Here is a 144,179-nt window from a genome sequence, read left to right as displayed (position 1 = left end):
AGTATCCTGTAGTGTGTATTTTGGGAGGCAGAAGATAATGACGTAAGTATTTTGGTTCTAAGGAATCTGCCTTCTTTAGGAACTTGGTATATGTGGAATCATACTGTCTCTTTGTGACTGGCCTGTTCGTGTGTTGTTAAGATTTCCCCTTGTTTAGCATATTCCAGCTCTATTCCTTTTTTACTTTTCCATTTTTATTGTGATAAAACACGCATATACACACTGCAAAGTATATAACTTGGTGACATTAATTATGTTCATGCATAGCCATCATCAGCATCTGCCTCCAAAATTCTCTGCATTTTGCATATCTGAAACTCTAGCCTTTCAACATTAATTCTTTAAAATTTTAAATTAATTTTATTTTTTTCTGATATAGTTCCATAGGCTCTGAGATTTCTCTTCCCCCTCCCCAAACCCTCACTCCCACACTGACTTCCCCTATATTATTACAATAGTATAGTCCATCATTCTGTGATTTAAGTGTATCCTGACATTGTAGGTATGGACAATCGCAGAGAGTCTGGCATCCTATTATCAAGATATATTTTACAGTTTCATTGGGATTCCATTTTTGATGTGGAAGTAGAGATGAATACTGCATTGTATCTTCACATCTGAATATGATAGTCTCTATTACACAGTTACTGTACAACCTCTTAAGTGAAAAGCCATAAAATAAAATCAACAACAGGAAGAAAAAACAGAAAAAAACAGAAAATTACCTGAAGTTAAATAACATGCTATTGAGTGACCAATATGTCGCTGAAGAAATAAAAAAAAAAAAAAACCAAAAACGAATGCTTCACAAATTTGCATGTCATCTTTGCACAGGGGCCATGCTAATTTTCTCTGTATCTTTCCAGTTTTAGATATGTGCTGCTGTAGCAAGCACTGAACATTAACTCTTAAAATTCCCTTCTGATAGGCCCTGGAAAAGACAAATCCACTTTCCATCTCTGTGAATTTGATTACTTTTGCTATCTCATGCAAGTGGAATCACATAGCACATGTCTTTTTGTGATTGGCTTATTTTACTCAACATTAAGTCATTGAGAGAGTATGCTCATGTCATTACATATGCCAGAATTTCCTTCTTTTTAAATCACATACATTTGTAAGAGTATTGTAAGAGTGCAGGGGCATGTTCTCAGCCTGGCAATTTCGAGTCCTGTTTAACATACTGAAGAGACAGAGTTTGAGCCCCAGCTCTGGCCCCTGGTTCCAGCTTCCTGCCAGTGTGCACCCAGGCAGGCAGCAGCGATGACCCAAGTAACTGGGGCTCTGCCACCCACGTGCAAGATCTGTGTTGGAGTTTTGGTTCCCAGCCTCAGCCTGGCCCGGTACTGGTCATTGCTGTCATTTGGGGAATGAAACAATGGAAAGAACATACAATTTTTGTTTATCTCGCTAATTCTGAACTTTAAAAATAAAAATTGTTAGTAGAAAATGGAATTCAAAGGTAAGTTTATTTTTAAAATCCATGCAAAAAAAGAGATCTCCAGAAAGTTTGAGGAAATGGATATTATGAAAAAGCCATGATTTTTTTGAAGAGTCCTCATTTTCGTCTTCTTTTATTGATCTATATAGCTGTCAAGGGAAGAGCTGGGTTGTTCCCATGTTTTAGTTATTGTGAATAAAGCTGCTATGTTGTGAATGCACAGATCTCCAGCCTCTGTTTCCAATTCCTTAGGGGGAATATCCAGAAGTGAAAACCCTGGATCACGCGGTAATTCTACTTTTAAATTGTTTTGTAGAAATATGCTGTTTACAATGGCTGCACCATTTTACACTTCCACTAACAACATACAAGGCCTCCGGTTCCGCTATATCCTCACCAACACTTGGGATATTTCATTCCTTTTCAAGGCTGCCAAAACACTCAGTCGTGTGTGTATGCCTTATGTATTTTGTTTATCCATCAATGGTTGATGGATCAACAACCTGTGGGGGTGACAGTTGTTGAAACAGTGGCTTTCAGTTCTTGGGATTGTTTGTACACCATTTGCTGAACTTCCTGATGAGTCTGCAGGTTACAGAAGCAGATCTGTGCTCTGTAAATCTCCCAACCCAGATCGGGGTCTTTTCTCTGCCAGTGCGCACTTGTCACCTTCACTATTCTCCAGCGAGCACTTCTCTTAGAGCTTCTCACCAAGCAAGTCCCACAACCACTACGGAAGATGCGCCCGGTGTTCAGCTGGGATCGCTTTGTGGGGGATGAGGTTTGCCTTTCCCGGCAGGTGTTGTGGGCAGCAGAGGAGGTCCCTCTTGGTCCTTTGAACCTTTCTGGCTAAGTGGGCGTGTCCGCCCACTTTAGTGGCGCTAGAATGCTAGGTGTACAGCCAGAGGCGTCGGATACTCTGGGGCGGGCTCAGCCGCATAGCACAAAGACCTCCAGCGTCGGGTGGGCTTACAGCACCCAGGCTGCCACTACAGAGCCTGGGATCGGAACGCGCCGCCCGCGTGGCCAGCTTCCTTAGGCGAGGACACGCCTGGAGCTGCCACCTCCGCGTCTGGGACACTCTGGCCCCGGGGCGCCCTCCTGTCGCCCAACCTCAGCTGTTTGATCCCCAACTACCGAATTCCCGCTTCGAGTGCCGGGCTCTGGCGCTCTCCCGGAACCTTGTAGATCGGCCTGGAGCCAGCCTCCTGTGAGCTGCGGGCGCTGCGCGGACCAGCGGGGCGGGGATAGATTGGGGGGCGGACCAGAGCTGAGGGTGGCCCGGCCGCGAATCTGCTAGAACGACCCAAGCACCGAAACCAGAGCGGAGCTGCAGACGGCTTGCGAGCCCAGGGAGCAGCGCCTCCCCTGCGGTCCTGGAGTGAAGACACAGAAGCTTGTGCGTTGGGCGCGGGATGCTCAGGTATGGCGCGCCCCTCGCGGCGCGCTCCAGGGACCACGCGGCGGGGGTGGGCTTTAGATGGGGGTTCAAGGCAGTTGATCTTTGTGCAGTTCTTCAAGAGGGCCGGGCTGCGGCTCCTGTCCGTAGGCGCAGCCGCTCAGATTCCCGGGAGAAAGTTGGGAGCTTGGAGAGGGCTTTTGACCATTGGCCACAGAGGCTTCTAGCAGGTCCACAGTGGGTGGGAGTGGGGTTCCTCCCCAGGAAATGAAAACGAAGCAGAGAGACTATTGGACAATTGCTTTACAAACCTAAACCTCCGACGTCCCCCCCTTCCCAGGGAGTTACTATCACCTGGGAGCCTTTGGGGGTGGCATGGCTCCTGTTGTGGGACTCCTGCAGCAGCGGTGTGCCACGAAGACACAGGGTCTGTCTCATCCCAGTTGCAACCCCCACCTGCCTGGGCTCCTAGTCAGGCCGTCTCTGACGTCTCCCTTCTGAGTTTTGCTTCTTGCATCTGACAGACTCCGAGGGCAGGGTGGCTAAGCCTGGCAGCCTGACCTCGGAGGAAGGGGCAGAAATAGGGTTCAGGCATGGGAAGAGGAAGGCAGCTATGGATTGAGCCTCAGTGTGCAGAGGGACTGAAATCCTGACCCCTCACAGATGAGCTCCTAAGTCTTGTTTTGAAGAGAGTGACCAACAGGCTTCCTGGGAAATCCTGGGACTGAGTAGAAGGAGGTGATTTCCCAGTGTCTCCCTTTGCTAGCAAGCACAGATTTACTGTTCTCTTGTCTTGTGCTAGCTTGATGTGCTTGATCTAATGTCTTTAGGCCCTGGGAGGGACGTCAGAGCTCTCACTTTCTCTCCCCAGCATTGCAGCTTCCCGTACAGGTACTACGGTAGGATCTGTGTCAGGATTCCCCTCCGCTCCCCTCCATTCGCCTCTCTTTCCTATAATCTGAGTGAGGAATACTCAGTGGTAATTCCTTGCAGGGATAGGGTCCAGCATCTCTTGCGAGTCCTAGGCTTTACAGACTGTTGATCTTTCACCTGGCAAGTGTGGAAGCCCCGAGTGATAAAGCTTTCGACCCCAGGAGCCATGCCAGTCAAGGAAGGATGGGGCTCTAGGATCCCCTTGTGATCCATGCAGTCAGTGATGGCTGCGACTGCAGTCACTGGCTGTGGAGAAATCTGGGGAAAGGCTGAGCCTGACTGCTCAGGTCATGACAGTTTGGGGTGTGCAATTGAGTCAGCCTGGCAAGGTGGGGGAAGGTGGCTGCAGAATAGGCTCTGGACATTTACAGCTGTGTGTCACCAGAAGAGAGCAGACAGGGTTGCCTCAAGCCCTGGGATGTTGTAAGTAACCAGAATGGGGCCTTTCCACAGGGCATGGCTCAGGATGGCAGGATGGTACCTGGAGATTGGAGAAGGTCAGTTCTGTTTTCTTCAGTGGAGCTCCCAGATTCTGCATCAGTCCTGATTGCCTGGGTAACAATCCAGGGTTTCCCAACAAGCGAGTAGATGGTAGTCATTCATTTATTTTCTCTACTAATTTCTTTAGTTCTACAGCATCACTAGACGCCACTCAGAGTATGTGACTAATGGAGCTGCTTAAGTTACAGAGCCAGTTTCACTCCAGCTTGTAGCCAACTGGTTGTGTCTTTCAAAGGTTTCTGATAGAGCTCAGCTGCTGTTCACTAAGGGCACTGGCAGAGTTGCCCTGACTCACCGAGGGAGAGCTGAGTGTCGGGAGACAGAGAAACCTTCAGCCCTACAGAGAGCACCCGCGGGGATTCTGAGCAATGCTGCTCACAGCGTTTCATGGCCAGGAGATCGTGATGGGGGTTATGGATGAAAATGCCACCAACGCATCCACTACCTTCCTTTCCACATTTGACGTTCAGGGAGCCCAAACTGCTTCTGTCCCATTCAACTTCAGCTATGGTGACTATGACATGACCTTGGATGAAGATGAAGATGTGACCAATTCCCGCACTTTCTTTGCTGCCAGGATTGTCATTGGCATGGCCCTGGTGGGTATCATGCTGGTCTGTGGCATTGGCAACTTTGTTTTTATCATTGCCCTCGCTCGGTACAAGAAGCTACGCAACCTCACTAACCTGCTCATTGCCAACCTGGCCATCTCTGACTTCCTAGTGGCAATTGTCTGCTGCCCCTTTGAAATGGACTACTACGTCGTGCGCCAGCTCTCCTGGGAGCATGGACACATCCTATGTGCCGCTGTCAATTACCTGCGTACTGTCTCTCTCTACGTCTCCACCAATGCACTGCTGGCCATTGCTATTGACAGGTGAGCCAGGGATAGAAGGGGCAAAAAGGTGGTGGGTGGCGGAGGGACCCTGGAACAATCTCCCCTGATTGCAGATTGATAAGAGCTATCCATGTATTTCCCATAGATGTGCATTCATGGGGATCTAAACATTTACCCATTAAACAGAGAACAGTGGTCTTGTTTTCCAGTTTTGAGCAACTCAGGAGTAAGCAGAGTCCTCTTAGAGTTGGGGAGTAACAAGGTGTTTGACTTTTCTGATTCAGACATGCTCCCAGATGTTACACATGTTTGAGGGTATAGCAGACAGTAAAAGGAGATGTTGAGGAACAAATTCAATTTCCAAGCTAATAACTTCTCCAAAAATCTTGGAAAACTTAAGGGAGGTTTCTCACTCAAAACGTCCTCCCCAGAAACATGATTGCTTAGCAATTAGTTGCTTTTAAAGTAAGATTGAGTGATTTGTTTTGAAAGAGAGAGAAACAAGGAGTATATTGCTTAGTTACAAAAAAAAAAGTGTCACATTAACCACTTTGCATTTTTTCATCCATTTTCATGTGACAGTTTTAGAAGCCTTGTTCCCATGGATGGTGCATAAAACCCATATGAGCAGACTCTGCCAGACCTCTGACACTGAGTCATTCCATCTAGTGTGACCCTGGGCTGATGGGCTGTGCTGGTCACCTTTGTTTCCTGGGGAACAACCTTGCAAGCTCCTATGCCTGCCTTGTTATCATTAGGGCCATGTGCCCTGAGGGTCTGGTTAGGCTTCTGTGTACTTGCATTTGAACAGCTTGTCTCCCTCTTACCCAGAGAACACAAGGCACACCTACCCTTCCTGTGCCATAGCCACACAGCCACAGCCACAGCTTCGGGGCTTGGGAGGGTCCACTTGGCTCTCTTGGTCAGCGGATATTGGAATAGGATGTGTTGCTTTCTGAGGCACTAGGCAGGGCAGCCAGGGATGGGACAATCTGGAAAAAGACCACACCAGAGAAAAGGGAGCGACCAAAGAGGCTGGTTTTAAAGCCATGGAGGCTTGTAGCCCTTGCCTTGGTCAGAGAAAAATGTCAGGGAGGTAGTAGCTTCACAAGACTCAAAGAAAGAGCCCAAAGTCAATATCCCTGCAGAGGGCTGCTTCTTTTTGGCCCAGGTCCTCTCCATGTGTCACAAAGTCCTATGACATTTTGTCCACCCAGGCAAGGACTCTGGGTGAACTTCTAGGAGCAGCAGGAGTGGCAGAGTTAATCAGAGGATTTGTCCCCCCAAATCTGGGCAGAGCAGCCAGGGAAGAACTCTGGGGAGTTGGTCTCTGACCTTTCCAGCAAATAAAGCTGCCACCCTTTTGTCTCAGCATGTGGCAAAGTACTAAGCATATGGGGTCATTTCCTGAAGTGTCTTCCTGGTCAGACTTCTTGTCCAGGGGTGCTTCAGTGAATTGTATGGTAGAAATCCATTTCATTTACAGAGGGGCCACCTGCCAAAGAGCCAGGAGAAAAGAAGGGGCACTGAGTTAGTTTTTAACATGTAAGAAGTAAGAGCTGTGTCAACAAACCAATCAGTGGACCAATACCAACCTACTGACCTGCTTCCAACTTACCTCCTTTTATATCATGCTCAGTTTGTTTGAAGCATTGTGGATATTTCTCTTGCAGAGTGAGTATATACAATGCAGATTTGACACAATAAACATGACAAATTAGGAAACTTGCTTTGTATCTTCAGGACTGCTACTGTTCAGAGTGGGGTTGTGATTGCAACTTTACATCCAGACATTGGAGGAAGGTTCCGTGTGGATACACAGGGCATCCACAGCTTTTGGTTGACTATATGGTAGCCTCACTGCATTTAATTCTTTCATTGATGTGAGTGCTCTTCGTTTCACATAAATTTTTAGTTCCTTGTTTTGTTATGTATGTTCAATTTTGTGGTTTAGGGATCATTGATTTCAGTTGGTGTCTGCTTGTGGTTATATGTGCTCAGTTTGTCAGTGATTGTCAGGCTTGGTTTGGTTAGCGCAGGGCAGTTTGTGTCTTGGTACAACAGATACAGTTGTAAACATGCCTTCACTTTTGTTTAATGAAATTAGTATGGGAATAGTGTTAGTAATTATTCCACTTGGACTTACATTTCTGCTCTACCATGTAATCATTGTTTTTTTCCTCTCCATTTTCTCTATAGAAAATAGAATAAGAAACCCCAGTATTTTGTTTTTTCTTTGAGTATTTAATGAAATTATCTCTAATTGGTTAGGACATTTCACTAAATAAATAGTAAGTATTGCAGCTCTTAAGCTAACTCTCAATGGAAAGAGAAAACAAAACCCCAAATATAATCATAAGTATTTCCCATTTTGTGGCCATTCTATTTTCCTTGAAATGATTACTTTTATGATATGATTTTTAAAAAACAGGATTTCTAATAAGTAGCATAACAGAACCATTTATCATTTCTGCTCAGCTCTCTCTGTTTCTATGATCGGGTTCACTGTTTTCCCTGGAAAATCTGTGCTGGATGCTCTCTCTCTTGTCACCTTCTGCAGTTTTCAGCCAATTTCAGGGTCCTGCCCTTCCCTTTGTTTGCTTAGGGCTGGGCGCTCAGAGTCTCCCCTTGATCTCCCTGCCTTCCAAGTTTCTTGGTACTGCCTGACTGCTGAGCCAACATCCCTCACAATTCATCCTAAGCTTTCATTCATTCATTCATACATGCTTGTAAGCATTCATTGGAACAATATGCTTACACTGAGGGACTATAATGTGACAGATCTTGCCAGCACTGGGGATGTAGCAATGAATAAGAAAACCAGCTCCTGGGTTTATGGATATTACATGCAAGGGCTGGAATAGTCAGTGGAATAATCAAGGAAGGTAATTTCACAAGTAAAAAATACAAACCAAAGCACACTCAGAAACTGCCAGGGTACTCAAGGATGAAATCCACGCTGGGTGAAGAATCAGGCCGGCATCCCTGAGGAAAAGGCAGCTGAGCTGTCCTCTGAACGTTGGGGACCGATGTGTGTCTGGTGAAGATTAGGAGAAAGCATTGCAGTCAGTGGAAACTTTGAGAGTCAAAGTCCTAAGGCAGGGACAAACCTGAGAAGTTCTGGGAACGATGGGATGGAGCCCTAAGACCCGTGAGCAGTAGGCAAGGCTGTGGCTGGACTGATTTGTTTTGTCCCTGGCTCTCCTCTCTTGCTTATAGGACCACTGATAACCCAGTTGTCTACCAAGTACTACTCAAATTCCTTCACCTGTTCCTCCAGCCATTTGTCATGCAGCCCCAGACTGCCTCCCCATCTCCTGTTAGAGAAACACATTTCTGTCCCACTTTATAAATGAGAGCAATCTTTTTGGAGAACTGTCTCCACGGCTTTTTTGACTTCTGTTCACCCAATGCCAGGCATTTGAAAGGGGTGGAGTTTTATGAAGCCAAAATTCATAGTGGTTGTAAAAAGAAACAAGATGTGATGAGAAACAAAAACTATGCAAGGGACACATTTTAAATAGAATTTAGAGAGGAGTGAGGTCATTGTATAGGAGTAGTCAAAAGAGACTTTGTGGCAGAAATGGGCTTTGAAGTGGCCTTCGAGGTGTACCCTGTAGGACCAATGACATGTGGGCACTGGTGTCCTCCCTTCTCTTACCAGAATACTGAGCAAACCAGCTATTATGCACCTGCTAAGACATCAGTCACCCCACCCAGCCTAAGGAAGCATACCCATTTTATTCCTACCCCCTCCTCACCAATGGTGATCTCACTGTCATACAGGCTGTCCTGACATGGTCTGCCCGTCCCATGACTGGCCCAGCAGCTTCTGGGACCACTAATACCATGATGAGACCTCAGGCTAGGTCCTGGAGACAGGGAGCCCAATTGCTCTTCGCTGAATCACCCAGTCTGCCATCATCACAATTACTGCCTGGACATTTCTTTGTCCAGCAGCTTTTATTCCTTGTTCTCTGGAAACTTTTGGCTCAAGATGGATCTGGATGGGAGCCACTGTAGTGTTAGATGCCCAGGGCAGGCCAAGGACATACTCATAAGCAGAGAAGAGTAGCTGCCAATTGTCTGACTCCTTCTTGGAACAGCGATGGCTAGAAATCAACTGTGATAGAGGAAGAAGGGGGAAAGGACTGCTAGGATGCCAGGGAGGCAGGAGGGAAGGACACTGCCTGCTCTTGCTGGAAAGGAGGAGAGGGATGGTGAAGCGGGTGGCCCCATGTTCTGCATCCTGGCCTTGTTGCCTTTTGCAGGTCGTTTAGTTCTCCATGCCTTCATTTACCTACTTGTGAAATGAACTCTTTGACTTTCTTGTCTGTTTCATGGTGCTGGGATGAGCTAATGCAAAAGTGGACTTGAAACTGCTCTGCCCTGTGAATTGTCAACATTTTTTTTTTTTTTTTAAAACATAAGCCACTGTTGCTGATATTGGAGTTTATCAGTTCTGATCTTAGCACAACCAAGGCTGACAGACTACTTGGAAACTGATTTAGTAACCACATCAGCAAGGACTTGCATGCAGCTCATGACCCTGATTCTGATGGTCATGCAGTTGGGGTGGTGTTACAGAGAGCCTGGGTGAAATGACACTGAGGACCAGTTATAACGACTTGGATTCAATACAACAGAAGGTAGGGGAGGACTTGCAAATGTGGCATTTGATGACAACAGGCCAAGGAAAGTTGCTGTAAAACAGCAGTGTCTCATTGGAAGCTCATGATATCCCCATTCTACAGGTGGGGAAATTGAGATGACCGAAAATCATAAAATAATGAAGTGTTGATCTTCTGAGGCCAAAATTAGTGTGGAAAACAGACTCAGATTTTGAGACATCCAAAAGACTTAACCATTAGGGAAGAGAAGGACAAGAATGACAGCCTCTAGTAAAAATCTTTATAGTGAGTAAATATGAAAGTAGACAAATTCTGTGACAGAGTAATCAGAAGAGCGTGGCAGAGTGGTGACCAGCAAAGGAGCCAGTGTAGGCCGTGAGTCTAAAGGCTTGGGTTTGGGAGTTAGTGCACATTTGACACACTTGGGCCATTAGAAGTTTCTACCCTCTTTGCTCTTTTCCAGTGACAACAGCACTGGTCACCTCTGCTGACAGTTCCGTGTCATGGTGTACACAGGAGCTGACTAGAGAGCCCAGCAAGGCCACTGGTAGCCATGTGAGGCAGCGTGTGGAGTGCTAGAGTGTGGGCTCAATGCATCCAACTTCTGGCCATGCTGTGAGAAAAGGACAGAAGTTGCAGAAGCAGGGCCCGGCGCGGTGGCGCAAGTGGTTAAGGTCCTCGCCTTGCACGCCCGGTATCCCATATGGACGCCGGTTCTATCCTGGCAGCCCCGCTTCCCTTCCAGCTCCCCGCCTGTGGCCTGGGAAAGCAATTGAGGATGGCCCAAGGCTTTGGGACCCTGCACCCGCATGGGAGACCTGGAAGAGGCTCCTGGCTTTGGATCGGCACAGTATCGGCCGTTGTGCTCACTTGGGGAGTGAATCATCGGACGGAAGGTCTTCCTCTCTGTCTCTCCTCTCTGTATATCTGCCTTTCCAATAAAAAAATTAGAAAAATAAATCTTTAAAAAAAAAAGAAGCTGCAGAAGCACAATCAGAAACATAAAAACGAACCCCTCTTCAAAGCCAGATTCCCAGAATGATGCCTGCCAAGGCCATGGTCTCAAAGGAAACAGCCCTGGGCTGGCCTCCCTCCAAGGGCCATGTCCCATTTGTTTGCACAAGGCTTTACCTGGACCGAGCTGGGGACACAACAGAAAGTATTCATTTCCAGTCGCAATTACTCATTCCCTCCCACTTCCCTTCCCATCTCTGTGCATCTCAATCTCCCATCCTCTGCCAGACATGGAAAGCCTTCTGGGAAGTCAGAGCTCTCCACACAAGTGTGTGCGCGCTCGGGGACACAGTCCTGCACATGCATGACTCATTCCCCCAAGAGGGTTCTCTCTCCCTAGACCACTGTGGGGATGGCAGCACAGGTTCTTTGAGAAAGAACAAAGGCAGTAGCTTTTACTGTCTGAATCTTTGTGTGTGTTTTTAAAATACATTCATATGTATTCATAATTGATTTTTGCTTCAACCCTGTGAGGCATGGTTCAATGTTTTCTGTGGTATATGAACTGGAGAAAAGTTAGTCATCTCTTACCCCTATCTATGTTCCATCTGGAAAATGAGATCAATGGCTGTGTGCCCTTCCTTCACCTTCATACCCTGAGTATTTTTCCTGCTGCTTCCCCTGGAAAGAGCAAATTCTCCCTGCTATTTGTGCATTATCAGGTCCACGTAGCCCTGAACTTTGAGGTCACAAGAATTAATGGTTTGAGAACAGTGCCAGGCTAAAAAATCAATGAGAAATGTTATTACTACATTTAATAGTAACTGTCACCCCTTTCTGAGTGCATATGAAATTTAAAACTGTCAGAGATAATGCATACATTGTCATGCAGAGTCTTTTCTTTAAGATTTATTTATTTGAAAGGCAGAGTTAGAGAGTGAAAGAGAGAAAGAGAGAAATCTGTGGGTTGGCTCTCCAATTGGCTATAATGACCATCACTGATCCAGGTGAAAGCCAGGTACCTGGAGCTTTTTCTCCTATTGCATACAGGGGCCCAGGCACTTAAGGTTTTCTTCCATTGCTTTCCAAGGAGCATTGCCAGGGAGCTGGATCAAAAGTGGAGTAGCCAGTTGACTGTTGGCATTACGGGTGGCAGCTTATCCTGATGTGCCCCAGAGCTGGTCTATGGACTCTTTTAAATTAAACAAGCAGGGGCCATTGTAGTGGTATAGTACGCTAAACCTTTGCCTGTGGTGCTAGCATCCAATATGGGTGCTGGTTTGTGTCCCAGCTGCTCTACTTCCCATCCAGCTTGCTACTATGACCTGGGAAAGCAGCAGAACATGGCCCAAGTCCATGGGCCCCTTCACCAACATGGGAGACCTAGAAGAAGATCCTGGCTTCAGAAAAGCTTAGCGCTGACCATTATGACCATTTGAGGAGTGAACCAACAGATGAAAGATCTGTCTGTCTCTTTAACTCTGTAACTCTGTAACTCTTTCAAATAACAATAAGCTTAAAAATAAACAAGCAAAGCCTCTTACAGGTAGGAGAACTGAGGCACAGAGAGATGAAGCAAAATCTGCCTGAAGTTCATGGCAAGTTGGAGGTGAAGCCAGGGCTTGTGCTGAAGTCTGCCTTTTGTGGAAGCCTGCTTGAGGTCTTCCTTCACAGGTCTATGTAGCTGCTACTTATTACGGGGTAGAAATGGAGTCCTCTTCCACTTTGTGGAAGATAATGCCTTTTGTGTTCCTGCCCCAGGTATCTGGCCATCGTCCACCCGCTGAGGCCACGGATGAAGTGTCAGACTGCCACCGGCCTGATCGCCTTGGTGTGGGCTGTGTCCCTCCTCATCGCCATCCCTTCTGCCTACTTCACCACTGAAACTGTCCTGTTCATTGTCAAGAGCCAGGAGAAGATCTTCTGTGGCCAGATCTGGCCAGTGGACCAGCAGCTCTACTACAAAGCCTACTTCCTCTTTCTCTTTGGCCTTGAGTTCCTGGGCCCCGTGTTCACCATGACGCTGTGCTATGCCAGAATCTCCCGAGAGCTGTGGTTCAAGGCAGTCCCTGGCTTCCAGACAGAGCAGATTCGCAAGCGGCTGCGCTGCCGCCGAAAGTCGGTGTTGGTGCTCATGGGCATCCTCATGGCTTACGTGATGTGCTGGGCGCCCTTCTACGGCTTCACCATCGTGCGTGACTTCTTCCCCACTGTGTTCGTGAGGGAGAAGCATTATCTCACTGCCTTTTACATTGTCGAATGCATCGCCATGAGCAATAGCATGATCAACACCTTGTGCTTCGTGAGCGTCAAGAATAGCACCATCAAATACTTCAAGAAGATACTGCTGCTCCACTGGAAGACTTCTTACAACAGCAACAAATCCAGCACTGAGCTTGACCTCAAGACCACGGGGATACCTGCCACTGAAGAGGTTGACTGTATCAGACTGAAATAACTCCCTGGGCCCTGGCCAGGTTTAACCAGAAGGGAAGATCTTTGAGTGCTGGCTAGGAGTGCTTGGATACACAACCTCAACCAGGAACTCTTGATTTGCTGTGAAGGCCAGAGGAACCATGTGGATGCTGTGTCCAAAGAATGCTGGATTTCCCTCCTTGAGGTGACCAGACATTCTACCATGGCAAACACCCATTGAATGTCTGATAGGTAGTAAGGGTGGGCACTGGTAGAGTCAACATGTGCTGTTGCTATTTAGCTGGCAACATGATTAAAGTAGATTAAAGCATGGAAAATGAATGGATGTAGATAGTTTGAAAGAGAAGAGAACCAGAGTAGACATTTGGGACCCCAGGCATGTTTTTGTGGCAGGATGGCTTCTCTGGGCTCTCCCAGTGACTTGACATACTCTGATTAGGCCAGTTACCAGGGATGCTGTTTGGTCTGAGTTCATGCCTAAAGCTTGCAAGGCTGGAATAATTCAAGAGACTTCTGGCTCTTTGCGCTGCCCCTCTCTTCTCATCTCTGTTCTGCCTATCACTGTGAGGAGACTTGCATGCATGCCCGTCTACACCTTAGTATTCATGGTCAAGTTCTACACAAACTCTCTCCCCACACTTTGTCCCCCTTCAAACCAACTTGTTGGCATATACATGGTGAGGCTTGTAACCTTGAGGGTGGACTTAGAAAAGAAACTTAACAGACCATAGGCACCACTGAAAAATAAATGGTGAGTTCTGGGCATCTGAATCAAGTGTATATGGGAAAGCCAAGGTGCAGGTGTGCATACCCACTTGTTTCCTGGGACTTTTTGCCCCAGAATAAGAGAGGTGCAGGTGCAGGAGAGTGAAAACAGCACCTCTGGCAGCATGTAGGGCTCAGGTCAGGGTCCCAGGTTCTCTAGCTGAAAGGATGGTACACTTCCCACTCACAGTTACTCTGACTTAGACCAGATAGTCTTTTCTTAAATTCTGCCTTTCCTTATAATGTCATCAAGCCTGGGAAGCAAGGATTCTTTGACAGTAGATGTCGCACTATAATCACGGAGATGACCATAGCTTACCTTTCCACCATCTCTCAAACATGAGCAAGGCAGAGCTCCTTCCTAGCCAACCAGCCTGATAAGGTACTCTCTCTGGGACCAGGGGCAGGCAAGATGTGTTTATTATTGGTGCTGAATCCTCTCCTAGTCACAATTCCTTTGCAGTAAAGCATGTTTCTGTTTTTAAATGGAAGGGACACTTAAAAACAATATTATAGACCAAAAAAAAAAAAAAAGGGACAAAACAGCATGTTTCCACTGTTTAGTGTCAGTTAACCCATGTGACCCTGAATCAGGAGATGTACCTAAGAAAGAAGGATTCCTATATCCAGTGGGAAGGGAGGGCTCTAGTTGTGAGCTATAGTGGTCCCAAGGGCTTCCCAAAAGCCCACTCCAGTCTGCAACCTGCCTCCTTTGTATTTTGAACTTAAGAACAAGAAGACCTAATGTCCAGCCTTGGTTTTGTCATCTGTGTGACCATAGAAAAAGTTACTTGGAGGGGACAAGGGTAACACCTATGATCCTACTGAAGGAGCGAGTGTCAGGGGTCAAGCAGATTGTACATGGAGAAATGCTTCTAAGCACACGGATAGTCAAAAGAATGAACTAACAACTGCGTGTATGCCTGCTCCTTTGGCTTCTGTATCTTGAAATCTCTCCTCCTTCTCCTTGCTTTAGTTTCTGTGTGAATCATTCTTTTTCTCTTCCTAGCAGCGCTATGTGCATTATGTTCCAATAGACAAGGCTCTACAATTTGGTGGCAGAAGCACAGTTGAAATGCTGGCTGTGTCTGAACACTGGAGATCAGCAGAGGGTTTTGGAAATTCCAGAATGAGACCTTAACTCTGTGACCACGAAGTATTAACCATCTCCCCATGTGTGTTCCCAGTTAGCATGAGTCTGGGCCATGTGGCAGTTGTTTCTCCATCTGCTTTTATTTGTCGGAGTGTACAGAACTGCACAGTGAATCTTTTCCTTTTCTTCCCATTCAATTGGAGAGCAGCACAGTTGTTAGGTAAAGGGATACTTGTGTGTCATTTCTTTCTTCAAGTATGCCAACTCTGTTTATGACATTCAAGTATATTTTTTATAGTTGCTTTATTTCCTTTGAAGATAACATTTGAAGACATATTTGTTTCTTTCAATTTGTTATCCAACTGACCCTATGGTTTAGGCAGGATGCTCACAGAGAATAAAAATTCATACAAATATTAGCCCAAGGGCCAGTGTTGTAGCGTAGTGAATTAAGCAGCTCTTTGTGATACCTATATCTCAAAGGAGAGCTGATTGGATTCTTGGGTGCTTTGGTTTTGATCCAGCTAGCTGCTAATTTGCCTGGGAAAGCAGTAGAAGATGGCTCAAGTGGTTGGGTTTCTACAACCGAAGTGGGAATTCTAGGTTCCTTGCTTCAGCCTGGCCCAACCCTGGCTGTTTTAATCTAAAGGATCACCCAGTGGAAAGAAGACCTCTCTTTCTTTGTGTTTATCTCTGCCCCTCCGTACTTCTGCTTTTCAAATAAATAAGTAAAGTCTTTTTAAAACTTAGCTGAAAAAAAAACCTACATTGGATAGCAATTCTTATCTTTTTGTAAAGTAATATGTTGGTGTGTAAAATCAGGGAAGTTAATTTTGGATTAAAAATAATGAAATTATATAATTTCTTATCATAATGTTCTCCATTTCCATTTGAACTGATAAATGAGAGTTGTTTGTAATAAATGGATGGTTTTTAATATGAGATGACCAAGTCCTTGTGCTTTTCAGCTTAAAATGCTTCAATTTTCACTCATTCCATGATTTGTAAAATATCAAAATATTGGTGTCTGCTTGTGGTTTTATAGCAAATGAAAGTGTTGTGTTGTTAACAAGTGAAATAAATAAATAAGAAACCATTGAGTATAATGCTCCTATAATTTCCTCCCAATCGCCCACATCAGTTCCAAGATGTAGTGTCATGGCTTTTTGAGAGAATACTGGGTAGAGTTCATGACCCTGTGAATTAGGAGATCAGGGCTGACTCGTGCCCGGCTTATCCACAAATTCAGTCAGAAGAGACTGAAATGGCTATGATTCCTCTTCCTTGAAGTCTGCTCTGGTAAGTTTACAAATACCTTTTAACATATACCTGCTAAGATTGGAAATCTAAGTGTCCATGTATGCTTTTTATGTAAGCAAAGGCAAAACCTGTGAACAGGCTTAATGTCCTAAAGTGCAAAATGAGGTCTACCCTTGCAGGGAAGAAGACTTTCTGAGATGACTAAAAATTCTAGATATGAGTCCTGGTTCTTAAATAATATGATAGATTTCAGAATATATTCACAAGGAGTGAGCCCAGTTTCAATTCCTAGAGTGTGAGAATATCCAGTTCAAAATATGCAGTTTTACAACTTAATGAAACTGAAGTCCAGACTGAGGGAGGGGCACATTCAAGGCCACACAGCTGGGCCTTGTGAGAGCCAAGCTTAGACCCCAAAGTTCCTGGAGCTCAGCCCAGGCTGCCTCTGCTGCCGCATTCCTGAGAGCAGAGAGCATCATGCTCCTGGAAAAGGGGGCGCCCCGCCAGACATCACTGTTCACTTTCGGCTGGCTTTCTCTGGAGATTCTTAAGGAGCTTAGCAGAGACATTCCTGGTTCCTTTGTGAGCCAGGCTGAGCTCATTCTTCCCCGGAGAGTCCACAGCACAAGCACAAGAACTAGAGGTCTCTGGAGAGACATGCTGATGCTTGGTTACAGCTGCCCTCTCTTTACCTAGCCTATCTGGGGCTCCCTGTGAATGCAAACAAGATATGCCAGGCCCTGTGGATGATCCCCATGCTGGAAAAGCAGAGAGGAGATAGCAGGCACACTTGGCTGAATGTGTGGACAGGGGCAGGTCCCATGGGCTCAGAATCCAGAGGTGTGGCAGGGCTGTCCATGTCCAGAAGCAGAAGGGCAAATGTTCTGCCTGGGAATCTGCTCCTGGAGGCAGACATGGCATTTTACAGGAACCAAGACTTCTCACACAGTGGCAGGACTGTCACCTCTGGGAGAGGTAGCCAAGGACTGAGAGTCAGAGATGAGGAAGGCACATCCAAGGCCCATTTGGGCAGAATCTGATAGGATAAGCAGGATAGTCGGGCCCTGTGGAGGACACTGCGGTAACAGAGGCATCTCAGGAGAAACCAGAGGAAGATGCTGATGGGGAGGCTGTGGAAAAGCAACCAGTTTGGCCAGTTTGACCTCGACAGGGAGGGACACCAACTCTACCTCAGGCTAGGCTCAGCATGCTACAGGAATGCTCTCCTAGTCTTTCCCCAGCTCTCTAAGTCAGGAGCTAGCAATACTCCCATTTCACAGCCATGGAAACCGAGGCTCAGCTCCGAGAGGTTGTTCAACATCATGTGAGTTGTGAGTGGAGCACTGGGATTTGAAGCCAAGTACTTCAATTAGGGGATTCATGCTTTTTTTTAGTGGCTCCAAGCCATGGCCTTTTAAAGGCCATTTCTAGGCTTTCCTTGGTCTTCCTAGCAAACCAGAAGTATGCCTCTCTTTTTAAGTTCAATCGTTAAGTGCTAAGTCGTCTCCTAAATGAGGCATATTTTCTGAAACTGAAAACAGTACGACTGCAATCTTTAGTTCTCCTTCTTAAAGAAAGTTTTAGTCATTCTCAGCAGTGACTTAATGCATGGGTCCAGAAAACTTTGTGAGCCTTGAGTGCTTGGTGGCATTCAGTGATGTTTACAGCTTCTTTCCACAATAGCAGTTTCAGATTTACCCAATCAGATGGATAGGAACATGGAAGGAAGTCGTTATAGTGAAGGGCCAGTAACAAAATGTTCTCCAAGTGAGTGTGTGATAATTAAATCATCCGTCTTACCTGTCCTTGCATGAAGTGTGTATTTATTGCTTGGTTCTGCTCTGTTGGGCTCTGAGGTTTATCAGAGCAGCCAGGGAGGGAACCCTCAGTGGGGTTCCAGGACTCTCACACACAATTGTTTAACACAAGTTTCTTGTCCAGGACTCTTGTGTTAACAAAGATGACTGACACATAGCTCCGACTCAGGTCCTTTCCTAAAAAGTATTAAGGAAAGCAGGAATTTAGGTTGTTGGAAAGCAGGAGAAAACATCTTATAAAAAGCAGCTGTACAGGTTGGCTTAGCGCGTCAGTTACTTCTTCATCTTGCTGGTCACTTGCTGTTCTTCCATGACGCATTTTATCTCTGCTTTTCTCATTTAGTTTTGGTGGCCTGTTCTTACCTTGAGTTGAATCTAAGCATATACTTTTTTTTTTCTTCCTTGGCTCTTAAGTAATTAAGGAAGTAAGGTTTCCTTGAACCGAGTTTTACCTTCTTTTGGAAATATAGTAATTTCCTTAGCTCTGAAATGCCCCTCTTGGTTTTCATTACATTAGAGCCATGCATCTCTTACTTCATACTTTCCACATTCTTTCATATATTTACTGTAATTATTTCCTGAGGTATGTTTTTTTTTTTCTTCCCGAGTAGTTAGTAGGCCGTTCATTTTCTTTTGGAAACATTATTCCTTTGTTCTCCCCCTCCTCCTTCTGCTTCTTTACTCTTGCTGTCACCCTCTCTTTCACATCCTTTCCTTCATCATTTCTTCTTTTTAAAAGTAACTGTACATAGTTTTTCTATTGCCTGTTTTTATTTAACTCCTTTTGGACAGATTGAACCCTGCGTCCCAGTGTTTTTTTCCGAATCCTCTTTACAGCCGATTTTCTTCTTGCATCGGTGACAGCTGGTTTGTGCTCCATGCCCTGCCCTTTGGAGATGGGAATGAGCATGCTTTCTGTAGTCATGATTGATGAGCTTTTATTTAAAGTTCTATTCCGGAGTTCAATCTTGCTAAACAAGTACATGAGTATAATTCAAAATGTTCATGCATAATTAGAGGAATTTACTTTGGGTGCAGATATTTGACCTGGGGTTAAGCTATGTGCAACCCACACTAGAGTGCCCAGATTCAATTTTTTTTTTAAAGATTTATTTTTTTGTTGTGGAAAGTCAGATACACAGAGAGAAGAAACAGACAGGAAGATCTTCCATCGTTGACTCACTCTCCAAATAACTGCAATGACCAGAGCTGAGCTGATCCAAAGCCAGGAGCCAGGAGCCTCCCCTGGGTCTCTCATGCAGATGCAGGGTCCTAAGAGTTTGGGCTGTCCTCAACTGTCTTCCCAGGCCTCAAGCAGGGAGCTGATGGGAAGTACTGCTGGGACACAAACCGGTGCCCATATGGGATTCCGACGTGTGCAAGGTGAGGACTTTATCCACTAAGCTACCACGCCAGGCCTCTAGATTCAATTCTCGGCTCATTTCTCATTTTCAACTTCCTATCAGTGCATACCCTGGGAGACAGGAGATGATAGCTCAGGTATTTTCCCAGCCCCAAATTTTGGATCCAGCAATTTCAGCCATTGTAAGAATCTAAGGTGTAATTAGTAAATAGGAATTCTGTCTCTCAGTTCGCTTATCAAATCAAGTTAAAAAATTATTTTGGGGGCCCTGCACAGTGGCCTAGTGGCTAAAGTCCTCACCTTGACTGTGCCATGATCCCATATGGGTGCCATTTCTAATCCCGGCAGCTCTGCTTCCCATCCAGCTCCCTGCTTGTGGCCTGGGAAAGCAGTGGAGGACAGCCCAAAGCCTTGGGATTATGCAGCCTCATGGGAGACCTAGAGAGCTCCTGGCTCCTGGCTTTGGATCGGCACAGCACTGGCCATTGCAGTCACTTCCATCGTCGGATGGAAGCTCTTCCTTTCTGTCTCTCCTCCTCTCTATATATCCCTGTCTTTCAATAATAATAAAATAAATCTAAAAAAAATATTTTGAATAGTCCATATAAGATCAAAAAGCTAAAAAAAACATACATGCAAATACTTATGGAAAGAAACTATGCATGAATTCCAATGTTTCTTTTTTTTTTATCCAAAATAAACTTATGGTTCAATTCAATTTTCCAGAAAATTTATGAGATTTTGAGATTCATATGTCTTGCCATTGAGAGTGGTGTCTTGGGTTATGACAATTTCTTTAATTTAAAGAGAACCAAGTCTTCATTTTCATCAATGATAATCTGTCCTAGATTAGCTATTCCCAGTTCGACCTGATTTTTTTTCTCTTCTAGCTCTGTTGGTACAATCCAGTCATTTGGTGGGAAAATAGAGAGAATCTGAAGGCTTGCGTGCAGGTGATTTTTCACTTGTCTCTCTCTATTTCCTCTCTCTACCCTGCTCCATAGCCATACTGACCTTTTGGGTTGTATCACCGAGTAACATTTCCCTGTAGTTTCCTGTTAGATTAGCTCAATGGCACGCATCAATGAGACATTGAAGCATAATGCAGAGTGAGGTTGGGGCCTGATTCAGTTGATTCCAAACTTTCCAGATCTTAGGGGTCACTTTGCCTCCTGCCTCTGTCCTGCGGTTGTCTATTGCAGCTGTTGCTCTTCCTGTTTGCCTTCAGGCCCAGGAGATATCTTGGCTTATTTTGTTATTGATCTTGTGGCACTTAGCCATCCCTGGTTCATCTTGGACCTGCCCAGACCTTTCCAATCCTGTCCTTTCTTGAACTTTCTCCACCAGGTCACTAAGCTGCAATCATTTGGTTAACTCCTAGAATGGCTTCCACTTTTTAAATTTAAAGCAACAAAACTAAGGATTGAAAGGATATCTCTGAATGGTATTTAGAGGGAGCAGTACTATCTGGTCTTGTGTTATGTGGTTCTCTATGGCTACAATATACAGAAAATATTCAAGGACAAGGGATCCTTTCTTAAAATTGCACAAGTATAGTAATAATTCAATCTAGGTATACAAAGATTTCAAAAGCTAAGTGATAACAGATAGGGCAGACTCTAATTTCTTTATTCAGCCTTGGGTAAGGAGCAGTTGATCCTAAGGTGTGACCTTGATACCGTAAACCTCAGTGTGTAAATGTTTGGGCAGAAACAGGCACACACAAGTATTGAAAATAAACACCTGCTAGGAGGGATTGTTACTTCTCTATATTTAAGTTATAGCTGTTTGTTCTGTGGGGACACAATCTCATTGAAGGCATAGTCAATTATACAATGAAAACCAAATTCATTTTGGTCTGAAGAATCATCTGTCAGGAAAAAGGGTTTTCTCTAAGAACTAGAACAGTCATTGGATATTATACATTCATAGACATATTTGGATGTCCAATTAGATGTCTAAACGCATGTATGGGGATTTCAAAAAATTAGGGAAAACAGAATTAAAAGAATAATATATAAACTTCATTTCTCAACATATGTTCTATCAGATTTACAACAGCTTTGTGAGTAATGAAACCAGACAGTTCATCCATTCCAGAGGAACAGAATCCTGGAAATACAACCATGAGAAAATGCAGCCCTTTTTATATTAATAGCTGAAAAAAAATGGGTGCTTGTTAAAGATACATTGAGATTGTGGAACACAAAAAGTCAGAAGGAGCAGATACCTAAAGATTTCCTATTGAAACTCTTGCAAAAGTGCCCTGGTTTGATATGACAGATGAGCAGAGGCATTTTTATGGTGAATACATGACTTTCTGGTGAGGTTTCCTGAATGTTTCTCTGCTAAAGTTTCCACTTTTTCCTACAAAGTAGATAGTTTTATTCTTTAGCCTTTCAGCAAGTCAGCAAGCAGAATTTCTGGAGCATCCCAGAAACTTTTGTCATGACTTTGTTTTTGACTAGTCTGCTCTTGCATTGATTAGGCCACTTTAACCTGTTTCTCTTCTGGATCACCCTTGTCTCACATCTGCTATAATTCTTTGGAGTACTACTTCAGAGTTCCCATCCTACATGTTTACAATTTCCATTTAAAGCTCTGCCCTTGGCTACAGCTGATGCCAATGTAACCGTTTTGTCACCCTTGAGTAAAACTTTCTCAACTTTAACATTGAGAATTCTGTAGGGTGAATCAACCGAGACACCTGTGTTGTTGGCTGTTGTTTCTGCTGTTAACTGTTGATCCTTTTCAAATAGGGCATGAACTAAAGGAATTGTTTTCTTGGCAAAGTGATGTGGAGTTATGCCACTGTGGGTTTCATGTTTAACATCACTTCATTCCTTAAAATGAATTATCCATTCCTTAAAATGAATTATCTATTTTTGTTTGAGAGGTAGTTACACGGAGAGGACACACACACACACATCTTCCATCTGCTGGCTTAGTATCCAAATGAACGCAATAGTTTGAGCTGTGCCTATCTGAAGCTGGGAGCTAGGCGCTTCTTCTGGATCACCTACATTGGTGCAGGGGCCCACAGTTTTGAGTCATTTTCCTCTACTTTCCCCAGGCCATAAGCAGAGAGCTGAATGAGAAGTGGAGCAGCCAGGACACAAATTGGTACCCATAAGGGGTGCCAGTGCCATAGCCAGAAACTTAACCTACTGATTTATCCATTTGTAAAATGATAATTTCTTTGGGGGCCTTTCCCCCATAAACCTTTTATAAAGTATCAATGATTTAACCATTCTTTCCCCTTCACTGCACTGTGAATTTACTGTATTTTCTTGCTTTAATTAAACAAAATTCATCTTGTACTTGTAGAGACTCTCCCAACAGATGCCTTCACTGGAGTGCCTCAAACTGGATCGGAGTTCAACCATGTTACTAACAAGGTAGTGTGTTTGTTTTCATGCAAAAAGTTTTCAAAATTCCATATATAGATTTTCTATTATAGGCCTTTTCCATGAGTCATTTTTGAGGGTTGTGTGTGTACAAATAATTTACTTTATTTGTGATATGTTCAGTAATGGCCTCAAAGATGCCTCAATCCCAATATTTAGAAACTGAGTGTTAACAGAGAAATGGCCTTGACAGATATGACTACATTAGGATCTTGAGGGGAAATGGGAATATTTTCCTGGATTTTCTAGGTTAGTCCTAAATTTTGTCACAAATGTCTTGATACAGTGGGACATGAAAGGAGATTTTACTATACAGAGATGATATGACCATGGAAGCTGAGACTGAAGTGCTTTGAAGATGGAGAAAGGGTTCACAAATCAATGGCACTAGAAACTAATGAAATCCAGGAAATAGATTCTTCATTCAGAACTTGTAGAGGAAAACAGCCCAGTGTAACTGTATTTGTGACCTACAGAACAACCAGATGACACTAAACTCTGTACCATTGCTGGTTGATGTCCACTCAAAGAAATTTTTGCAAGTACATCAAATCTGCTTTTAAAATTGGCTTGTACTGGACTCCTCTTAGGGTTGTAAATTCCAGTTGTCAACTTGCAGTGTCATGCTGAAGTCACCTGCCAATATTTTTTTCTTGAAGTAAAAGGTGATTTCACGGAGTGAGGCCATTGTTTGTGGTAAGCTAAGTTACTCAACTACCACTGAATTTCTCCTTATTGTTCTCTCTATAACTCCTAATATGATAGAGATATTTCTTGGAGTTGACAGTCTAAATGTTCCTTCATAGACAGTCTTCTTTCATGATTTATTGAAAACCCATCCTTCCTCCAAGTGATGACTTCATGTCTTGGAGCTGAGAGTAACCTGCACAGCTGGGGAAAGGCCAATGGTGCAGAACTTCTTTCCTCCAGAGAATTTTCTCTGAGTCCCTAGCCAGGAATCACTTTCTGGGAGAATTTAGCTCATCTGGAACAAAGGATGCTTCTCCCATTGGGGGTGCCCCAATGAAGCATTTTATCCATGTACATAATAAGCAGAGGCTGCCCGCTGGCTTGTTTATATGCTTAACTAATACAAATGCTATGCGACTCCTGGTCTATGCTGCCAGGTTCTGCCAGAAGGGAGATAGCTCTGGGACTCAGAGGAGAAATGTCAGAGCGTACTGTTCAACTCTGACATTGTCTTGGAAGGCCTATTTTTTTGTATAAACTTTTTTTTTAAAGATTTATTTTTATTATTTTTTCATTGGAAAGGCAGATATACAGAGAGGAGAGACAGAGAGGAAGATCTTCCATCCGATGATTCACTCCCCAAGTGAGCGCAACGGGCCAATACTATGCCGATCCGAAGCTAGGAGCCTCTTCCGGGTCTCCCACGCGGGTGCAGGGTCCCAAAGCATTGGGCCGTCCTCGACTGCTTTCCCAGGCCACAGGCAGGGAGCTGGAAGGGAAGCGGGGCTGCTGGGATTAGAACCGGCGCCCATATGGGATCCCGGGCGTGCTAGGCGAGGACCTTTAACCACTTGCGCCACCACGCCGGGCCCTGTATAAACTTTTAATTTATTATTTTTCAGATTGAAATTTAGAAATGAAAGTCATTGTAGTTGGTATCATGTTTTTTAATCATCCACATTACTCATTCATTATTTATATAGCAAATATTTCTTACTAAGTGTAAAAGCCATGTTCATGTTGAGAAGTTAGCAATGAACAAGCCAGAATTCTTGCCCTGGAACTTATAGTCCAAATCAATCAATCAAACAAAAAACAGAGCTGAGAACCTGCATCCGTTTCGTTTTCATCTTCACATCATCTTCACATTGACCCTCACAATCCTGTTGATTCCTGGACCCGTAGAGGTTCAGCAGTGCAGCCCTGACTGTTTTTCAGCCTTCCTTGCTGATTTGTGAGATTTTTGTTTTCTTTTATCAGGAAGTTCTGCTTTTCAGCTTCCAAATTTTATCTTTTCTAAGTTCGATTTTGTTTGTTTATAAAGCTCTTTGCAGTTGTTCTCTAGTGTTTTTAAAAGGATCAGAGATACAAATGAGAAATATGTCACTGCAAAGTGGAGGATCAGTCCTTTATTTTAAGGAAAGGAAAGCCTGAGGTCCAGGAAGGATGCACAGCTGGCTAGAGACAACATGAAGAGCAGATGAGCTTCTCAGATTGGGATGTTGACGACCAAATGCTTCTCCACCCTGACTGGTAGCAGCCTCTGAGAACCAATTTGATACAATTGAGATTTTCTTTGCCATCTCAGCATCCTGGAGCAAAAGCCCACTCTGGCCCTCAGCCTGTCACTGAGGTACCAGAGATTCTTCATTTTCCTCAAATCCACAGTCAAGAAGCTATCATCCGTCCTTGGAGAGCAACTCAACTTTCTTATGTTTGTTTGCAAAGTTAACGCCTGAGGGAGCCTCCTCATTCTGCTAGATTTTTGTGAGGGAAGTGAAATTCGTCGTATTTTGGAACAGTAAATGGATATCTCCTCTTTGGAAGAACAATGAGACTTTGAGACTATGGGCATAAGATAAAGCAATGTGATAAAATGCAGGGGTAATGGCACCCAGGATAACCCAGTCTGGGCCAGGATAAAATAACATCAAGAAAGAGAAAGAAAGGGTAAATGCTTCAGTAGAATGGGCCAAGAGAAAGTTTTTGCAAGGTTGTAAGTGCTGCCAGCTTTTACAATTTTTGGTGGTGAATATATTATGGGGTAAAAACCCTATGTGGCATGGCAGAAGGTTTACTCCTCTTCCTGCTGTTACTTAGACTTACCCACAAGGTGTGGCATCTTATTCATATATACCTCTCAGCCCAAGAACGACAGGGTCTGACCCTGACTAGGGACACTTAGTGCCAGATGAACTACACAAAAATTCAACATCATTAATTCCTGCATCTGTTCAGCAAATATCTATTACAGGTCTTCTGCACGCCAGGCAGTTGTCAAACACTTGGGCTATATTGGTGAACAACCAGACAAGGGGAAAGACAGGGAATAAATGGACAAATGTATAAAGAGAAACATGAAGAAAAATAGAAGCCATTGTTGGGGATGATGGCTATTTTGGGTTGATGATCAGGGAAGTCCTCTCTGGAGAGGAGGCATGTGAGTCAACAGCTGAGTGAGGTAAGGGAACTAGCTATTGGTATATCTGGGACAGAGAATCTCTGATTGAAGAAATAATCAAAATGGAAGACAGAAGCCCTTCTATAGGAAAAAAACTAGAGTGTTTACAGAAAGGTGAGAAAGTGACAAAATACTTGGTACAAGAAAATAAAATAGAGGAAAACTGAGTAGCCAGGGGCCCACACAAACCAGATTTTGTGGGCTGTGACAGAACTCTCTATATCTTACTCCGTGTTTGGGAAGCCATCAGGGAGTTTTGCACAAAGGAGCAACTCCTGTGAATTGCCTCTTAAGTGAATGACCCTTCCCCCATTGTGAGTAGAACAGAATGTAGCAGGCAGGAGTGAGATGGACGATTAGTTAGGAAAGAGCAGTTGAGAAGATATAGAAACATATCACAGCAAGGATGAAAACTGTAAAGATGGGGAGAAGTTAAGAGTTCAGGTTTTGTTTTGAATAGAATGTATATAGGATTTTATCGTATTGGATATGGATATAGAAAGGAGACTCAAGAGTGCCTCCACGTTTGTTCTAGAAAAACAGGGCAAGCATGTGATGACTTTTCATGTGATGGCAATGCTGGGTAAAATCAGTCTTCAAGAGACTAGCAAATGAGATATTTGGAAATATTAAACACTAACTTTTAAGGAAGAAATGAGGAAGTTATTTGGACATATGAGCACAACACCAGAGGTTAGTGTAGACCCTGGAAGGCAGCAGGTAATGGCTCAGCATTTGGCTCCCAACTACTCCCATGGGGGACTTCGCTGGAGTCCTCATTGGCAGTTAAAGCTTGGCCCAGCCTTGGCTGCTGTGGCCATTTGTGGAGCAAAGCAGCAGATGGAAGACCTCTCTGTCTTTATGACTTTCAAATAAATAAAAACAAATAGTTACAAGAGGAAAATAGGTCATGATTATAAGGGAGTTTAAAAAAAAACAAAGAAAAAGTAAGTATAAGAGAGTTTCAAAAATTTAATGAAATATGTGTAATGAAAAAAAATCACATATAGAATCCAAAGTGTTTTGTACATAAATGGACTTACCTTTTAATTTTACTTTTCCATAAACTTGTTGAAGAACCATTGTGGATATGTACTTTAAAATCATGATACTTTTTGGAACAACCTAATTCCAGCATGTTTTCTAAACAGCTACCACCATAAATTACATGCAGGGGCCCAAGGACTTGAGCTATTCTCTGATGCTTTCCTAGGCTACAAACAGGGAGCTGGATTGGACATGGAGAAGTTGGGACACAAACTGGCAAACATATGAGATGCTGGTGCTATATGTATAGAGTTAGCCTATGGTGCCAGCCCAAATTTATTTTATTTAGTTGAAAGTAGAGTGATACAAATAGAAGGAGGGAAAGAGAGAAAAAGAGAGGTCTCCCATTTGCAGTTTTACTTTACAAATAAATGGTTACAACAGACTGATCCATACCAAGCCAAGGCCAGGAGCCACATCCTTCATCTGAGACTCCCAAATGCATGGCAGGGACCCAAGTACTTGGGCCATCGTGCATTAGTTTTGCAGGCACATTGGCAGGGAGTTGGATTCGAAGCATTGTAGCTGGGACTTGAATTGATCCTGAAATGGAATCTTGATGTCACAGGTGTTAGCTTAACTTACTGCACCACAATACCTGCCTGCCCCCTTTTAAAAGATTTATCTATTTATTTGAAAGGCAGAGTGATAGAAAAGAGGGAGAGACAAAGAGAGAAAATTTTCCACCTCTGATTCTGTTCTCAAATGGTCACAACTGCTGAGGCCAGGAGCCTGAAACTCCATACACATTGACCATATGGGTGCATGTGTCCAAGTACTTGAGTCATCTTCCACCACCTTCCCATACACATTAGCATGAAGCTGGATCAGAAGCAGTGCAGCTGGGACTCCAAGCAGTGTTCTGATAGGGGATTCCCACATTGCAAGCAGGGGCTTAACCCACCATACCTCAACATTTTCAAATCCAGAATATTCTCAATAAAATGACAAACAACCCAATTTAACAAATGGCAATAAACCTGAATAGATACTTCACAAGAGAAGCTATATACATGGATCTTGAGATAATTGAAAGAGCACAGCATTCCAGAACAAGAGAGAAAAGAACAACTCTGGCAGGAGCCTGAAACAAGGTGAGAAAGCCTGCAGCATCTCTGGTGAAGAGTTCTGGCTTCTGTGGCTCTTCTTTATAATGTCACATGGAAATGATCCTCTAAATACAGCCAGTGTCCAGTCTGAGTCAACAACTGTGATTGGACACACCTATGGCACCCTGTCCCTCTCTCTCTCTCTCTCTCTCTCTCTCACACACACACACACACACACACATCTTAGCTATGGCATATGTGCTACAAAAATGTGAATCTTCCATTATAATAGCCACATTTATGGTAACAGTTTAAAAGCCAAGCTTACTATGATTATATTACATTTCACCATTTATTCTATTGACTCCCTTTTTAAATAAGATTGGAAGCTCTTCATTTTTTCATCTCCGGGAGCAAGTATGATAGTTCCTAAACCATAATGAAACGCTTATGGAACTCACATAAATGATGGAACGTAATTAGAAACTATTGTGTACTCACATTATTTGCTTATTTCAAAGTCTTTCTGAGCTCTTATTGTCTACTTATTAATTTAATAAAGCCTGGGGCTGTTGAAGGCGAGATCACATATTCATTTATCTCCTAGCTACAGAGCAAGGCAGAAGTCGCTAATTAGAAGAAATGTATTTTACATGAAATTTTATACTCAAGTCAATACCAGAAGTGTAGCTGAAATTGGCATCATGTTTTACATAGGGACCTAGGTAATTCTTGTAGGAAATGTAAGTCTGACATGAAAATTAAGGACTTATTAATAACACTTCCTGGCAGCAATTTCCATCTGAGGGGCTTTTGATTCACAAGCTGGCTTACTGCCTACTTCCAAGTCTAAAAATTTCATGTCATGAAAATTTCCTTAGTTGTTGTGATTCACTCTGCTGAGTTTTAGAGTTGGAAAGAACCCTAAAGAACACCTACTCCAACCCTTTCATTTTTCAGTTGAGGAGACAGCCCAGGGAAGGGAGTCCTTAGGGCAAGATATCAGTCAATTGAGATTTGGAACAAGCATTGGGTCTTGCAAAACTTGGTCATTGCTTTTCCCCTCTAGAAGCAGGTAAGAGGACAAATCATGGATGTGGCTTATCATCAGAGTCCTGGGGTGGGGAGGCTGGATAGTTCTTTGTTTTAGAAAGAGGATAATTACAGAACTTGCCAGAAGCCATGTTCATCCAAAGCTCAGCTATGTAGTGTCTTTCCACCTGCCACCAACCACTGCCTCCTATGCAGGGGAGAAGCTAGGGCTGGCCTTGAGAAAACAGGATTGAGCAACTTATCTCACATAACAGGAATGGAATGGAACACAGACGGACTAGACAAATTCTTCACTCTCTTTTTAGTGAAAGAGACAAAAACCCTAGAAACCCATGCTGAGTTTGGTTCTATTGAAGCTGAGTTTGAGTACTGTGTGTGATCGTGCTCTGTGGGCTGTGGGCTTCAGTGCCAGGAGGCTTTCATCTTCCTGATTGATAAAGCAGGATAGCAGAAAAGCAGTGTGTGATGAGAAAGTGCCAGCAGGAAATGAGATGGCTGTTACCACCCGTGGCTATCCAGTTTTCTCTCTGCAAGGCTCCTTTGGAAATCTTGCCTTGTCTACCCACTTTGGGTAATTTAGCAATGACTTTCTTAAAACTGCTCTCATTTGTGAACTCTAATGAAGGAGTGTGTTCCTAACCCCACTACAATAAAGCCCCTGCTTATGTTTCGCCTTTGGGGCTGTCACCGTTCTCCTGGGCTTGAATCTGTCCTCAGCACTGAGAGCCAGGGAAGAGCAGATGACGAATTAAAGGAAATGAAGTGATAGGACCTCCCACACAGGAAATAGTCAATGTTTGTTAGCTCCCAGGATTAAAATATTCAAACGGAGCAGAATATTGCCTGTCTTTTGGTTCAAAGTTATCCCAAGACATGCATTTAATAGTCAATTCCGTGAGTTCGTGTTTTAGTTTGTACTTTCGTTTTAAAGTCTGAATATTGTGTGTTAATTCTAAAAAGATCATTGATCATTTGTAAGAGTGTTACCGAAATAAAACCAGATTGGAATTGACTCCCTTGTGTGTAAAATGAAAAGCTTTTGGGGGCATTCATCCCAGCTCATGGACATTACTTGCTCAAGATAATTCAGCCAAGCTCCTTGACCATGGGTGGAGCTACAATGAGGCCTCTCATAGGGTGTCTACACAATTTGCCTGGGCCCTGCTGAGTAGGAAGAGGCTTGTTCACTGCATGGAGGCACCAGGGGCATGGAGTTTGAGGGTAGGGACCAGTTATGCTATGTCGCTGGGTTTGGGGAAGGCTGGTCATTGATTAAGATGCTGAGTTTGGAATGAGCTTTCCAGAAGTTTACGGCTGATGAGGTGTTCTTTCTGTGCCTGACATCTGAACCTTTACTAAAGATCCAGCTGTAGGAGTACAGAAGTGAGTCTGCCCAGTGACCAGAGCAGGAAAGCCCCAATCTAGTTTTCCATAGACACCTGGTTTGGAGAACTCCACTCCAGCTGGGGGTGGTAGTTCTGGACAGTTGCATCAATATGCTGCTGACCTATGAGTGTCCAAAGCAAATAGCAGAGGAAGGTGGATCCTTTCCAGGATCATCAGGGATGGCTCAGGCCCCTGTCTTCCTGTCTCAGTGATTTCATATATGTCTTCACAGGTTCAAGAATGCTCCTGCTCTCAGGCATGGCTTCCTCTGGTGGAAAGAGCCTCTCTGAGGCTGTGGGCATTAGTTAGTGCTAGCCTCAGGAAATCATCCCTCAAGCTTCTGTTTTGTTGTTTTTTGGCTTTTTGAAATGATACTCTTTACTTGGGTATCAAAGCAGTGGAAAAGCATTTCATCCCTACTAAAAAAAAATCCACTTTGATCCTTTGCAAAAAAGTTCCATTTTTCCTTGAGCAATGCAGACAAAGACAAAATCATACTGGAAATAACACAAAATTATAATCAGTCTAGCACTGAGGTAGAGGATTTAGAAAAGCTTGGCAGGTATATGTCAAGGAGGTTTTTGCTTTAAGATTTGTTTATTTTTATTTGACAGGCAAATTTTATTTGATAGGCATATTTTTACAGGGAGAGAGGAAGAGAAACTTTTCCATCTGTTCTTACATTCCCCAAATGATCACAATGGCCAGAGCTGAGCTGATCTGAATCTGGGGATGAGGAGATATTTCTGAGTTTCACCGCTGGATAGGAAGTAGAGCAACCAGGACTAGAAACAGTGCCCAATGGATTGCTGGCACCACAGCATAGAGGATTAGTTTGCTATGCCACCATGCTGACCCTAATGGAGTTTTAAGTTGGGTGTTGAGGATGGGAGAGAGATAGCTCTCAGGGGAATTAACTTTCTCCTACGTGGGAGAAATGGAGATGGAAGAGCTGAAAGTAAGAATGCTTCAGTGTGATAGGATGTAATCAAGGGTCTGAATCACACTCACTTGAGCTCCTCTTGGAGCCTCCACACACGTGGTAAAGGAAGAAAGCTTCTTTTCAAACTGCTAACATCTTGTGGGCAGGTTACTCCTGATGCACAGAAGGCTCTCCGTTCCCCAAGAGTCATTGCAGGTTTCAGAGAAGGAGAGAGAGAAAAAAATGCTCTGCAAAACAGGAAGAGAATAAGTGGGAGATCACAGGGTGTGGTCAGAGACAAGAAGGAAAATGTAGAACTGAACAAGTGAGATGGTGGAGGGAACTGAACTGTCCAATATTACTGCCAATTTTTGGCAAATCCCATCAAACTCAAGAAGAACATCTGAGTCCAAGTTGATGGGCAAAAGAAAATACACATAACCTCGACACCCATTGGTAAGCAACCCCAGGGCTTGCTTGCTTTCTTTTTTTTCAAGGCTGTGGAATTAGGGGTTTTGAATCATGTTTGCCTGTATTTCCAAGGCAGCTGATATTAGATTTTTCACAAAGAAGAATTTCAATTTATAGTGATAAAGCTTTTTAGAAGTCAAGTGCCCCTGAAGGGGATGACTCATTGGTAAATACACACACTGAGGCAAAAGGAAGTGAGGTCATTCCAAAGTGTAGGTGGGAGGGCAGAAGGAGGAAGAGATGGAAGCCTGGGGAAAGGCAATGGTGAGAGGAGGGCAAGATGGCCAGCGGGCTAATTAAATTGTGCTTCATGGAAGGGCAGTAGTGGAGCAATCAAACAATAAATAGGTATACATTCTTCCACACCAATTTTGAATTTATTTATAAATTCTATTCCCAAAACTCAGTGACATGAAATAATAGACATATGCTTGTGTCTTTTTTAATGATCTAAAGAAAGGGCCTTATGTCCTATGTCCTTATGTCCACATTCTGAAGTGAACACTTGTTTTCACTTTTAAGCTTCACTGTTGTCTATTTTTAATGTAATACTTGTTTTAATAGGTGGACATGTTTTTGTTGTAAAGATTATTTTCTCCTTATTTTTGTTTTTCACTGGCAGGAAATGATGTCTAATTTTGTGATTAGGTCTTTTGTGTTCTTGACATTGGACACATTTGCATCTCCCCCATATAAGTGTTTCCATTGCACTGTGAACATTTGAGGCTGCTTTCTCTGAGTTCCTTTGAGGGGAAGTCTCTCTTAGTATAAAAAGCATGTTTTCAGTATGGAAATTACAATGGGAGCCACAGCCTATTGGGAAGAGTTCATCCATACTTGGCTAATTGGTGAACAGACTTGCCAAACGCCTGGTTGCATTGTGAGCCAAGCAGTCTTCTGTCTGCTGCCTTATGTCTCTATGTGGGATGCAATTGCACAGCCTGCTGGGGTTCAGACATCACTGGGGATTTCTGGTGACCCAGGGGATGGCCTGGAGTGAGCCTGCTGAGGAAGGTTATGATCTGAGGGAGCATAAACCAAGCATAAACATAAAGAAGCATAAAGATGCACTTCCCCGGGGGAGTAAAATGTTGGAGGCCACAATCACTATCACAATCACAGAAGTCTGTCCTTAACTTGGGTGCCCACATATATAGAAAGAGATAGGATTGAAAGCAACATGGAAAATTCAGTAACATACCAAGTTCACAAATCCTATTTCGGGATCCCTTGTTTACTACATAGCAACTGCACTCCTTTACTCCTCTTTAGAACAATGCATGGTTCTGGCACCTCAGGGTCCACTGTTGGCTGCAAGATAGCCCAGGGCTGTGGCAGTGACCATCACTCTTGGATGAGCTGCATTGGGTCAGGGGTAGGATCTGCTTGCCAGAGTGTAATGAGTACCAGTCAGGAAATTTCTGGGAAATTGGGGATCTGAAGAGAGACCACAGTGCTCAGCCAAGGGCAGGTCCATAGAGCTGTGTGGAGACCATTGATACGATATTTCCCTAGGAACACAGTCCATGGGGACTGCCAGAGACATGTGGACTGGAGTAATCCAAGCTAACTTTATATCTGGAAACCAAAATGTGACACATATATCACAGTAAAGATATACATGGGATGTCAGTTTTAGAATCCTGTTTACTGGGTTTCATTTTTGGGTAACAAATCACCTTGATGGAAGTCCTTAGGGAATCCAGGATGTAATAATAGGAAAATGCGACCCTGGTCTAACTAAGGTCATAGTTACAGCCTGGAGCTTTGAAACTTTCTTTTTTCCTGGTGCAACTTATACTGGAATCGGTGTAAATTGTTCCTTGGCTGGTGAGAACCAGTCCCTGGTGGCTAGACTGACTTGGCATGACCTTTTTCTCGCCAGGGACGGGTTATAACCCTCAGGACTGTGGGCTTGATGTGTTCAGCCCTGTGCTCTGGCTTCCCTGCCATCAGACACCTTGAATGACCATGAACAGGTGGTGAGCAGTGACCCCGCTGCCTTTGGATGGTTCTGTAAGTGGCAGCTCACCAGCCTGAGAGACTGCAACAACACCAGCCAAACCCTGAGGGGTAGGAAATGAGAAAACTGAAATGACATGGCAGTAAAGCCTTTTGAAGCACAAAAGCACAGTTGAGTGTGGCTTGAATAAGTCTTTTCAGTACCTCATAATCTTTTTGGAGATAAGAGATAAGAGAATTAATAGATTTTTCATTTAGCTCAAACAAGCAAGGCCATAGATGACATTTCAGCAGCCAAATGTGTCATCAGGCTTTCCTTCCTTCTTTTCTTCCTTCCTCCCTCCTTTCCTTGTTTCATTCTTTCTTCTGTCTTTCATTCTATTTTGCTGCAGCAGGCTTGCAAAAGAGACATTTTTAAACTGTGGCAAACAGAATTTGCATTAAGCATAATCCATACAAACAAACCCTTGGGACTTGTAGGTTCTTTTTCAGAGTGTGCTTGGATTACACTTCAGGCTTGTTTCTTTGTGGGAAATACTGGAGACCTTGCATTTTAATTTAGCCGTGTCTTTGGAAAGACCTTCCATTTTCGTCTTTCAAACACTGGTTCCTTGAGAAACTCGGGTCTGTTTTTCCAAATTGGTATGAACCTCACTTGGTGCAGGAAGATGTTCCTTAGTATTCAAGGGTTCCTTCCCAGAGTAAGGAGACAAGTGGTTTCTGAAGGGCCAGCAGAGGGAGCCAAGAAACAAGTGTTTTTCCTCTTGACGAACACTTGTATTACCAGTGGTTGTGGATGTGGAAAATCAGCCAGCTTTTCTTTACCAGGTTATAATTTGAAACAGATTAAACCATGGTCAAAATATCCTGTAACTTTGCCTGTGAGAGTGTCTGGTATTTCAGCCTCACTTTGCCTCCCTGAGTCTGGCATGCGGTGGCTGTTCCTGAGGGTTGGGAGGACACAGTTGACATGGGCCTGTCAATGGAGACATCTGCACTGCCTTGTGATCCCTCCTTAGAGCAGAGACAAAGAAACCAGAATGCAATGGGGTCTTGGATCACCAAGGTTAAATTAACATTGGCATACATGTCTCCTTAAATTTTTTTCTTTTTTTTCTAATAAGTTAAATAATGGCTTTCCTTAAGGTAATAGTGTTATCCTTTCTGAGAGCTGCTTTATAAACAAATCTAATGACCAGTGCTTCTATTTGCTGCATAAAGGAAGAAGCCAATTACCCGGGGCAGATTGCATGAGGTTCATTTTATGAGAGGTCAACAAATGGGTCAAATAGGTAATTTATAAATGAAAACACAACCATAGAAAAGAAGAAGAACAAATAATAATTCAACCAAGTTTTAAAATCATTAACAGAAATGAAATTTTTTTTAAAGTACAAAAGCTTGAATTCTCAAAGAATTTTACAAATGGATGAACAGAGCCTATTAAGTTCCTAAGCAAATGGAATCATTACAATAATTTTGTACTAATGACAGAACTTGAGATTATTTATTGGGTATTAGGGAAAAAGAAGAACCAAATGAAATATAAGTAATATTTGAATCAAAATCTCTGTTCCTCAGATGGTGAATGGAATAATGACTATCAAGTGAATCAGGCCAAAATTCACTATGGAGCTTTTAATGTATCTACTGAGAACATCCCCAGGGCAGTTAAAATTTGGTATTCTTGTTTCTTCCATCGATAAACACTAGCCTAGCAGCACTGGGTTGCTCAGAGGACATTACCTGTGCTCCACTGGAACATGTAGCCCAGGGGACACAGGACACTGCTGGACACCCCCAACCCCTACCTATTTCTCTGAAGAGGTTTGGGTAGCAAGCAAGAAATGGAATGAGCCCTCAATAATCTGGTAGTTTCATGGAGTGGAAATCTGTACTCCCTGTCATGAACGTGGTAACTTTCTTGAGATCTTATAGAACAGAGAGTCAATTCTAACAGCTGACCTGCTCCAGGAGCTGCTGGTGCAGTTGCTGCCAACATTCTGATAACAGGCCTGTGAAAAGTGAAGCCAGGGTCTCTTCACCTCTGCAGCGCAGACAAACCTGACATAGACTGGAATCTCTTCTGCCTTCTTGGCTTTCCACTGCCTCCTATGTTGTCTGGATCACTCCATGCCAAACTTCAAACTTGACCTCTTAGGTCTTCTGTTCCACCATACAAAATCATCGACAGAGGATGCAGCCTCCTCTCTCTTTGGCTTGTTCCTCTTTTCCAAAAGTTTGTGGCTGTGGGGGATCAACGTTCAGCTTGTCTCTCTCTGGCCTTGGGGCTGGCCCTCCTGGAGGTCCCTGCTGCTGCTGCTGCTGGTGGTGGTGGCTTGAGGAGGAAGGGAGGCAAATATTTCCCAAGGTCTTTCTCAAAATATCTGTCCAATGCCTTTCTGAAGATAAATGTGTGTCCGAGACACAGGTTAAGTTTTTCAACCTCGTTATGATGGTTTTAACTCAATTTTGGTGGTCCTTGAGGGAGTAGTTATTCCAATTTACATCAAGCTCTATTCAAAACCTTGATTTTGATATATATGTATATTTGTAGGCAGGAGAAAAGTTAAGTAGAAAAACACGCCCCACAAAAGTATTTTTATTAAAGTAATAATACGATTGTAAAGAAAAATCTAAACCATTCAGATGAGCATAAGATAAGTCAAATGTTCCTGTCTTCCCCTCTTCTCCCATCTGCTCTCCCTAGAAGCCAATTTTGAACATCTCTGATTTTAGCTCTTCTTGCTGGTTACATTCCTAACTTCCCTGAGAGGGATAATTCTGGGTGTGAGGACTCAGCAGGTGCTCTGGGAGGCTTAATTTAAAAAAACATGGGCAGGAAGTCAGGCTTGAAACATTTTTCAAATGTTGGAAGACACTTGATTGCCTCCTAAGACCCAGCCAGCACAACTGTACAACCTCGGAAGAGGTAGAGATGTAATCCAAAACCTTGGTAGAGATGGAAATCCAACCCAGTGCTGGCTTACTGAATCAGGTCCCCTGCAAGGGATCTGGGGCAGTAATAAGATCTGCAGGTAATTTTTAATGATGACTGAATTTGGTTTAGCTGTTAAATACCCCAGTAAAGTACTTTTCTGGGGCCCTAGCTTCCCTAGATATGCATGTAAGTGACTGTGAAGTCTAGCTCTCTGGTTCTGGATTTAAGTTTAAATGAGGACCAGGGATGGTGGGAGCATGAACTGCCTCCACTGTTTGTTCCATGTTTTTTTTTTTTTTTTCTGAGTCCAGGCCTCCTCCTGGTTTCCTTCCCTGGGTGAGGTGTCTCTGGGATATGCTCTGAGTGTTGTTGCTTCTGTAACTGTCAACCCATCGGTGTACTTCCACCTATGGACTTGTTTCTAGAGATTCATGTGGGTCTTCCCTTCCCCCTTGTCCATTTTGATTGAAATTTAGGTGGGATCTTGGGAGAGCAGAGCGAGAAAGGGGAATGCCTGACTCATCCACTTCAATCAGAAAGGCCAGTTTTTGTGTGTATGTTTTTACTGAGATTCAGTACTCTTGTTTCTTATAACTTACTGCAAAAAAAAAGGGGGGGGGGGGTGTTAAGGAAAAATGAGAGGGAACTTCTTAGGGATCCCTTCTGGACACCCATGTGACCCCTTTGGGATATAGTTGTCCTGTTGTTCCCTTTATCTGTGGTTTCAGTTACCTATGGTCAAACATGGCCCTAAAATGTTAAATGGAAAATTCTAGAAAGAAATAATTCCTAAGCTTTATATAACCCTTATTACACTATATTATTGTAACTACTCTGTAATTTCTTATTGTTGGTAACCTCATGCTGTGTCTCATTTATGAACTTTATCATGGGTATGCATTATTGTATAGAACAAAACTAGTATATATAGGATTGAATACTTTTGAAAGTTTTAAGTATCTGCTCAGTGTCTTGAAACATATTTCTCAAGAGTAAAGGGGGGTATTGTTATATGATGTATGGAAATTTTTTTTTAGTTTTGATTTATTTATGAGAAAGAGAGAGAATGTGTTCCCATGCCCTCATTTGTCAGCTCACTTCTCAAATACCTGCAGTGGTTGAAGATGGACTGAGGTCAACACCGAGAGCCAGGAAACGAATCCATGCCACCACCATGGTTGGCACATACCACAACTACTTGAGTTATCACCACTGCCTCCCTGGGTCTGCATAAACAGGAAGCTGGACTCAGGAGCTGAGGCCAGAGGTGAACCTAGGCACTCCTGTTGGGCCACGAAGTCACTCCGGAAGAAGCTGAGTGTATCAGAGGACAAGAGAGCTTATCACAAGGGAGGAACACCTGGTAACCTTTAAACGCCAAGCAGCAGACTGAGTCCCAGTGCTATCTCTCCTTCCTGTCTCCCTCTGGCCACAAACAACAGAAGAAAACATCCCTAGCCTCAATGCTATTTTTGCCCAGGTCAAACAGACATCCTCATCCAGAAATGTTTCAAAAACCAAGTCTGTGGAGAAGATCACCACCCACCATGATGACACATCACAAGCATGCACAAACTGAGGAACAACCACCTCCCACACCTAAAATGTATAAAAGCCTAGTGCTGTATACCCTGGCCAGCTGTTTCCCTCATGGGTCACCCTGCCATGTGGAAGTGGACCAGGCTCTCTCCTACCAGGGAGCAGTTTGTTAGACACATTCTCTCTCTGCTCTCTCTTGCCTGTGACTACCCTTCTCACTGGAATAAAAACCTCCTGTGCATTTTACTGTGTCTGGCTTTTGTGGGAATAAAAGCTAACAATTCCAATGTGGGACAAGGTGTCTGGACTGGCACTTAACTGGTAGGCCAAATGGAAATGATTCTTGCCTGTTACACTCATGGCTCCTCCCAATGTGTAGCCCTTTAACAGGGACATTGCAATGAATCAGATTGTCACTGGAGAGGCCCATGGGATGCCAAAGTTGGCCCTACACTACTTCTCTCCTTCCTTGGACCTGGGATGAATTTCTTTCTCCTCAGAAAATGTCAAATATAGATCTGTTTATCTCCATGATTGTGTGACGCAGAAGTTCCAATCGTCCAGCATAAAAAATTACGAGAATGTAGATGCTGTAATTTTATTTAAATCCTCAGCCACATGATGTTTTTTAGGCAACACTAACTTTCATGAAAAGCCACCCTGAAACTCTGGGGTCATCTCAGAGAGGCAACCTTATTCCACTGCATAGTTTTCTGCCCCAAGCTTCCTTCATGTTGGTATGATTTTACCACAGTCAATCTTCAATTTTTGGCTGTAGGTGAACAGTATGACCCACATCTCTCTTAAATATCAGAAAGTGACATCCCATATGTCTAGCAGAATTTGTCACATGTGAATTGCCCAACCTTCTTGCTAGTATTAAGCACAAGTTCCACTACAGGTCCTGTGCTATATATACTAAGGAACCCTCTCTTTTTTTGCAAGGGCAAAGGGTGGCAGAAGCATTGTGATCTGCCACAGGGTCAGGATGTTGAGGTTTTTACAGGTTCCAAACCCGAGTCAAATCACTCCTTTCTTTTGACCTTCAGATTCTTCCTCTGCCAAAGATGAGAGATTAATCACAGCCTCCCACAGGTTTGTGGTGCTGAGGCTTGACAAGCCATTAGGTTAAATCTTCGGTGTTGTACATGTGGAGTCAGAGGTCTAAAATGTAAACAAATGCACCATTTCTGCCAATAAGTGTGGTAATTGTTTGGCCTTTCACATTTTAGTTATAAAGCATAAGTGTAATCCCTATTCATAAAGCACAGACAGGAACTTTGTGGTTTCTTTGGAGTGAGAATGAAAATGAAGGCATACTGTAATTCATTCCAAATGAGGAGAGTTTGAGGGCTTCTCCTTCCACTTACCCACATACTGATGTACACACGTTATAGTGGTATTAACTATTCTCTCTTTCCATAGTTGTCAGTCTAGTTTTCATAGAAAGAGCTTTGTTTTTTCTTTGCACGCATATTTCAGCAGTTTAAGCAACTGATTTTATAAAATTGCAACTTCATAGTAGTATGAAGTGGGGAGTAGGTACAACTGAGTCAACCCACACAATGCCTTTGGTGACAGCAGCAGTGAATGGCATGTGACCACCTGTGAGCACACAGCAGGTAACAGGGTTCCCTCAGGTTGACTAAGCATTGCAGAGAAGTCCTAGGGACCTTAGTTAAAAGCAGATCATTCACGGGAGTGTAGAGCTGGATTGTAGAACATCCAGCTGGTGTTGGAAAAAGAATTGGATGATGTGGGAACACACACACACTCACTCTCTCTCTCTCTATCCCTTTTACTATCTCTCTCACACACACACACCATACACACACTTACACACATTTTAATGACCAGAAGTGAAGTCAAATGTTGAAAACATTGCAAACAAGGTTTTTTGTATTCATCTAAAGGGCCATGGTCTCAAGTTCTGGGGATAGATAGAATTTGGTTATTGTGGAGTATTTTTCAACCTACAATCATGTTGTCAAACACTGATTGAAAGCAATTTAGCAATTATTATCACTACTATTCAACCAACATCTGCTATGTGCCAGGTACTTTACTTCCCAGGGAACTCAAAATATCTGGAAATGAAACTGAAAGATGAGTTTATTTTGGTGTTAGTATTTTGCAATGCATGCAGTTTTCCCATAAAATGCACTTCTGATGAACACTTTGAAGACTCCTCCTGTTCAAGAAAAGCCTAGTTATTTTTAAAAATACCTAAAAAGATTTATTTTTATTGGAAAGACAAATCAGATTTATGGAGAGAAGAAGAGACAAGAGAGAAAGATCCATAGGCTCTCCTCATGACCACAATGGCCAGCACTGAGCCAATCTGAAGGCAGAAGCCAGGAGCCTCTTCCTGGTCTACCACCCAGGTAAAGGGTCCCAAGGCTTTGGGTCATTGTCCTCTGTTTTTCTAGATCACAAGCAGGGAGTTGAATGGGAAGTCAAGTAGCAGGAAGTGAGCCAGCTCCCTCCAATACAGGATCCTGGCATTTGCAAGGTAAGGATTTAGCCATTGAACCAATACTAACTAGAAAAACCTAATTCTTACATGAATATCTCAGAGCTTGCTGGTACTGTGGTATAGTGAATAAACCCACTGCCTGCAGCACTGGCATCCCATATAGATACCAATTTCTGGAGAATAAACCAACGGATGGAAGATCTCTTCACACACACACACACATACACACACACCTGTATGGTTTTCTCCCTATGTCTGTAACTTTGACTTTCAGATAAATAAAGAAGAGTACTCCACAGTAGATGTTATCACACTGTCATTGCAGATGAGAAATCTGGGGCTTAGCAACCACAGTGAGACGCGATGGCAGGTTGGCACCCTAGATACAGCCCCGGGAATCCAAGCCAAAGAAGCAGGTCTTAATCATCATCATGTCCTCAAACTCAACATGAGTGACACCTGACATTTACAGCTTGTCCAGTGATCCATTGTGTCTCCTGATCTAAAGCTTATGGCTACTTGGAGAAAAAAACCTTTAAATGTGAGGCAAAGATAACATTGATGGTTTTGGTGAAGACTTCTAGCAACTTCCTGTACACTAATAGCTCTTCTAGAAATCACACAGGCAAGGCAGGACCCCATGTTGAATATCACAAGTGTCAGAGAGAAATGCTGCCCCTTGGCACGGCATGTCTAGAGACAGTCACTCTGATGAGTCTCTCTGATAAACTGCAGCTGTAAGGATCAGCGGGACAGAGGAACGAAGCTGGGACAGACCAGAGATCTTGAAAGGTAGAGAAACATGTCAAACACGTTGCTCTCTGCACAGACTAAATTCCTCTTTATTACATGACCATATTTACTTTATTGCTTGCCTTGTCTGAAAAAGCATGTTGAAAAGTCAATTTTCAACCATTTTCCTCATCTTCCTGTCACAAAAGTCCTGTAGCAAGGTGGGCTCTGTGGTTTTACAGCTTGTTGGCTATTTTCTGGTATACTCATATACCCCTGGATGCTTTGAGATATTTGAAGGTGATTCCAAAGACCAATTTGACCAATAGACTCTTCCAACACTGAAATTCATTTTAAAGAGCTCTGACTATGCTCACAGGCACGACTGAGCTATACAAACACTCAGGGCTTCCCCAGACTCCAGGGGCTTATTGTGGAATAATATGCTTATTGCCTTTTTCCTGCCACATGTACCTGGACCACCTAAGAAATTGCTTGGGGACAGTTGTGACTAATAGACACTCTAGAGTAACATTGGAATTACTTATGCTTCAAATGAAAATGTATGTAAGTTTTCATTATGCTGGCTACTTCAAATTTCATAAATAAGGTTATTTTTGCACGCCAGATTATGCCTGGTGACTCCTTTTATGAAACTGTCCCAAACTTATTTCCTCTTTTGGACATCAGCATTTATCATCAGAAATTAATTTCTTTCTTTAGAATTTTACATGCTCTCTTAAAGGTCATATTGTGCATTTTCTGACCACTACATTTTGCAACAAAATATAATTTCTGATCTGACTAGTAAACAAAATTTCCCTCTATGTCATGCTTCTTAGATGTGAAATGGAAGAATGAATATCTGCCTTCTTCACCCAAAAGGTAAAGTCCTGGTGAGAGTCAGGGGGGTAAGATGGATTTGCATTTACTTTGAAAGTCGTGTTGTCTTGGCTCATGTGTGGGCTTAGCTAACTGTGCAACTGCATGCCTTTCCTCCCCCCTGGTGGGACTTGGTATTCTACGTGTAATTTATTATTCAATGTGAACTCTATGTTTCATATCAGGAGTAGAATCAGCTGCCACTGTCACTTCCTGTTCTGACAGTACCCTGCTGAGAATCTCATGATCTCAGGAGAGTGGAAGCTGACAAGCCCAGAAGTGGGCATTAGCTCAAAAACAGAGCTCTCCAATGGTGCCATTGGACTTCCTGTCTGTGAAACTCCAGGTAGACAGCACAGGAGAAGTTCACTGTTCTCCCATGTGGATCCTTTTCCTTTTTTTGGGAGTCAGGATTAGAACTCCCACCCTTCCTAGCTCTCTTTCCCCTCCCCAGGATACCACTTCCTCCTGTGCACTAAGTCCAAGCAATCAATTGGGTGTGTCACTCTTTGCACACATGCTGGGCGGCTGAGCAGGCAAAGAGGGTGGGGCTCCTTAAACCACAACTAGGGCTTGTGGTCCAGATTAGTCTCCTCCCCACACACCTCAGCACTGCAGACAGCACCCTGCCTCTTTCCTTCCCATGACTCTTGCAGCTGGCCCATGCTGGCTCTACAGCCTAATAAGCCTGTTCAACAAGAGAGGGCAGTTTTCACAGGCCCCCCCATGTTGCAGCAGATCTAGTGCATCTTAACTCTGAGAAAGTGATGTGACATGCAACTTCAAGGGCTCTTCAGGACTCATAATTTTACTAGTGGAACTCTCCCCCTCCCCCCTAACATTAAGAACTTGCTATGTGCCAGGCACCATGCTGGCTGCTTTTTATATTTTATCTTGTTGGCTCTCATCATCAGCTCTGTGAGATAGACATAGTAATTACCTTAATTTTATAAATATAAGAAAAGTGAATCTTAGTGATACTCATCGCACCCATAGCCATGCAGTTTGGTAAGCTGAGGATCCTGCCCTAGAGTTCCTGGTCCTTTGCATGCACCAGGATCCCATATGGCCACTGGTTCTAATCCTAGTGGCCCCACTTCCCATCCAGATCCCTCACTGTGGCCTGGGAAAGCAGTCAAGGACGGTCCAAAGCACTGAGACTCTACACCTGTGTGGGTGACCCGGAAGAGGCTCCTGACTCCTGGCTTCAGATTGGCACAGCTTGGCCATTGTAGTTGCTTGGGGAGTAAATCAACAGATGGAAGAAACTTCCTATCTATCTTTCCTCCTTTCTGTATATCTGACTTTCCAATAAAATTTTTTTTTCTAAAGTAGCTTTGTATGGCATTGTAGACACATGGACAGGTCTCACTCGGTGCAGATACCCTTGGACAGGAAGTCAAGAGGTACACATTTTGCAAACTGGTGAGAGGAGGCTTGGTCTGGGGTTCAGCTGCAGACACATGAACAGGGACACCACCACCTCTGTGTTGTCATCTTTTATGTATTTAGAGGCAGGGTACCATCCATGTGACTAGAGTGTTGTCTCACAGAGTGTGCATTTGCAGGAAACAAGAACCGGGAATGAAGTTTGGACTTGAATCTGGCACTACCCTAATAAACATGAGTACTACAACCAGCATCCTCACCCCAAGATCCCCTAAACCCAAAAGACCCATGCCCCTGCTCTAACTCTTTTTGTGGAGTTTGGGTCACCATGGCTGTGGTTTTTGAGTTGGCTACTCCAGTGTTCATTTAGATGTCTTGGTGATGTTAAAGAGTGTGGAATAATTGGCAAATTCCATGCTGCGGGTCCCAGGATTAGTGTCAGATGACCAGAATTCAGCACATGATAAAGGAAGCCAGCTGTAATTATTTTTTAAAGCAGAAACAAGAATGTAAGATATTTCTTTAGTTTTTTGCTGATTACCTGTTACAATGATAGCATTCTGTAGTGCTGTATTAAAATATATAATTAAGGTTCCTATCACTTCTTTGCTTCCACCCTTTTGAAAACAGTTAAATAGAAGAATCTTAATTCCATTTATAGCCCACAGCATGTTTCTATTGGACGGTGGGGCTCTAGAATTTCTCCAGGAGAACAACATGTGAGCAAGGACTTTCATGTTTTTAACAATTAGCTGTGACCCAAAGTCTACTGGCAAAGTCTGCTTCACTTTATAAGAAGAGTGGAGAAAGAAGACATACACCAATAAGGGGCCTCAGGGCCCTCCTTGAGCTTGAAGAACTCTGGAGCCCAGAGATGTGAACTTTCACGGGAACCAGTAGCCCAGCATAAGCCTCCAGACCACTGCATGTACAGTGGGTCCCACCTGAGCTCAGGTTTAGCCCTTCTCCTCACCCAGGCAGGCCCATGTTGAGCTGCCTGTTGACATTATTGTGGTTGCAGGTATCAGGAAGTTCCCAAGAAAGGTAGCCAGGAATGAGTGCACCAGGAATGGTTCTTGGCTGGCATGGGTGACTATAGGGCACAGAGCCCCTTGCAGGCAAACAAAGTAGATCAGGTTCTGGGAGTGGCTGAATGGTCCTGCAGGATAGTGGGGGCTCCTGGAGAGAAAGGTTTTTTTTTTAAATTATTATTGCATTTCATTTTATGACATCATTTCATAGGCTCTGAGGTTCCCCCAACTCCTCCCCATGCCCTCCCCCCATGATGGATTACTCCATCTTATTGCAGTATTACAATTCAAATCCAGTCTTGTTTCTTTCATTGCAAGCATGTACCATGCATAACAGCCCAGCATCTTATTGTCCAGATCAATTCAACAGTTTCTTGGGGAGACCCTCTCTGGTCTAAAGGCAGAGCTGGCAGAATAAAAGCCATAACATAACATCAACCACAGTTTACAACATTATGGGGTTAATTGGCATGGTATTGAGTGACTGATATGCACTTGCAGAGTAGTGTGTTGATGGCCAGATACAAAGCCTGTAGTTAGGTGAGGTAACCATAGCCCAGGAGGCCTGCAAGGTCAAGAGCAACAGCTATCTAACATCTTAGTGGACTGTGGCTGTCCACTAGGGAAGCAGACAGTCTCCCGGTCTGACACTATGGTCAACAAAGGCCCATGTTGAAAAGAGGGAGCTGTAGTTAGCCATGCTAGAGGGCCACACTCCATCCTGTGGGCTTAAGCTCAGGTCACTCAAGCCACAGACCACTTGGCTGTCAAGCAGTGCACCTGTGGGTCAGACTAAGTGGATTTGGCTTCACTGAGTGGCTGCTTCATTCATGTGTGAGGTCCAGGCAGGAACTCAGCAGGCTTCAGTGGTCAGCTGTGGGTTTGGCGTAATGGCTTTTACTTTCCAAATGCTTTGTTTGAAATTGTTCCTCACACTTATAGCCAAGAGGACAGGGGCAGTGGGCACCTGCTGACTCTTGTGCCCTGGGTCTCACCAGACACAAGCAATCACATCAATAGCAGAGTGTGCCAAGGTGGAATGAATGCTGATCAGTTAGGCAAAGAGAGAGTCAACAGGGTCCTTCAAGGTGGAAAGCATCTTTTCCTATTCACTGGAGATCATAGGACAGAAGAGAACTGTAACTTGGATGATTACGCTGTCTATGGGCTTAAACTCCCTGAGTGGTTCTTGTCCCAGGAGGGTGAGTGGTCTGCTGATGCTGTTGTCAGATACAGGCCAAGAAAGTCTAGTGAAGAAAGGCCTCTCAAAACTCCTGGCTCCCTGAATTACCCATTCAGAGGACTACAACCTTGAGGTGGCTACATTCTATCCTTTGAGTCTTCTTCACAGGGTGAAGAACTAGGAGGGAAATCAGACAAAAGATGAGTCTTTGGGATGGCTCACTTACTGTAAGGATCTACCCCAGGGCTCCCCAAGCCCATGCTGAAGGAATTTTTAGATAAGGGTCTCTCTGCAGTTGAATAAGGCCACAGGACAGATAGGACATGGCTACCAAAGGGCCCTTGGTTGTAGAAGGGGGTCTCTAGGCTGGCTGATCAGAAGGGACAGACACACCTGCTCATGGTGGAACTGGACTTCCAGTGAACATGCTGACACACTTTTGTGGATGTGTAACTTCCTGGAGAACTCAGATGCAAAGCTGAACACCCCTACCAAGCACCTGGCCACAGCCCACTGTGCACAAGAACCCAGGCAAATGGTCACAACTCTTTGGTCTCCACTCAGGAAAACGGTTAGGAGACAACAGGTAGAAAGAGCCCAGAAAAGGACAATTAAGTGGGACTTTTCTTCCATGGAGCCTATCATCTAAAGCAAGATACTAAGAATAGTTTTGTTAGAGGAGAAGTCGAGAAGTATCTCATTCTTTGGTTGAGGGGAGACACTGAAAGCCCAAAAAGGAAAGGCAGGAGCAGCAGGATCTTGGGGGAAGTGGGACAATGCATGTGAGTGTTGCCTGTCTGGGTACTTGGCTTGATGAGCCTGCTCAGGGCAGTGGGTTAGTATTCAAGGCACCAGGCAAGCAAAAATATTTTTGCATAAGAAAGGCTGCAGTCATCTAGGTGCTTGTACCATGTCAGCTGGTTAACAGCCAAAGAGGCTTAATGAAGCCTGAGTGAACCAGGGGTGAGGGGCATTCTGAGAGGATTCCGTGTGGGAATCCTTGAGAAGCTTGCCTAGGCCTGCAGGCCAAGAAGCCAATGGAAAACCTACACATGGGAGGGATGATGGGAAATTGTGGGTCTGGACTAGAATTACTGGGAGATCTTGAAAATGGACACTAGGGGTCAAGATGCCAAGATCTTCTCTCTTAAGCCCTCTGAATGCAGTAGACTTGGCTTGCCAATCCCTAGAGGGAGCCCCAGGATAAGAGGAGCTCCCTTTGCTCTTGCTCTTTGACCGTGGCTTGGATGGTCACCCTCCTTCCAATAACCACTTTGGACTTCTCTCTATCTCCCCACTATCACAAAAAAAAAAAAAAAATAGGTCAATGTGTTATCAAACTGTAGCCAGACATCAGAGCCCATACCAGGGACCTAGGCAGAGGTGTGGTCAGTAATAAAACAGGCACTTCTAACCCTTACCCAGGGATGGAAGGAAGCAGCTCAGTGATCCAAGTCAAGGAACCTCTACCTGTTTGTCCAAAGCGCCTATGGAGGGTTTAGAGGGTACGATTTTTCCAGTATTTTTCTGTTCTTGCATATAGTAAGGGAGATGTGAATAAAATGTTGACCTTGTCACTTCTAAATCTAACTTTCTTAAAAAGTGTTAAGGTTCAAATAAAAAGGATTTTATTTTTCTTGCTTTTAAAAAGATTTATTTATTTTTTTGTTGGAAAGATAGAGATACAGAGAGAAGGCAAGACAGACCTAGAGATCTTCCACTAGCTGGTTCACTCCCCAAATGGCCAATCTGAAGCCAAGAACCTGGATCTTCCTTTGGGTCTCTCACATATGTGCAGGGACCTAAGACATTGGGCCATCCTTTGCTGTTTCCCTGGGCCATAAGTAGAGACCTGTATCGGAAGTGGACAATGTGGAACATGAACTGCCACCAATAAGGGATGCCAGTGCCACAGGCAGAATCTTAACCTGCTGTGCTATGGTACTTGGTCCAGATCTTTATTTTTGATATCTTCAATTGCTGCACTCCAGAATACACATACCAAGCATCCTGTTATTTCAAGTTGAAGATGTAGCCCATAGCTACAAGTTGAGTTACTAGTTGGCTGCTCCCCCACAACTGGAGATCCCAGGAGGGGCCAGGTAGAAAATATGAGCAGCAAAGCAGACTGACTCACATGCACAAAGCAGGATGCTAACCTGCTTGACCTCATTCAACCACTTTTTTATTTGGTCACTTTTCAATTAGATGTGTCTGTAGAGTACTTCTCTTTTCACCTTAAATCTATTACAAGGAAAGCAACAGGACTGGTGTGACTAAAAATGATAGTACTGTCTCACAGGACTATAAGGGCTTTGGCTGATTCTATGCACTTGGCCAGTCTGAGAGAGTCTATCTCCAGTAAGCTTCTTGGTGCTGATTAGGAGAGCCCAGGCAGGGGCACATGGGATTAGGCCATCACTTAGGATGCCCACATCCCATTCTGGAGTGCTGTTTTGAGTACTGGCTTCCTGCTAATGCACCAGGGAAGGCAGTACTTGATGGTTCAAATACCTGAGTCTCTGCCACCTATGTGGGAGACCAGGTTAGTGTTAGTGGTTCCTGACTTCCATCCTAGCCCCATCATGATTGTGGCTGGCATTTGGAGAGTACATCAGTAGGTGGAAGTTTTCCCTTGCCCATCTTTCAGTCTGTCTTTTCTCTGTCCATCTGCCTTTCAAATTAATTATCTTTTCTTTGTAGGGCACAGTGCTACTGTGCAGTGGTCTGTGTTGAGAGAAACCACTCCACACAGGAGACTCTTTTTTTTTTAAGATTTATTTTTATCATTTTTTTTTTATTGGAAAGGCGGATATACAGAGAGGAGAGACAGAGAGGAAGATCTTCCGTCCGATGATTCACTCCCCAAGTGAGCGCAATGGTCGATGCTATGCTGATCCGAAGCCAGGAGCCTCTTCCGGGTCTCCCACGCGGGTGCAGGATCCCAAAGCTTTGGGCCGTCCTCAACTGCTTTCCCGGGCCACAAGCAGGGAGCTGGAAGGGAAGCGGGGCTGTGGGGATAGAACCGGCGCCCATATGGGATCCCGGGCGTGCAAGGCGAGGACCTTAACCACTTGTGCCACCACGCCTGGCCATACAGGAGACTCTTAACAAAGGTGGACACCCATCTTTTGGACTCTCCTGGAGATCCCAATGGAGAATCCAGGAAACTGAACTCCATTCTCCCTGCACCCCTTCTCCAAGTCTCTGATGTTCTTCAGTGAGGCAGCTGCAGTGTTCTCCCTCCCTGCAACAGTAGGTCTAGCTATCCTTACAGATCCCTGCAAAAAGGATGACCACAACAGTGAAGGTGATGAGAATCATGGAGAGAATCACAATCTGCAAGTGTGTGATGGGAAAGGTGAGTGAGAGATCTGGTGCTAGAGCTGTCTCCAGTATGTCTAATCACACCCAGGAAAGTGTGACTGCTTTCTCATACTCAACATCACTTAAAAATTCCAGAGATCCAGGCAGGGAACTGGGACACAATGACCCACTTCAGTAGGAGCAAATGTACATGGGAATAAGGCTTTCAGGAACTTGGAATGCTATTGAGCACAGCATCCATCAGCTTCTGCTAAGGAAGGATTGAAAAGAAATAAATCATGGGTGGGTGTTTGGCCTAGCAATTAAGGTACCAACTCAGATGTTCACATCTTACGTTGGAGTACCTAGGTTGGATTCCTGACTCTACTTCCAATCTAGTTTCCTGCTAATGAACACCATGGGTGACACCAGGGGATGCTCAGATCATGGAGTTTCTGCCACCTAAATGGGAGGACTGGACTAAATTCCTGACTCTCAGCTTCGAACTGGCCCATCCTCAGCCACTTGAAGGCAATTGGGAAGTGAACTTAAGAAAGAAAGCCCCTCTTGCTTTTCTCTCTGCCCATTTGCTATAAAAGAAACAAAGCAAAAACAATAGAATTTAAGTCTAAGTTGGAGGCTTGAGTTTTACTTGTATGTAGTCTTCTGGGGATGCAGGCTTGGTGTGACTTACTACTTGAGATGTTTTGAAAAGCTGAATTTGTGTTTTGGAAATTCAGTCCAGTCAATAAGCACAGGAAAGGGGGCACATTATTGTTAGCCACTAGATAAATGCAAACCAAAGCCATAGTGAGATAATATTTCTGACCTATTATGATGGCAAAAATAAAAAGGGCAGATGGTAACAACTGCTGGGGAGGATGTGAAAAAAAATGGAACCCAGATACATTTCTGGTAGGAATGTATACTTTATAAAATAGTGTACTTGAAAAAACATTCTGGTAATTTCTCAAAGGTTTCAAGATTGAGTCATGCCATGACCTAGAAATTCCACTGCTTGGTGCATATCCAAAACGAGTGTAATCATGTGTTGTAACCACACAAAATCTTGTACTTGAATGCTCATAATAGTACTTTTCATAATGACCAAAAGAGAGGGGGAAAACCAAATATCCATCAGCTAATAAGTAAGCAAAACTTGGCATATCCATACAACAGAATACTATTCAACTATGACAAAAATAAGGCTCTGATACGATCTATAATGATACAATCTATAATGCTAATGAGCCTCGAAAATCGCATGTGAAATAAAAGAAGACGGTCACAAAAGATCACCTCTCAATATTACTTGGACCTGCTTACATGAAATGTCCAGAACAGACAAATCGATACAGACAGAAAGTAGATTAGTGAAATGGAAAGGATATGCTAGAGGTCTAGGTCACTTTGAGAATGGTGGCAGTGACAAAAAATGATCTAAAATTGTTGTGTTGATAATACACAGCTCTGAATATACTAAATCATTGAGTTGTTGTACACTTTAAATGGATGGATTGTACTTGTGTGGAAAATATATCAAAAAATATTCTCGGCCAGCACTGGGAGGATTATGGGTTAAGCCACTTCCTGCAAGTGCTGGCACCCAATATGGGCACTGATTTAAGTCCTGGTTGCTCCACTTTCTTTTTTTTTTTTTTTTTTTTATTTAATTTTGACAATCCTTACAAATTTAATTGGGGTAAAAAAGGGTCAAGGTCTAAAGGGGGATATAGAGGAAGAAGCCCCACCCAATCTCCCGCCCACCCCAAGTCCCGGGAGTGGGGTGCGCTCCGAGATACTCGATCAAGTGGTTCCAATAGTTCACTATCCATGGGTCGTTGCCAGTCTCGCCACCCCAATCATGATGTGGTCATTGAAGAGTTCGTTGATTGACACAGTCCCGTCTAGGGTCTCCATTTGCCCAGTCTCTGCTGCCAACAGATGGCTGAGGTTGTTGCTTGATTTGTCCTGTCTTTCCCTGGTTAGGACTCCGAGTCCGGTGTCTCGAATGGGAAGATCCTCGAAGAAATTTTGAGGTATTCCCAGTCCAGATTCCTGCTGTTTTAGTAGCATAGGGTCCGTCACAGTCCACTGCCCCGGACAGCTGGCGGCTGCAGTTGCTGGGCCGGTTCTGTCTCCACCCGTGTCTTCTTACAGTCCCGCCTGGTTCCACCCTGGACGCATTTGTCCCTCGCACGAACTAGTAGGAGTTGCAGCCCAGTCAGGGCGGCCCACAGTAGCCTCAACCAGGCCCACCTCCTACCCTGGCTTGCCAGTATATATGGCATACTAGCCCAGTCTGTCCCCAGTACCCTTCTGTTGCTACAACTAAGCCCAACAACCCTCACCAACTCTGGTTGTAGCTTACTCCAATGGGATTGGTCAGCCTAGCCTGGTTATCACCCAATCTGGTCCCCATGAGGTGCACAGGCGCTGTGTCCCTGCCTGGTCTAGTCTACCCCCCACCCAGCTCCCGCTCCTCAGTGTAACTTGCTGTTCAGCTAGGGAGCCTCCCCTTTTTCTCCTGTCAGCTCTGCCGCCTCCCTTCCTGGTTCTCACTTGTGTTGGTTGGGTGCTGCGGCTGCATCCGGCTCAGGCTACCTCACCTTGGCATTCCAGCCTGCGTGTTACTTTTGTTACGACCGGACCTGGTTCGACCCACACTCTGTTCTGGCGGTCAGATTCACCAGTGGATGACATGAACAGATTCAGCCTGGTCTGCCCCCGACCCAAGCCAAATGCATGCCAGTGGGACACTTTCTATGACCTCTTGGCTGTTGCCTTGCATGTTCCTTGTGCTGACCTGCAGGGTCTGTGTCTTGCCAGAGGAGTTGCCTGGGCTCCTCCATCAGAACCCCTCCATGTGCCAGGTTTCGCGCATGTCAGTGGGTCCATGTGCCAGTTCGCCTCTTATCCTTGTAGGAACAGTGGTCTTTCCTAACTGGCCATCATCCCGTTCTGGTTCTTGCTGTAGAGTGTTTCAGCTTGGCCATGGTCATCCATGCCCCCATATGGCTTGTACATGGCTAAGTTGAGGTTGGGACCTAGCCTAGTCCGCCCCACATCCACCCTGGTACTCCAGAGCACCAGAACATGTTAGTGTCTGGCCCGGCCCGGTACCTCTTTTCCCAATCCACATTTGTGCCAAGGGAGAGGATAGCTGTATCCAGACCCTGCCGCAGCCCCGTCAACCTGTCATGACCTCTGCCTTAGACTCTGTGGCTCAACTTTGTGCTTAATGTGAACCAGTTGGAGCCAAATCCAAGCTGGGCATGTCCTGTGTTGCACTCTGTGTTCCAGTCATACTAGTGGGCTAAGGTTTGCTTAGTCCGAACATTCATCTCTCAGTCCCGCACTTTCATTAAGGTTTCATGTCCCGATTCCTGGGAATCACCAGAAATTAGTGTCTCACCTACACTACCGCTGGTCTTACTTTTGGGTGTCCCAAAGCACCTATTTCATATCCTCAAAACCCCAGAGCTCGCCGCTGGGCGGCCAGCAGGCAGAGCCTGGCACCACTTGGTGCACTGGCCGCCCAAGGCCTGGGTCTCTGCCCCCGCCTCGCAACCGGAAGGGTCACTCCCATGAAGCGCCACCTCCAATGGGAGTTTAACCCAGCCCCTTGCCCGGACATTCGAACCGCCCAGCCTGCCCTGCCGTCAGCCCAAAGCTGACGGGGACAGAGGGGAGCCAGGATTTGACCCCCAGCTCCCTCGCCAGCCCTCGCGAGTACTTACCCGCGAGGGGGCTTAGTTGCCCCCTGGCCAGGGGGATGCCGGCGTCCCTGCCTCCGCCGCAAGCGGCGGAAGCTGTGGCTGGGATTCCGGCATGGTTCGCGCCCGGTTGCTCCACTTTCAATCCAGCTCCCTGCTAATGTGCATGGGAAAACAGTGGAAGATGGCCCAAGACCTTGGGCTCCTGTCCTCCTTGGGGTACCCAGAGGAAGCTCCTGGACTCTGTCTCTCCCTCATTCTCTGTAACTCTGCCTTTCAAATAAATCAAATATTTTTTAAAAGAAATCAAAGAAAAAAACAATGAGATAAAACATAAATATGAGAAAAAGGAAAGTAGTAGAAAAGAATAAATGAAGGACAAACGACACAGTGGATTGCTAGTATGAGGAGACTTAAAATCTCTTAAGAAGATTCTAGAGCCTATGCATTAAGGTTACAAAGATCACTCAGAAACGTTCAACCCCCACAAATGGTCCAGAATCATGTTACACAATCACTTCAGCCCACATATGACACAGAATTGCTTACTTATTTAGTTGAAGGTTCTAAAAAAAAATCAATTAATAGGCCATGTAGGCAATGAGTTTCTCTCATATTGTTGATGGGAACATATTAGTAGAAACTTCTAGAGGGTAATTTGAATATATGACATATCTTAGCATCTGATTATCCACTTTCTTACCATACATGCCTTCAATAATTCCTCCTGGAGTGGGAGGAGGGTGTAAGGCCCAGCCGGGTTGGGCGAGAGTGGCCTAGGAGGAGGCTGAGAAGGGTGGCTGATAAGGCTGCACCAGGAGAAGGCAGCTTCCTCCTCAGTCAGCAGTCCAGCAGTGATGTATGGATCCACCAAGGTCAAAGGGAGCCTTTGACAATCTAGAAGGCACATTCCTTTGTCCTCCCAACCCCTACCTCCACAACCCCCTAATAAAAACAACCCCTCATGTCCCCTGGACATGTTTTCCCTGGCCAGCTATCTGTACCGGACCAGTTAACCTTGCCTGGGAGAGCTCCCAATAAAGCTTGTTTTAAGCTGAACTCTATTCTGTGTCGATTTCTGGTTCTGAACATGAACTCCAATCTTATGGTGGAGGGTGGATTTATCTAGATATTTAGCTATAAGAATGTGATGACAATTGACACACATATCAAATGCTCAGTGAAGCAGAATTTAGCAAATAAATTTTGTTCTTACCTGATAATTAGAAACCATGAGTTTATTGATAAGATGCTTCAGAAAAATGCATAATGACAATAATTTATGTTTTTTTTTTCCTTTGGTCAAAGCAAGCCTAACATTATAAAACAACATTTAGCATTTTGTAAAATTGAAAACACAAACACACATACATGCATGCATATAGCACACATACTTGCAAATATAGTAAGAGACAGGAAATCAGGAAACAGTAAAAATTCTTACCACACATTGGATGGCAAAAGTGATTCTAACTATCTATTGATTTACAAACTTTTACAGATACCACGCCTAGATCTCTGTTGTAGGAAACAATGGCACTAAAAGAAACGTTTAGAAAACTCCCCAATGACCATCACCTGTGCCTCAGTAAGAGCATCAGGCCCTGGTCCAGTGCCTCTGCAGGATATGTCCCTCCAGCCATCCCTGGTGCCTCCTGAAAGCCTGCTGACTTTCCCTAGGCACTTTGATTTGCTACACTTGTCTGGAGGGTCCTGCCTCCCACTATTTCTCATGGGTCACATTTCCTGGAGGCCACAGCTGGCCACCCAAGCAGAGCTAGCCACTTCCTGCTCCCACCCTACCCTGTGCCTGCACTACTTTTACACCCCTCACAACACTGCCTTCTGTTTATACTTCTCTCTTGTGAGTCATTGAAGGATTGGGTCAGGTTCCTGATCTTCCCTATTTACTGCACAGTCCTGGACAAATGTTTATGGATAATGAAAGGATTGAATAAATCGCTATTTCTGAGCTCTTGGCTCTCACAGTTGCAAACCTACATGCAAATGTTTGTGGGTCTCCAAACACAATGTGATGACCCTGACCCCATGGGTTTCTCCTGGGGGTACCCTGACTTCTTGTTCCTCATTACCAAGCCTTGCCCTTTTTTTTTTTTTTTTTTGCATGTACTCACATCTCTATGATTGGGGCCTCCACTGAGAAGTGGAGCCAGAATCATAGCTATTTTCCTACATCCTGTAACAATTCCCTATCCCCCAAACCATGGCCACCAGTTCGTTCTACAAATGACCCCTTGTGCTGTTTTCTTTCTTCCTGGGTCCCCTGCAGCTGCCCTCTGCCCTGCACTCTTTCTCATACTCGGGTCCTTGCCTCAGCCTCCTCTCCTCACCCAAAGAGCAGCAACTTGGAGGCCCCTCTTTCCTCCAGGGTAAAGTCCACACTCTCTCCCAAAGTGTGCTGGGACCTGCAGGCTGTAGCCCCATCTGAACCTGGCCTATCTCCTCTGTCCCCTGACTTCTAGCCTTCCTGAAGACATCTTGCTTGCCTCTATGCCTCTTGTATGCTGTTTTCCATGTCTGGAACCCTTTGGCCTCCCTAACTCAGGTACCAACTTTTCATTTAAATGGCACTACTTCCAGGAAGCCTTCCCTGACTCTCCAAGTCCCAGTTGTAGTTCTTCCCCTATGAACCCTCATAGCTCCCAACACTTCCCCAACATAGCCTTTCTAAGGTTACATTAAAAATGTTTACTCAATTCTTCCTCTCCCACAATAGGTTATAAGGTGCCTGAAGCGAGGAACATACAGCCAGTCTGAATGTTCCTGAACATTCTTCCAAGGTCCTGCTGAAATTTAGGCCTCCATGAATGGTTAGTATACAATGAGGCACAATACATGGACTTTTGCTTTTGCTGTTGTGTATGCTAATTCACAATTTGAGGCCAGAGAAGACATCCTGTGCTTCATGTTTTGCAGGTCCAAGAGAGGGAATGACAATACAACATGGCCCACTCTCCAGCTGAGGGGCCCAGGTGGGGTTCTGCAGAGAAGTAGAGGCACAGCAGCTGTGCTGGGCCTTTACACAGCTGTCCTTTGTCTGCTTGCTTTTCTGAGTCTGCACAGCCAACTTCCCCCACGGGTCATGAGTTTTTCCAGGACTCACAGGGACCAACCCTATACAGCAAAGGAAGTTCCCCGTGTGCTTCTAAATGCTACTTTGAAATATTTTCAGAAATTTAACAAAAAAAAAAAAAAGTTGAGCTGAGCTGAAAATAGTAATTATTGATGTATGGGCAAGGTGGAAGAGAGTCACAGTTGTTGAATGAGGAGTGCCCCAGTGCATTCAGATGGGAATAATGGGATCTGGTGTTCAACAGCACCATGGGGTGATTATAGCTCACAATAACACAATCTATTTGTATCAAGAAGTGGAATAGAGGAGCTGGAGGGCACCCCACACAAAGAAAAGGTAGGAAAAAAGAACAATTGATGGTCTGATATGATTGCTTTAAGTTGTATATATGTGTTAACCTATTGCATTTTACCCTATAGAATGTCTGTGACATGTCAATTCAACATTTAGGAAGAATAGAAAGTGAAATATTTGCAGGGTTTCTGGATTAAAGATCCCAGGATTAAAACTCTGGATGTTGTCAAGGTCCCTGTGGAGATGCTGTAGCAGAGCTCAGGATGACTGTTGCCCCTCAGCAGGGCAGGAGAGATCAGCTGGGTTTGGGTTGGGCAGGTGGTAATGCCAAGTCTGTAACTGGCTGAGCCAAGTTTCAAAGGACTCCAGCACTCCCTGGTAGCTTGTGAGTGGGGTGCAGTGACTTGAAGCCTGGATCCCCTTGGGGCAGTACATACATCCTGCTCCAGAAGCTTTAGGCTTGGCTACAAGGATTGTATAAGCCAATGGAATGTTAGCAGGTGGAATATGGGCTGAAGCTTTCAATACAGTTCTGAGATTCTTGCTTTTAAAGTCTCTTGTCATTCTGGATGAGAATATGCCCCAGGCCATCACTAGCCTGACCCTTTTCCCCTCACCTCCCAAATGGAAGTTTTTCAACTCCTATAGTTTGGGATGACTATTACAGATCTAAACAGAGATGCTTGTGGTTTGGAGTTCAGGAGTGAGGACTTAGTAGGCACAATGCATGCACTGCAAAGCCTGGGCTGGGCATCTGCAGATTCATGGCATTTAAAGTCTTGAGGCAGTTGAGCTCAATAAGGCATATGTGCAGATGGAAAGCAAGTCTATAGGTTAGGCTTGATTTGCTATGAGATCAGAGAAATGAGAAGAAATCATTAAGCAACCAGAGACAGAATGGTCAGAGGATCAGACAGCCAGCCAGACCTGGCCTGGGTGCAGGTAGGCCCCTGGATAGAACACTCAGAGTTGGAGAAAATGATCAAATGTGTCCGGTCTTGCTGACAGGTCAGTGGGCTTTGGATGGAAGGTTGATCGGCTTGTGGCTTTAGCACGGAAAGTTGTAAGTGTCCATGACAAGAATATATTCTTTGGAGTTTTAGGGACAAAAACATCAATGGTGGGAATTTAGGAGGAAAGGAGAAACATCATTCAGTGCAGATAATTCTTACCAAAGCTGTGCTCATAGATGAAGAAATCAGGCTGAGGCTGAAGGAGGAGCAGTGACTGAAGACTTTCTAGAAGATGAGATAAAAAAATGATCAGCTGAATGTGACAGGAAAGTCCAGGAAAGAAGGAAGTGGCAATGCGGTAGGAATGGGAGAGTGATGACAGACAGCTCACCCACGGAGACAGGGAGTGGTAGGGAGCAGGGCCCACATGGAGGAAGGTGGGCAGAGTGTGTGATGGAAAGGGAACTCCTTGAGGGCATTCTCTCCCAGTCGCTGCTCAATGAAACAGAGAGATAGGCCATCAATGGAGGGTGAGCATGTGGTGGGGTGAAGCAGTAGGAGAGCTGAAGAATGAATGGGCCAAGGATGTGTAGCTTGGGTACTGGCTAGCAGAGACCGTTCTGAGCCATTTGTTCCTCCTGTCTGGTAAAGTCGGACTCATCAAGTCAGCCCTCTGTTTGCTTCATTTACAGTTGAGAAAATCACAACAGGGAGTGGTCAAGAAACTTGTCCAAATCACAAAGAAACTGTTAAAGCCCACATTTGAACACAAGCAGTCTGTTACTAAGTTTAGTAACTCGTTTAGGCTGTCTCTGTTCAGCATAGGAAAGCTGCCACCGAAGTGAGCTAAACATCATAAGGGTTGAACAAATACTTGTGGAACAACCACTGGTGTCAGGCTCTGAGCTAGATTCCTCTGTGATGACGAATGTCACCGGAGTTATCATCAACTTCCTTCTGTTTGAATGAGGAGGCAGAGGCGCAGGGAGATGCAGCTACTCTCGAAAAGTTGCAGTGCTGGGATGTTACCATGTAGCACAGCAATTAATGCACTGCTTGCGAGGCCTACATTCCGTATCAGAGTGCCTGGGTTCAAGTCCCAGCTCCTAATTCCAGCTTCCTACTAGTGTGTACCCTGGAAGGTAACCAGTGATGGCCAAAGAACATGGGGCCCTGCGACCACGTGAGTGACCTGGATTGAGTTCCCATTTCCTTGTCTTGGCCTGATTGCTGTAGGGACTGGGGAGATGAACTAGCAGACAAGGGAGCTCTGTTTCTCTGTCTTTTGCATAAATAGGCAAATAAAAAGTTTCTAAAAAGTTGCTGAGCTAGAAAGTCAAAGAACTGCGTCCTGAGCCCCATTGTTGTCTGACGCTGAAGCACACACTCACATGATGTCCACAAGGATAAAGAGCCATCTGCCCTTTAAACGATTCTAGCCAACGAATGTCGCCTTAATTAGCTAAAGACATCGGAACTCTCCCTGCACCTGGCTGGAATCACTCGGATGGGTCATTCATTCTGGGCAGGTGGCGCATCTACTGTGTGGTCCTTACAACTCAGAGAATCTGAAAGGAGATAAGAGGGGAATGCTTGTTGTCTCCCCAATAATTTGGGGATATCTACTTCATCAGGTGAGAAACAGGCAAGCTTAGAGCAGAGGTATGTGGTAGGAGATTCAGACTTGCTTTCTTTTCATCACAAAACCACTTTAGTTTTACAAGCTTTCCAAAAACCATTTTCTCAACAAACGGTGCACATAATGCACCATTACACAGAACAGCCACCCACTTCCTCAAATGCAAGGAAGCAGACAGTTAAAAAAAAAAAAAAAAAAAAAAAAAGCCCAGAAGCAGCCACAGCAGTTGTTTATCAGGACCTTGCTTTGGTGAGGCCTGAGATTCTTTTGAAGAGCTTTGCTTCCCATGACGCAGCGCGCAGAAGGGTCAACTGGGATATTTCTGGTAAAACTGAAAGTGGGAGGAGCTGCACGCCCGCCCCAAGGGCCAGTGAACGGCCGGAGGGGGTATTTGGGTGACAGATGGGTGCACCTCTCATCTGAGAGAAAAGAGAGACCTGTTGGCAAATCAACCTCAAACCTAAGATTGCTGTGAAGCAATAGTAAGAGCAGACACACGCCGGAGGGGAAGAGTGACAAGGCAAGACGGAGCGCCCGTGCCGACAGCCCCCGCCATTTACCCCAACCCGCCGCAAAGATGTCTCTAAAACTGCCCAGGAACTGGGATTTCAATCTGAAGATGGAGGCTGTGAAAATAGGTACGGTCTGAGTGTCTGGGCTGCCTCTGTGGTTCTTATACCTGAGCGCACCCCCCACTCCCCCAATTTGCATGTGGCTGTGCAGGGAACAGAATCTTCTTAAAATGGATCTCCCAGCAAATCAGCAGACTTGAGTTTGGAGGGGTAGGGGGCGGGGGAAGGATTTGCATTAAAATTGATATGTGGACGCTAAGTTCCCAAGTGCTGGGAGGGCCTTCTTTTCCCTTTGGAGGTGGCAGGGGAATGAAGCTCTTTGGAGTGTGGGACCTGGGTTACTGTAAATGGTTGAAGGCTACAGACCATGCACCAAACCGTGAGTTTTTCCTCCACAGATTGTAGAAGAACAGTGTCCATCCTTTTTGGGAATTCTTTCCTGTTTTGAGTTTGTTTACAATAGCAACACCAAGATGGCTGTCTTAAGAAACACTTGATCTGGGAGCGAGTCAATGGGGTTCTATTGGGTGAGCTCGATGGGTACAGGTGGGATTGCCTACAGCAAAAAGTGTGCAACAAAGATAAGACAAAACAGGCAATTGAGAGGGAACAGGAAAGGGAATTCTAAATAGCAGTTGAATTAATTAATCATCTTAGGGGATGTTGACACATTTTCTGAGATATTCTGGCTGTTTATCAGTATGTTTTTCCTCTAGTGTTATTGATGGTGCATTTGTTTTGACCTGTTGCTTCACGGGTATTATAATGTTCTGTCTGGTGATTTTTTCTATTACAAAACTGACCACAGAAATCAGGCCTAGAGTCTTTAGCCCAAAAGCAATTGCTTACGTTTTAGATGGCTCTCACTTGTGTGGTGAGACAGTGTCCATGATACTCACCCTAGGTAAATGTTCAGGTGTTTCTAATAGCTTTGCAGAGTTTTGTCTGAAATGAGCTTTAGGTTGGGACCTCTAATGGTGACAGGTGTGCTACTAAAAAAGTGAGCCATTGAAAAGTCACAAGCGGAGTTTATAGGACAAGGGTCTGTGGAAGGATTTGACAGAAAACCAAGAGCAATCAGAATTCATTCCTCTGGGTAACTAAAGAGGATTAGTGATCCCCATTCAGGCTTGGAATCATTATATCCTGGGTTCAGGGAATTCAGAAACAACTGTTCACACCTTTTCCATACACCGGAGATTCTTCTCCTGACCACCACTGATAAAAAGATACTTGACTAATGCAATTTGCATGAAACAAAAATTCATCTTTCCTTTGAGTGCTTTGTTTCTCCTTACATGGTTCTGTGTTTCAGCAAATATTGGGGTCTTTACTCTCCTTTGGTTTAAAAAGGTAAACATTTAATTTGATTTTTACTAGTTAAATCATTTTCCCCCCAGAGGCATAGGAAGTTACTATAGCAGATATGGGATCTGGGCCTCAGTTGGCAGGATTTCCTGATTTGTACTAATACTTATTAAAATGTGGCCCCATGGATGGCCTGTGTGAGTCATCTTGAGGGCTGGCTAAAACTGCAGATTCCTCAGCACCACCCTAGTTTAGGAAATCTGAACGTCTGGAGGGATTTCCTGGATTCTGCTCTGCTGGGCACCCACCTCCCTCCCACCTGCTGCAGGGGCTGCTATTTAATCATATTAGCTCCAGAGAATTATCATCCATCAAGCACACAGTCCTGTGATTGAACTTACTGGGCACACAATACATCTTGGCTGATTTAATGAATGTTTGGCTACAGGGACATGCCATCATTTAGTATTACTTGAAGAAAAAATTAATAATGTCAACGAAATTCAGAGGAAACTTTGTCGTCATCCATACCATCTATTAAGCCTGCTTCCCTGGCAGAATTGGACTGTAATAGAATGCCTTTTGTGGGTGTCTCTTAGCCTAAGATTCTGATCATGAATGGAGTCCTTTGGGGAGAGATAGTCATAGGGTCCTCCATCACAGGACCCCTGATTTCCTCTCCAGCATCCTGCTCTAGGAAACAAATCAAAAGAGCTCACCTCCATTCAGAAGACTGGGAGACAGGCCAGGAGAGCCAATGACCTCTGGGTTTTCCTACCTGTGTAGTAAGGAGTAGATCAGAATTCTCTACTTGGACACTAAGGACCTTGGGGCTGGGTAATACTTTATTCTGGGGGTGTCCTTTGCATTACAGGATGTTTTGCAGCATCCTTGGCCTCCACTCAGCAAGTTATGAAATCACCTCCACTTGTAATAACCAAAAATGCTTCTAAATATTGCCACATGTTCCCAGGAGATAGAGAGTGGAAGGGAAGACATCTTCCCTGGTGGAGAGTCACAGGAACTAGGAGTAGATGATCACTGAATGGATGTGTTTCACCCAAAGAATACTCAATGATTCTCCAGTTCAATAATCAGCAAGCTTTTAGATATTAGGGTATTTGCAAAAGTTCATGAGCAACTGAATTGATGCATAATTTAATTTTGGTGCAAAAATATCTGAAACTTATGCATAAAAACATTCATAGTACACATTTTCTATGAACACTTTGAAGACCTTTTGTTTGACTTTAGGAGAATGGACAATAACGTGGGAAGATCTTAAAAGAGCACCTATTGGCGAAGCAGTATCTTACTGCTTATTGACCCACTGAGTGGTCTCAGAAGGGGCCCTGCTTTTTGTCGTTGAGCTCCTCCTCTAAACCTCTGAGTGCTGAGCCAGGGCTTAAGCGAAAGTGAAAGTCCCTGGGCTGGGACGGGACTCTCCACTGTGCTTCCACCTTTCAGAACTAAGGGCCCCATGAGGTGGCAGGACTTTCTCAAGACCAGTATCATGGGCCTGGCAGCTCTTGGTGCAGTGTCAGGAGGATGTGGCATAGACCGTCTTGGATCTGAACTGCTGATTTGGTGGGGAGCAAGGCTTGGAAGCAAAAAGGAGTTGGAGCAAGAGGCCTTGACTTGAGGTGGAGTCAAGAGAGCATGCTGCTTCCTTTAACACTTCAGCATCTTGTGCTGCAGTCAAGCAGTTCCATTTGTGACAAATTCTCAATTATTTCACTCTTTCCTGTGTCTGATTTCTCAATTGTATGGCCATCACTGGAGGAGAGGTTCTGGGGCCTGGTATCCCTACTTGCATGTACCTCCCAGGCCTTATGCACCCTGTGCCTTGCAGGTAGGCATCCCGTGGAGGTGGTACTCCTCAGGCAGGGAGTGTCCCAAGCCATTTTGATGTGGGTGTTAAGGAGCCAAGCACTTGGGCCATTTTTCATTGCTTTCACAGGCCATTAGCAGGGAGCCATATTGAACGTGGAACAATAGGGACGTAAATTGGTGCCCATATTGAATGCTGGCATCACAGGAGAAAAGGTTAGACACTATGCTATAATACAGGTTCCACTGATATCTTCATAACTATATCAATTTGTAAAATCATAAGGCTTTATGCAATGTAGGTTACTGTTCTTGTGAAAATAAATCAGATTTGGAAGCATTGTTTTACACAGATTTATGAAGAAATATGTGGAGAGAATAAAATAAATGTAAAGAAAAGTCCTATCAATCGTTAAAAATGATTTGGGAGTTAGGCTCAGAGAACAATCATAAGAGTCACACAGGGGCACCCGTGAGTAAAAAACTGGTCTCACCACCCTCTCCCCTTTATTGCCATTCTGTTCTTGAAGACAGAGATGTGTAAATTCCTCAGTGAGTCACAGACTTGCCATCCTTACATAATCTCTACTGCTGGTTCCAAGTCCATGGGTCTGCCAGTCAGCGCAGAGAGAATATAATTATCCCAAGCCATTAAAACAGAGACATTTTAGGCTCTGGAGACTACCATCTTTCTTTGACAAGAGAGCCGAGAGTGCCCCTAAACTTGCATGATATGAGTCATGCTTCCGAGGAACTGATCTTTTGAGTTTTGAACACAATGGTTTGGTCTTAATTAGATGTGTATCTCTGTCAGAGCAGGAGCTGCATTGCCTTGGTGTCCCCACAGGGTAGGATGTACTCAGCTGTGCTCTCACTTACGCCTTCGCTCTTGTTTTTACTGCCAATAAGGATTTCACTACATCTGGTCCTGATGGCATTGGGAACATGAGACTGAAAACTGGCAAATGCCAGTGACTTCCATGAATCCCTCCCAGGGAGAGAGCTCCTTGAAACTTTGGTGGTCAGAAGTGATTTGGTCTTCCTTGAGGGACTGCTGGGAAGATGGTCATGCAACCTACTGTGGCCCCTCTGGGTCTTGGTGGCCAGGAAGCTGAGATTACACTGAAGCTCACGCACAGTGACTTCCACTCATTTGCTTGATAAGAATTTACATGTTCACAGCACATGGGTTTCTGTCTGAAAACAAAAACTCCATTACTTTTCTCTTACAAAGAAGATATAGGCCTGGTGCAGTAGCCTAGCAACCAAAGTCCTCGCCTTGCATGCACTAGGATCCTATATGGCTGCTGGTTCTAATCCCTGTGGCCCCACTTCCCATCCAGCTCACTGCTTGTGGCATGGGAAAGCAGTAGAGGAAGGCCCAAGGCCTTGGGACCCTGCACTCACATGGGAGACTTCTGGCTTTGGATGGGCTCAACTCTAGTCATTGCGGCCACTTAACGAGTAAGTCAATGGATGGAAGATCTTCCTCTCTGTCTCTTCTCTCTGTACATCTGACTTTCCATTAAAAATAAAACAAATCTTTTTTTTAAAAAGAGGATGGTATAAGTCACATAGCCATCCACAATCTGGAGACAATTTCACACATCCTTGTTGCAGCTGAGTAATACAAATGTTTTGAAAAGTTTTTATTTATTTATTTATTTATTTGAGAAGTAGAGGTGGAGAGAGATACGGATATGGATATAGATATGAATACAGGGAGAGAGAGAGAGTGTTCCAATCCACTGAATCACTCTCCAAGGCTGGCATAGCCAGTTCTGGGTCAGGCTGAAGTGAAGAGCCCAAAAGCCAGGAACTCCATGCAGATTTCCCGCCTGGGTGGTAAGGAGGCAACTACTAAGTACTTGAGCCTTCACCTGCTGCCTTCCAGGGTATTTATTGGCAGGAAGCTGGAACCAGAAGAGGATCCAGAACTCATACTCAGGCACCCTAATGTGGGAGGCAGCATCCCTGGTGGTGTCTTAACCTCTGCACTTAGCATCTACTCTAAGAAGAGTACAAAGAGAAAGCAAAGTGCTGAGGGCCTTTTCTTTTAGCTCACACATGAGAATGCAAGTCTAGAACCACTCATTTTCACTCCCAGGAGCTGCAGAAACTGATACCTTCAGCCAATCCAGGTCAGCCATGTCAGGTCATTTACCACCAGCTCACACATTCATTCACTTGTAAAACATTGGCTCAGCTCGGTGTTGTGGGAACTTGTTAAGCAGTGTTCCCCTTGATGAGCAGCCCTTCACCCACAGCTACAGCTTGGTACAGGGTGTCTCATCTGTGCCTTTGTTCTGCCATATTTTGTCCATGAGCTGCAAAATGCCTGCCGCTGAACTGGGACCAACCCAGGCAACGGCGGCTGCACTTTCTTCTTCCCTCCCCATTCTCTCCTTCCACCCCCAATGTACTCACACCCAGGCTGTTGCTGGAACCTGGACCCAGGACTGCTAAGCCATTTGTGTGCTTCCTTGTTGGTTGGAAGTTGAAAAATGAAAGAGGAAGTCTCTAAAGCACAGAGTATCTATGTCTGATGCAAGATCGTTTTTTTTAAAACAATTTTAGTATCATCATATGAAGTGTACAGAAATAATTTTTTGACAAAAACTAAACTAATAACATGGATTGAGCCAGCTGTGGCATGGTGTCAGCAAGCTCACTCTGGATTCTGAGTGTCTACATTAGAACAGGAATATCACTAATAGCTGCCCTGTGGCCTGGGTCCTGAGATCCTATAAGTATAAAATGTGCATAATCATAGTGCTAGCCAGCACAGCTAGTGTGATTATTAATGGAGATGATTTATGCAAAAGTTTAAGCATAACAGCTGACATACAGTGAGTGTTTCATAAGTGTTAGCTGTCGCCATCATCATCAGCAGCAGCAAGGGCATTACTGCAGTGTAGGTTAGCTCCTTTGAATCAAGTCATGGGGGAAAGACACAACTAGCAGTGGTCTCTGTCAACTTTATCCTTCTTACTTTTCTTTAGACATCTGATTTCTTGTGGGGCATTGCAGTGGCAGCTGGGTGGTTTTCTGTGTGCTGAAAGGGCCCACAGCTGGTTTACCCCTGACTGGCACATACAGTGTGAGGCTCCCGTCTTACCCACCCTCAGTTTTGCTGTTACTCTCCAGTGGTTCTCGCTATCACATTCCTTCCCTCTCACTATTGTGAATTCATTTAGAACCCAAATAACCACTTCGTGCCTGGGGGAAGCATCTCACTGCTCACAGATCCCCCAGAGTTGTACAACAATAGACACTCAGTGGTCTTTCGAGTCCTTTCAGCCCATCCCTTCTGGGTTCTGGTTGAAGAGCCCTCTGCTTTATCTTCTGTTTGATGTCCATGTTCTTCATGAGAACATTCCATGTTTTTCCTCCCAGCCAGGTGACCAGCTTTCCCAATTTGCCTGCAACTTGGAAGGTCCCAGGTTTATGGGACCGTCAATGTGAAAACCGAGAAAGTCACCTTAGAATCAATTCTCCTGGGCTATAAAAGCCAGGTGTTTTCAAAAAGCAAATGGCATAATTCTGATATGTACTCCATGTGTTCCTTGAATTGTGAGATGACACAGTTCAGAGTGAAAATAGAGTTATGGGAAAACTATTTTTAAACAAAAGATTTATTCACTTATTAATTTTAAAAAGAGAGACATAGATAAATGGAGGGAGCCCCCCCTCCCCCCATCAGTCCAGGCAAGTCTAAGCTGAAAGCCTGGGACAGGAACTCCATCTGTAGCTCACACGTGAGTGTAGGAGCCCAAGCATTGGTGCCATCATTCACTCCCTCCCATGGCACATTAACAGGGAGCTCAACAGGAAATGAAGCAACCAAGGCTTGAATGGGAATGCCAGGGTTGTGGGTAGTGGCATAATTTGCTATGTCACTAAAGCTGATCCTGGAATGACTTCTTGAAGCCCAGAATTCTGTTCTTTCTTCCTAGTATCTGCAGGTAGGAGTCCTCCTAATTCATTTTCATGTTAGCCTGGGTGATACTAACATGCTCACTTCCTCCATCTCTTTGTATGAAATCTATTCTTGCTCAGACTTCCTTTGGAAGGATAGGGAGCCACATCTACCAGTGCACTGAAGGTACGTCTTCCCAGAATCACATGTGCTGCCCTCTACGCTTCCTGTTCTATTTTCTAGACCTTTTCTCCCCCACTTGCTCTTCCTCTCTCCCATCACCACAGCCACCACTCCCTGGGAAGTCTTCTAATATTGTCCGACTATAACACGTTTCTCTTTCCCTGGAACTATGCCACTTTGTTCATTTGTCTTCTTTTATGCTTGACACATGTTTAGTGGACACCTGCTATCTCTGAGTGCTGGCCTAGACTCAGAATGGAACAAGATGCAGTAGATTTTATTGAGAAATTCAGGGAAGTAACACTCATCTGTTTAAAAGTTTTGAAAATATGGCATTTCCTGAGCCAGCACATGATTTGTTCTGTGGTTGCAGTCTCCTCTCCCCCACTGAAATCACAGCCTGTGAAGACCTGCATGGGACAAGCTCTGCACAAAGTCTGTGCATCCCTCCCAAAATAAGTTGAGTTTCCGATTATGACTGCTATGCTGGGTGAGTGTCAACAGAGAGTCCCCACAAACAATGTAATCACAGTTCTCCTAATGAAGTTGATGTGTTTCTCTCCAGAAAGTTTTGTAAGTAACTAGGTCTCAGGCCAACACCAGATTATCATCATACCTAATTTTTCTGCTGTCAGCCTTTCCCAGCTTTGTAATAAACATTGATTGAGAATGCAGTCACATTTGTGTCTTCTCAGTCAAAAGTAAGGTTCCCAGGTACCATTTTTTTCTGGAAAGAAAAAAGGAAAGTCTTGCCCGAGCTGAGTGGGAAATTCAGACTGTCTTGAACAACAGGGACTTAGCGACAGTCTTTTTGTCACCTCTCTGCCTTTGAGCAACTCACTTTTATGTCTTGGGTTCTCAGCTTCCTCTGAAAAAGTGGGGGCAGTGGTTTTGTATGCTCTATAAAGTTGTTCTATAATACTTCCTCCATGCAGCTCAGCCACTCATAGTCATAACAGAAACACATCCACCCCTACATGCCAGCCCCCAAATCTCACTTTCAGACTTCCCATTCTCCAATCATTACATCTGGTGCCCAGTTCACTATACACTGTAGTAATTTTCTGAAATCATTTGTGTGAGCCACCATTTCATTGGTCCCATCATCTTTTTCACAGCCAATTACCCTGTTATATCCTCTCACCATAGAATCTCAACTCTATCAAATTCTGTGCTCAACAACCTTCTGATCCTCTTTCCTCATCATAACCACTCCAAATTTCCAAGGGTTTAGGTTTAACAAAGTACCTTCTCAGGGCCTATACTTCAGCAGTGAACACAGTTGTAGAAAATCACTTCTTGGATCTGGCTGGGTGTGCTGTCTTGACTTCTCTATCCAGTGTCACCTGCTAGGTGATCTTAATGCTTCCTGTGGCTTTAAATTCTACCCATAAGGCAGGCATTTGGCACAAAAGTTGTTACTACTTGGAAGCCTGCATCTATATCAGAGTGCTTGATGTGAGTTCTGACTTCCCTGCTTTCAGTCTAGCTCTGTGCTAATGCACACCCTGGGAGGCAGCAGGTGATGGCATGGGTACTTGATTCCATGCCATCAAATGGGAGACCTGAATAAAGTTCTTGGCTCTGGACTTCATCCTAGCCCAGCTGTGACTCTTGTAGGCATTTGGTGAGCAAACCAGTGGATGGATCTCTTTTGCTCTGCACCTGCCTTTCAAATAAAAATGAAAGTAAATATACAAAACTTAAAAAAAATCTACCTGCACTTATATTGTTAGTACTGACCTCTCTTCTGGGTATGAGACAGTGAAACATCTACATTTGGATGCTTCTCAGTCTTCTTTCTCCCAGGGTAGCCAACACAGACTTCTGAATTATTTTTGCACCTCTTATTACTCCATTCATCTGACCTTAGTATAGAATCTACCATCTACCAAGCTGCTCAGCTGCAATCTGAGAGTCATCTGCTGCTGGTCTATACTCCTCTAATCCCACATCTAATCCATCAGGAACAATTTCCGGCTTCTCCTCTGATGTATGCCCATCATCCAATTGCCTCAATTTTCTCTGCTGCTGTGAGTTTACCATTTCTTGCCCTGTCTACTGCAACACTTTGCTAGCTAGTTTTCCAACCATACTCTTGTCCTTTACTGGATGTTTCTCCAGTGGGGGCAGAATTGCCAGCTTTTCCCAAGTAGAAATCAACTTATGTCACTTCTTCCTCCAAGCCATAAAAGCAATAGACAGTTTGAGATTGGCCTGTGGATCAGGCCCCTGTGCCATCCCAGTCCCTCTTTGCTGGCATCCGGTTTTTTTCCATCCATTAGTGCTTGTGGCTTGAGAGCCTGCCTATTCCTGTTCCTGAAATGCTCTTTCCTGGGTCCTATCATAACCTTCCTCCATTTTATTCAACCTTACCTAACAATAATCTCTCTTTAAAGAGATCTCTCCTGACCACTGTATCTAATATTATAACTATTCCATCACTCTAGCTTCCCTTTATTCCATTGTCTACTTTCTTGTTTTCATAAGACTGTTCAGGCTGGAAGTCATCTAGTGCATTTGCATGTTTATGTCCTAGAACCTAAACTCTTTGAAGGCAGGACTTGATGTGTTTTGTTAGTTTTTAAATCACCCTTTCATCCAACAACAAGAACAATGCCTGGCATAGAGTGGATATCAAGTACATTTCTATGCAGTAGCTGGGATCTGGTCCATGTGTGGCCTACCAATTTTCTTTACCTCAGTAAAATTATCTAAGTTCAAGACCAAAGCATATTTTGTTAGGTTTTTATTTGTTTATTTGTTTGTCCTTAGTAGTATGAGCAATAATTTGATCCAAAGACATAACTAGGACTTTCTTGTGGAAAGGAAAGTAGGTCTTTGGTTTCTGAAGCTAATTCAGAACAGCATGCAAGTTATTGAGTGTTTAGCCATTTCCGAGGGAGACCAGTGCAAATTCAAGGGCATGTACTGCTGAATAAGGTCACAAGGGGTGCTTCTCACTCCTAATAAAAAGCTTTCTGGTTACTAAGACTGGAGTGTGGACAGAGATGTCTCTATGTTAGCCCTAAGGAGCAGAGGAAGCTGCTTCCCTTGCCTCCACTGGCCCACTTCTCTCATTGGACAGGAGCTCTCAATGCTGAAGCTGAGCCAGTCTGGAACTAGGATCCAGGAACTCCTTCCAGGTCTCTCAGGTGTGTGGCATGAGCCCAAACACTTGAGCCATCTTCTAATGCCTTTCCCAGGCTATTAGTAGGAGGTGTATTGGAAATGGAGTAGTTGGGACATGACGTGGCACCCATATGGGATGCCACTGGCACAGCTGGTGGCTTTACCACTGCGCTACAATGCTGATACCTAGAAGAAAATCTCACTTCACATTTGCTGATGAGCATGGAAAGATCAGCTGTATTCAAGAACCATAAATACTGAAATGACATATCAGTTTTATAGTGTGATTGATTAGTGTAAATAGGACACTAATAAAGAAGGTAAGAAGGAAGGAAATAAGGAAGAAAAGATGAGGGAGGGAGGGAAAAAGAGAGAGAGAGAGTGAGAGAGAGAGAGAGAGAGGCCTACACACAGAAAGGGAGAAGTACTCAGTGTGTGGAGGGAGACAAAAGCTCACCAAGGAAAGGAGGAAGAGAAAAATGAGAGTAGGTGAAAGAGAAACCTCCAGGAGTTTTGCAATTTAGAAACACGTCATCCAAGCAGCCACAAAAGAGCAGCCAGACTGAACTTATCAACCACATGTTGAGAAAGTAAGTATCCTGTTCATCCATTGTGGATGACGAAACAGACTGATTGTTAGTCTGGGTTATTTCACTAGAAATTCCTTATACTTTCCCTCTATGTGGAGAAGTTGGACAGCTATGAAAAGCAAAATAAAACAAAGCAAAATAACTTCTATGGCTCTCTTGCAGCTAGGAATCTAGATCTAGACTTCCTGGTGCCAATTGCATTCGTCTTGGACAAGATCTAGACGGTGGTGGTGAAGGAGGCAGGGAGCAGGGCAGGGCACACACCTTTCTTTGGGATGTTCCCAGCTGCCCCTGCTGTGAGTAAGATCAGGGCCTACAAGGCTTCCTGGTGACAAAGCTCTAGGGTCCAATCTACAATCTCCTGGGCAGGAAATCAGGGGCAGCCACCTAGAGATGAGTAATTCCTTGTGGAATTTGCCCAGTCATAGCCTCAGAGGGATTCTTTTTCTGAGAGAACTGGGTCTGATGGCTTGGGGAGGTGCTCCAGGGGATGAGAGCACCTTCGGGTACTGGACGTGTACCTATATCCCTGGAAGTTTGCTTCTACTCCCCCATGGAATTCTGACCGGAAGACTGGCCTGTGTCACCACTGCAAAGTTTAATCTTCTCTGTCTGGATGGACCTATTTCATAGCCTCTTCCAGCAAATACTTTCCATCTGAGTTGCTGATGCCATTTATATACCAATAGCCAGTTGGTGCTTCTAGACCCCAGGGACATAGGTTCATCCCATTCAAATAGACTACAAAATCAATGATCAGTAAGAAAACCCACATCCCTGTAGCCAGGCCTTCTGTCAGTCTTTTCACATCTAGTTACCTCTCTACACATCTCTTCTCCTTGTCCACTACTTGCTCTACCCAGTGACCACCAGTCCATTCCCAGTGTGGGCTTGTGTGAACATGAACTCCTGGAGTTCTCCAGGATAGCTGTGCTCAGAAGAACCCTATGCTGCACTTCATGTTTTGTTCTCAATATCTTGAAATTTTTAAATGAGTTTTTGCAAATGGCTCTACATTTTTATTTTGCACTCAATGCTAAACTATTTAGCTAACCTTGATATTCTTGTGCCTTATATCCCAGGAACTAGGCTAATCTTTTAGCTAGCTCTGAATCTCAGAACCTCTTTGTACCCTAATCAGGGAATTATCAGTCTAATTACTTCTCCCTGTATGTGCATCTGAATGTCACCCACTTCTCTTATTGCCATTTCAAGTTAGGTTGCACTATGAGCCTGCTGATTATTTCCAAGTGTTCAACTTAAAAGTAAATGTCTAAATACATTTTGATAGGAGAGAGAGGGAAAAAGAGAGAGAGAGGTCTTTCATCATTTAGATCATGGCTGAAATGATTGTAAGAGTCAGGGTTAGACCATGCCGTAACCAGGAACCAGGAGCTCAATCCAAGTCTCCAGCCTGGATAATAAGAACCCGTGCACTTGAGTCATCATCTGATGTTTCCCAGGATGTGCATTAGTAGGAAGCTAGAATTGTAAGCAGAGTCAGACTCAAACCCAGATCCTCTGATGGGGCTGCCGGAGTTCCAAGCAGCAACTTGAATCATTGTTGCAAGCGCTCTGCCCCAGCTTTCTTTCTCCATTGTCTCTGCATGTGCCTTACCACCTACAAGTGTCCCAATAGGACTTGAGGGAATCATGGACAGGGAGCATCAGCCTCCAGTGTTGAACATTCTCCTCCCCTTCCTCTAACTCACTGCCTCTCAAATTTGGCTGCCCTGGGAGCTTTTTAACAATGCTAATATCTAGGTTCCACTCTGGAGATACTGACACAAATGTCCAAGAGTGTGGTCTAGCAAGTCAAGCTGCTTCAAGCATGTTCCCCAGAGTCTGGAATGCAGTAAAGTGTGGGGTCTGGTGCTGAAGTGTGGCTAAGACAGGGTCATAGCAGTGACAGCAGCAGGTCAGAAGGAGATGGGGAGCAAGGAATCTCCTGATATTTGGATTTGAATTGTTTCTTTTTAAGTGCCTTTTAGCTTTGAGTTTTTCCTCTAGTGATGGACATAGCTGAGTAATGTACAAACGCCCGCAAGGTAAAAAATGACATCATCGGTGGTTGCCAAACCAAAGGTTATGTGTGTGGCAATAGAGGGAGGAAAGGCTTGGAAAAGAGGCTTTCCCTCCAGCAAGCACAGCTGGCACACATTTCACCTGCACTAAGCATGAAGTGCCTGCGGAGTCTCTTGCAAGGAGTCACTGTTCACCGTAACATCACAGATTGCAGGATTGCTGTGCCACACTCATTCTCCCATTATTTCTTGCCAGAAGGGATTGAGACATGCTCATGCTCACTCAGGGCCCAGAGAGGGTGTGGAATCTGCTCCTGTCTTGCTAAATTGGGAGTGCTACCTTGAATTCCAGCTCCTCTGTCTTCCCAACCTCATTGCTAGTTTGCCAGGGACTTTGGACAAAAACCAAATGGGGTTGGGGAAGGCTGGGAAAAATTTATTTGGGTAAAGGAGGGAGCCCATGTTAAAGGTGAAAAGGCAAGGTGGAGGACATGGCAGGAATAAAGCCAACCAGAGAGTTGTGTATGCATGTGGCATGTTTGTGAAGTTAGGAAGGCGTTGGTCACCATGCAGTTAGCAGTAGCTTTCCTTCTCCACTTCTCATGCCATTTGTCAGATTGACTCACAATCATGTCCCTTTCGCGTCTTTTATCAGATCTATGTTGAGTGTCACTCCCTTTATGTCTGTGGATTTGACTTCAAGAAACCCCTGACAAGTGCATGAAGATCATGTGTGCATTCAGTGTCTCAAAGAAGGCTGTCATCCCAGGGGTGGGGACCACTGCGTTATGGTCCTAGTTCAGAACTCCCCTCGATTCCTCCATCAATCCTATAATTTGTAGCCCAGGTACAACACAGGTGGGCGCAGATCTCTCATTCTCTGCCCTACCCTTTTCCCTGTCCCCAGTCCAATGTATTTTTGAGTGCTTTGTATCAACAAAAGCAGAGGAAATTATTAGGTTGGTAGGAAACAAAGCATGGGTTCCCTATTTCAAGCTTTTGCTTTTTCAGTCTAGTGAAGACTAATAAATTTCTAGAGCTGCTACATGTTGCCCATTGATGTGTGGGTTGAAGTAAATAGTGGCCACCAGATGGCATCACATTCAGCCAGGATTTACTGTGTATGCTGAAGGCAGCCATTTTATTAGCTTTCATATCACATGAACCTGTGGTGTAGAGGACTGACTCAATTTTAAGCCATATGGAGAGCTTTTTGGGATTACACTTATGCTGTTGTGGCAGGAATTTACTCTTCTTTCAGTGATCTCACTTGGTCTATGTATCAGATAGCAAAATGACCCTCCACATCCTGTCATGTTCCAAGCTTGGGTTTGACATAAATAAGTAACATTTGTTAAAGTTCATGAAATTGGTTATGCAGACTGTCATGTAACTGATTGCATTTGTTCTATGGCAATGTAAAAAATACAAACTGTTCTTTAAGATAGAAAGGAAATATGGCTTTCATTTTAGGGATGTACCTGCAATTTCCATTTCCAAGTTATGGGTTGGGAGGTGGGAAGGCACAGCCATTTACTAAGTAGTAGCTTCTGCAGTGTAGGAGCCATCACTCGCACATCGGTGAGGAATGTCACTGGCCTTTTGGGGACATTTTCCTAACTCCACTTCTCCGATGGCTCCCAAAAAAACCTCCGTGAAGGTTCTCAGGCCTGAGCTTTGATTACTTGGATCCCTTGACATGGTTGACCAGAACAAGGTGAAGAGCTGTCTCAAACTGAGTTTAATCTCATTTTCTTTCAGACTGAAACTTACAGAAAAAAAAAGTATTTACCAATGAGTCCTGTCAATCATAGCGTATAAGGAAAAGCTCCTTCAACTTGCTAAGAATTCAAAGCATCGCCGGAAGGTGGTGGGGGAAGGCGGAGCTGTTGTGACATAGTGGATAAATCTGCCACCTGCAACACTGGCATCCCATGTGGGTGCTGGTTCATGTTCTTGTTGTCCCACTTCTGATCCACCTCGCTGCTATGGCCTGGGAAAGCAACAGAAGAAGATTCAAGTGCTTGGGCCTCTGCCACCTACATGGGCGCTCCTGGCTCCTGGCTTTGGCCTGGTCCAGTGCTGGCATTGTGCCCATCTGGGGAGTGAACCAGCAGACAGCAAATCTCTTCCTTCTGTAGCTCTTTCAAAATAAATGAGTCTTCAAAACAAAACAAAATCCCTCAAATCCTAGAGTAGACACGGTGTTATAGCAGGTTAATAAGCCACTGCTTGGGGCACTCACATCTCATTCCAAATTGTCTGGTTTAAGTCCTGGTTACTCCATGCGTCTTTCTTATGTGCCCGGGAGGCAGTGGATGATGATCTTGGCCTGGGCTGGACATCAGCTCTTGCTCATGCAGACCATGGGTGGTTCAGCTAGCTGGTTTCTCAACACCCATGTAGGAGACTTGGATTGAGCTCCTGGCTCTCCGTGTCAGCCTTGACAGTTGTGGGTATTTGGAGAATGAAGCTACGGGTGGAAGCTAGCTCTCTTTAGCCTTCTGTCTCTCTCCATTTGCTGCCCAAAGTAAATGGATTTTCCTTGGATTTTGTGAATAATATGCTATGCTTTATATTTTACACAAACAACATTCTATATACTGTGTGTGAGAGGACTTCAAAAGGTTTATGGGCCAATGGAACAAAAAATAAACTTATTATGGTGCCCAAACTTTGAAATCTATGCATTCTTATGTAGTAATCTACATTTTCTATGAGCTGTTTTGAAGACATTGTGTGTGTGCATGTGTGTCTGTATCAGGGTTTCCTAACCTCAGCATTAATGACATTTTAGGCTTGATAATCAAGATAATTATTTGCTATTAGGAGTCATGCTATGCATCATTGGGTATTTAGCAGTGTACTTAGATTTCCCTAACTTGGTGCTGATAACAACCTTCCAAGTTGTGATAGTTAATATCTCTAGATGTTGCTGAATGAACACTGGGGCTAAAGCCATCCTTCAACTATGAACTATGATCTAACTACCTATTTGTCCATTTGTCTGTCCATCCATCCACCCATCCCTCTATCTCTTAGAAACCAACCTAATTCAGTATCTGTTTCTTTCAGCTAAAAAAATTGTTGTCTAAGATAATAAGAAATAAAGACATGGAGCACTTATGTGAAATGCATGAATATGAACACAGCGAGTGGCGAAACAGACTAAATATTACTTTCCTGAACACTAGAGGGCTTTCTGCTACTTTCCACAGGAGATCTCCAGTGCAGGGACTTTAACGACACCAGCTGTGCATGATTTTGTCACTTGTGCTAAAACCTTATATTACTTCAACTAGGAGCTTGTGTTCATGGAAGGGAATACCACTGGTTCCTTTATTTGTTTGAATAGTGTAGGTGAGGATTTTGGACAGACTTTCTTCACAGGAAGTTGAAGTGGTATGGGCTTGTTGCTAGGGAGAGCATTGCTATGATCTTCCCTAGCATCTGTTAAAGGGAAAGTTACATGGAAGGGCGTTAACAGCTGACTCTGTACTTGACTCCCAGGTCAGTGGGATAGATTTAGTTTGATCTGTTGATCTTGCCTATGTTCCTTTATTTTCTTGTGGTTACTTACCTTGCCCAGGTTGCTGTGGAATGGGAAACATCACTTTTCTTATTCAGAACTTGCATTAGCTTTGGGAGCATTTAAAGGTCAGAGGCAGATGTTGATTTTATGTGACAAATACAGAGCAAATGTGGGCAGATTAAAAATGTTTGTTTTAAAATTGATATCCAGGAAAATGTCTTTAGTTATGTAAGTTTTGACAAATCCATGAAGCCATGTAACCACCACTTCAACTAAGAAGCAGACTATTATCATCCCTGGAAAAGATGTCCTCCAACCGCTCTTCACTAACCCTGAGCATGGGCATCACTCATCAGTTCTCTGTAGGCCTGTTCTGTTCCTATAGGTTTGTTATGTAAATGGAATCCTGCAGTACACAGTAACCTTTGGAGTCTGATTTCCTCTACTTAGTATTATACATTTGAAAGCCAGCCATATTATTCCTTGATGTAGAGGGGTCGCTGGGTGTAGCCTCTTTTCTCCAACACAAGAAGCAATTTGAGGACAAAATGTAGGTGTAAGTTAGCAGATAAGCAAGATTTATTGTCATGCAAAGTAAAAGTATATGGTCAGGAAAGAGACTGGGCATGCTCAAGGGAGGGTTCCACTCAACAAGGGTCTGGGCCATCCCTTTATGAACTAGAAACATACTGGGTGGAGTCTGGGATGCAGTTTAACTAAGTATTCAAGGAAGTTGGAATTTAGGGCAGTGCTTGTGTATAGCCAATGTCCTTGTCCTTCTTTGGAAAATCCACAAGTGTCATGGAATCAGATACATGATGGAAATAGGCATGATAGTTGTAGTAATTTTAGAGTAATGACCTGATTGGGAGCTGAAAATCATATAGAGATACACCTGTCAGTCACATTGGATAATTTTAACTGAGGTCAGTTCTATAAGGCAAAATCTTGGAAGCTACAGTTTTCAGTTACATGGAATGGTGTGAAGTTCGGTGGATAGGGCAGGTAGGTGGAACTGCCCTGCAGGTAGGATTGTCAGGAGGGGCTGGTGAGCTTACCTCCTCCTTGCTACCTACCTCTTTGCCTATATTACCAAGAGTTTTTTGTCCTAAGTATTTCTGAATCACATTCCATTGCATGCATATATCAGTTGAAAAAAATAGTAGAACTGCTTTAAATTTTTAGAAATTCTAGATAAGTTGCTGTAAGTATTTGCTGTAAATATTACTAGTATTTTATGATCATAGCATTTTCTTTCTTTAGGGTAAATGTTGAGGACTGGAGTTGCTGGGTCCTGTGATAAGTCTGTTTAGCTCACAGTTCAGAAACTTCCAATTGGCTTCCCAAGTGTCTGTATCATTCATTTCTGAGTTCCCACCAGACATGTAAGAACATTTCCATTCTTTCTCATCCTACCACTCCTTGATATTGTTAGTTTTTCATTTTTGTTGTAGCTGCTCTAGTATGTTTGTGGTTGAATCTCATGGTTTTACTTTACATTTTCCTTATGACTGATGATGTTTAGTATCTTTTCATTTATCAACGTTTGTTAAAACACCATTTAAAAATTGTATGCTTGCTGTTTTATTGTTGAATGCTAATCTTATTTGTATATTCTGTATATAAATACTTTGTCATTTTGCAATTTGCAAGTATTTCCTCTTAATACATGCCTTGCTTTTCATTCTCTGAGTATCTTTCACAATCAGAGAGGCTTAAATTTTGATGAAGGCTAGTATAAATTTTTTTTTGTTTTAAAGATTTATTTTATTTTTTATTGGAAAGTCAGATACACAGAGAGGAAGAGAAACAGAGAGGAAGATCTTCTGTCCATTGATTTACTCCCTAACCGGCCGTAATGGCCAGAGTTGCGCCATCTGAAGCCACGAGCAAATTTTTTGTTTTTATGGATTGTGCCAAGAGTTGTGTCTGATAATCACAACCCAGCATATTCTGTGGTTATCAACTACATTTCAACAGCACTGTAGACTCTGAGTCTCTCATTTGCCTCCCACCTGCAATGGCCTACATTAATTTTCTTTCATTTTTTCCCCTCTCCAGCATTACCCACGTAAGCATTCCCACACACTTTAGGATTATAAACACATATTTCCTGTCTCTCTCTGAACCCACATCCCTCCTTTTCCAGGCCTCCTTCCTGAGAACATAAAGTCATATTTTCCAAAATATCTTATCACTCATAGGAAAGTGCTAAAAGTTTGCACTGGGCTGTTATTTTTATAGCAGCACATTTAAATATATAATTCTGAATTTTCTTGTTTAGGGCCCAGCAGCGTGGCCTAGTGGCTAAAGTCCTCGCCTTGAATGCCCCGGGATCCCATATGGGTGCCGGTTCTAATCCCAGTAGCTCCACTTCCCATCCAGCTCCCTGCTTGTGGCCTGGGAAAGCAGTTGAGGACGGTCCAAAGCTTTGGGACCCTGCACCCATGTGGGATACCTGGAAGAGGTTCCTGGATCCTGGCTTCGGACTGGCATAGCATCGGCTGTTGCACTCACTTGGGAAGTGAATCATTGAACGGAAGATCTTCCTCTCTGTCTCTCCTCCTCTCTGTATATCTGACTTTCCAATAAATAAATACATCTTTTTTGAAAAAGTATAAATGAATTTTCTTGCTTAAAATTATTCAAGTTACTTTGAAATGGCATTCTGAAATCTCATCTTGGCTATACCAAAAGTGCACATATAGCAATGGAATTCAGTGTTCCAGTCAATTGATTTGCTATACTTTTGTCTATTCTGGAGCAACCTTCCATGTAGCAAAAGGGATAGATGTTTTCAGTCTTCTCTTTATTCTAAGTAAAACTTTTTCCTCCATTTCACAGTTGATATAGTAAGAAACTATCATGGAACAGAAATATATTGGAATGATAAAGTTAAAAACTTAAAGAAGAAAAAATAATAATTCATTCTTAAGCAAATGGAAACAAATAATTTTCTTGTACTTCCCAGATTTCACACTAAAATATTTACTATTTCTTAAAAAAAAAAAAGACTTATGTATTTGAAAGTGTTAGAAGGATCAACAGACAGAGAAAGATCTTTCTGCTGATTCCCTCCCCAAATGGCAGCAATGGCCAGGACTAGGCCAGTCCAAAGCCAGGAATCAGGAGTTTCTCCCAGGTCTCTCACATGGCTAGCAGGGGCCCAAACACTTGGGGCATCTTCTGCTGCTTCTTACAGTCCAATCAGCAGAAAACTGGATTGAAACTGGTGTTCATATTGGATGCTGGTTTTGGCGGGTGGACGTTTTACCCACCATATCACAATTAGCAGCCTTTTTTTCTTTTCTCAGTGTACCCCAGGCCAGCGTATTATAAAACGTGCAGCTTATTTTCTGTTGTATGTATCTCTCTTTGATTTGTGGCAAATTTAATGAAATTATCCCCTTTACATACAGCCCCTGGAGGATTCACCCACGATAAGAGAGCAGGAAGCACCAGGAAACTCTCCCCATCGAGGCAACAATTACCTTGTCGAATCTGCCCAGTATAATTATTTTGGAAATCTAGTGACTAATGAACATAGGGGACTTCCAGGGGCTACCGTGGACAGTAAAGTGTGCTTAATTTTAATCAGTTTTGGCTCTAATTACATGAACAGCAGCTACTTCCTTCCCTCCTCATTTCCATGGTGATCAGCTGTGTAAGTATTTCAGGAACTGCTTGTACTCAGCTCAGCCAACCCAGGGTAGACCAGCTGAAGCCTCATCTCCAAACAGAACGGATCTGTTGATCCTAGTGTCAGAGATTCAGGCAGAGAGGTGGTCACCATGGTTGTTGCCACTCTCTACATTACTGTTAGCCTGTCCCATTTGCTTGAAGGGATTTCCTGTGAATGTAAAGGGCCAGTTCCTTTCCACCCTACCAAAGCCCCACTGGATTTTGTCCATTTGTGCCTTTTGGGAGCAAGCCAATGAGCACCAGGGCGTTCAATTGCAAATACAGAGGAAATTGGACACTTGATCTTAGCCAAAAGGCCGAGAAGTGATATGGGAGGAAATTAGAAAGTCCCTGAGTATGCCCAAGGGAAGGTGCAGTTGCAGAAAAGATGGTAAATTTGCATCTCAGGCTAGTTGTTGGCTCAAAGATAGTCGATACATTTATAATGAGCAAACAAACATGACACATGAAAATGTGGAGGAAAGGAGAGAATCTGATTTAGAGTTGTTATATTATTAAATTCAAATGTTCCATTTTCAATGACAAAAATCACAAGGCACGCAGAAAAAAAAAGTAGAAAAGAGTATCACTTTCAAAGAACAAAAACCGGACCAACAGACATTGTCCCTGAGAAACAGTTAACAGTAGCCCAGCTATTCCACTTCCCATGTAGCTTCCCAATGCTGTGCCTGGGAAGACAATGGATGATAGCTTAAATACCCGGGTAGTTCCCACCCACCTGATAGTCCTGGGTGGAGTTCAGGGCTTCTGTCTTCAACCTCATCCGCCACCAGAGGTCAGAGGCATTTGGTAGAGTGATTCAGAAAAAGGAAGATTGAGTCTCTCCTTCTTGGTCTCCTCTCTCTTATCCCTCTCTCACTACCCCCTGCCTTTCAAATAATTACTTTTTAAAAATTGTTTATAAATAAAACAGTGATATGAAGGATGTTTAAAGAGGTAAAGTAATATGTAGGAAAGTCAAAAATAATGCTGAACAAGATGAAAATATTAATAAAGAGATAGTAAACTTGAAAACATTGGAGCTGAAATTTACAATAACTAAAGTAAAAATCTACAAAGGCAGATGCAAATAGGCAGAAGAATTGGTAACCTTGAAGACAGAATAATAGAAATGATTAAGACTGAGGAGCAGGAAGAAAAAGCATTAAAGAAAGTATGATCAGATGGAGTAGAGGTTTTGCAGATTAAGCCACTGCTTAGAATACTCATATCCCACAGTGGGGTGCCTGAGATTGAGTTCCACCTTGACTTCCAATCCGTCTTCCTGCTAATGCACACCCCGAGAGGCAGCAGGTGATGGCTCAAGTGCTTAGGTCCCTGCTGACAATGTGGGCGATCCTGTGTCTGGCTCTTAGGCTGCTTCAGTTTCAGCTGTTGTGGATATTTAGGAAATTAACTAGCACACAGAATACTTCATTCATTCATTCATTCATTCATTCATTCATTCATTCATTCTCTATCTCTCCATTTTAAGTAAATGCAAAAAACAAACATTAAAATAAGAAATATAATCAAAACCTGTAGGAGACCATTAAGTAGACCAACATATTGATTCATGCAAATTCTAGGAAAAAAGAGAGAGGAAGGGGCAGAGAGAAGTCTCCAACAATTATTGCAGACCTATTCATTTCTCCCTTCAATCATGTCAATTTTTGTTTCTTACGTTTTAATGATCTATTGCTAGGTTTTCTGATGTTTATGTTTTTATAACTTCTTGCTGTTTTGCACCTTTTATTAGTATATAATGTCCTTTGTCCATTGTAGCATTAATCAGGGTTCTGAAGAGATATTAGTATGTTGTGTTCACAGCAGCATTGCTTATAATAGCTGAATTGTGGAAGTCGCCCAAGTGTCCCTTAAATGAATGGATAAACTAAATGTCATGTTTACACACAGATACACACACGCATACAATGGAGTGTTATTCAGTCTTAAAAAGGAAGGAAATTCTTCATTATGCTACAACATGGAGGAGCCTTGAAGACATTCAATCACATGAAATCAGACAGTCACAAGAAGGCAAACATTGTATGATTTCACTTATATGACATACCTAGAGTAGATGGATTCATTAAGACAGAAGGTGATGTGTTGATGACCACGGCTGTGGGAAGAAGGGTGGAGGGCTGCTGTCCAGTTGTGCAAGATGAAGAGAGTTCTGAAGATGATAGTCGGGTGGTTGCACAGCAATACAAATGTGCCTAATGCCACTAAAGTTTACACTTAAGTAGCTGAAATGGTGAATTCTGTAGGTTGTGTGTTTTATCACAATAAAATAATCACCCAAATCAGGCACTGCTAGTTGCTATTATTATTATGAGCCTTAAAATAGTTGTTATAGACTATCAGGGGTCAGGCCCAAGGAGAAAGTTGTGGACGCTTGTGTCTGCCTGTGACAGCACTCATTGTGGTTCCCCTTCTTCCACTTCCTGTTTGTCCATCCTTGGTTCCTGCTTCTTCTGCCACCGCCCTCACTCTTACAAAGCTTAGCTTGTCCTCCAGCAACTGTGGCCTACAGACAGATAAAGAAAAGGCAAGAACAGCATTCTTCCAGGTCTTCTGTGAGAACTGTGAAGGAGTAGCTAGCTACCAAGAGATGTCTCCGGCTTAAACCCAGGGTGTGAACACTTGGAAAGTCCAGCTCAGACCGAGACACTAAGCCTGCTCACAGCTGTGTCTAAAGTAAGTCCTAGGCTGTCTGAGAGGACGCTGAAGCATTTTTTCAGACAGCCGATAATGCTTGACAGTTTTGAAGACAGTTTTGAGGACTGCCGGGGTGGGGGTGGGGTGGGGTGGGCATTCTGCATTCTACAATGCTAAATTCAAACTCTGGCAGTGTGGTCTGCCATTGAGAAAAAAGGGTGGTGAAGGATATAATTTCATGGAAAAGTAAAAATCTCAGAAATTGCTCAAAAATCAGCAGTTCTATGTAAGGCATGACCGGATGTTCTCTGTGATTACGTTTCATGAATTTCAGGCAACCCACTCCTACCCTCCAAAAAAGCAGAATTACAGAATGTCGCAGCTGTGGAAATTCTGTCATCCATAGCGCTCTAATTATGTGACATGGTGGAAGCAGAAGCATTCTGCTGTGTCATTTTCTATGTCTTTGAAGAGTTTTACCTTGTACCGTTTTTCCCTCAACAACTAAATACAAGAAACTCTTGTCCTGATTCCTAAGAACTTAGTAGTTCCTCTGGTTTTCAGTGTAGACTATTCAGCAGCATTCAGCATCTCTTACTTCCCTCTTATTGTTTGAGACAGCTATCCTTAAATATCTGAGAATGTAGTCTTCTAGTCTTGCTAGTTGATTTTTAGCATAAATTAATTTTTAATTTTAATTTAAAAATATAATTTATAATGTGGAGTTGAGTTTATCAACTGCAAGTTCATAATCTTTTCAAGATTCTTTAATGCATTTATTTATTGATGGGCTAAATCATTTGTTGGTTTGACTGATATTGAAGGTAACTGAGGTGGAAAGGTAATAAAACAGACACAAAAGTCTCTAACTCTGTGAAGCTCCTGATCCACTTAACTTTGTGTACAGTGTTGGGACTGGTTCCTTTTTTCTGTGAAGATTGTTTCCATTGTGGATTATTTGTGTTTGCATTGGCCATACCTGGGAATCTACTCAGTTCCAGACCTTTTCATTTAGATCTTTATGGAGATACGATTTACACATTATAAAATTCCCTCGATGACTTTTAGTAGATTAATAGAGCCGTGGAATAACCACTATGTTCCAATTTTAGAACACCTTTTTCACTCCGGAAAGTTCTTTTCATTTCCTTTGCAGTCAATCCCTGTTCTGATCATCAGCCCACGCAAACACAAATCCACTGTTTGCCTTGGCAGAGTTGCTGGCTTTGGGTATGTATTTCTTGCATCCGGACTCAAATATGCTGTCTTTTGCATTCAGCCATTGTTAGCATTCTGTCCCTTAGCTTTCTTAGGCGGCATGGATCAGTACCGATTCCTCTTGGGTGCCAAGTGGCTGTGCATCCTTTGGGTATGGCAAATCTTGTTTAACTGTGTACTAGTTGACGGCTTCTGGATGCTTTCCTGTTTGTGCTGGCATGATGAATGTTACCGGGACCATCCACATACAAGGTTGTCCTTTGTCTTCACCTGAGTGGATTCCTGGTGGTGAACTTGCTCTGTGTTAGGGTCAGCTTATATGTAATACTTCCTTATTTGTGGTTCACATGGAATACTTGTACATATTTGTTGAGTACTGTGAGGTGGTTCACTACATATATCTAGGTAGCACTGACCAACTAGGGTAGGTTGGAAGCATCTATGGTGGGAGAATAATCCCCTCTCTGTTCTTGGGATGTTTTGTCTTGTTTTTCTCTTTGTGATGACCACAGGCTATTCAGAAAATTGCACTCGGGCTTCCTTGGCATGGTGACTGGTTTAGGAGCCAACAAGACAAGGCACCACCTTTTGTCTGACCTAACTCTGCCCTGTGCTAGTCTCTGTTCTGTGTGCACCTCTAGAGTGGCTCTCTAGGATTCCACCAGTGCTGATGTTCTTTCTAGAATCTAGTGTAGATTCTTCTTGGGTCCTCTGCTCTCTCTTATAGCTTGCCCCCATAGGCATGAATTATGGGTGATCAGTTCTTCCCTCACTGGAGTTTTGCCTATCCCTCATCTTTAAGCTATTCCTTCCCTGACCTCTCCCCTCACCATTGCAAAAGGCATGTAGATAGCATCCTTCTTTACTTTCACTTTCATTTCTAATCTCTGTTTATCACTGCTAACACTGTCTTGTGACCTTCCTAATGCCATTTTGGACCATAGGAACTGTTGGAGTGAGGTCAGACTACCTGGAAGTTCAGCTGAGTGTCCCTCTGTAGGATTGAAGAGGGTTACTCCTTGGGTGCGTGCTGTCCTTTCTCCCTCTAGGGGAGAGGAGTAAATGAGAACTTTACAGGAAATACTCTCTGAACAGAAAGCATCAGGAGTGGCTCCTTTCTTCCCATTCATTAACTGATAAAAGGACAGTGCTGGGGAAAGGGAGGAGTGGGCCTGTCTAGAAGGGAATGCATGTGTGTGTGGCAGAACATCTGGGTAGTGTCATTGCCCGGCACTCAGACTAATAACCAACAGGTCTGCAAATGCAGACCTGGGAAAATCAGCAAGTTGAAGTTCAGGGCAATAGCTGATGTATGAAAAAATGAAGCCTCATACAACTCACTTATTTGAGCCTAACAGAATCTGAAAAATAGATGTTTTCTTATCCAAGTATTTGAACATCAACATGGAGAGCAAGTGTGATAAGCCCTAGGTATACCCATTATAGACATTCAACAATTGCTAAGTTTTTGTCACGTTTGCATCTATTATTTTCTCTGTTGACGTATTTTAGAGAAAATTCTAGACAATGTGTAATTTATTTTCCTCATGCTTAAGTACGCATCTTTAAAACTAGGGATATCACTAATTTTATAAAACAGGCAAATGATTTGAACAAAGGCAGCTTTGGGATATCAAACATTAAAAGCTGCCTGATATTGCTAGTAATTATGGAAATACAACTTAAAACTCCAATGAGCTGTTGCTATGCAACCGGATTATCTTAGTTAGGAAGCTTACAACTTCACTAAGCAAGGTGGTAGCAGAGCTGGCTCATTCATGGCTATGGGTGGGAAGGTAAAATGACTGCATGTAGAGCAGGGTGTGTCTGGATGGAACAAACTGGAAAGGAATGCTTGGGAAAAATTTAGGGGTTGAGGGATATGTTCAATGCTTTGGTGTTGGTGGTGACTTCATGTTTGTACAAATATCAAAGTGTATCAAACTGTGTAGTTAAATACCTGTTAACTATACCTACATAAAGCTGTTAAAAGTAAGCGTGTAAAATTCTCACTGTATGCCAGGCACAGTACTTCATATTGTGTGTATGTTCTGCCATCAGTCTGAGAAGTCCCTATAGTTTTCATTGCCTTTTACCAGGAAATTAGAATTTAAACCCAAAATGTAAAAATAAAGCAGTGGGATATTTTATTTCCTAACCATGTTACCTGATCATGTGTGAAAAAAATAAATCAACGATTTATTGGTGTTCTCTGTCTGTCATGAAACTGCCTTGGTTTTTGTTGAAGAATCCTTTAGTCAGGATGTAGACCAGGAGAAACATACCATCACTTGCGTGCCAAGCCCATGTCACTACAAGCATTGTTTGTTGTATACAACACCAGTAGAGTTGAAATGTAACTCACTCTTTTCAAAGACTGGTGAGGGCCCCAGGAACTGTCTGGAACAACATTTATCACCCTAGATGGGCGATGACTGGAAGCTCCCAGCAGTCAGGGCTTGGCTGTAGTTGCTAGATAAGCAGGGCATCTCTGTTAGATCGGTCTGTCAGGGATTGAATTCACTCCTGCTTACAAAATACCAATGCTTCAGGTGTCCCAGTGTACATCTTATTTATAAATGCTGGTAGCTAATGAAGTAACACATCTCAAATGAGTGTGTAGCTGTTTCAATCAAGGGGTACCTACATCTCCTACTGCTCTTGCTGTAATCCTCTGCTGATGTTGGCGGGGGAAGGAGGGAGGTGGTGAGAAGTCTGTGCTAATTATCCTTCAATCCTACAGACTTGAAACTCTTATATTACACTTGGGAGAGCAGGTAGCTTCCAGATGTAGTTGACCAGGCACGTTGTCAACCCAGGTCAACCCGGAGTAAATTTACCATCGAGTCGTCCAATCCCCACTTTGCACTGTGGCGAGGAAGGGCCAGGTCCGGGGCAGGGCTGAGTAGGAAGCGTTCACAATTCTGTGAGCTTCTTATTAATACACTTGGCTTCCTGTTATGCAGCGCCAGGCAGAGGGTGCTGGCTGAAGTGTGGCAACTGATGGAGACAACTGCAGACACAGAGGAGGTAATTGCATGCTAAACCCCTAAGAAATGTGACAGCCCCCAGATGTGGACCCCAGATGGGAGGGCCCCGCCAGCGACATCCAAGACTCAGGGACTGTGCCTGGGAGTGGGAAAAAGCTCTGTTGCTAGCTTGTGTTCCTAGAGCTACTGAAGAGAAGAAACGGAGAGAAAAGTGTCTCCCTCCTGCCCCCCGCCTCGCCAACACACAGGCATATGCTCGTTTTCTCTTCCTCTCTCAGGACTCTTCAAATTGCTACTCAGCACTTTTACCTCTTTCTGTAGAGGAGTTCTGCACTAGCTCCCTCTCCAAAGCAGAAATCTCACTTTGCCACACAAGTAGATTCCTCTAAACTACAAACATGGGAAAATGAAACTTGCTCCGATCATGGGCCCTGAGTCAGACTCTCAGAGGACAATTTTTAGAGATTCCTGGGCACCATCTATGTAAGTCTGTATCCAGGGGAAGGCCTGTGTGGTGCAACCTCATGGCATATCGAGAAATTCCCATGCCATCACCAGGGATGATTAGGGATGTTGTATTTTTCTTTTTTAAGAGACAATGCTTTTTTCTACAACAAAGTTAAGAAAGACACTTTGACTTTTAAAGCATTCCAGGAGAACCATTAAAAGACACAAGTATCCAGAAGACTAAAAAGTGGAAAAGTTTTAAAGTCCCTCATAATTGTGAGCTGCAGAGGCTTTTTTTATTTTGGTTTTTATTTTTATTGGAAAGTCAGATATACAGAGAGGCAGAGAGACAGAGAGGAAGATCTTCCTTCCACCCATTTGTTCTCCAAGCGGTCGCAAAGCCAGGAGCCCAAAGCCAGGAGCCCAAAGTCTCTTCTGGGTCTCCCATGCGGGTGCAGGGTCCCAAGGCCTTGGGCCTTGGGCCTTGGGCAGTCCTTGAGTGCTTTCCCAGGTCGCAAGGAGGGAACTGGATGGGAAGTGGGGCCGCCAGGATTAGAACCAGCGAGTGCAATGTGAGGACTTTAGCTGCCGGGCCCAGCAGCTTTTAAATGGAAGGCAGTTTACTTTTCAGACAGAGAAGGAATGAAGCAAGTGGCATCAAATGCCAACCTTTTCTTCTGGGCAGAAACCCAGGGCCATGGTCCCACAGTCTGGTCATGTGACAGGCAGAGGTTGGCCTGTGTAGGATTGCTGAGGCCTGCGTGTGCTGTGCCGGCTGTGGGAAAGGCTGTCAGAATGGTCATCTGCCATGTCTGTGATGAGACAGCTCTTTCAGATGGCTCTTTCAGATGGCTCCAGCAGCTCCTTCTTGGCCTCGGGTGAGGGCATGCCATTGTGTGGGCTGAGTGCTGGCCCCTTGCTGGGTTAACACAGGCTTCCTCCTTCCCACGCCTTGGCTGCTCTGGGCTTTGGTCAGAATGTTTAGGTCTCTTGGAAAGAGCCTGGGCAGAGAGCTGGTATAACATGGGTGGATTTCCTAATATGTCCATTTCCCCATGGGGTGTCAGCACAGCTTTGGTGGTGGGCTGGAGGTTTCAGTAGCATTTCTCTTGTCACTTTGTCAAGACCTGCTGAGCCACACAGAGCACACAGTGGGCGGAAATTGTAGCACAATGTTGTTTATGCACAAGACGGAGGCGAATGGGTGGGGCTGAGGCAGGCTGTGAAGGTCTGAATGTGTCCTTCAGAGTTTCTGTATTGGAAACTTAGTCCACAATGCAGCTGTGTTAGGAAGTGGGACCTAACAGGAGGGGATGAGGTCAAGAATGCTGTTACTGTGGGACTGGTTTAAGTACCACGATAGTGAGCTGTAATGGAAGAGTGTGGTCCTTTCTTGCTCTTCTCTGTTGCCCTCCCCCTGCTCTTCTGCCTTTAGCATTGGTCATGGGGTGGTACAGCATCAAGGCCCTTGGCAGGTGCTGGCATTGTACTCTTGGACTTGCGAGCCTCCAGGATGGAAAGCAAACTCTGCTCTTTACAAGTGACCAGTTTTGGATATCCTGTTATAGCACAGGAAATGACTAGGACAAAGTGCTTCCTGTGATGGAGTAGAAGGTGTGGCTTTAGTACCCAGCCCACTTCTCTCTTCTCCAACCCTGTGAATGACCATACATTGACTCCCCATGTGGGCAGCCCTCTTCACCCATGGAATATGTGGTCCTTTCCAGACTGGCTGGCCTAAGGATGCACATTGGGCTTTGAGATTGGGTTTCTAGCTTCTCCTAATGGGGAAAAAATTTCTGTGTTTCTGAGCTCCACTTTTTTGTCTGTAAAATGAGAGTGACAAGCAGGCATGTTCATAAAGAGTATGAGCATGAACCACGACCAGACAGCTGAAGCGCTCGCACTCTGGCTGTCACGTGACAGCTTCTCAGTAAATAACCACTGATGGTTATGGTGAATAGATCAGGGGTTGCATCTCCTCCTGGCCACTCTGATTGTGTGGACACAAGAAGCCTGACAAATAAACCGATACTGCAAGCCTTGACAATTGCCCATTTCTTTCTAAAATGTTTCTCTTATTCACTCAGCCAAACTTTGTCAAGGGTCATCCCTTAGCCAGACGCTTTTCAAGGAGGTGTGATGCTATGTTGGAAGTTCTTACGATAATAGCACTGTTCTCGTCTTGCATCCAAAGTCTGTGATAAAAGGTGAAAAAAGGGAGTGATAAGATGTCCCAGATGATATCTACGTGACTACTTCCTTCTTTAATTTTCTTTCTCTCTAATTTAGGGCAAAAAAAGAGGGGAGGGGCAGTTAATTTCTACTGCAGAAATAACATCACTGCAAATGGGACTCTCTTCCTATTTCTCTTCTTTCCTTTCTGTGACCCTCTCTCACCTAAAGACTGAAATACAACATAAGTAGCTCAATTAGGTAAGTCAGCTCTATTTCACTGTGGCCTTCCCTTGTTTAGGAACATGAAAGGGCTCCCTGTTCCCTCTAAGATCAAGGTTGAATGTCTGATTCTTCCAGATAAGCCTTGTCAGTTAGAAGCCCTCCAGCTTGATTTCTGTGTGTGGAGAAACGGCTCATTGGATGCTGTGCTTGCAACCAATAATCTCCAGGTTCCAGGAATGGCTGGACAACAGCCACTCTATGGTAACACAAATGTTCTCTCTGTGTGTTGTGTCATCCTGTGATTATGAGCTACACAGGGCTGCCGAGCACTGCAAATGTGCGAAGTGTGATGGAGAAACCAAGTTGTAACTTTTAAATCACCGGAAAGTACACAGGCATCATGGCTAATGGCTACTGTATCGGACTTAGTTTGGTGCATGTTCTTTCTCTGCCAGAGTAAATGTGGGTTTCAGGCCTCAATGAGACACACATTTACCACTTGTTCTAGAACATTGCATTGGTGTTGAGCAGCTTCTTTCTTACCTTGTCTCCCTGGCCTGCCAGACCTCCCTTCCAAAAGACTGGGGAGTAGGCTCTCAGAGCACAATGACTGGCTCACAGCAAAGTTTATCTAGTTTTTACTTTCATTACTTTTCATTATGGAAATGGAGGAGAATGCCCCTGCATCTACCAGAATGCCTCACTCTTCCATATTCTTCCAATCATAGTAGATCTCATTGATTACTTTTTCTGGGAACAACTCACAGCCACAAAGAAAAGAGATTGCTTGGAGAAATTAGCAAGGAAAATTAGTCAAAACCAAGCCAAAATCAAAGCCTCCCAGGCCTTGAATAATAAGGCAACAGGCTTGACAGGGGAGCAGGGCTGTGGGCTAAGGCTGAAGATCACTTTGCATGTGCCATGGAACGCTCCGGTGCTGATGCGATGGTTGTCTGAGCCCCCACCCTTCGGTGTTTGGGACTGACTCCAGTGGTGTGCAGCTTTGTACAAGTGGCACAGGGCCCAAGCTCACAACAATGATGGTAGACTGACAGTAGGCACTAAAGAAACATTGCTTCCATGCGGGGTTCATGGAGTCATTTATAGAATCTGATTAGTCATGATTAGTCTGACTATGAAGGCAGATGAGACTTTCTGTCCCAAGGGCATCAAGCACCTGCAGGCAGTTTCTGAGAGCACAAGGTCTTCATACATCCTCCTGCCTTTGCTGGGCCAATCTGAAATGCACAGGTTTTTGTTTTGTTTTGTTTGTTTTGTCATTCATACATGTGACACCAGGGAACATGGAAAAATTTCCCAGAAAAAAGTACAAAATTATATCCCAGCCACTGAGTTGTGTAGTGAATCAATTCTCTTTCATCTACATTATTTAACTCCTAATCCTCTTCAAATGCTATTGGATACCTTCAGTTTCTTCTGTCTTCTATAGTGAATCTTTCCATTGTTGTGAGTTTCTGTGGATTTCGGGGTGAGGAGGTGGCTCACAAGACTTGAATCCTTACAGCTCTCGTGAGGCACCTGCCTTATTTCCCATGTCTTGGGTTGACTCCATCTGAAATCATCACCCTAGAGGCTGAAGGCCCCTCATGACGCTGCTCCTAGCCAGGAACCCTCCCTCTCATGGCTGGCTTCAGGTGGATGATCACTAAAGCCTTACTGGCATAGACAACACTGGGACTATGGAAATGGAGGAGAATGTCCCTGCATCTACCAGAATGCCTCACTCTTCTATATTCTTCCAAAACTTGTATATAAATCACTTCTTTCATTCTATCTCTCCCTCCCTCACGTCTGTAGATGTATGTTATAACACACATAACTTGATATTACAAGTGAGGAAATGAAATGTAGACAAGTCACATACTTTATTCACAGTGGAAAAGCCAAGAAAGGAAAAACTGCCTTCTCACCAGGGATGAGCTGATGGTTTAATTAGGTATGTTGTGGATGTTCTGGGGACTGATAGAAGCTCAGTAAAGGGTCTGTAAGCTGCAAACTTCTCAGCGATGCTCAGCAGAAGGAGAGGGCTGCAGAGTGTAGGTATGGAGCAAATACAGGAGGTATAGGAAACAGAGGGCTCCTAACTTGGTTTTAAGGTCATGGTCAAACAGACTGGGCCATAAAAGGAAGGTGAGGGTCAGGAAGAAGTGTTGAATGGGAACCAGAGTGATGGACCAATGACTATGGGGTTACCAAGCAGGCAAGAAGGGACAGTCCTGCACCTGATTCGGTGAGAGGCAGAGTGATTGTGGTTAGGGGTTGGGAGGGGGGGGAATGCTTGGCTTCCAGTGCTGGTGCTGAGTTCCGTTGGTAGTGTTAGGGGAGGTTCTAGGTCCAGTGGCAATGCTGTAAATATTCTCGGTGAACAAGGGATCTAATGTTACCTGAGAACACTGCAGGAAAATACGGACAGTGCCCACTCCCTGTAGGCTGCCCGCCTGGCCAGACAGACATGATTAGTGTGAGCTGTTGGAGAGGGCCAGGCATCTTCTTGGGGTCCCCCATTCCATAGCAAGCTCAGGGTCAACAGGACTGGTTCCTTCTCGTGAAGCGTTTCCATGGAAGAGCGCCCAGGCGGCTTCCGGTAGCCCCTGCAGCTGCGTAGGACTCATCGAGCCCTTATTTTCTCCTCTCTCTTGTCAGATATTGACTCCCACGCAGGAAAAGGAAGCACCTTGTGTCAGATGCTGTGGCCACTTCCTCTTCAGAAGGCTTCAGCCAATCTCTCACTTTGTAGAATGAGGGGGCCGCAGGCAGTTGCCGGACTGCGTATGTCTTGGTCTCAGTCTGACCCAGAGCAGGAGCTGGCCCCTCGGCGGCCCCTCTGGCTTCCCCTGAACTCGTGATTCTGACTTGGTGGTGGCCCCACCTGCTTCCCAGCCCCCTCTGGGCTTCCTCTCTGTCTCCTTGATTGCTCTTTGGTGTCTGCTTAATGTCCCTCAGTCAACCTGCCTGTCTGCTCCTCTCCTTAGCTCGGTCCAGGAGCGTGATGACCGGTGAGCAGATGGCGGCCTGTCACCTGTCAGCCACCCCCAACCCACTGGAGAGGCCCATCAAGATGGGCTGGCTGAAGAAGCAGAGGTCCATTGTGAGGAACTGGCAGCAGCGGTACTTTGTGCTGAGGGCACAGCAGCTTTACTACTACAAGGACGAAGAGGACATGAAACCTCAGGTACAGACATACTGTTTGTGCTTCCCACTCCCACCCCTTCTTGCAGCTGTCTGTATCCCAACATGGAGAAGGTGGCAGGGAGCCCTCCATGATTCTACTAAACTTCACAGGGACCTTCTCAATAGGATAAGACAGGTGCATTTGAGTGGTGGTTGCTTTTGCTTCCATACCAGTTTCTAAATACATAAGCTGGGTTGCAAGGGCCATTTGTAGGAGTTGTGGGGGTGGGAGCAAGGAAGAGGAACCATGGGGTCTTCTCAATGCAGCTCTGTTTCAAGGCTCGTGACACAGGGTCGATGGAAGTGACCCTAAGTCAAAGGCTCAAAGACCGTGGATTGAGGTTTAGAAAAATGGATTTGGAGAATCATTTTGTTCAAAAAATATTTATTATACATTTACTGTGTGCCAACTACCTGTATTCTAGGTATTGAAAATCAGCTAGGGAGTTAAACAGATAAAAATCTCTGTGATATAGACCATAGGATATAAGGAGAAAGATAGAAAACTATATTAGATAAGACAAGTACATAGTTTATTAAAAATGTCTGGGTTGTATGAAGAACAATGTAAAATGCATTAAAGGCAGATTTCATAGAAAGTGAGACAGAGAGAAAGATAGTCTGAATCCTGGTTCACTCCCCAAATGACTGCAATGGCCAGAGCTGAGCCAGTCCGAAGCCAAGAGTGAGGAGCTTCTTCTGCGTCTCCCACAGAGGTGTAGGGTCCCCCAAGGCTTTGGCCATTCTCTACTCACACCACAAGCAGGGAGCGGATGAAAAGTGGAGCAACTGGGACATGAGTTGGCGCCCACATGGGATCCTGGTGCCTGGAAGTAGAAAATTAGCTAATTGATACTGAGGCCTTGTTGGGGCTTTTAACTGACCGGATCTTTACTCTGTTAGACCTATCTTCAGACCATAGAAGGTCTCCCCAAGAGGCCACTGAACTTATCTGGACAATAAGACGCTGAACTTTATGCTAGGCATGTGTTTGCAAGCAATGAATCTCAACTGAACTTGAACTATGGTTATGCAACAAGGTGGAGGAATCCACCATGGGGGGAGGGGCATGGGAGGGGTGGGGGCAATCCCCAGCGCCTATAAAACTGTACTACATAATACAATGTAAGCAACAACAACAAAAAAAAATTAGCTAATTGAGCCATCCTGCTAGGCCATGCACCTTTCAATAATGTGATTGTGGTGGCCACATAAAGAGGGTGATATTGCAGCAAAGACTGAGGAGGGGATGGAATGAACTAGGTGCATCTCTGGGAAAAGAGCCTTCCTTCCTTGCAGAGGCCCAAGGGCTTGCAAGTCTAGTGTGAATGGCAAGAACAAGGTCAGTGTGCCTGAAGCAGGAGTAAGGATTAAGAATTGTGGGGGCAGCCGGGGGGGGGGGGGTGGTGGCGGATGAGATCAGACAGGTGAGGGTGAGGGTCAGGGTTGGATGCAGGGGATAAAGCGCCCTGAAAGTCACAGGGAGGTGCAAGAGGGTTCGGCTTTCTTTGAGTCCTGTTGTAAGAAGATGTCTCTGGCTGCTGTGTACAATTCCAATTAAGGGCTGTGGAGGAGGTGCGCAGATCTTCCAGGTAAGAGGTTATGATGTTGAGCATATCAGCTAGTGTCACAGGCTGGAGGGAAATGGTCAGATTCTGGGTGTGCATTGAAGGTAGAGCAGATGGCTTCCTGGTGGAGAGGATGAAACTCTGAGAGTGAGCTGTGGTCCCAGGTCTTGGGCTTCAGTCTCTTCTCCCCACCCCACTAAGGCGTCCAGGACACTGGGGTATATGAGAGTGAGATGGTTGTATTAAGGAGTACCCTGGACCTCAGGGGTAATCCAGATGCCTGGAAACTCAACCCAGAATTTGTGTCTATGCAAATGGGTTGGGCCAGAGTTACTTCTTAAAGAAGACAGACTCTAGAACCTTCTAGAGCCAGACTTTAAAAAAAAATTTTTTTAAGTCAACATGGGTGAAGATAGGAAGTGTAGCTGTAGGGGACCAACTTGAAATGGCCATTTTGGATGGGGTTAGTTGGCTTGAATGGAAGACTTGAGAATTTGTAATAGCAGGAATTGGCTATGTGGATCCTGCACTTGAGGGCTCCCAGTATTCTGTCTTTCCTTACAGAAGCCAAGGAGGGGTCCCAGAGACTTTACCAAAGCCTGGACTGTGGCCTTATGTCCTGGCTTGGCAGCCAGATTTGTCTTCTCGAATAAGCATCACCTCATGAAAGCTGCACCATCCCAGGCTAAGCCAGCAGCAGCTGGCATGATGAACAATGCAAGGAGCCTTCCCCTAGCAGAGGGAAGTAAGGGTGAAGGCGATGAGGATCAGGCCACTTCAAGTTCCTGGAAAGGGCACTGGGACCGTTTCTGTGGCACGAGAGATATGTCATTTAGAAAAACATAAATTCATGCCGAAGAATAAAATAAATATTTGAAAGGCCTTATTTCTCCCCTTTACTTGTGGGAGGAGGGAGCCCCGAGCTTTCTCAGGATTAAATGAATCTGAAATAATTAAGTAAAGCTTCCTCTAGGCCGACAGGATGGTTTATTTTTAGAAAACCTATTGATACAATACAAACCAATAGAGCAAGTGAGAAAAATCATGCAGCCCTCAACAGGTGGCTGAAAAAAAAGCACCTGGTAAACACCAATACTCACTTCAGATATAAAATTCCTCATGGTGACAAAATGATCTTTTACATGGAAATTCTATAACTTACTTAATTTCCCACTGTTGGGAAATTGTATGGATAGTCATGTATTATTATCACAAAGTGTTTTATGATCAAAACCAAGAATTAAGTGCACATCTGGACATCCTTGTACATTTTTAACAAGGTACAATTTCATCAAAATAATGTAAGATCTACTTAAAATAAGACGCTGTTATTATACTCTAACATTGTTTTGGGATTTCTAGCCATTGCAAGAAATATATGAAAAGTTGCAGAAAGTCATGATATACTTCTGCATTATGCTTTACAACATTCACAGTTCTGGGTGCAGTAAATTTAAATATAAAAACTCAAGTAAAAATGCCAGAGGAGAATGTAATTACCTGCATAATCTTTGGGGGTTGTTGTTCTTAAAGTGTAACAGCACAGCACAAAGGAAAGATCAATTTTTGTTTCAAAAATATATATATCTGAGGAAGCATCATAACGTGAAATTGCAACTAATAAATAGGAAAAAAGTGTGTATCTGTATGGTGAACATATCTTCTTCATAAAGTATTATTTTAGGTCCATAATAAAATCCCGACAGCTGAATAGAAAGCTAAATGATACAAAAGGACAATTTGCCAAGGAATTTCAAAGTTCATTATCAGCCATGATTAAAGATATACAATGTAAGCTATTGAGACACACGGTTTCCAATTATCAAATTAACAAAGTTTCCTGGAGTTTAGTAAGTCAATACTTGAAAGCAGGAATTTTCATGCACAGTTTTTTTTTCTGGAAATAGCAATCTGGAGGTTAAGATGCCTTTCATAACATACAAATCATCTGGCCTACTTTATAAAAAAAAATCATGTTTATGTATTTGAAAGGAAGAGAGACAGAGAGAAAGCTGCCAGATGCTTACAGTGACCAAGGGTGGGTTGGGGCTAAACCATGATTAGAGCAAGGAGCTGGGAGCTCTGTTCAGGTCTCCCACATGGGTGGCAGGAATTCAATTATTGGTACAATCACTGCTGTCTCCTAAGTCTGAATTAAGCAGGGAGCTGGAGGGAAGAATTAAACCCAGGCCCTCTAACCTGGGATGCCTGCAGCTGAACTGCTAGGCCAAACACCTGCTCCTGGACTGTATTTCTAGCGGTAGAAATTTAACCTAACAGATGCCTTTCTGTCAGTGGTGTTCTGGTAAATGGTTCATGACCAACTTTCTGGCAGAGGAGTTGATTTTCATGCAGTGTTCACCAATTTCTGTGGCTTGAGTGCTCCCATCCTGAGTGATTCAAGATAGCATGTGACAGCACTCAGAGATGAGATGTACAACAGCGCTGTTTACAGAGTGTCTACCACACAGAGAATCCATGTAAACAACTGCAACGGCAGAAATAACAGTAACATATAAGGGGGCTTCAAAACATTCGTTGACAATACATGCTGTGAAAGAAATCATACCTGGGTTTCAAAAAATTTTTACATACAAATAAGTTTAGCTTTTCATTTCATCCCCTGTGAGCTTTGTGGTTGTTGTTCTATAGTCTCGATAGTTAGGAAGCATATTTTTGTTTGTATTATTATCTTGATTGGTAAAACGTGTCAATTGTGAGTGTACAGCAGCTGCATTTAATAACAGGCTCTCAATGCCCCTTAATGAGATAGATCTTGCTAGCTTGTATAAGCTGGCTCTAGCACATCCATGTCTCTGTTGTCATTTCAGCTCTGTGGTTGCAGGACTGGTGGCCTCAGCCTGCACCTCACCCTCCCTCAGCATCCACCTTCATCAGCTGGCACACGGAGTGGAAGTGCTTATGGACACATTGGACCCTTCCCCATCAATGTCCATTTTTTGCTCCTCTCGCTCTGCCCGTCTTCTCTGATTTGTCTGTGATGTTAAGGCTGTCAGGCTCAGTGTCAGGACCTGTAGTTAATCATTTCTGTCTCAGTGTGAATAAGCTTAGCTCTGAGGGTTCCATGTAAAGGTTGTAATTTTGGAATTGCACTGATGAAGGATTGAGTCAGAATTTTCTTATGAAGTTGTTTTATGACCTCATGTCAGCTGTCAACTAATGAACTTCTTTGAGCCTTACTTCCTCTCCTCTCCCAAGAAGAAATATGAGTCCTTACACAGATTAGATGTGCTGATATATTCAGGGCAGTTTGCACAGTCTGGCATTTAGTGACTACTCAACAGAGGGTCTGTATATTTTTTATTATTTTGTTTTTACTACTTTCTGATGAAACGAGCTTGATAACCACTAGACCGTTTAGAGTGGCACTTAGGGAAGGCAGGCACCTCTGAAGTTGCTAGTTCCTTCTCTTCCCATCAAGCAGTGTCCCTTCCTGACAAAATGTAGCATGGCCTTTGATTCTGATGCCATACTTTGCCCAAAGCAGCCCAGGAACATACTCACAGGGTCATTTTGTTCTGACAGCACTGATGTGACTTAAGTACAGATGATAACTAGCAGTAGAGGTGATTTTAAGAATCAGTTGCTTTTAAGGGGAAGGTGGAGAAACCTCAGAATTCTGCTGCATTGTTGGTTTCTTTTCTTTCTCCTCCCTTTCCCTCTCCTCCTCTCCCTGTCTTCACTGTCTTGCTCTGCCCTCTCTTCTCTCACATCTTTCAATTAGTGCTTCTCTCACATCTTATCTCTTTCTCACCCAGTCTTAGCCATTTTCATTCTAATACCTCAAGACACGTTACTTTTAAGTTCATTTTACTTCTCTTAAGTTGGAAACATGTGTTTTCTCAGCTCAGGATCAGACATATTGCCTTCAACATCTAGTGATATGTGATTTGTGAGAATTGATTGCTACTGATTATTTCTGTCAGTTGGAGCATTCACTTGGTCTTGCACGTTACCAGTGCTGGTTTCCTTGTCTGCCACATTGAAGTGATAAATCTTGTCATGATCCTGATATGGAGCTGATATGAGAAATGCATTATAAATGATAAAGTACCACACATGCATGTGGCGGAAGTGGCCTGTCTTTTGGTGCTGTGTTTGTGTCTGATATGTCATGCTTCCTACCGAGCCCTCCCTCCTGGCTCCTGGCTTCTGGCTCTGGGGTGGGGGCAGGGTTACGCTGACTTTCTTACCATCTCAGCTAGAATGTTAAGGATCATTGGCTTGAGACTCATTTCTGGGAAGAGCCATCATTCCATTATCTTACTTATTAGCTCTGTGACATTGCAGAAGTGACAAGAAATCTTCTGATTCACGATTTTCTCATTTACAAAATGTATGTGATGATACCCTGCCATGAGAATTGCCAGAAAGAATCAGTGACTAATACATTCAAGGTGGTTGGCTAGTGGTAGGAACCCAAAAGTGCTGCTCAGTAGGTCTTGTTGCTACTGGGTAATCTCATCCCCCTCAGATGATTATCTGTGGCTCATCCCTTTGACTACTCTTGCTAGCAGCAGGTGTATGGCCCCACTACCCTCAGACTTGTTTTCATACAGATCAAGCGTCTTGCTGAGTCCTTGGAAAAGTAAGAAGAAGCAAGTGTTGGTGACAGCATTGCAGTGGGTGGTGTGGTATTGCACATCAGGGCCTGGTTCTACTCTCTCCAGGCATCCAGCCTACTCTCAGACAGCTGTCACTTAATTTGACCATGACCTGAGTAGCAGAAAGTTCCCATTATGATTGGGCTGCTGGCTTTTCAGATTCCTCTCCACCTGGCCTCCTTCCATTTCATCACTTTTCTATCTGTCCTCTACTTTAAACGTGGTCCATAGTTGATAAATTACTACACATCTTGAAGATCTCATTTTGATCTTTCAGGGCTCCATATATCTACCAGGAAGTGCAATCAAGGAGATTGCCACACACCCTGAGGAGGCTGGAAAGTTTGTCTTTGAAGTCATTCCAGGTAGGTGCCACAAGGTGGGGTAAAGGTACATTACATTCCCAATTTGTTTCTGGATCCTGAAAGTCAAGGTGATCTTTAATGAAGTTCTTCGACCAACCAATCAATCTTTTTAAAGGATGTAACATGGCTCCGTGTGTAGTTAGTGAACTTATCTAAGTCCATATATTAAATCAAGTGGTATGGACAACACCCACGAACTAAGTGAGGGCTCATTTGGCTAACTCTGTTAACATTTCATGATTTCATGAGTGTGTGCTTGAAGCCAGGGACTGTCATTTACACTGAAACACAATTATGAAAAATGTAAAGCCCATTAAGATTGGGCTTCACCCATTACAAGGAATTCAATCTGGGAGATAGATGGGATGAAAACTGAAAGATAAGATACAAAGTGAGCTATGTGAAATTGTCATATTGGTGGATCAAAAGTGGAGGAAAGGCATCAGTCTCCTACAGTTCAATGTCACCTAATGAGAAATGACGGCTTTGACTATAACAGATGTTGTCCAATACCTATTGCATGTGCACATAATACTGAAGTGCTCTTTCCAGTCAGAAGTTCTCTTCTGCCAATATATTTGGAACATGGCAGCTGGGCTCACGCTCCTGACTTCCACACAGAGGGTGCTTCTCCCCATTTCCTCTCTGCTTCTTGCTCTCACACCAGATCTAGCCCAGCCAGAGTTCCAGGATTGCTGATCCAGCCTCACCACCTGGCTGCCACACAATTCTGACCACAGCATGGGAGACACCTAAGTGCCCTTGCCCGTAACCTTTCCTCCCCACTCACGCAAGGTATCTGTGTGCATGAGAAAGTTGTTGAGTTGTTGCAAGATGAAAAGTAACCCAGAGCCCAGAAGCGCTTGGGCTACAGCCAGCCTCTCTACGTTCACATCACAACCCTGCCACTTTTTGTTTCTGCAATAGGTTTCTCCATCTCTTCCTGCTTTTATGCTTTGTCTATAAAATGTGGATAAAGATTATGATGATCATGAGGTTTAAAAAAACATTTGTCTCAGTGCCTAGTAGATATTAATGCTTTGTAAGAGTTTGACATTTGGGAGATAACTAGAGAGAAATATACACACATATATATGTATATATATTTGACATTTATTTATCCATTTGGAAGCAGAGTTATAGGGGAGGGCAAAGATAGAAATTGTCCATCTGCTGGTTCGCTCCCTAAATGGCCACAATGGCCAGAGTTAGGCTGGGCTGAAGCCAGAAACTTAATCTGGGTGTCCCACATGCATGCAGAGACTCAAGTACTTGGGCCATTCTCTGCTGTTTTCCCAGGCACAATAGCAGGGATAGCGTGTGGAGCAGCCAGAACTCGAACCAGCTCTCATATGTGGTGACAGCCCCATGGGCCATTTCTTTACCCACTGTGTCAGAGGGCTAGTCCCAACAAAAGGGAATTATAATGCAGGGAGAAAATCCTCAAATCAACTGACAATTTAGAGAAAACAAAGGGAAGAATATATTCAGGTGGTTGCCTCATGGGCATTTTTTTTTGCTTGTTAAATCTGAAGGTCTGTTCTTTCCTCTCCTTGGCAAACAGCCTGATTTCTCAATTTTTCCTGTCCAGAAACATCTCACTCTTAGGGATAAAAGAACAAGGGTTTCACTCCTAGGATACTTCTCACAGGACATTTGTGGAACACAGACATTCACAGAATGCTTGGGTTTGCAAGCTAGGATCACCGCACCAGAAACTCTATTGAGAATTCTCCATGGGCTTCCCACCAGAAGCCCAGCACCAGGGACAAGCATTTGGCACAGTTGTTAAAATGTTATTTGGGATGCTGTCATCCCATATTAGGGTATCTGAGTGTGAGTTCTGGCTCTGCTTCTGATTCCAGTTTCCTGCTAATGCACATCTGGGAGGCAACAGGTGATGGATGGCCCAAGTAGTTGGATCCCTGCCACTCATGTTGGAAAACTAGATGGGATTCCAGGGTTGTTAGCTTTGGCCAGGCCCAGCTCTGGATGTTACAAGCATTTGGGAAGTGAACCAGGACATGAGGAACTTTTCTCTTTGTCTCTGCTGTTTATCTTTCAAACAAATCTGCAAAGTTCCATTCCTTTTAAGATTGCTATTCAAGGAAAGAGAGGGAAAGGTTATCCTATCATAGTCATGGTCACTTTCTCTCTCTCTCTCTCTCTCTCTCTCTCTCTCTCACACACACACACACACACACACACACACACACACACACACACACACCCCTGCTGAGAACACATAAATCTGAAGCCATGGTAGAGTAGAGAACCATTTTCCTAAAGGTCTTCCACGTTTCTACCCATCCTAAAGAATGAAGGCCTTTTCTGGTCATGATGTAGAGAATTTTGCAGTTTCTTCTTGTTATCCTCTTGTATACAAGGTGATGCTCCATGGTCAGTGATGCTCAGGGCCCCAGGATCCTGCCTGTGTGAACATGAGTTGCAACTGCACAAAGACTAAATGGAAGCAGGCATCCTTTTCTTTAATAATACTAATTTTTTTTAATGGAGTCTCCCCCTCCCTACAGACCTGTAGCAGAGTGCCTTTGCTCTCTCCTACCTCAGAGTCACCAAAAGTAGAGGGGTTGCTTCTTTTCTTACATATTAAGTCTCATCATACGCACTTTGGAAATGCCTCCATTCTCTTAGCTGACACATTTATTGAGCACTTGCTACAAGCCAGGAAGTATTATAGGACAAGAACTCTGCCAAAGAACACCCTGCACACAGTTTAAGGATTAGTGAAGGGAGACTGACTACAGATAAAAATGTGAAGGAAGGAGCCTAGTGCATATCTGGAGGCAGTGCAAAAGCCCTGAGCCTGTTTCACATGTCCCAGGAATATTGGGAGGGGGGCTGATGTTAACAGAGGAAACAGTTGGGCATTTGAGAGGGATGGACACAGAATTTATTGGCCCTGTAGGCAATTGTAAGGACTTTAGCTTTTATGCTGGAAGACTGGGAAGCCATTGGGAGCTTAAGGGCAGAAGAGTGACATGCTATAGTTCATGCTTTTAAAGTCTGAGTTAAGAATAAACAAGCAACTAATAAGGCTAAAGAAGAACAGGGATGCAGGTGAGAAAGTGAGGGTAACCAAGAAGGGAGTGAGAATCACTTTCTGAGGACATTTTGAAGGTAGACAGATTTACTTTGTTGATGGATTGGATGTGGGCCCAAGGCTTTGGTCTAAACGGGAAAGATGGGTCTACTTGCACTTGCTAAGACTTGTGCTGGTAGCATGTTGACCTGTTTGTGGGCAGGAGGAAATATCAGGGCTTAAGTTTTGCACATATTAAGTACAAAGAAGTAATTGTATACTCTCCCCCTCCATATATTAAGTAATTGTACTGATAAGGAGAGATATGTTTAGGATAATTGGGTCCCTGCCATGGTAAGGCGAGGCTAAGATGTTAAGGAATTATAGACACTCCCCAGTCAGTCTGGGGCAGGGTTGGAGATATTAAGACAAGCTCCCTGGAATGACTGACTTGTGATTTTGGGTTATAAAGAAGGAACAGAAATTCGTTAGAATAACAAAAGCAACCTAGCCTGTGTCCTTTAAGAGAAACTGCATAACAGGTACCATGTGCTGACCTAACTGTGTTTGTATCTGGGAAACTATGTGCCTGAGGGCACAGCTGGATTTATTGGGTTTTCTATACTGTCATGGGAAGAAAGCTTTTCCTTGTTCCCCAATTGAACCCAGATGGTTAAATTAAAGGTGACAAGAGATAACTGAAATGCCATTGGCTCTGACCTTCTAGACCTATCTTAGTAACATCTACCTGCTCTTCTGTCACCCTTTGGAGCAACCTGACCCCAAATCCATCTTGTCATTACGTCATGAGCTCTCTTGCCCCCAAAAGGTCAGACCATGGAAGTCCTAGCCATTGAGGGACATGGAAGTCCTAGCCATTGAAGGACATCCTGGGTGTTTCCCAATGACGTTGCCTGTGACAGAACTTAGGGGTGAGGGTCAACTGATAGCACTGTAAACTGGGATATAGCTATATGATGACCAAGGGGCTTGGTACATTTTGACTAAGATCAGTTTTGGAAGCAGTATGGGCTAGCAGAGAATTTGTCTTGGGGAAAAGATCAGTGGTGCTGTTCAAGTTTGACCATAATTCAAGGGTCCTGATGGGCAGGTGCGTTGCATCTTTAAACTTCAGGTCTATCATAAGTGAAATAGAAATACTAGTAACTTCCTAATCTATTTCAAAGGGCTGTCATGTCACCTTGGAGATCTTTCTGCATTGAACACTTTCTGATTTCTGGAAAAATCAGTTCTCAAGGTGTTCCTGAATGGCCAGTTTGTTCATGGACTAAATCTTCTGGTCTGAGAACCGATGACTGAGGAAAAATTCTAGTCAGGCTATCTCCAACAGTGAGAAATAGAGAAGCGTGGTGAGGTTATATTAGGTTTAAGAGACCAGAGCCAAAGGGGAAGTTGAATGTCTTTTTTGTGCTGCAAGAAAGTACAAGTTTGAACAGAACCTGGCCCTGGGACAGCCTCTCTCTGCATGAGGTGGCCTCGCATTGGGAGAAGAATGAGTTGATGTTTACAAAGGCACTTTGAAATTTGATAGTATCCTACAATTGAAAGGAATCATTTTTCATCGCTTTTTAAAGATCCGTTTTTTCTTATTAACCAATTAAAAATATATTCAACTTTGCAGATTTCACTTTGTGAGGAGGTTGGTGGAGGATGTTAAGGTCCTGGTCTCAGACCTGCTACTTCTTGGTCTAAGACTTAACATTTGCTCTTCTCCCCTTCCCTGTTTACTTCCCCCTCTCCTCTGTATTGTTCTTTTCTGTCATTTCCCCCCATTCTTTCTCATGGTCTCCTCCTCCCTTCCACTTGTCACTTCCTTTACTCCTTTGTCCACTTAAGAGCAGCAACCTAGGAAACACTACACACATCTGCAATCTTGGATTTAAAGTGACAGTGGTACAGAAAGTTCTGAAATGCTTCATATGTCCTGTAACTAACTTGCCCAGGAGAACCTCCCACTGGCAAGCAAAGGAGTGTGTGGGCAGTGTCTTGTATGAGCAGCAAAGGAGTCTTCTGAATAGGAAGTGCTGACTTTTCAGTGGAGGCATCCACGTGCTCGCTGCCCCTCCTATCTGGGATTGCTGTATACTTCCCCCATTCCCACTGCTGAGTTCAATGTCATCTTAGGAAAGTGTTCATCACTGTGTAGCGCTCTGAAGTCTTTGGACCTGCATGAGTTGATCCTGCATCCCCTCCTACCCAAATTGCACCTTGAACATTCTCGTCCTTTTGGTAAGAGATGGCTTTTATACTGGGTGGAAGCAACTCTCAACCCAAGCCATTTGTCTTGGAAACCGGTGTGTCCTGTGATTTGTCCGTAGGATTAGAGCTTCAACATAAGCTGTGCAGGATACTACTGGGCATCATTAGATAATGCTCTTGTGCTATCTGACTTCCAATGCCTGAATTTACCCAAGGAATGACTTCATTTCTCCCCCTTGTTCTACTCCCTTCCCACCCAAAGATTTTCATCTTGTGCTACTTTTTCCTCCAGCCTCATGGGACCAGAATCGCACAGGACAGGACTCTTATGTCCTCATGGCCAGTTCCCAGGCAGAGATGGAAGAGTGGGTCAAGTTCCTCAAGAGAGTTGCTGGCATGCCCTCTGGAGGTAAGGACCCTTGCTAACTTTCCTGGGCAGGTGTCTGTGATGTCACAGGCATGAGGAGGAAGTAGTCCTGAATATGATATTCCTTTGAACCTGCCTGGTGGAGGAACTGTAGGGCCTGGCGAGGCTGGTTTGGAAGCTATAATGGAAAGGTAAGTTAGGCTGATCAGCATAGAAGACATAGCTGCTGTCCAGGAGAGGAGAAAGAGCTCAGAGAAAAATCAGGAATTGTGTCCAGGGTCCAGCAGGGATGTGTGAATTGTGTGCTCAATGCTTTTCTGGAACATATGACTCAAGTGTTAGAGCTCTGTGGAACTCCTAGTGATGTTTCCATGTTTGAGGGTTCTGTACACATTCACACATGTATACTTTATTTATTTATTTTAGGATAACATTACTTCTGAAACATAGCAAACATTTACTCCCCCCCCCCCCAATTTATTACATTGCATTATGTGATACAGCTTTTTAGGTACTGGAATTCCTCCCCTTCCCCCAATCCTCCCCCCATGGTGGATTCCTCCACCTTGTTGCGTATCCACAGTTCAAGTTCAGTTGAGATTCCTTCCCTGTGAGCATATACCTAGCACAGAGTCCAGCATCTCATCATCCAGATAAGTTCAACATCTTCACACATGTATACTTTAAAAGCCTGCCAAAGACCTTGAAATTAACAAGCATGCCAATCTGTTTCCCTTAATTAAAAAAAAATAACTCTGAAAAACTGTGTAGGAGTTCCCAAGCTTCATTTTCCTTCATCTGTTTAGGGCCATATATATCTTGTAGGACCTGCAGGGTAACTGTGTTAGTCTAGAGTTATTTATAGACTGTACTACCTGTCACTTTGGAAATCATTCATGGAAACTTTCATGGCTTAAAGATGAATTTGATGGCTTAATCACATCTTTTAAAAATTGCAAGAGCATCACAATAATTATGTGGAAATCTGGGAAAAAAAGTATAATCCCTCCAACCACCAGAGGCGTTTTTATGTCTTCCTTTCAGCCAGTATTCCTATGCCAGGGGACTTCAAAATGTTCATGGGAAATGAAGTTCAAAGAAAGTTTATTTTGGCACAAAAATGTGTTGAGCTCCATTCATAGGAGAGCTTTTTAAAAAGTTTGTGAAAAACGAGTGTATTATGAAAAAGTATGCAGATTTCAAGAAAAATTTTCATCAGGATAAACTGATCTTTGAATTCTATTTCCACACTTTTTTAAAGTACTGCATATACATACTTTTTACTGAATGACCAATATAGAATATTTGCAGTTTAATTACATTTATTATCTAACCTAAACATGTTCCTATGTTTCTTTTTTTAAAGATTTATTTCTTTTTATTGGAAAGGTAGATTTACAGAGAGAAAGATTTTCTATACATTGATTCACTCCTCAAGTGGTCATAATGGCCAGAGCTGAGTCAATCCGAAGCCAGGAGCCAGGACTTCTTCCAGGTCTCACATGTGGGTGCACATCCCAAGGCTTTAGGCCATTCTTGACTGCTTTCTCACAAGCAGGGAGCTGGATGGAAAGTGAAGCAGCTGGGACACGAATAGGCCCCTATATGGGATCCCAGTGCTTGCAAGGTGAGGATTTAGTCACTGAGCTATTATGCCAGGCCAGTCCCTGTATTTCTATTGAATCTTCATTGATACATTTCAGGGCTAATTTGGTTACAGGAAGTAAAAATGGTGTCCTGTGATGTTATTCAACTGAGATTTATTGGGCAGCTACAGAATCTGTTCATAGAAGCCAGGGGCAGGAACTACCAAGAAGCCTTAAGAGCACAGGCATTGAATTTCTCATGTCGGTTTCTCTAGGTCCTTCACTTTGTTATTGTGTTATTCTTTGCATGACTGCCTGTTAATGTCTAGTAACCCCCTGGTTACTCTTGCCCTAAATCCTGCTGTGCCAGCCTGGCTTTCTTAGGCTTCTCCCATGAACTCCAACTCAGCCTGCAAGATTCTGGAGAACAGTTATACTCATTTCAGCCAAACTCAGAATTCAACCAGTGGAGCCAGGATCTGGAGCAGAAGGGCAGTCATGGCCTATGACCCATGTGGCCTGTGACTTACTCAAATGGATTGGAGACAAGTAGTGATGTAAGTGGCAGACAGCCCAACTCCAGGGCACCTGCCACAGCCATTTTTACAAACATGTGCCATTAGCAATTACAAGAAGATGAGGAGTTTGAATGCCTGCACACATTTGCCCTCGGCTATGCTTATGGGCCCAAAGATTTTATTTATTCAAACTTGATTATGTGTTGGTTCAGCCTGAATAATTGTAGTAATGACTTCCCTTCTTGCTCTGGCTTATGAGCCTGGGAGCCATATTGCCGTCTGCTGCTTTCCCCAGGCCAGCGCTGTAGGCTGCCTGTGTTGACTGATGGGATGTGGCTGCTGCCTAATCACACACCTGCTCTGAGTCAAAACGCCATCTCTGTACTTTCACTGGGATGCTTGACTGAGCTGAGCCATGGTAAGTGGCTGTGCTCTGTCATAATCCACCAGGGGGGATTTCTCCCAAAGGCCACTAATCTGAGAAGCAAGTCAAGCGTACATCCTGTGGGCGGTGGAAAGTCCAGGGCAGGGGACATTGACTGCAACACCACTTACTTACACAAGGGACAAGAGTTGCTTGGATGGGGAACTGCAGATGCTTTCAAAGTTACTCAGGGAATCCAGATCCTAGATGTCTGCCTGAGAAAGCATTTTAAGACAGCAGAGTCCCACGAAGCACACAGGGAAAGGAAGGTATCTATTTTTCTGTTTGCCAGTCAGGGAACCTTGACTCTGAGGGAACCAATGACCTGCTCCCAGACCCAGTGCCCTGTGTGGGACAGGGCCCAGCCACAGTAACAAGTGTGTCATTTCTCCTTTCAGGGGCTGACTCACTTAGCAGGCAAGTCCCCCATCAAATTCCCATGCAGTTGCTGAGATATGTTGCTGCTGTTTCCAGTCCTTTGTGAAGCATTTGCTGGCTTTGTCCTTCCAGAATCTGCCCACTTCTCACTGTCATCACACCACCATCCTGGTGGAGACTTCAGAATCTCTTTTTGTCCACATCATGGTGATGGCCTTCACCCTCATCTCCCCTTGGTCATTCTTGCCTTCTTCTTTCTCTTTTAAAGTTATATTTATCTATTTGAAAGGTAGAATTATATATAGAGAGACAGACAGAGAGAGGCCTTTATCTGCTGGTGGTTCACTCTCCAAATGATGACAATGGCCAGGGATGGCACAGGTCAAATTGTGGAGCCAGAAGCTTCTTCTGGGTCTTCCAGATGGGTGACAGGGGCACAAGTGCTTGAACAATTTGCTACTCCTTTGCCAGACATATTAGCAGGAAGTTGGACTGGAAGCGGAGCAGCTGGTACATGAACCAATGCCCATAAGGGATGTTGGCTTTGCAGTCAGCAGCCTGAGCTGCTATGCCACAAGACCAGCTCTATCCCCAGCTTACTGCAACCTGTTTGCTGTAGTACAAATGGAGTGAGCCCGTTCAATCTGACACTTCAGGATCCTTCCCTTTTACTGAGAGTCATCTTTCCCTTTTGTTGAGAGTCAACAGCTCTAAAGGGACTTACCAGGCACTACTTGCCCCAACCCATCATCTCTGACCTGGTTTCCTAAAACCCTCTGCTTTCCTTCACCTCTTTCTTGAGCGGCTTTCTCAAGCACTCCCAGGCAGAGTGTCTGAGGGCACATGCACTTCTTGCTCCCTCTGCCAGGAATCCTTTTTCTCCAGGACGCTGCATGGTGTGGTTATTTGCTTTCTCTGGGTTTTTGCACAAGTACCATCTCAGTAATCCTGAATCTGATGACTGTATCTAGCCTGAATCCTTCCCTCCCCTACCCCAGCTTTCCCAGTCCTTCCAAACCACTTCCTGCCTTCCCACCCCCCTTAACCTGTAGTGCTTTCTAACATGCTATGTATTTTACTCACTAGCTTTGTTCCTAGTTAAGCTGCCCTCCCTGGACCACAAACGTCAATCTACTTGGCAAGCGTTCTTTTTCTCTGTTTTGTTCAATACTGGACTCCAAAATGTAAACAGTGCCTGCTGTCATAGATGTTCAGGAAAATGTTTAGTCAGTGAGTCGGGGGAGGGAACGGCCTCCTCTTCCCATGGCTGGGCTCTGCTCCTCTCTCAAAGTCCCTCTCTGTTCTGGGTTGCTCAGGGTGGAGAAATCAGAGGTCACTAGGATAGGGGCTGCTACCTCTGGAATGATCTTTCTCCATACCTGACAGGGATGAAGCAGGAGATGCTCTTCCTGGGCTGGAGGTCCCTTGGAGAATCTGATCCAAGCAATGGAGAGCCTGCGGAGGGGTACCTAGATAGAGGCAAACCATTCTGCATTCAGCAGCAAGCTCTTCAGACACCTGCAGCCCATCAGTGCTCCCTGGGTTGCTAGTATGTCATAGTAACAGGTGGGTGTGGTTTGGGGGAAGGCAGGGCAAAAGGGAGTTCAAGAGCTGTCACTAGCAGTTGTGATGCAATTGCCTGTGTCTTCCTGGCAAGTCATCCTGGTGACAGTTCTATAGAACTAAGCACCCTCCCTGCCCCAGCCCCACTGTTGCTGTGTCCCCTCCTTCTGGCCCCTGCTTTCCAGCACACAATGCCTTGCTGCTTCTCGGCCTCTCCTTTCTCTCACTTTGGAGAGCTATGCCTTGCATTGCAGCTTTTGCCTTCTCAGCTGACCTGTGCCACACAGCGCTCTCCCATGGGAGCCCTTCTTACCCCAGGCATTTTGGCCCCAATTCTGGGTTTTTCTGATATAAGAGGAAGGGAGCAGAGACACTCGCCTCTTGTTGACTGATCATTTACAGGCTCACTTTTGCCCATTTTCCCCTCCCAAATCATGCCCTCCTGTTCCTAAGAAAGCCATGAATTTTCCAGGTCTCTGCTTGAAAGCCTGGACCTTGTTCTGGTGCCAGGCAGCGGGCTATTCCAGGTGCAGGTTGGCCCTCAGCCTAGCCCTGCTTCGGGCCTCTTCCCTGGAAGCTTGGCTCAGGGTCATGGTCAGGCATTGGACTCTGCCTTAAGCTGTTGCTAGTTCTGCTCTGCCCTGCCCAGTTGTAAGGGGCTGTGGGCAGGTCCTGTGTTGGAAGCCTCTGGTGTGCTTTCTAAGGCAAGGCACTTTGTATGTAAACACTGACTGTCCTACACCTTGGTTTCCCCCGCCCCATCCCCCATGCTCTTGGCGGGACTCCACAATGCACAACCCTGGCCTTTCTGGTGGCGTGACGTGGCTGCCTTTGCTTTCTCAGTGTTTCAAATGTTCTGATCCTTTCTGTCAAGTTAAATGAAGCATTTCAGGTGGTGGGGAGAGTACTTTTGACTTGTTTCCTCCAATTCTCTCTTCTTGCCTGCTCCCAACTCCTAACATCAGATACTCATTTCTTGAGCATGTGCCTGTGCAGAACCCCTTTGTGGCCCTGACATACCACAGTGAGCAAATTAAAAGGGAGAAAAGGCAAGACAAAGTCCCTTCTTTCAAGGTATTAAATATTATCTACTTGGGGACCAGAATTGAATCAGCTTATGTGAAACACTATGAAGGGAGCACACGTGAATGCTGTGTGGGAGACAAGTCATAATGGGGAAGGACAAGGACGGCTTCCCCGAGTCAGGGACGATGAAGCTTAGCTCGGAAGACCCAGCAAGGACAGGCAGGGAGTTAGAGAAGGTGGAGGAGGCGCTTGTGAGAAGGTCCTGTGACAGGCAGGACAGGTCTGAGAATGCTATAAAGATGGTGACAGCAGAGACAGCTTGGTTGAGGACTCACCAGGAGCGGTGGGAGGTTTCCAACCAGAAACCGATACAATCAGACTACGTAAAAGGTCATTTGAGTTACTGTCTGGCAATGAATGGAGCCGGAGGCAACAGGTCAGAGGGAAGGCAGGAAACTGAATGGGAAACTCAAACTGTCATCCAGGCAGGACAGGGTGGGTGGCTATGGGGCAGTGCCGATGGAGCCAGGTGAATGGATTCCTGTGAGGCGTTGGAGGTGACGTTGCTGACGTGGGAGTGAATTTGACACAGAGGGGGAAGCATGGTGTCCCATGTGAATCCCCCATTCTCAGGTCTGAATCAGAGAGAGCTGAGTACTTGGCTGGCAGCAAGAGCCTGTCCTGGAGCCGGTCCTTGCAACCTCGTTCCTGCCTGTCAGAGTCCATTTTGAGTCTCCTGGGAAGGTCTGGCAGGGCTACTGCACCATTTGCTAAATCTCAACAGGAGGAAAAGGCAACTCAGCCTGTCCAACAACCCACCTCCACGATCATTATCTCCGAATCTTCCAGCTAAGCCACGTGCCAGGCTGAAAGCACTTCCAGGGCAGAGTGGGCTGGCCTCATCAATGCTAAGTGAAATTCTGTGTTCTTGCCAGACACTTTGATAGATGGCACAGTGCTGGGAAAGGTTGGGCTTATGCACGCCTTTTTCTTTTTAACCCACCTCTGAGGTATCCCTTGAATGGCAGTTGACAATTAGCTGCTAAGTAAAAGGAGGCACTTATTTTTATTGCGGCCCTGACAGCTTTATGTTCAGTCTTTAAAAGCCAAGAGTCCTGTGTGCAAAGGTGAGTGGGGAGGGGCAGTGGTGTAGGGAGGAGGGGCCGTAGGGCTGGGGCAGGTGCCGACAGATCCCAGAGTTTCCGCACAGGAGTCAGAACCTGAGCAGTGTTTGTGAGTATGCTCTGAGCTGAAGCACCGGTCTGTTCCTCAGGCCTGGGGTGGAGGAAAGGCCTGAGGGTGCCGGGCAGAGCTGGAGGCCTGGCCTGTGCCATGCCTCGTATTCCCAGGATGCCGCGGTGGGAGCTGGATTGTGGTTTTCCTGGTGTGGTGCTGCTCTTTTGCTGGGATTTCAGGAGGAAAACTCGCCAGCTGCAAAGGAAAGGTATTTCCTCCCTGCTTTGTGATCCACTTCTTTCACCAGACATACTTTTCTCTGCTTCTCTCCCCTGCCTTGTCACGCAGAGGGGATGCTCCTAGAGCTGAGTCTCTGGCTGACAGATGCATGGGGACCCTTCCTAGGGACTTGGGTGGGGCTGGAAGCAGAGTGGGGAGGAAAAGAGCTCATGTTGGAGCCCAGGTATATGTGACTTTCGACAAAGAAGGAACAATGTTGGGAAGGAGGTGACTACTGATTTTGTCCATTTTCACTTCCCAAACCAGGTCAATAATCTGGGGTCTTCCAGTTCATCCAGCGTGGGGACTTGTGGCATCAGGGTAGAGGGAAGACTGGAAATAGAGGTAGGCAGGTACCTCGTCTGTGGTATTGAGTTCTTGTTCAGGGTAGAATACCTTCTGTGCAAAGCTTAAAACCTGGGAGTGGGCCAAGAGCACGATGGCCATGCTATGAGTCTTGCATGTGAATGATGTGAGGCCTGAAGGGGATAGCATTACAGGTCTCTGGGAGAGACGTCTAGAAATCTTAACACTGAATATCTTCCCTTGAGGCTCAATATGTTCTAAAACTTTATTTCATTGGCTTTAAATCCAAGACATTATAGTACCAAGTAGAAAGAACATTGGTTTTAAACCCAAGGAATTATAGTACCAAGTAGAGAGAATCACAGGGAAAATATGACTATGTGTGAACTCCTAATCCAAATCTCAGTTTTATCATCTGTAGAATGGGTTCTCATGGGGACTGATAGATATAACACATATGAAGGCATTAAGATATTTCCAGTATTAATTTAAGTAAGTTGTCTAATTATTAGTGATGTATTTTATGCAATTTTAATTATATAGTATATAGTGATAATTATACATAATTAAAATTGCACATAATTACAACCATAATTGATTAATTAAAACTTATACCTCAGGTGGAACTTCTTCTAATAGTGACTGGCTAACAGTGATAAAAGGTTCCAAGTGAATGAGTTGCCAGAGGGTACAGAAAGTCCTGGAATGCCAGTGCCCCAAAGACTGGGTATAATCAGGAAGAGCACAGTGCAGACAGCCTGCGATTTTTCACTTGTGGTTCTTGGAGTGGAAAATGGAGTTGGAATAACTCCTGTCTCATTCTCTTCTTCCTTTCCTCCAGTTTTCTTAGCATTTCTCTATTCATCTTTTCCCCCCTATGTCTTGGCATGTTTGTGTCATGTTTAAAGAGTAGCAGTCAAGATCCAACAGTCAGAGATTGATAGAATTTGGGATTAGCTCTTAAAGTCCAAGACAGAGATGAATTGATATCAAAATACTCTCTGTCATTGGGTATGTAGAATGACAAAGCCTGACTTAGACCCACTTGAGGCAGACACGCTTTCTCTCATGTCCCCATGTTTCTGGAGCACACAGTAGTTAGTTCTCATTGGAGGGAAGAGCTTTGGCTGATTCTAAGACTAGAGATGCAGCAATGAGACCCTCCATCACTTGGTTGATGTTGAACAGCATGGGACTAGGAGACAAGTATTTGGGATTGGGAAGGGGCCCTGAGACACTCCAATACTTTGAGGACAAGGAGAAAAGGAGAAATCGACAGAAGGGATGAGTGGGAACAGCTTAATATGATCAATGGAGAAACAAGAGAACAATGCCCTAGAAGCCATGTGGTAGTGTTTCAAACAAGAGGGGGTGGAGAACTGTGTCCCGTAGTGCTATGAAAGGGGTGGAGGTTAAGGCTGAGGATCTAAGACGTGGGTGTAAAATGGCCAAGGCCATTCATTGATCTCCTTGAGAAGAGTAGGTGTGGAGAAGTGCTGAGCAAAGAGAAGGAGCAGGGAATGGGAAGAGAGAGAGACAGCAGGTCTACCATATGCCAGTCCCTTTGCCAAGAGACAGAAATAGATGGCAAGCCAGACAGGCTGTCTGCCTTTGAGAAGCCCACATCACAATGAGAGAGAGATGTTTAAATAAGATGCCATAAAACGCCAGGCCCTTGAGGTAACAGAACTAACGTGTACACAAGAGCTCTGTAAGCTTAGAGGGAGTGACCACTTGGTGCCCTTTGAGAAGAAAGGCAGTAACTCTAGAATTTTGAAGAGCCAAGACCAATTTCAGTCTTGATTTCACAATGTCTAGTTACCAAAAGACCTGACCCATGCTTAACTACACTTGCTGAATACTTTGCCAATTCTAAGAGAAGGAATAGATTTATAAAAGAAATTTCTGCGATAACCTTGGCAGTAACAGTGAGGACAGAGAACTAATGGAAGGATATTTAGAGTATCCTTATCCATTATCTATATAGGGAGGAAGACGAGAGTCCTGCAAAAAGTTCAAACACTCATGCCTTTGCCGGTTGAGTTGATTGAGTACAGCTTCCCTGCATCAGCAGTTTGATAATTTCAGTATCTAGGAGTGGGCTTAGTGCTTGATTAGTGGACTGCAATGCCATTGCCTATGAGGAAGGCTACAGAAAAAGTAGAAGTTTGGGCTGGGAGGAAAGTTAGATGAAGAATTGCCATTAGACATTGGAATTGAAGAGAGAAATAAAGGAAGGAAGATGATGATGATGAAAGAGAGAGTGTGTGTGTGTGAATAGAGAGATGATGGTTTTATATAAACTATTTGTGTATGAAGATTCAGAGAGAGAAATGGACTAGCAATGTAGATTTATGAGTTATTGGTTTATTGGTGATACTCAAGTGGGAGAATTTATATATACTTTCCTAAGAAGGATGTCTGGAGGAGGAAGAAAGGAGAGGAAGTCTTAAAGAGGAAGAATAATAATACCGTCTGTCTTCAGAGAAGACCAGGAGCATATGGAGTCAACATAGGCTGGATGTGGCCATGAAGCAGTGCCCTGAAGCATTAATGAGCAGATTTGATGGAAAATCAAGATAGGCATTCCTAAGGAAAGTGTTCATCCTGGTATGATTTCCTGCCATGGTCCCGGAGACACATTGCTCTCACATTCCTATGTCACAGGTGCTCTCCTGGCCCAGTGTCTTTGGATAGTCTTGTTGTCCTGCCCAGAGTATTCTCTCCATCTCCCTCTGCTGGAAGTCTGGTCATCTTCCCTGGCCCTTCTCTGACCACAGCTATAGAGACTGCATCCATACTCTGTTGGTATCCCTTCCCTGTAGCCCCATCGCTTATTATGTTGAGCTGTAATGACTCATGTGTGCCTGTGTCTTTGGCATGTCCATAAGCCCCTCAATGCTGGGAGATCGTGGGCAGGGTCTATGGAATCTGGACTGTGATGGGTTGAGAAGTGAGTGACAAGTAGGGAAGTGGGAGCTGTGAATGTGGGCATCTCTCTGGAAGAAGACACATCCTTCTGTAAGTATACCGGTGAAGAGAAGAAAGACAAGTGTTGGTCATTTGCGTAAGAGCTCCAGTAGTAGATTATTATTTCATACACTGGCAGAAACCTAGACTCAATTAAAAGGGGGGAAATTTAATATCTAAAGAGAATGCAAAGGTAAAGATCTGGAAGGATCAGAAGGCAAGTTCAGGAAAGCATCAGCTTCGAGGAAAGTCAGGTCTCCAGGACAGGGACATGGAGAAAAAGGAGTAGCAGAGACCAGGGCTAAGGGAGTCCACTCATCTTCTTTCATGTGTGGGAAGAAGACCACCTGCTGAGATGGGAGGAAATTGCTTGATGAACTCAGTGGATGGTGACGATATGAAGCCCAAGTTTTACTGAGACCAGGATTAGAAATAATACATAGGACAGCACCGATTGACTCAGGTGAAGAGTTAGACAGCCTGCTTTGTGGAACCATACAGGATGGAGCTTGGTTCCAGATCACCTACAAAGTGGAGAATCCTCCTCATGACCTTAAACATGGAATTCACATTCAAAAGCACTTTCTTCCGAGGCACATTCTTATGTTGCATTTGGGTTCTTTCCTGTCAATGTCCAGTGGGATTCTAGGACCCAAACTTCAACATCTCAAGAGACATCTGCCTAGGTTATGATCTCAATTACATCATTTCAATCATGTCCTTCTGATTTGGTGAACGTATCTGTCTAGTTGCTTTCACATACAGATAGAAATCTAATAGAGCATGATTATTGACATTTGCCAATTGTTTCTCACTGTTTTTCTGTGATTTTTCTTTTCAATTCCGTGGTAGACCAATCAAAAGCGGGAACCCCAGGCCATATGCATCCCTGTATGATTTGTTCTGTGGGCCAACTGTTGGCTAGTCATATAGTTAAGTGTGAAGCTGAATTCATTTCCCAAGGAGATTCCTATGAGCATTTAAAGAAATGCCACAGTAAGCATTAGGACAAATGCTTGCTTGAAGACAAATTAGCTCATTAAGTAATTTGGCTAAAGCTGTTGACCATCTGTCTCATGCCATAGTCATGCTGTGTACTGAGAATGAAGAGACCTCCGTATGTTCCCAGTAAATGGGAGGCTTAATGGTCTTGCAGTGGACACAGGCACACACGAGTTTTTAAAGCCCAGTATGGTACCCGCATGGAGACTTGGAGGAAGTTCCTGGCTCCTGGCTCTGGATCGACACAGCTATGCCATGGCGGTCACTTAGGGAGTGAATCATTGGACAGAAGATCTTCCTCTCTGTCTTTCCTCCTCTCTGTATATCTGACTTCGCAATAAAAATAAATGTTAAAAAAAAATAAAGCCCAGTATGGTAAGGGTTGGGACTGCTGAAAGAGATGAGACAGGTACACAAAATAGAAATGCAGTGTCCTTAGCTGGGGTCAGGGAAGTTGTGACATGATGATAGTTAAGCAGGGTCAGGGAAGACCACCAGACTTCCAACAGAGGGGGTGGGGGATGCAAAGAATACTCTGGGCAGGAAAATGAGAGTGTCCAAGGACACTGGGCCTGGAGAGCACCATGATATGAGGATGTCAGGATGAGGTCCCACTGGGATCATGGTAGGAAATCATACCAAGATAAATACCAATATGCCTGTCTTGGTTTTCAAGCTTTATCCACAGAAATATTTAATCAAAGTCTGGCTGAAATGCAACATGGCAAACAGCTTTTCAGGTTGGACTTATGGAGTCCAGAGGTCCACTTAGCATCTGAGTCTTAGTCTCTCTTCTCTCAGCACCTGATACAATGATGGAGCAGCTCTGAGAAGTTCCCAGGGCTTTGTGGGACATTTGAAAACTGTCACTGTGGCAACAAGGAAATGGGTGGCTACTGAAATGTGGGAGGAAGTGCTTGGTAGGCCAGTAGTTTATAAAGGTAATTTGCAGGAGAATTTTGTGCATGGCAGAGAGAAGAGACCATAGCAGGCAGGCACAGGTGAAGGAGGAGGCCAGCCTGGGTCTAGGCAGTGGTTAGGAAAGAGTTCAAGAGGGTTCAAGAACCTGATACAGTTCTTCAGGCAAGTGGAGTTGATGTCAGATTACAGAGCAGACATGAAAATCATGGAGAGACAGAAAATCATGGAGAAGACTAAGAAAGTTTACGTACTGGGGTCTAATGGGTTGGGCACAACAAAGGCCTAGTTACAACAAAGAGAAAATGAGGTAACACAAGGTGAAACCTTGGAGTATCTTTGGAACTTACAGGATATGAGGGATACGGGAGCCTGAAGGCAACCTGGTCTTGATTTGTAAACTAATTTCATTATGCTGCCAGGGATGGGGAAATTACAGGGCCAAGTGCTGACAGGCTTTGGGTGGAGTTGGTCCATACTTGTGTGGCTGGAGGGTGTATAATTTTGAAAAAATAGTTTTAGAAAGCTATTTGCCTAACATCGGATCATACAAATGATCAAAACATTTGGTCATATGATTCTCTGTGTGGAAATGTGTCCTAAGTACAGAATTCAAAAGAAAGGAATGTCTGCGTTCATCCATCCACGTGTTAATAAATTAACTCAGCCATTAATTAGAAATTATGCATGGTGCGATCTGCATTCTAGAACTCTGGCAGGCATATGAACAAGTTTGCAATGGCAACGTGTATGATAGTAGATTAAACAACCTAAAGTATTTGAAATGCCATCATAGTTTCATATGGTATGAGACAACCATGCAGCAGGCTGCTATGCTTTCCTGCTCTGTGACAAGGCAGAGTAGCTGCTTGCTGTTGTGGTTAAGTACACACTCTCAGGAGCTGACTGTCTAGACTTGGATTTTTATATTTTTAAAGTATTGATGTATTTATACATTTAAGACACAGCTTTATCTGCTAACTTACTGCCAAATGCTTGCAATGGCCAAAGTGTCAAAAGCTCCATCACACCTCCTAGCAAACCAACCCCTTGATCTACTGACTGCTGCCTCTTGGAGTCTGCATTAGCAGGAAACTGGAGTCGGAAACCAGACATGACACTCAGGTACTCTGATGTGGAACATGAGCATCCTAACTGTTCTTTGAACCTCTTAGGCCAAATGCCCATTTCTTGAATGCTTACTAGGCCCTACTCCATGCTGCCTGACCTGCCAAGTTCCTTGTACCTTCGGGTCTCAGTGTCTTTAACAGCAAAGTGGGATGTGATCATCCTATCGCCTTTTGCAGCTGCTTGCTAAGACTAAATGAGAAAAGGGGTGCAAAGTCCCTGGCCTGCTTCCTAGCACACAAGTGCTCAGTAGAGTTACTTGTTGTGTGAATCCATAGAAGTTAGACAGACTCCGTCCCAGACTGATAGTCCTTTATAGCATTGTGGGGAATATGTCTCCCATAGTCTGTTTAGGGTTACCACACTGAACACTTTAGAGTCACAGGCGAGGCAGGACTGAGAAACAAATCACTTTGACCTGTGTGGCTGGTCCAAGGAAGGTGACAGTGATGGACAGGGCCTCCTTTTTCTCTTTGCAGCAGTGTTTGGCCAGCGCCTAGATGAGACTGTGGCCTATGAACAGAAATTTGGGCCCCATCCAGTGCCCATCCTGGTGGAGAAGTGTGCAGAGTTCATCCTGGAGCATGGCCTGAATGAAGAGGGCATCTTCCGGCTTCCTGGGCAGGACAACCTGGTGAAGCAGCTCAGGGATGCTTTTGACGCCGGGGAGCGGCCCTCCTTTGACAGGTACGCTATCCTTGCCCACTGTGAGAGGACCCCTCCGTGCCCGCTGAGCTCTGTGTGTACTTGCACAGATACTTCTCAGAGCCTGGCTCACAATAGCAAGAGCCTTTTGTTTTGCTAATAATTTGGGATTTGGGAGCCTGGAGCAGTTAAGAGAGTAAGCTGAGGGTGTGTGTGTGTGTGTGTAGGAGGTGATGATGAGAATAAAACGGGAGCCCTGCTGGGCGGAGTCAAGGGATGTTGAGGATAGAAGGGAACTGGGGAAGGGAAAGGCCTGACCTGAGACATACCTCTTGGGCAGATGAGGAACACCAAAGAGATGAGCTGGCTGCCCCAGCACCACTAGTGGGCTTCCTCAGTGAACTCCTTGCAAAGCAGAACTGGGAGCTCTTGTTCATTTCTGAGCCCATAGTACTAAGCAGTTTTCTGAACTCAGCATTGAGCCCTTCTGTGGGAAACACAGATCACCAGCTTGGCACAGGCCTTCTCCCTGGTGTTCCCCTTGGAGATCGGGCAGCCCTGTTCCAGGCACATCAGGAAATGCACTGAGGTCTCTTCCCACGGTCGCCCTCTGCTCTCCTCCTCCCCTCCTCCAGCCACCCAGCAGAAGTTTCCTCTTCTAGCACAGCCCCCATTCTCACACAGTTCAGCCTCTGCCTGTTGTGCAATACTTACCCTGGCGGCCTGTGTGCACTTGTCCTGCTGGCAGAAGATGGATTGTTCTTTCCAAGTTAAGAGCCCATGAGCAAGATTTTAAAAGTTGGATCCCTGCTCAGTTTCTAAAAGCTGGACTTGTCTAGCACTTATTTAGGATGGATGGTGGTTCTGATCTGAGAGAAATTGTGAAGACCTGGATGTCAGGAGGTCTCATCGCTGCCTCTCCTCACTCCCCATTCAAACATCACCAATGCCTGTGGTTCTTCTGAAACATATCAGAGGCCATCTGTTTATCTGCATGCTGCTGCAGTCAGTCTTTTTTTTTTTTTTTTAAAGATTTATTTTTATTATTTTTTCATTGGAAAGGCGGATATACAGAGAGGAGAGACAGAGAGGAAGATCTTCCGTCCGATGATTCACTCCCCAAGTGAGCGCAACGGGCCGATACTATGCCAATCTGAAGCCAGGAGCCTCTTCCGGGTCTCCCACGCGGGTGCAGGTTCCCAAAGTTTTGGGCTGTCCTCGACTGCTTTCCCAGGCCACAAGCAGGGAGCTGGAAGGGAAGCGGGGCTGCCGGGATTAGAACCGGCGCCCATATGGGATCCCGGGCGTGCTAGGCGAGGACCTTTAACCACTTGCGCCACCGCGCCGGGCCCTGCAGTCAGTCTTAGTTTAGATCACTGTGTCTGTTTTGTGTGCTGTTGGTATGCAGTACGATAATTTACCTAGAGTGCTACCTCTATATTAGCATGCCACTGTCTCATTGGATAGCCCTAAGGTGGAGTTGTTACTATGACCCTGGTGGATTATAGGCATCAACATTAGGAACCTCTCAGCAGCAATATAAACTATAATTCATGTTCATAACCTGTTCCATTGGGTTTGCCACCTTCGCATTTAGTTTTCTATTTATTATGTTTTTATTAGATTTGAGTAGATCAAAAGATGCAGGTGATTCAAAAAGTAAGCCACAAGCAATAGAGGTGATTGTTGGGATTTTCCAAATAACTGCCTTACATTTTGGCTTGTGCACCTATAGAATCAGAATGTGGATGGTGGTAGAGTGTTTGATTTCTTATGGAGCATTTGAGGTAGGAAGAAAGACTGTTACCATATCTGGTCAAGACATTTTGCTCTGTGAAAGCAAGAGGTAGAGTTTATATATCCAGGAGTAGGAAGGGTCACCTGCATTCTTTAGGGCTCTATCAGAGCATCTCTTGAGTCTAAGTAGTCCCCTAAGAGGATGAATGTGATGCGGGGAGGATTAACTGGTCCTCATTTGTATTCTGTTCAAATATATGTAGGAGCCGAGCCAAAGCCTCCTCTGAGAGCTGGTTTGGATTAAGAAAACTTATTTTCTTCCTCTATATCATTAGGGCAAAGCATCCCACAGGCTTTTGCCCTCTGGGCATGCCTGTGAAGTTAATAGAGTTCATCTTCATGCCCAAGTCTCCACTTCTTTGCCCTTGGCAATGTAATATGAATTCCTAATGCCACATTGAAGGGAAGAGTTTTAGAATTACTTTTATACAAATTTTCTGATTTGGTGCAGCAGACAACCTTGCAGAACCAACAGGGTATTTGCTGCTGTGCGGAGGATACAAAGCATTACAAAGCTGAGGCACCTTGCCCAGGGTTAGGCAGCCTGATCCTGGACTCTAAAGAGTAGGACTTGGATCTTCTGCTTCTGGGGCCTCTCATGAATCTCCAAATCCTCCCTTTATCCGTTCTTCTGCCCTCATCCCCAAATCTTCCCCTCTCTCCCCACCCACATACACAATGCAGGTTAACTCATTCTCAAGGTCAGTCTCTTTGTCTCCTATCCTCAGGCCAGACTGATTCTCAGGAAACACCCTGACTCTGACCATCTTCACTTCAGAATTAATTCACTAGTTTTGTTTGATCTTTCTTGGGTCATTGGTTTTGTAAGCTTTCCTGTGATTGTAACCTAAAATAAATTTTAGGCATTGATAAGCGGAAAATGGGAGATATGGGAACAAGAAGCCCGTTTGGTTGGAGTCCTGTGTGTGCATCACAGGTCATCTGTGTTGGTATATTCTTGGTTCTGCCGTAAGATCCAAATCGTTAGGTAGAATAAAGGTGAAAAAGACACCATTCAGTAAGATTCTAATGCAGGTGTATGTGGATCTTAAAAAACACATAGATAAGAATGAAAACCAATGTCTTTGTCCAGTTTACTGGCTGTCTTGCCTAACAATGCTGATCTTCTTCTCTTCCTTCCCTCCATTTCTATAAATGATGGACACACATTATGAGTATTAGCACTACAAGGGAAGGGCCAGAAGAACCATTTGAGGTCTTGGGTAGTCTTCAGTGGCTCCATTGTTGAACGCAGAAGCCAGCTGGCTCCTTCCTGTCTTGCTTTTGGTCCTTGACTTAAAAACAATTATTCAATGATGTCTCAGTGGGTTAGAGGAATAGCCAACTCAGGAAAATGTATGTTGGAAACTTGGATCTCATGATTGAGATCTGAGTCAGCCATGGTATGATAAGAGCACAGAAATTAAAACCGAAAGTTGCAGGAATAGCTATGTAAGGTCTACTGTATTGAGTCGTAAACAAGAAGGACCGCTAGTACTATTAAAACTTGGGATATAGATTCTGAAGCAGCTTTGGAACAGGAGTATGGTGAAGTTTAGGAGGGCTCTAAGAAAATGACGTTTAAGTTGAGACCCAATAAAGCAATTAGCTGGCCAAGTGGTTGACACTCCTTATCAGCATAACCTTTGGTAAAATGAATTGGGAATTTTCTTGTTGGCCTCAGTATCCTGAGATAATAACTCACATATGGCTGTGTTTTTATTGTAACTTTGAACTGTCTATTATCTCTGTAACTCCTTTCTCTTTTCTAATGTTGACTATTTGATATGTTTACATTTCCCTGATCAAACTATTTAGTTGCCTTTTTAAAAAAAAAAATTTGTCTTTAAAAAGTTCAATTTTTCACGTATCATTTATGTTATTTTTTTTAAAACTCCAAACCCTTCTTTTTCTGCTTTTGCTTCATGAGTGTGTTTTGTGTGTTGATGGCTATGCAGGCAGTGCACAGTGTATCAGTGACTTGGGGACATCGGAGACAAAGGGATTGGGTAGGAGGCTGGGCAGAGTCCTAAGGAACTACACTGACCTTTTGAAGCAGGGTAGTGAGTGAAGGAGATGGGCTTTGTGGGATCCACACAATTTGGGAGCAATGGATTTGAGGGATTAAGAAGAGTCATTGGAGGTTGGGTGAAGATGTGGCTCTGTTAAAACCAGAATTCTGAGATTCTGATAAAGACAATAGGTAAGCTGAGAGTGAGGACATTAAGAGACTAGGATGTTAGAACATGGCAAGAATGCAGCTCCTGCAGATTATTGCTTTCTGACATTCTCTTGGAAAGTTCTCATTGTATTTTGACAGGAGTAGTAGTTTTGCCAGCAGAACTTTGTCCAGGAGTATTTTTAGGCAGTGACTCAGCAGGAAAGGATTTCCCAAATCCCCAGGTGAAGTGGGGTCCCCACCCCAGACTTCCTGTGGGTGGGAGCTTAGATGGTACCTGTGCCAGCTCTGTGACCTCCTGTGGAGGTAGAGAGATCATGGCTGCAGAGGTGGAACCTTTCAGAAGACATCTCTGACAACTGGCTGCAAAACCCAGCCAAACAGCACAAAACACCACAACAGGCCGCTGCAGTCAAGGCCTGCGGTTCTTGGTTCCATCGCCCCAGATGGCTGCTTCTCTGACATCTGTCTGATCCTTGCCAGATTATCAGCACCTCTCATAAAGTTGCAACTTTTCAAGATTCTCCCAGGGTTCCCTCCAATGAGTGCTAATTTGGGGGTGATTTGACACAGTTGTTAAGATACTACTTGGGATGCCCAAATCCCATTTTAGAGTAGCTGGGTTTGAGTCCTGACACTCCAGCTTTCTGCTAATGCACACCGTTTGAGGCACCAGGGGATGATTTCAGAAGTTGGAGCCCTGCCACACATGTTACATACCCAGATTGAATCCCAGGCTGCTGGCTTTGGGCTCACCTTGGCCATTGTGGGCATTTGGAGGTGAAGTGGAAAATGAAAAGTGTCTCTGTCTCTCATGGAACATTTTGTGTGTGTGTGTGTGTGTGTGTGTGTGTGTGTGTGTGTGTGTGTGTGCCTGCCTGCCTGCCTTTTAAGTACATAAAAATAAATACTTTCAAAAGGAAAATGCTGTATCATAGCCTAATAACTAAGATAATATCATTTTCAACTATAAAATAAGCATTTATTCATTAATGAGCTTACAGTGTAGTCATGTGCTGTATAATGACATCTTGGTCAACAGTGCACTGAATATATGGCATTATGCATACCATACAGCTCGAATGCATGGCTATCTGTAAGGTATCTGTTTTCTGTGACATTGACACAATGACAAAATCGCCTACTGCCCTATTTCTTCTTAAGCAGCATGTAACTGTATGTGGTAGATTAAAATTTATTTTCTCCTGTAGAGCCCTGCAATAAATGCAATGGCCTTACAAAACAGAGGCCATTCACATTTTCCTAATGGACCTGGTATTAAATATTTAGGCTCTGCAGACTAGACCACTCTACCACAGCCATACTCAGCTGTTACAGCAAGAACACAGACCAAGATTCCATACAAATAATCAAGGGTGGCTGTGTGCTCCTACATTTGTATAGCTCAACACTGAAATTCGAGTTTTCTATCATTTTCATGTCGTGAAATATCCTGTTTCTTTGAGTATTTTTTCCTTGGGCATTTAGTATGTCAAAATCATACAGCTCACAGGCTGCATAAATACAGCAGATGTGGCTGTGGGGGCACTGACTGTGATTTGCTGATCATTGCTGTAAACCAGACAAATGACACTGAAGAGCACCAACCTCCAACTGTTGGTCAGGGCTGAGTGCCATCTCAGTGCCTGCAAAGTGGCCTCCTCTTTCATCCTTCAGGCCAGCCCACGCGCTGTGCACCCTATGTTGTAACTCCTGATCATTTTGCAAATCCTATGGGGGGGTACTGCCTATCTGGAAAATCCCCACTATGGCTTGGGTATCCCTTTTTCCTCAGTTCCATGGGATCTTGGGTCCTGGATTTTTAATTTCCCTTCCAGGTACTTGGGTAGAAGAGAAAAAGTCCTGTAAGACGATGACTCGGTGGGGTGGGGGGCGCGGGGGGGGGGAGGTGCGCGGGGGGCGGGGAGGCGTGGGTGAAGTAGCGAAAGAGTTCTGGCGTGAGGCTTCTTCCTCAGCCTCTACTCCTTTGAGAAGCTCCCCCGAAAGCTGGCAGTTCTGTTGATGGTTTCCTGGGTGCTGGTGAGGGGAGTGCTGCTGAATTCTATTTAAAGAGCTTTGCCTATCTGCCTACAGGGACACGGATGTGCACACTGTGGCTTCCCTGCTAAAACTCTACGTCCGCGATCTTCCAGAGCCCGTGGTTCCCTGGGGCCAGTACGAGGGATTCCTGCTCTGTGGGCAGCTCATGAATGCAGACGAGGCCAAGGTTTGTACGCTGCGAGTGCTTGTTGTCCTGCTGAAGCAGAGAGTGATTTGTTTCTGTCACAGTAGCCTGGTAGGCAACAGTGAAATTTCCTGACAAATTAGAACTTCCTCAGAGGCACTGGCAGGCGGTACCAGTCATGGAACGGCAAATGGCTAGGATTGTAAGGAGGTGGGCCATGATCAGATCTCTTACTGCAGAGTTATATGGTGATGAAAAATAAGAAGGGAGGCAGGTTCTGTGGCCTTGCTGAGTAATATCTGCTGAGATCTGGGGTCAGACTGACTGTGCTGGAGGCCAGGGACGAGGCTGGACCATTCAAGACCTGTATTGGCTATGGAAGCTGTACAGTTGCTCAAGTAACACATGTGCTGGAGAGAGGGAGGGCAGGGGTCTCTTCGTTCTTTTCAGCCACAGTGGGAAGGGTCTGTGGTCACCTTCAGTAGCATCATGCTCATGAGAGCACACGATTCACAAGTGCATTTTTTGGGATCTATGTGAACTCTTTCCAGAGAACTGTTATAGTCAATAATAACCACATTGAAGTACATTAATAAACCAACCAAACAAAATAGGATAAACACACCACAATAAAGGCATCATAGTTTTTAGCCAAGCTTTTCAACACCCAATGACCAATGGATGCATGTATGTTACATTGCTAACATGCAAGTCCCTACTTTAAATAGGTTGTTTTTATTATTTTTATTTTTATTAAGATTTATTTTTATTGGAAAGTCACATTTTACAGAGAGGAGAGACAGAAAATCTTCCATCTGCTGCTTCGCTCCCCAAGTGGCTGCAACAGCTGGAGTTGAGCCGGTCTGAAGCCAGCAGCCAGGAGTTTCTTTTGGGTCTACCACACAGGTGCAGGGTCCGAAGGCTTCAGGCCATCCTCTGCTGCTTTCCCAGGCCACAAGCATGGAGCTAGATTGGAAGTGGAGCAGCCAAGATATAAATTGGCACCTATATGGGATCCTGGCACATTTAAGGCAAGGACTTTAGCCACTAGGCTACTGCGCCAGGCCTTGTTTTTATTTTTTAAAATTTTATTTTAAAATTATTTTATTTTATTATCAATTTGAAAGTCAGAATTGTAGTGAGAGAGGGAAATACAGAAAGAAAGACATTTTCCATCTGCTAGCTTACTCCCCAGATGGCCACAATGGCTGGTACTAAGTCAAGCCAAAGCCAGGAGCTTCTTTTGGGAATTCCACATGGGAGGCAGGGGCCCAAATATTTGTGACATCTTCTGCTGCTTTCCCAGGCCACTGGCAGCAGAATTAGATCAAAAGTGGAGCAGCCAGGATTCAAACGGGCATCTACAAAGGAAGCCAGCCCTGTTGGCAATGCCAGGATGGGGTTGGCACAAGTGGTCACTGAGAGAGGCGTGTCTGTAGCACCATGTGGGAAGAATTACCTCTCTGGACCGATGGTGAGAGATCTCAGCAAGCCTCAGGCACTCTGTGTCAGCATCCATGGTGCTCCCAGCTGGCCAACCTGGAGCCACTAGAGTTTCTCAAGTGGAGACGCTAAGGTCTGAGGAGTGCCTACATGTAGGGTGGCAGAAGCTTCAGGCAGGTACTGCTGGTAGAGCAGAGAGCACCCTGCCCTTTTTCTCTGTGGCACAAGCTTTCTGTGTGCAACTATACCTGGTATTCACAGCCAGCACAAAACTTAATGAACACTTTGACCTTGCACCTGCCTTCCAATGTCATCAGCCTGCCCTGCAGTCCCAGCAGGTCTCAGTAAGTCCATCGTACTTGAGATACTTTTCAGAAGTATTTTCCTTTCTCATTGCTTTGAAAGTGATTCTGAGGAATTTGCTTATAGTCCATAACTGGATGGTTATATCTCAAGGATGCATGAAGCAAGCTATTATTATGCGTATTCATTGTCAAATGCTCCTTGCCTTAGAAGTGACAAGGGGTGATATGGGGTGATATGACATAATTACAGACAAATAAAAACATTGTACAAAAACTGTGACTCTTTTAGAGTATTTTGCTAAGAAGTATTTACTTATTTAGCTGAGAGACAGAGTGACAGGATTTGTTTCCCTCTCCCAAAGCCATAATGGCTGGGGCTTGTCAGAGGATGCATCAGAACTGAATCCTGGAGTCTAGTGCACAATGCAAATGGCCCACATGGGCAGCAGGGACCCAATCACTTGAGCTGTCACCTACTCCCTCCCAGGGTATATGTTTGTGGGAAGCTAGAGTTAGGAACTGGAGTTGAGTATTGAAACCAGGTACTCCAGTGTGGGATATGAGCATCTTAACAGTTGGACTAAATACCTGTACCCCCTTGCTATGACTTTTTTTTGCAACTTAATAACAATTGATAGCTCTTTCAAAATAAAAATGTTAAAAAGCCCACAAAACTATATGAACAAGCATTACCACCAAAGTGATGTTTCTGGAAAAACCCAAAATGTTTCAGGATCTCATTGTTGGCAAATAAATAGGCTTACATCCGGGGCAGGTTTACTTACTGGTTGCCTACAGGGTGACCTATCCTCATAGGCAAAAGCAATTTTTGTGGGGGGGGAAAGTTCCATTTTTGAATACACTATTGGGATTTGGAAGCTTAAGGAAGTCAAGTATGAGAGGTCCTCAAAGGATTTATGGGAACTGAAACTTTTTCCAGGCTCAGCAGGAGTTGATGAAGCAGCTCTCCATCCTTCCTCGTGACAATTATAGTCTCCTGAGCTACCTCTGCAGGTGAGTCCCCTGGGATTAGCCGTGCCACTTTCCACTGCAGCACAAAGGAGGCCCTGGTAAGAACAGGACCAGGTTATTCTGGTCCAGTACCTTAGGAGGTCTGCTCTATTCACACAGCACTAAGCTAGCTTCCTGTCTCCTGAAGGGTAATTTTAAGGATTCGCAATTTTCCAGTTTGCACACAAACCAAACAAGTCACTTCCTTCAGGCCTGTCCCAGCACTGCCTGTCATCAGGGAACCTATGAGAGAATTCAGAGTCTTTAAAATATTTTTGGAATTATCCCTCATTCTCTGACCTTGGCTCTGAAACTTAACACTCCATATACATTCTTCCTGGGTCATCCATGCTTTCCTTTTTCCATCCACTCTCTCCAATCATATGCTGTACCTCATGCCTGTGGCATCATCCCACATGTGGGTTGACTCAGGGTTGCTGGGCTGGGATCCTGGATCTTCATTCCACCCAGACCCAATCTCTGACTTATTTTGCTTATTTATTTTCTGGTTTCCAGATTATAAAAGTTATCCTTGGTTGATTATACAGCAACCTATAAACAAGAAATAGAAATTATCCATACTCCTACTCTAGTGATAATCGCTGCGATCCTTAATGTGTTTCTGTGATAGACCTTGTGTTTTATACACACACACACACACAAACACACATGTGGGGTCCAAATCTAAATACAAGTTGGGGTTACATTGTACACCTGAATATACTCATATGAAAGGTTGTAGTTTGCCTTGTTTTATTCTGACTCTATTCTATATTGTACGCATTTCCCAATGTTGTAAAACAAGACCGTAAGATAATAAATAAAGCTGTGCTTCTCTACACCATTTCATCATTTGGACACATCACCATTTGTTAGTTTCTCTCTGTGTGGAAGTTTCTACTCATTTTAAAATGATTTGTGCAGAACATCTGGAAATCCCCTCACTGATGTGCTCACTTTTTCTTTTGCAGTGAGTTTGAGAGCTCTAGGCTCACTCCAAGTGGATAGAAATATAGTAAAAATTCAGTTTCAGTTATTGGGCACTTGCTGGAAATTGGACATGTTTTGCACTGAAGTGGAAGGGTGAGGGTGAGAAGGCACTATGGAGTCCTCGTCTAAAACCTCACCAATAAAAATTTCCTCTTAGCGACTTGGGCAGAATGGTTCTGGAGCAGGGAGATAAGCCTGTAAGACAAGACTGTAGTTATTCCAGTCTCTTCTTTGCTCACTTGAACAGGATCCTGCCTCCTGCTCATGAAACTCCACTCCCACCTCCAGCCTTTTACCTGGTCCACAACAGTGGGGCAGGAGCCTCCTAGTTTTTCCTCCCTTCCTTAGCCTTGGTTCTTTCTGGAAAATGCTTATCTTGTGGGCATTCCTAAAGCCCTGGCGGAAGGAACTGGCTCTTGATGGCTTGAAAGATATCCTCCTAGTGACTTCTCATTTTCTACTCTGGGATCCTTACAGGTTCCTGCATGAAATCCAGTTGAATTCTGCTGTTAACAAGATGAGCGTGGACAACCTGGCTACAGTGATTGGTGTGAATCTCATCAGGTCAAAAGTGGAAGACCCTGCTGTGATCATGAGAGGTAGGATTGCCCCTGCAGAGGAAGTGGCCGCAGTGACGGCAGGATCCTTGACCTCTATGTGCTGCTCCACAGTTTGCTAAGTTGATTCTCTTCATTGGCTTATACAGTAATCCTGTGAAGTAGGTGGGGCAGGAATTGTGTCCATTTTCTAGATAACAACAGGAGAGAGAGGCCAAGGATTTGCCCATTGTTCACATGATAGACTAAAATGAACATAGCTAGTATTTTTTCATTTCTCGTTACCTTTAAATATGTGTAGCCAAGCAGAGTAAATAGTTTCAATTTATGAACCAGCTCATGAATAGGGTGCTCATAAAAATGTATCAAGCAGGCTTCTAAAGTCACATCTTGTCCTTACAAACCCAAGTCCTGGCACAGACAGCTAATATATGTCATAAGCGTGGGGAGGCAGTGTGCCTGGCACATGCTTTCTCTGTGTCCTATAAGAAACCAAATGTCATATTGAGAGCCACCTTGGGAGAAAAAGATGTCTTGATTTTTCTCATTGTATTTCTTCTTGTAACATGGCCTACTTTCTTAGTCAAAGACTAAGCCAGTCCATCATAGGCATCAAATACCTTAACGGCTCTCTCTTTGATCCTATTCTGCTACCCATCTTCTATTTCATCCCTTCAGTATGCCAAGCACTTGGAAAGGATCATATGAGCAGTAAAATGAGGTCTGTGGGATGCTTCAAGGTTACATGCTTCCTGATCTCTTTCTCCTTTCTTTCAGGGACACCTCAGATCCAAAGAGTGATGACAATGATGATCAGAGACCATGAAATCTTGTTCCCCAAGTCCAAGGATGTACCCTTGTCACCCCCTGCCCAGAAGAATGACCCCAAGAAGGCCCCTGTGCCTCGCAGCTCTGTGGGTTGGGATGCCACTGAAGACCCTGTAGTTTCTAGGACGGGCAGCTTCAATAATGTAAGATGCATAGCTTCCCTGATCCCATCAGACTCTTTTGCTAGTTCTACTCATGCTGGATGATGGGAGTTCTGCAGGGAAATGTGTGGAGTTTGGGCGAATGCTAGGGTGGACCAGGATGAGGGCATTCTGAAAGCCTGTCCTCCAAAGTCTCTTCTCTAATGCCTTCTTGCAATGGAGTGCAGGGAGCAGGTAGTGACATGTTGCTGATCTGCAAAGCCTGAACAATGGGAGTCCTCACTGAAGCTCTGCAAATGCAGGTCAGAAAGTTCATGGCCTAGGGCAAAATATAGACCACATTGCAAGTATGTTAGTGGGAACTGTTGAAAATCCTGAGTGAAGATCGAGCAAGAACTGGTTTCCTGCTAACCCATGAAACGTGATTTCTTTCTCAGAGCATGCGAGATGTTTGTGTCATATTTCTCATTCCCTGATAAACCTTCTCAGAAATGTCATCCCCTCCTTCACACTGAAGGGTTGGGGCGCACGTTCTCAATGTCGAAAAGCTCTGCAGACTCTGACATGTAGACTATTTGAGGATCATTATTCACAAAGGTCAAATACTTTCATATACTTATAGGGACACATGTTTTTATAAAGAGCAGGCAAACTTAATGTAGCAACTTGATTCATTATGTGTGGCCAAGAAAAGAATGTAAGATTTCTGGTTGACCAGACAACTAAAATTACTTATAAAATTACTGTTAAACTTAAAAATGGAAAAAAAAAAAGAAAGGTAGGGAAAGGTTGTCGTTTTCCTTGGTTGATGTCTGTCTAGAAGCTGCACAACTTATTAGCACCCTAAAACCAGATAGAAATGTTTACACTTTGTGTGAAGAAATCATCCCAGCACTCCTCGAGAAGAGCTGTTAAGATGCTGATTTAAGAGGATCTTGCTGTCTATTGTTAGCTATGGACAGCAGCCATCACACTGGACACTTTAATTCTTTTTTTTTTTTTAAATATTGTTACTGAAAAGCAGATTTACAGAAAAAAGGAGACAGAAAGATTTTCCATCTACTGGTTCATTCCACAGTGGCTGCAGTGGTCAGAGCTAAGCTGATCAGAAGGCAGGTGCCAGGAGCTTCTTCCAGATTTTCCACACGGGTGCCAGGTCTCAAGGCCTTGGGCCATCCTCGACTGCTTTGCCAGACCACAAGCAGGGAGCTGGATGGGAAGTGGAACAGCCAGGACACAAACTGGTGACCATATGTGATCCTGCTGCCTGCAAGGCTAGAATTTAGCCACTGAGCCATTGTGCTGAGCCCTAGACAATTTAAATAGATCTCCTCTGGGAATGAGTGCCTAGCCTAGTGATTAACACTCTGGTTAGGCCACCCATGTCCCATGCTGAGTGCTTCCTCACTCTAGATTCCTGTTGACAGGTAATCTGGGAAGCAGAAGGTACCAGATGAAGTAATTGGATTCCTGTCACCCATGTGGAAGACCTAAACACAATTCCTGGCTCCTGGCCTTGACCTGCCTAGTCCCAGCCAATATAGGCATTTAGAGGAGTGAGCCATTAAAGGCATTTGTACAGGAGCACTCTTGTTCTCTCTCTTTCTCTCTCTCCCCCCACCCTTCTCTCTCTCTCTCCTGTCTGTCCCTGTGTGTGTGTGTGTGTGTGTGTGTGTGTGTGTGTGTGTGTCTCAAAGGAAATAAATTATATATATACAAAATCTCCGGAATCTACCTTAACAGCACAAGGCAGAAGCTAACTGGCCCAAGGTGGGCCATACTCTATTTTACACTGTTGTATTTAGCAAAATATCACAAAGTCTTGGAGACTTTTCAGTGCAAACACAGCTGACACACATAAATTCACATTTTTGGCAGGTATATAGCATTCTGCTCTGGGCATGTTTCATATCTGACTTAACCAGTCCCAATCAAAAAACATCATGTCTCCTTTCATATTCATGCAGATGTTTTCCTGCAGTACCCTCTCAGAATTGTGACTGATCAGAAAACAAATGGATCTGAATGTATAATTTTATAAAAGTTATTAGAATTTATGCCATGCAGTATATGAAAAAACTTGTCTCCCTGTTGTTTTGTCAACAATATGTTGTCAAATTTGTATTGTTTGTCTATATGTTAGGAAAGAGCTGGTGTGTCAGTAATTTGAATTTCTACTATAATGAGAGAGATTTTTCTTGTATGTAAAAATTAGTTACATTATTTCCCTATCTAATCATGTCCTTCACCTATATTTATGTTGGCAATTGGGCGGTTGCTTTTTTTAGGATGGTTTTGATTATTATAAGCATTATATATTAGCATTCCCTGGGATAAACATTGTAAATATTCTTATCATTTTTTCATTTGTTTTTTGAATTAGCATGTGTGACTTGCTTCCTTTATTTTGGTTCCTTTTAACTGAATGGTCAAGGAAATCTATGACAGTTAAATTCATTGAATTTTTCTGTTTTCTGCATTTTGAGTCATAGAAAGACCTCCCATTCCAAGGTTATAAAAACATCCTAGTTAGGATTCTTTTACCAAAAGCAAAACAATCGATTCATATGTAGAGTATGGGTTGTTGTAAGTTCAATTTCCTCATGGAAAAAGAGTACCATGCAAGTAATGAACCAATGTAATAAGTCAAGCGCCACTCCTCTACTCAAGAGTGTCATAGATACGCGACCAAGAAACAATTTCTTCCAAGTTCTTATTTGGGGACACAATATAGGGTGGGAAAGAATCTTGTAACCACCATGGCCATTGTTTTCCAGACAAGCGACTCAGAAGCCACCAGCCCCTTTGGACCACAGAGCGACGGGCTCCTGGACGACAGCAGCAGAGTGGCTAGGGACAAACCGGGAGACTGGAAGATGCAGTCGCGAAAAAGGACTCAAACGCTTCCTAACCGGAAGTGTTTCCTGACATCAGCACTGCAAAGCCCGAACAGCAGCAAGATGGAGATCTTTCAGAATGAGTTCTGGTCCCCTTCAGGTGAAGCGAAGGCAGGGGAAGGACACAGGAGAACCATGTCTCAAGATGTGCGCCACCTTTCTGATTCCCAGCGGACTTCCACCTACGATAACGTCCCAATCCCAGCAGGGTCCTCACAGCAGGAAGTGGTTGCTGTCTCTTCCCCTGCCTGTGACACCAAGGGAGACACCCTTGCCAGCCCACACTCGGAAACTGGGTCTGGAAAACAGAACTCTGAAGAAGAGGAATTTCAGTCTCTGCAGAGGGTGGTCCGGGAACTGCGGCAGGAAATAGAAACACAAAAGCAAACGTATGAGGCACAGATTAAAAAGTGAGTCATGCACCCAGGAACGCTGGGTGGCACTTGGCCTCCCTTAGAAACATTCTCACCTTAGAAATTCTCTCCCTTAGAAATATTCTAACCTCCCAAAGAATTCACACTGTAAAATTCAGTGTAAGGAAGACAGTGGCATGCGGCAGGCCAGAGAGAGAGAGAGAGAGAGAGAGAAAGTGAGGGGGGAGGGGTGGAGAGAAAATGAAGGCAGGAAGTGATGAGATGATTAAATTTGTGAAAGCTCTGAACTTAGGATTTGATTTATGAAAATTTAAATTGCTAATTCATCTCAATCAGTATTTTCCCAATAAGCTGTGACTGCTTGCGAATCAACATACTTGAATGGACTAAAAGGAGCTTTTAAGTTGTTTCCTTTCAAAGCCATTGATTGGCACTGCAGCTATTTCTTGAGTGCCTCCCAGGTGCCAGGCGCTGGAACAGCACTGGACAAGAACAGATAAAGCTCCACTAACTTCCAAAACTCTGTTTCTAGTGAGCATAGATTTTGAATCTGCATGATGAAGTGTATGCTCTGTGAGATGGTGGAGAATGCCATGGAGTGGTTTGGGAAACTGGAGAAGGGAGAAGGGAGTTTCCAATGACAGTAGGGGAGTTAGGGAAGGTCTTCTTTGGGGACATTTCAATCCTGTAGAAGATGAGGAAACAATCAGGTGTTTTGGAAGAACATGGCAGGTAGAGAGAAGCAGAGGTGTGGGGGCCATGAGAAGGGGTCAGCAGAGAGCTGAAACAGAGAGCCAGAGGAGAAAGAGGAGACCAGAGCACAGCAGGGTTTTGTCAGCTTCTGGAAAGCCTGAATGAGGCCTCTGGACAATTCCAACTTGTTTCATTGGTCATTGACCTCCTGCTAGGCACAGACTGCAGTAAGGAAACAGGGGGAGTAGACCTGTTAGGAAGTCACAGCCACAATTATAGGCCAATTCCTAAGATGCTTGGACACACCTGGGAAAATGTAGTTTTGAAATTTCTTTCTCATGTTGGATTCCTATTCAGTCTTTGCATGTATGAACACAAGTCATAAGAATATAATGTGAATTAGTGGTTTTTCCCATCTATGTCTACTTCTTAGTCCAGAGCTGCCCTTCTAGAAGCAAATGTAGTGTTGTGTCCAGGAACATAACAACAGTCATAGATGAGATGATGAGATTCATGGAACATCTTGGCAGTAAGCAGAGCAGTCCAGAGCAGGCACGCAGTGCACTCTCACATGGTGTCATTGAAAGAGTGGAAGAAGAACCAGCTGCCAAAGCAGGGCCCACTCCTGCTGGTTAGGACAGAACTGTCTGAGCCCACTGACAGGCTGAAAGCCACAGCAGAGGGGCTAGGTTTGATGGGCAGCAGTGTTTGCTCTGATCTTTATGCTTTAGAACATCTTCCCTGCAGTCCCACAGAAACCCTGTGATGAGGATCAGGAGGTATAAAATACTATTGAAGGTCACAGACCTGATCATAGATGGGCGAGGCAGGTGAACCTGGGTCTACCAGTTGCCAGAGCCCAACCAGTGGCCAAAGCCCAACCAGTGGCCAAAGCCCATATGGATTCCATTTTGGCCCTGGACTCCATGGTTAAGAAAGAGCCCAACTTCTCCCTTTGGATCTCCCCTGGAACCCAGATGAATATAGAGAATGTGGAAAAGAAAATTATAATGGTCAGTAGAAATGAGACCCATTTCGCTTTCAGAAGAGCCAGGCAGGCATAGGCCGGGCTTTGAAGTGGGTCCATTATAGCCTTGTAGATAGAATCCAGGACATGGGCTCAAAAGAAATCTCAGGTTGCCACAGGATCATGAGCAAACATTTTGAGGAGCCAACATTGTTGGGAGGGAGCCCACCACAGCATGAGAGTCTAAGCAAATTTCTAATCACACAACCTCACCCCATCTCCCCACCTTGCACATCTGAAATTGCTTCATTGGGCTTAGAAATGATATGTGTGTATTTGTTTTTAAGGGTTAATAAGCACAACCTAGAAAGGGAACACCCAGGACCATGTATGGATTTTGGCCAGTAACTGTGGAAAATTCAAGGAACTGAGAATCTTGCAGATATTTCACTTGGAGTAGGATTCACAAGAGGGGGTGGGACTCTTGGGACCACTTCTCTCCATAGATGACTGCCTTTGCTTCTCCGAACACTGGTGCCCAGTAGGACTTCTATAGGGAGCATAATGGCATGTGTCCACCCATGAAGATGGGGCTTTCACAACTTTTATTGAGCAGGACTAGTAATACGCATATAGGGTGATCCTTTCTTACAAAGAAAATGAGACAGAACAGAATAAAAATCAACAGCAACCATAGAACGTTAAATGCGAAAGGATGGGCTCAGGCATGTTCGGAGAATTGAGGCTTTACTGGGAAATCTTCAGGTAGGATAGGAGTAAGGGGTATGGGTTGAATATGAGTCTTACGATCGAAGAAAAATGAGCAAGAAGTTGGTGGCCAACCAAGGTGAAGGCAGAATGTAGCATTAATGCCCTGTTTGCTTTCTTTTCTTATAGCCTGGAGAAGGAAAATTATGATGTTTGGGCTAAAGTTGTGAGGCTCAATGAAGAACTGGAACAGGAAAAGAAGAGATTTGCAGCCTTGGAAATCAGGCTCCGTGACGTGGAACGTTCCCGGGAGGACGTTGAGAGGAGGAACAAGGTTTTGGAAGAGGAAGTCAAGGAATTTGTCAAGTCCATGAAGGAGCCTATAACTGATGCTTGAGGACCCCAGGGGCACCACATAGACATCTCGGAGACACCCATCTCAGCCCTCTTAGTGCTCCTTGACAACTGGGAAGCAGAGTTACTCCCCAATAGGAAAAGGACACCTGGGAAGAAAACCCTGCATTTCCCAGCAAATAGAACTTGACGCGGTTTGCAGGCAAATGTGAGCTGGGACACATGTGGTCTTCCGTGGCCACCGATGGCTGCATCCAAAGGGATTGTTATTCTACAGTGGCCTCAGGATTTGTGGTCTGGAACCTCCCTTTGCTGAATGACCAAGTCCAAAAGAGCTATCTGAGGCAGGCTGGCCCTCCCCAGAGGCAGGACTCAGGATTTATATTTTTGGTTTTCCCTAGGGAACATCTCATCTTGCCAGTTGACCTCAGGGCATCTCAGACACAGGGACAGGAAATGGTATTATACAGCATTTAAGTGCTCATTCCGGGAGGACTGTGTTTTGGGGAGGCTGCACCTGCTAAAGTCAAAATCTCATTCTACTCCCACCACAATGCACATTCTCCAGGGGTTCTCAGATTTATTGGGACTAAGAAAAAACAAGCAATAAGTTGTATTTATAAAACCAAAATTAAGTGGCAAACTTGCAATCAAATAAAGGACAAAAACAAGGCTGTTGTTGATGCTTTGAGCACATTTGTGAGGATTCATAGAGGACATCTCTTCCTAGGATGGATGTGCTTCTCTGTGGCATGTGGGTTGGTGAGCTGGGCATGGGGTTGAATTTCAGTCCTTCCTTGCCTTTCAGAGCCTAGGGCCCAAGAACTTCTTAATATATTGTGATGCCAGACACTGGTGGTATCATCATGACTTATTTACATAGTATTTACATATTGTTAGGTACTATCCAGAGATAATGTAAAGTATATGAGAAGATGAGCATAGGCTATGGGCAGATACAGCACCCTGTTATCTAGGGACTTTAGTATCTCAGTATTTTGATAGCCAACACTTCACAAATAGTGTGGGACAACTGGATATATATGTATGCTATAAAACACTCAGGGCAGAAACTACATAATGATGAAATGAAAACAAAGGCTGTCGGCTGTTCTCAAATGTGCTTTCAGTTCTGGAAACTGCTGGACTTATTTCCCAGTAGGTGTGACCTGTACCCATTTAGGACCTTTTAACCCATTGCTTCCCCAAGTTTGCTTAAACCCTAGAAGTACCAAGGTTTAATTAGTGGTAGGAAATCTCACCTGAAAGCTCCTTGTGCTCTTCTGCCTCCCAGTATCATCCACGGGATGTTTCAGGGCACCGTTCTCTCAAGTTTAAAGGCAAGTTTGTGGTTTTCTAGTGAGTTCTGCACTGGACAGGACAGTTTGTACTAGAGATCAGCCAGGATGACTATGGTCAGAGTCTGAGGCTTGGAGAGCTTAGTCTGACATTCCTAGTACAGAGATGCTACACAGAAGTAAGCAACAATTTATGTTGCTCTGTTAGCCAGTTTCTTGCGCTCCATTCAGAAACTCATCATTTCAGAAAAGTACAAAGCAGGAACCCCAAGGCTGGCCAGGCCCACTGAATGGGGCAGGACGGGGATAATGGGGAGGGGCACGGCATCCACTGGCTGGGCTCCACGGACATGGCCCGGAAGATGCCATACACTGGTGTCATGTAAACTTCCGTATTCCTCCACATCCTGTGCAGATAGCAGCAGCAATCAGGCCTCATGCTTGCTGGGGAACAGAGGACAGAGTCGGGGACTGCTCCTGCAATTAAGCTGGGCTGTCCTCACATATATCACATGAAATCCTTCATCTTGCCCCCAGAAAGCCGGCTGGAGGCAGGCCCCACAGGTGGAGCTTGGGCTGCCAATGGAAGAGCTCAGGTTGGCAGAGAAGGCTGCAGCTGGAGGGCTCACGACTAGAAGATTCCCAGTATACCTCCAGCCAAGCTATCGACCTGGATATGTAAGGACAACTTTTGCTTCCTCTACTGCTGGAAAACTCTCTTAGAATGACAGAAGAGCAGAACTGGAAGACGTGCTTGAGTGCATCTGATCTAACCTGTCCACTTAACCAACAGGAACACTGAGGCCAAGAGACATAAGCTGAATGACCCATGCTCATACAGCAAGGAGGAAAAAAATTATAGGAGGTGATTTTTGAGGGATTCTCCAAATCAGTACTGATTCTGTGATTCCTGGCTTTTAGCCAAGACTTCTTTCCTCTAAATCACAACCATTGTTTGAAACTCATCAAACAGGTGCCTAGCACTTCTAGAATATGCAACTGGTCTCAGCTTGTGGTCACAACCTAGACACATCTCATCTGATGTCATTTTTCACCTGCTTTCTGTCTCCCCCCGCCCCCCGGGATTCTAAGACAGTGGTTTGCAGCCATGGCTACACAAGAGAACCACCTCAAAGAGTTTTTCAAATCAATGCTGACTCTCAGATTCCAACCCATATTGATGGATCAGAATCTTTGGGAGGGGGCTGTAACAATTGGTGTGAAACAAAAAATAAATCCAAGGGCCAATAAGGACTGAACCACTGCCTGCAACACTGGCATCCCACATCAGAGTGCTAGTTCAGGTTTTAACTGCTCCACTTCTGATCCAGCTTCCTACTAATCTGCTTGGAAAAGCAGCAGATGATAATCCAAGTTCTTGGACCTCAGCCATCCTGCATGGGAGACCTGGATGGAGTTCCTGGTGTCTGGTTTTGGTCTGGCTCAGTCCTAGCTGTTGTTGCCATTTGGAAGAATGAACCAGTGCAAGGAAAATCTTTTTCACTGTGTCACTCTGCCTTTTGAATAAATAAAATAAATTGTAATAATTTTTTTTAAATCCTGTGTCTTCAGCTGTGTCAGAAGCGAAGCACAGCTTCTGCCCTCTGGACGTGCAGAGTCGAGGCAGCCCATCCCAACTGGAGCTTTCACCTTCTGTCTCCGGCCTGTTTCACATGCTTCCACTGTTTTCAAAACACTGCTGGTGAGATAGTGAGTGGAGGAAGCATCTTCACGTGACCATTTTGGAAACAAGGCCCCTCGGGGGGGGGGGGCACATTGACCCGGACTTGCCCTCTGCTTCTTCTGTTTTATCATTGCTGACTTTCTGGCAAAGCTACAAAGCCCTTATTTTTCATAGGAGTTGTTTATTCCCAGGCTGTGAAAGAAGGCTTTTGTTTGCCTGTTCTTTCAGGAAAAGAACTGGATGAACATTGGACCAACTTGGCTTGTCTGAGGCTTGACACCAGACACTTCTGTGGGAACTTGAACCTGATCACTAGAAAGCAGGTGATCTGGATTAGATACTGTGTCTGTTTTAGGGCTGAATATGATCAGCCTTTAGTGTCCCTGGTGGAGTGGTTTCAGGACACTCCATAGATGCCCATGTTGGCAGATACTAAAGTCCCTGTATAAAATGACTCTGCCACTCACATGGGAAATCTGGACTGCGATTTCCAATCCCAGTTTTAGTCTGGCCAAACAGGTGGTTGTATCTGGGGAGGGAACCCAGGGACGGGAGCAGGGCTCTGTCAGTGGTATCATTTTGAATTCTGCACTACATGGAAATATTCAAGAAAACCCTCCAGCCTTGGCATGTTGATTTTCTAGGAACTCCAGAATAAGGTACCAGATTGGATGGCTTAAGCAATAGGAATTTATTTTTTCAAGGCTCTGAAGGCTGGAATTTGAGATCAACGTGTTGTGGGATGGGTTTCTTCTAAAGACTCTCTCCTTGGCTTGCAATTGGCTAACTCTGCTCTGTGACATCATGTAGTCTTCCTTTTGTGCCTCTGAGTCCTCATTTCTTTTTCATCCAGAATCTAAGGACAGAAGCTGAAAGGTTGTTTATTTGTTTTTGAGAGTCAGAGAAAGAGAGGAGCTCCCATCCAGGGGTTCCATGTGGGTGACAGGAAGCCAGTTGCTTCAGTCTCTCCTAATGCCTCCCAGGGTCTGCATTAGCAGGAAGTTGTAGTGAGAAACCAGAGCTGGTCCTCGAACCCAGCCATTCTGAAGCGGGCACCCTAACCACTAGGCTAACCCTCCACCCTCAACCTCCTTTTCATACAGTAACATCCATTTCATTGTTCTGGGGATTCACAATTATGCCTCCTTTTAATTTTAGCACCTTGTGAAAGCCTTTATCTCCTAAGGCAGTTATACTCTGAGGTGCTAGGATTGGGATTTCAACACAGGAATTTTGGGGAAGCACAATTTACCATGTATTGCTTCAGCACATTTTAGTATCATTGCTCAGTTCTCCTTTGAGAAGAGAACCTCTCCAGCTCTCTGGCTCAGAACCTCCCCCTGGGAAGCAGTGAAAGTTCTGATGTCTAGCAGCAAGGAACCACAGGTGGCTGGTTCACCAAACGTTCTACCTCATGAGTCAACTGCATTCAGAGTTCTCATTAATTCAAGCATATAAGAAGACAGGCACAGGATATGGTAAGAAAAATTGGCTTCTCATTGTGATAATCAGGATTTGCATCATGAGGTTATTTATGAAACTATCATTCTTAATAGCAGTAATTTTACTGGATTAGTGTGCTGAGATAGTATGGAATTTGACCCAGAGACCCTGAATGCCTGATCCTATGCCCACTCAGTTATTCCAATGATGTGTCTGGAGGGATATACCCGACAAGCATGTTCCTTATTGTTATAAAGATTTTGCTCCCCCCCACCCCAACTATAGTTTAATTCCCCAGGGACCTAGAATTGATCTCAGGCCACACAAGAACCCCACTGTTCCTGGGGCTGACAGAGGTGGCTAGGCAGCTTGCCTTTGGGAAGACTGAGGGACCGGCTGTGCCCATTCAGCCTGGTCTCCTCCACTCTCCCCATTCTGACCCTAAGAGAAGGCAGAGGGAGGCATCACCAGGGAGAAGAGGGGAGAGACTGCTCTGCTTATCACTGTTGGAGCTTCTACAATCTGCTTTCTCTAACCTTCGCAGCTGCCTAGTCTGTGTTGCTACTGGTGGAAGAGCAGGATCATATAATTTAATGTGAGCATGTGTGTGTGTGTGTGTGTGTGTGTGTGAGTGAGAGACACAGAGAGAAATCCACAGCTCTTGATTCTGAACAATCTTTAGCAAAAGAGATTGCAGGGGAAGGAGCAGGTGCCCATTGCAATGAGCTGACTTTCAACTTGGTCCCTCCTACTGCCTGATGCTTTAGGGATTAACATGAAGAAACCCACTTAAAGGCCGAAAGGCATAATCATTGTTCCCTGTAAGTCCACAGAGAAGTGATAGTGTCAGAAGAAATGTCCCCTAAAACTAAACACAGGTTTTGAGATGCTCCTGGGCAACTATAGGCCTAGCTGTTATGGCCAATGAGTAAGAAACCATTGAGAAACCAAGCAATGTTGGTGGCCCACTCCTGCCACTAGTGGGAGCTCTAAGTTCGTACCTCCCCAGGAAGCCAAGGAGGGACTGGGATTCAGGATGAGACTACTTAGGAAAAAATCTGGGTCTAGGGCATGAAAGACTAACCAAACTCTCCCCAACAACTTTATCCTCTGGGCACTCTGTGGCCTCACAGCCAGTTTGGCTAACAAGCCTGGGGCTTTTTCAGGTCTTTAAAGGCAATGAATTTGAAAAACAGGAAAGTGGACGTGAATGAGGGAGCCTGGGGCACAAAGAACCCTGAGGTCAGATAGCATACTTCCTAGGGTTTAAAGGGCAGCTACACTAATAGCCCCAGGCATTCAGCTCAGTCTAGCCCAGCTCCCAAGGTTTGGGGGGTAAATGTTTTGCTGACACACAAAGCGATCCTTCTTGGAGATCCTACCCCCCCCCCCACACCCCTACACACCAAACACCTTTCCTAAACAACAGGATTAACAAGATATTGTTAAAGCTGGATACGGGCAACCTCTGGCCCAACCACCTGCAACTTGTCAAGACAATTGGTATTTTCCTTTCCATGGTTCTGGACATTACCAACTTTCACCCCAATTCAAGTCATTGTTTTAGGAAGGATGATGCTGAGTAAAATGGTAGCTTTGCTTCTGCTGAGGGAAGCACCTGCTGGAACTTAGATGAAAACAGATACTTCCTTAAGGCCTGAAAAAAAGATCCCAATGACAACACCTTGGCACTAGTACACTGCACTTACCAGGTTGAGATACTGCATTTATTGGTAAAATTACTTTATTAATATTGGTCTCTTCCACTCACCTGCCAGATTCACAGTGCTCATATTGCCCCCTCTGCTTCATGGCATTATGCTCATTGCTTAGCAGAGTAGATCTTGGCATGTAGTATTTGATAAGGCTAGTGGTTCCCAAATTGTGTTCCAAGGAATTCCATCCTAGAAACAGACTGACTTATAAGAACACCACAATATTTTGTATTTCCAATGGGAACAGAACAAGTCCTATTATTCACAGGACTCAAAGCAAATGGCTGTCCTGAGGTAGTTTAAAAATTCAATACTAGATTCCCTGCATTGCTTTTAATCATAGCAAATGTTGGGAACTGGGCTTTTGGTTGTTGCAATGATGAAGTTCAAGTGTCACACCAAAATCAATGTGGAGCACAAAAGGAGGATTTCAGAGTCCAAGCTGATTCCAAAGCTTGGTAAATCACCCAATACCTGGTCCGGAGAAATTGTGACATTTTAACTGAGAAACCTTCTGCTCTGTGAACTAAGAAGGTTTGGAGATAGACTGAGCATTGATTGGATGCCTTCAACTATGGGCCTTCTCACTTCATCCACCAAGTAACTAATAACGAACAGAAAAGCACCTTTGGAGAAAAAGAAAGCATCACAGTTACCCTTTGATATCCATTGGAAATTGGTTCCAGTACTCCTGTGGACACCAAAACCCATGGATGCTGAAATGCCTACTGTGAGATAGTACAGAGTAATAGTATTGGTGTGCAACATGAATAGATGCCCTGTATACTTTAATTGTTGTCTAGATTATGCAAAATAAATACAATATGAATCATTGTGTTGGATCAACTGGTTAATCCTCCACCTCCAAGTGCAGGTATCCCATATGGGCATTGGTTCACCTCCCAGCTGCTCCATTTCCTAGCCAACTCCTGTTTGTGGCCTAGGAGGGCAGTGGAGGATGGCCTAAAGCCTTGTGTGCCTGCACCCGCATGGGAGACCTGGAAGACGTTTCTGGCTTCTGGCTTCAGATTGGCTCAACCCCGGCCATTGTGACCACTTGCGGAGTGAATCAGTGGATAGAAGATCTCTCTCTCTCTCTCTCTCTCTCTCCTGTCTCTTGTTCTCTTTGTAAATCTGCCTTTCCAATGAAAATAGGCAAATCTTCCAAAAAACACACTAATATAATACCAAATGTGTAGTTGATATCATAGATGGTTTGGACAATAATAACAAGAATATTCAATACAGGTACAACTCTTTTAAGCATTTTATGTCACCTTTTAAGACCATTTTCAAGGCATGGTTAATTGGATTCACAGATTTGGAACCCCTGGATGAGGAGGACTGACTATACTGAGTTTGTTTGTTTACAGAGACAAAGAGATCGAGGGATCTACTCTTGATTTCTCTTTTTAAACATTTAACTGTTTATTAAACACTCACTATTAGCCATGTCCCAAGCTTTTGTTTGTTTATTTTCAAACACAACCTCACTCAATCACCCAATGAGGCTTGCTTGTTTGTTATTCAAGAGAGACAAAGAGGAAATTAGAGAGAGAAAGGACCAATCTGCTGGTTTACTCCCTAAATACCCAGTACAGCCTGGGTATTTGGATTGGACCAAACCAAAGTTAGGAACTGGGAAGTTAGTCTGCGTTAGCTGGAAGCTGGAATGGAACCTGGACTCAAAGCCAGGCTCTGTGATATGGACTATGGGTGTCCTGAGTGGTAAATTAACAGCTAGGATGTACACCTACCGCTAGAATATTTTTGAGAAAGATTATTATCTACGTTTAATAAATGGGCA

General features: G+C 44.3%; 2 protein-coding genes and 1 non-coding gene across 7 annotated transcripts; 2 read left to right on the top strand and 1 right to left on the bottom strand.

Moving 5' to 3' along the window:
- Positions 1 to 789: 789 nt before the first annotated feature.
- Positions 790 to 895, bottom strand: LOC121165453. The gene has a single exon (XR_005885244.1). It is a non-coding gene; the product is annotated as a U6 spliceosomal RNA (small nuclear RNA).
- Positions 896 to 4,674: 3,779 nt separating this feature from the next.
- On the top strand, positions 4,675 to 13,155 carry PROKR1 (prokineticin receptor 1). The gene is made up of 2 exons (XM_040994032.1): positions 4,675 to 5,151; positions 12,459 to 13,155. The coding sequence occupies exons 1-2, from the start codon at positions 4,679 to 4,681 to the stop codon at positions 13,153 to 13,155; spliced, it is 1,170 nt and encodes a 389-aa protein (XP_040849966.1). The 5' UTR covers positions 4,675 to 4,678.
- Positions 13,156 to 59,323: 46,168 nt separating this feature from the next.
- ARHGAP25 (Rho GTPase activating protein 25) lies at positions 59,324 to 136,903 on the top strand. 5 transcript variants are annotated; one of them, XM_040993286.1, is made up of 11 exons: positions 59,324 to 59,692; positions 92,538 to 92,737; positions 99,207 to 99,294; positions 104,850 to 104,966; positions 118,681 to 118,885; positions 124,914 to 125,046; positions 127,693 to 127,766; positions 129,231 to 129,352; positions 130,088 to 130,293; positions 133,017 to 133,546; positions 136,068 to 136,903. In XM_040993286.1, exons 1-11 carry the CDS (start codon positions 59,632 to 59,634, stop codon positions 136,273 to 136,275), a joined length of 1,944 nt encoding a protein of 647 aa, XP_040849220.1. In that variant the 5' UTR covers positions 59,324 to 59,631; the 3' UTR covers positions 136,276 to 136,903. The 5 variants fall into 5 exon arrangements, with proteins under 5 accessions (XP_040849220.1, XP_040849222.1, XP_040849224.1 ...); XM_040993288.1 differs by having other exon boundaries at positions 59,325 to 59,692; positions 130,088 to 130,281; XM_040993287.1 differs by having other exon boundaries at positions 59,327 to 59,692; positions 118,678 to 118,885; positions 130,088 to 130,281.
- The last annotated feature ends 7,276 nt before the right edge of the window (positions 136,904 to 144,179 follow it).

This window comes from Ochotona curzoniae, unplaced genomic scaffold (assembly GCF_017591425.1).
Source record: "Ochotona curzoniae isolate NIBS_2020 unplaced genomic scaffold, NIBS_Ocur_1.0 contig_883, whole genome shotgun sequence".
In the NCBI taxonomy this organism is placed as follows: domain Eukaryota; kingdom Metazoa; phylum Chordata; class Mammalia; order Lagomorpha; family Ochotonidae; genus Ochotona; species Ochotona curzoniae.
This window is presented reverse-complemented; position numbering and strand designations above follow the sequence as displayed.

Bases quoted from the DNA above. Each gene is read 5' to 3' on its own strand.
- PROKR1 (XM_040994032.1), top strand. From the start codon at position 4,679: ATGGGGGTTATGGATGAAAATGCCACCAACGCATCCACTACCTTCCTT. The intron at 5,152-12,458 runs GTGAGCCAGGGA...TTCCTGCCCCAG, and splicing joins CTGGCCATTGCTATTGACAG to GTATCTGGCCATCGTCCACC.
- ARHGAP25 (XM_040993286.1), top strand. From the start codon at position 59,632: ATGTCTCTAAAACTGCCCAGGAACTGGGATTTCAATCTGAAGATGGAG. The intron at 59,693-92,537 runs GTACGGTCTGAG...TCCTCTCCTTAG, and splicing joins GATGGAGGCTGTGAAAATAG to CTCGGTCCAGGAGCGTGATG. The intron at 127,767-129,230 runs GTGAGTCCCCTG...GGATCCTTACAG, and splicing joins CTCCTGAGCTACCTCTGCAG to GTTCCTGCATGAAATCCAGT.